Raw genomic sequence first — 144,179 nt, 5'->3', positions numbered from 1 at the left:
GGAGTTTGGATAGGGTCGACACCATCCTCTAAAGCTAGGGCTGAGCACGTGACCAGGACTGACTAATCAGCCTCTTCTACTTCCATAGCCACAATAATTGGTTAAGAGATGGGCACCTGACTCTTACCATCCAATGAGAGTCAGCTTCTTATGCCAACGCTTTTGGCAAAGGTAAATTCATTTTCCCCTGGGGTTACTAAATGGTAAGAGGTAAGTCAGTAGCTGCTGAAGGCGCAAGGAGAGGGCCTGATAATGAAGCTGACACGGATGAAAAGAGACCTGAGAAGTAGAAATCAGGCAGATTCCAAAGCATACCATTTAAGCACCTGGATCCAGCTATACTTGAAGTCCAGTCTATCTGGGGGCTTCAAACATGCATAGAACAATAGCAAAATGTAGCTGAGAGAGTTTTGGCTAATCTACCACCTCACCTCTCATTCAGGTTCATGGAATATAAAAGACATTGCCAACTTAAATTCACAAACAGCATTGACATAAAAGCTATTTCAAAAAGTAAAAGTTCTCATTCTTTCACTGTGTAAACTTGGGAAATTTCTAATCCATTATGAACTTCAGCTTTTTCCCTCTCAAATGTAGCAAATACAACATACTTTGCTTGCCATGGAAGGAAATTAAATGACCTTATCTAGGAAAGTAAAGAAAAAGGTATAAAACATTGTTATTTTCCAAAAATATCTAACACGTAAGTCCAGGAGCATTGAACAAGGGCTCTAGGGGCATAGATTCAGATTCCAGCCCTATTACTAACTGGCTGTATGACCTCAGACAAGTCAATTGACTTCTCTGCCCTCAGTTTCCTCATCTGTAAGATGGAAACTCCGATCATAATCTACTGCACTTATGTATCTAGGTACATCAGCACTTAATGCAATGTGTGGCACTCAAAATATGTGTGGTATGATTGTTATTGATACAATGGTTGGCTCGTCAATGACTGTGATGGTGATGCCAACCCCCCTGCACAGTTGGAAATCCACCTATAACTTTTGATTCCCCCAAAATGGAGCTACTAATAGACTATTGTTGACCAGAAGTCTTACCAATAATATAAACAGTCAATTAACACATATTTTGTATTTTATATGATTATATACTGTATTCTTACAATAAAATAAGGTAGAGAAAAGAATATATGATTAAGAAAACCATAAGGAAGGGAAAATGTATTTGTTATTTATTGAGCGGAAGTGGATCATCATACACGTCTTCAACCTCATTGTCTTCACATTGAGGAGATCGAGGAGGAGGAGAAAGAGGAGCTCTTGGTCTCACCATCTCATGGGTGGCAGAGGCAGAAGAAAATCCACATATAAGTGGACCTCCACAGTTCAAATCCATCTTGTTCAAGGTCCAACTGTATTTATATTATAATAAATCCTGTTCATGTTTTCACTGTTGACCCTTCTATTCTGTTCCCGACATAACTTACTACCGCCAGTGGAAAATTTCATCTTAAAATCCCGCAGCCCAAAGCCTCTTCAGTAGACTCAGCTAGATGGCTTGTCAAGGGTATGACTTAACTTCTGCAAACACAACCAGCCCAGTTTCAACTGCCTTTTGGGGAACTTTCCCAATTACCACAACACTTCTGCACATCAAATATGAATTACTGTAATTGCCCCAGAAGAACACACTGTTGAAACGTTTGACTTGCCCAGAACTAATTGTCTGTCAAAAAGATATTTTGCAGCCAAGCTAATCTCTTAATTGGACATCTAATTTAACTGAAACCTTTTCTCCCTGCTTATTTTATGCTTTCTTCTCTTGTTTTTGCCAGCTTCTGGATGCTGGGCACTGCTTTCAGAAATAATTTATCTTGTTTTTTTCTATTATAAAAGTAATACATGTTCATTATAGAAAAACTGAAAAAAAAAAAAAGCAAAATGAAGAACAATTGACCCTAGACTCTCTGCTCAGAGAAAGACTATGAACATTTTAGCAAGTCTCCATTCCAAGTTTTTCTAGAATAGATGTTCCTACATAGTTAATAAAAACATATATTCAATTTTTGCAGCTCGTTTTTATTCTACTTTACATTTTACGTTGAACATTTCCACTCGCTATTCCAAGATCTTCAGAAACATGTTTAGAAACAGCAGGATATCCCAATATTGTTACACTCTGTTTAACCTCTGCCCCTAATGTTGAACTTTTGTTGCTTTACGAATAAATTTTCTGTGTGTTTCAGATATAGTTTCCTTAGGAAAGATTCTCTATGCTATGTAACAATTCCCCATGTGTCTCTTATATTTCTGCACATCTCGTGTCAGCTTTTGTTCTAGACCATCTTTATAAGAATGTTTATATAGCTAATAGCATTAGAAGATAGGAATAATATAGCAGAAGACAGATTTCTTTGCTGATTAGGATTATAATGATAATATAATCCCACCGATTTGTGAGGCCAAGGTGGGCAGATGACCCAAGGTCAGGAGTTTGAGACCAGCCTGACCAATATGATGAAATCCTGTCTCTACTAAAAACACAAAAAATTAGCTTGGTATGGTGGTGGGTGCCTGTAATCCCAGCTGCTAGGGAGACAGATGGGAGAACTGCTTGAACCTGAGGGGCAGAGGTTCCAGTGAGCTGAGATCATGCCACTGCACTCCAGCCTGGGTGTAACAGAGTGAGACTCCGTCTCAAAAAAAAAAAAAGGGGGGGGATTATAATGATAACATCTCCCTCCATCCAGGTAAAGGTTGAAAAGATCAAGATCCCTAAACTTGGGGTTCCTCAGCTGTGATGCAAATCCACTGCATGCACAGATTCTACCTGCATCCACCTGCGTATTACACAGTTCTCACACTGCTAATAAAAACATACCCGAGGCCAGGCACGGTGGCTCATGCCTGTAATCCTAGCACTTTGAGAGGCTGAGGTGGGCAGACTGCCTGAGCTCAGGAGCTCAAGACCAGACTGGGCAACATGGTGAATCCCATACCTACTAAAATATAAAAAATTAGCCAAGCATTGTGGTTCACACCTGTAATCCCAGCTACTCAGGAAGCTGAGATGGGAGAATGGCTTGAACCCAGGAGGTGGAGGTTGCAGTGAGCCAATGTTGCACCACTGCACTACAGCCTGGGTGACAGAATGAGACTCTGTTTAAAAAAAAAAAAAAAAAATTTACCCAAGACTAAGTAATTTATAAAGGAAAGAGGTTTAATTGACTCAGCTCCACAGGGCTGGAGAGGCCTCAGGAAACTTACAATCATGGCAGAAGAGAAAGTAAAAACATGTCCTTCACATGGCAGCAGCAAGGAGAAGAATGAGCAAAAGAGGAAAAAGCTCCTTCTAAAATCCTCAGATCTTGTGATAACTCAGTCACTATCACAAGAACAGCATGAAGGTAACTGCCCCAATGATTAAATTACCTCCCACCAGGTCCCTTCCATGATGCATTAGATTGTGGGAACTACAATTCAAGATGAGATTTGGGTAGGGACACAGCTAAACCATGTCAACCTGTGTCACCCTTGAGGGACTTGGCGGTCAAGGGGATCTGGTGCAGACATGAAGCTCAAGCTTCCTGTTGTGCCATGAAAAATAAAGTCCTTTATCTCTGAACCCAGAGTCTCATGTCTTCTGCCAACATCCATACAACTCTGACAGGCTAACTTGTGAGATTCCATGTAGGATAATATCTTAGACCAGCACAGTTCTTGACACTCTAGAAGTGAATTTGTTGGATCAAAAAGTATAAACAATTGCTAAGACTCTTAATATGTCTTGTCAATTAGCTCTCCAAACAAATATGAGTCATTGCCTGAAATCTCTTTTGTCCTCAGCAAGGAACAGAGCTGCTTGACTCAGATCTCCCAAGTAGCCTTAGGCTGTAATGTCTTCCTTTCATGCAGAGATTTTGCCATCCAAAGCCACCACTCCTACCTAATATCCTCTAAAAAGCCTTTTCTCCCTACCCAGTGTCTCTGGTGAGCTGACTTTCTTTTCTGGATTACTCTTTTATGTAATAAAAAGTAGGCATGAGGATCAAACAGAAAGGGAAAGGGAAAAAGGGGAATTTAATTTCCGCCAAGTGCCAGGCACAGTGCAAACAACATTTAGATAAGGCAGACGGCATTATTTTTAACTACCCAGAACCCCCTGACCCACCTAAGTACCCCAGCCCTTGACTTGGCCGCATGGGTGGCTATGTAATCTGACCTGAAGCAATCAGAGTCCTTCCCTGGGATTTTTTTCACACTGTAACCACATGAGAAGGTCTCCCATTATGAAACAGTGAAGTTTGTTGGCAGCCATTGTTCCAGCCAAAAAAAAAAAAAAATGGAAGAACCAACCAGAAACCAAATAAACAGACAAACAAAAAAATCACTATGGTAAAAAAAAAATATATATATATATATATATATAACAGACATGGGGAATGGTCTCCTTCCAGTTGCCCCTGCCACTCAACTGCTCTCCTATCTTCCTGGGGTTGGTTATGAGAGTCAGTAAATTCTCCCCTTTTTTTTTTTTTTTTTTTTTTTTTTTTTTTTTTTTTTTTTTTTTTTTGAGATGGAGTTTCGCTCTTGTTACCCAGGCTGGAGTGCAATGGCGCGATCTCGGCTCATCGCAACCTCCGCCTCCTGGGTTCAGGCAATTCTCCTGCCTCAGCCTCCTGAGTAGCTGGGATTACAGGCACGCGCCACCATGCCCAGCTAATTTTTTGTATTTTTTTTTTAGTAGAGACGGGGTTTCACCATGTTGACCAGCATGGTCTCGATCTCTTGACCTCGTGATCCACCCGCCTCGGCCTCCCAAAGAATTCTCCCCTTTTATTGCCTAAATAACTTCCAATGAGTTTCTGTTCCTTGCAACCAACATAATCTTGATGTTTAATAGTAGCTAGCATTTTGTGAGTGTTTACTGTGCTGTGGCTATTAATCCACCTAATCCTCTCTACAATTACACAGGTAAGGTACTTTTAGCAACCCCAACGTACAAAAGGGCAAACAATTTAGTGAAGTGAAATGACTTGCTCACAGTGGCTCAACTAACAAGGGGGCAGAGTCAGAGTCTAAACGCAGAGCCCATACTCTTCCCTACTGTATAACACAGACATATGATCTCTGTTCCCAGGGCTGGGAGTGCAGAGAACTGGGGATTGAAGGAAGAGCAGGTGTTCAGGTAAGCAGTAATCAGGGGACCTTCCACTAGGGAAAGGGGAGTACTGGCCTTGGTGATGACCAGCCAGCACTCGGCATGGTCAGGGAAAGGGAGGACTGGCCTTGGTGATGACCAGCCGGCACTCGGAACGGTCAGGGAAAGGGAGTACTGGCCTTGGTGATGACCAGCTGGCACTCGGCATGGTCAGGGAAAAGGAGTACTGGCCTTGGTGATGACCAGCCGGCACTTGGCATGGTCAGGGAAAAGGCGTACTGGCCTTGGTGATGACCAGCCAGCACTCAGCATGGTAAGAGGTGGGGTTGTGCCCTCTCCAGTCACTCAAGGTGTTGAGAAGACAAAATAAAATATTCCTTTCATCTGAGGAATACAAAACTTTTTAAATTATTAGGCCCACAGAGGCAATAAAATGAGATAGGAATCATGTCCTACATCCCCTCTTTGAGCTTGGTATTCATTTCTTAAAACGGATTGCCACTGCCACAAGTAGCTATAAATTAACCTAATAATGCCCCACTGGACACTATAACCTACACCTTATAGCTTTACAATGTATAGCCAATCACTCATCAATGTTATTTCTGAAAACCAATGAGAATTTCTAACAACCAGCTGTGTACCAGCCCACTCCATGTTCCCCTTTTTTGCCTTTAAAAATCCACTTGTAACTGCTGCTAACTGGAGTGTATATTCGGGCAACTTGAATCTACACTCCCCGGCTATAGTCCTCAAGCTTGGCCCAACTAGAGTCTTTACTTATATTAGTTTTGCCTCAACTTCTTTTTCTTAGGTTGATGGTGCTATGGGCTGAATTATATCCCCCCTTAAAATTCAAATTTGAATAAATGTTCAAATATGAACTTGAGGCCAGGTGCAGTGGCTCATGCCTGTAATCCCAGCACTTTGGGAGGCCAAGGCAGGCAGATCATCTGAGGTTAGGAGTTCAAGACCAGCCTGGTCAACATGGCGAAACACCGTCTCTACTAAAAATACAAAAATTAGCCGGGCATGGTGGCAGGCACCTATAATCCCAGCTACTCAGGAGGCTGAGGCAGGAGAATCACTTGAATCTGGGAGGCAGAGGTGGCAGCGAGCCAAGATCGTGCCACTGCACTCCAGACTGGGAGACAGAGCAAGACTCTATCTAAAATATATATACACATATGAATTTGAAGCCCTTCAACCATACTGATCATATGTTGAAGCCCTAACCCCCAGCACCTCAGAATGTCAGTATATTTGAAGATAACTTCTCTAAAGAGGTGATTGTGTTTAAACGAGGTCATTTAGGGTGAGCTGTGATCCAATGTGACTTGTGTTTGTATAGGAAGAGGAGATTGGGACACACAGAGAGACACCAGGGATGAACAGGCACACAGGGAAGACCATGTGAGGACACAGCCAGAAGTCAGCCATCCGCAAGCCAAGGCGAGAGGGCTCCGGAACAACCAACCAGGGTGTCTGCTGACACCCTGATCTCAGACTTCCAGCCTCCAGAATTGTGAGAAAATAAATTTCTGTCCTTTAAGCCATCTAGTCTGTAGTACTTTGCTATGGCAGCCCCAGAGAGCTATATACATGGTAATCCGTCACCACTTATGATGGGTCCTGGTGTGTAGCCGGTGTGTGTGTGCATGCACACACACACACACACACACAAACATTTTTAGAATAGGATATCCATGAGCCCTACTCCCGTGCTGATAATAGTTCATGAATAGTTGATTTTCACTCTGGAAATCTGGTGTGTTTTCCTAGTTTCCATCCCACCAAGACCCATTCCCACCTGCCGGGGAAACACTTTCTCTGAACACCTCACCCCTTTCACAACACACACCTGGCGATCGATAGGGAGAAGCTTCCGACTTTGATATTGACAGGTGCTTGTAACCTGGCACCCTTTCTCCTGCTTTGTTATGGAAAAAATAAATCCAATATCTTATTTCAACTAGGGTCTTGGCAAAGGAAACAAAACAAAATGAAACAAAAAAGGAAAGCAGCTTAGAAATGAAAACCAGAGATCATGAGCAGTGCTGTGCTGTGTTACAGCTAAGGGATGGCCCCTCGGCAGCTGTTCCCTTCAGATGTCAGGGCTCTGAGTGAGTGTGAGTGTGTGTGTGTGTGTGTGTGTGTGTCTGCCAGAAGCACAAAATGACACACCCTGGGGTGGGGTCAAGCAAGCCGATTGGGGGAAAGGTGGGAACAGAATATTTTATAACAATGTCAGAAAAATGGGTTTATGTTTTCTGAGAGAGAGATACCCAAAGCTTCAAGCTCACCTCAGAGGAAAATTGAGCTAGGTTCCCATGCACTCCACTCGGATCTCAAGCACATGACACACATACAACCTTCTCAACATTCAGGAGAGGCCTCTGTTGTCTGCTTCTCCAGAGAGCAGAGGTGAATTTATCTGAAGTTAATGAGGCTTGGGCTTCAGGGTCTTTTCCTTGTATCAGTCTCTTTAAATGTTGGACTTGGGAAGGGACTTAGGTCACAAGGGAAAGCTGGGTTTCAACAATAAAGCACCTCTATGTTCACATTTCTGATTAATTCCATACATAGATCCCACAAGAATGGAATGGAAATATTTAAAAGCTCCAGAATTTTCTCCTTCTTTTTTTTTTGATAGGGTTTTGCTCTGTTACCCCCAGGAGTGTGGTTGTAAAATCATCACTCACTGCAGCCTCCAACTCCCTGGCTCAAGCGATCCCCCTACCTCAGCCTCCTGAGTAGCTGAGACTACAGGCACATGCCACCACACCTGGCTAATTTTTTTAATTTTTTTTTTTTGTAAAGATGGGGGTCTTGCTATATTGCTTAGGCTGGTCTTGAACTCCTGGGCTCAAGAAATCCTCCCACCTTGGCATCCCAAAGTGCTGGGATTACAGGCATGAGCCACCATGTCCAGGCACCTACAGAAATATTTTACTTAATATTTCATTCCAAAACAACATTCCCTTTTGTGCGTAATTCTAAATTCATAATTTTGCATTCTTTTTCTTAAACAGAGATTCCCATATTATATAAGTTTCAGACCCCACAAAACCTGGATCTGGCTCTGCCAAAATTATATATCCTTTATGGTATTTTTAGAGAAATTCTGGTCATTCCTGAACATCTCAGACTTTCTGGAACCAACACAGGTTCTATTATGAACTTCCTGTTGCCTAATTTTAAGACTATGGGGAAGCTGGGTCCTTTGAGGACCATAAAGGCTCCAGCCCGATGGATATTGGGGGAGTGGGTTAGCAGAGATGTCCTGAAACAATTAATTACGATAATGGGATGAACAAAAGGTAAGTCTAATTGCAGATGTCTTGGTTTTCAACCTAGTCAGCCTTCAGATACCTGTCAAATCCTCAGCCACAAATGGCAAGTAGAGGAGGATTAAAAACCCATCCTTGTTTGCTTACAGCGTTTACTTAATTTAGTCACTCTAACCTTAACTGATAGAAAAAGGTTTTAAAAATGGAAATGGGGAGGGATAGCGGGGGGTGGGGAGGTGGGGAGAGATAGCATGGGGAGAAATGCCAGATATAGGTGATGGGGAGGAAGGCAGCAAATCACACTGCCACGTGTGTACCTATGCAACCATTTTGCATGTACTTCACATGTACCCCAAAACCTAAAATACAATAAGAAAATAAAATAAAATTAAATATATATATATATATCCAAAGTAATCTATGCTTTGCTACATAATAGCAAAAGTAATAGCCAACATTCATCAACATCTATGTTATACCCTTGACAGGGTTTCCTATTTTCATAGTCAAAGCAATTTCATGAAGTAGCAATTATGGTTGTAATTTCACTAGTAAGAATGCAGAGTGAGACTCAGAGAGGTTAAGGAACTTACCCAAGGTCACACAGCTAGTGAGTGGAGAATTAGAACTTCATCTCTGATTTTAAAGTCTGGGCTCTTGTCTCTACCGCCTCTCTCTGAACTCAATGACACATCCTAAGTAAGTAAGGGCTTCTATGCAGGATGGGTTAGGCTATGCTACAGTAACAAACAACCCCCAACCTCAGCAACTTAAAACAAAATTTCAGGCCAGGCATGATGGCTCAAGCCTGTAATCCCAGTACTTCGGGAGGCCAAGGCAGGTGGATCACTTGAGGTCAGGAGTTTGAGATCAGCCTGGCCAACATGGTGAAACCCCATCTCTACTAAAAATACAAAAATTAGCAGGCCATGGTGGCGGGCACCTGTAATGCCAGCTACGTGGGATGCTGAGGCATAAGAATTGCTTGAAACCAGGAGGCAGAGGTTGCAGTGAGCCGAGATCACACCATTGCACTCCAGCCTGGGCAACAGAGTGAGACTGTCTTAAAAAAAAAAATTCAGGCTGGGCACGGTGGCTCACACCTGTAATCCCAGCACTTTGGGAGGCCGAGGTGGGTGGATCACGAGGTCAAGAGATCAAGACCATCCTGGTCAACATGGTGAAACCCCGACTCTACTAAAAATACAAAAAATTAGCTGGGCATGGTGGCGCGTGCCTGTAATCCCAGCTACTCAGGAGGCTGAGGCAGGAGAATTGCCTGAACCCAGGAGGCGGAGGTTGCGGTGAGCCGAGATCACGCCATTGCACTCCAGCCTGGGTAACAAGAGCGAAACTCTGTCTCAAAAAAAAAAAAAAAAAAAAATTCTGGAAATAACTCCAAACTTATTTTCTTGAACACAACTCATCCTGACCCTCCAGCACTCCATTGGTCTGGGCTAAATACACAAAATCCTGCAGATGAAGATAACAGCACCCAAAGCTAATGGGACACAGAAAACAGAGGCCACCCAAATAAATGTCAGCACTCCTAGTTACTGGATACTCTGTCTGGCAAGTTCCATCGTTAGTCAGTTATTCATTCACTCAATCAACAACTACTTACTGAGTTAATATAGCATCATGGTTATGAGCACAGACTCTGAAGCAAGAGGGCCTAGTTTGAAATCCCAGTTACCCTGCTTATTAGCCAAACAACTTCTCAGTGACTTGATTTCTCCATCCAGAAAAATGGGGATTATAATTAACAATCACCTACCTCATTGAGTTAAGAGGATTAATGAAGAACAGTGCCATGCCCATATGATATGCTCTGTAATCTTTTTTATTGTCACTGTGTGCCAGACATTATTCTATATGATGGAGGATGCAGCAATGAATAGGGCAGACAAGGCACCTGTCTTTACAAAACTATTCGAGCGAAGAAGAGAGGCTTTATTAGCAAGTAGCCCTTGATCCAGCCATTCCTGAAGCTAACGCCACATCCTTGAACCTTCAAATTTCCCCAGGCAGTAAGTTCCATTTTCTTTTCTGTCTAGGCTAGCTTGCACTGAGTTTCTCTCTCTTCTAAACCAAAGTGTCCTGACCAGTACAGAGGTCTAAAGGCTAAGCTCTTTCCAGTCTGTTCCCTGCCCCTCTCCAGCTGAAGCCCTACCCATTTGCACCCAACATCATCATGGTGTCCAAGGCCTCACCACCTAGTGAGACCCTTGAATATTCAAACCAGCCTGTAAACAGAGAGTTAGGAACTATAAACAGTAAATTATAACAAGCTTGAAATTGAAGACTGCTGCCGATCTTTCCCCAAGAGAGCAATCAAATCTGTCTTGATGCCTACATGTTTTATGGAAAACATATCTATGTTTTAAAAGCTTTTTTGAAATAAAAAGTAATTTACTAACTAAATTAGATTTCCTCATGTTTTATCTAATTAATCCATCCCTTAACATAAGAAAGGTAACTTTTTTTTTTTTTTTGCTACAGAGTCTCCCTCTGTTGCCCACACTGGAGTGCAATGGAGCAATCTCAGCTCACTGCAACCTCTGCCTCCTGGGTTCAAGTGATTCTCCTGCTTCAGCCTCCCGAGTAGCTGGGATTACAGGTATGTACCACCGTGCCCAACTAATTTTTGTATTTTTAGTAGAGACAGGGTTTCACCATGTAGGCCAGGCTGGTCTTGAACTCCTGACCCTCAAGTGATCCTCCTGCCTTGGCCTCCCAATCACGCTGGGATTATAGGCATGAGCCACCGTGCCCAGCCTAGAAAGGCAACTTCTTAATTGCAAGCCACTTTCATCAATCCTTAAAGGACTCTTGTCACAATGGATTGGCAAAGAACAGGTCAGACACAAGAGATGGTAGAGTATTAGTAAAATGCACATGGATTTGGAGTCAGACTTTCCTAGGTTTAAATGCTGGTTTTATCGATTACTAGTTGTATACCTTCATTGGGGTTTCCCAAGAATCAGAACCTGAGACAAGACTCCAAGAGTAAGTCATTTAGGTGGGAGGTAAATGAAACATGATACAGGAAATGAAACAGGTCAGGGAGGCAGCCAGTAAAGGGCATATTATCCAACAAGTTATCATTTTGGACAACTGGAGCGTAAACTTGCTGGAAAACTCTAGGATACAGTGTAAAACATCTCTAGCCGTGTGCTGGTAGATGTTTAACAACTGACACTGCAGAAAAAATATGAAAAGCCCATATTTGCAGCGTCTGCCCATCTCTGTGGTGTAAATCCTACCACCACGGCTGATTTCACACTACCTCATCCTGGAACAAGGACTTAGGGGAAGATGCACATGCCAGCTCTTGCTTCATGGTTATCTGACATAACGGGTGAGGGAGCTGGGGTAGTTAACCACATACATCAATTCCCATCAGTTCCTGGTGGAGGGATGCTGCCAGGGGCAGGTATTCATTCCTCCAAGACTTCCAAGCCATCATATGAATGGGCAAAAATATTTACAACCAGAAAAAGACCTCAGAAAGAGGGCTGGGTGCGGTGGCTCATGCCTGTAATCTCAGCACTTTGGGAGGCTGAGAGGGGTGGATCACCTGAGATCAGGAGTTGGAGACTTAGCCTGGCCAACATGGCGAAATCCCGACTCTACTAAAAATACAAAAAAATTAGCTGGGCATGGTAGTACATGCCTGTAATTCCAGCTACAGGGAGGCTGAGGCAGGAGAATCGCTTGAACCTGGGAGGTGGAGGTTGCTGTGAGCTGAGATTGAGCCACTATACTTCAGCCTGGGAGACACAGTGAAACTCCAGCTTATAAAAAAGAAAGAAAGAAAGAAAAAGTCCTCAGAAAGAGAAATGCAACTGCATTTGGGTGGACCAGTGGACACTTAAGAGGTAAGGGTTAAAAAATATGAGGGGAGCACTGAAAGCATCTGTTACTCTGTACGATTGTAAAAAAGTTATTTCATTTCTCTAGGCTTCCAATATTGCATTGGTAAGATATGATTCTTTAAATCATCCAACAGATATTCATGGAGCCCTTAGTGTATACCAGCAATTTTCAGACCACAGGAAACATAATTTTGAGTAACCATGACAAAGTCACTGTGTGTCACAGAGTCAGTGGGGAAAGCAGCCTCTAAACATGCCACCCAGTAAGTAGCAAAGATCATTTCAGGAATGGTGAGGACTACCATGTTAGAGAGGGTGATGGGAGGGAGAATAACATCGCGGAGAGGGCATGAAAAGGAAAACCTTTCCAAAAGGGTCACGTTTAAGGTGAGGCTCAACAGATAAGAGGAATGCTCTGGAAGAGCATTCCAGGGGGAGGAATCTGCACATGCAAAAGTCCAGAGGTGGGAAGGAGCTTGGCTTGTTAATGGAAAAGAATGGAAGCCAGCGTGTCTGGATCAGAATGAATCAGGCAGAAGGTAACTGGGTAACTAGGAAACAGAGTAGAGGTGCAGGGCAGAAATCAATGTCTGTAGTGTGCGGTCAGCATCATAAGGGATTTGAGTAGTAACACAACCTTGAAGATTTGTTAAATGAGTTCCCATGTGTGTAACTGACATTACCCATGTTATTAACCTGGGAAACAGTCATGTCTCTAACTTTTCCATTTAATCTCATGCCCATCCCCTTTGCTCACAGGAGCGGGAATTCCAGCATCTTGTTCTAGATCTCCCTTCTCATGGTCCAACACTCCTGCAGACTCAGTTAATCCAAAGGTCACTTCCAAACTCCAGGCGGATGGAAACCTGAGGAGTTGGATCCATTCACAGGCAGCCCTGTTTTCACCTTCCCTTGTCCCTAAGGCTGCCATTAGGTTGAAAACCAGTTTGATACCATCAGTGTGTCTTTGCCTACAGCTGTGACAATGTCCACACAGTCCTGTCCCTACATAGGGCACAATGATTCACCTCTACATCTCAGCTCCCAGGTTCCAGCTCGTCGAACATGCATGCAAACAGGAAAACCTTTCACATGTTCTCCTCTAGGCCCTGTAGGGCCTTATCCTTCATACCTGAGGTAGGGCCATTTCAATCTATTCTTAGTCTAGTGTTAAAGCTGGGTCAACAGCTGAGATGCTCCTTCTCCCTGGACTAATTTTATTTCCAGAGTTTCATTTTCCTTCCCTGCAACATTAGGCACCATTTGGGAATATTTCCATCAATCCAAATAGATTTTAAACTCTCATAATGAAGGAGCTGGGAGAAGAAGGAGGAATCATTGATTTTAATGACTGTATTTATTGATCTCTTACTCCATTCCTGACCCTATGTTGAATAACACAAATATATATACACATACACATGCTATACATAGTATCTAGATGCTATATGTATTATATTTAATGTATATGTTATATTTATATGTTATATATATGTCTATACATATAATAATTATACGTTGCACATTGTTATACTATTACATATCATATGTAATATATAATTATGTTTAATAAAAATATAATGCATATAAACTATATATAAGTATATATATGATATAATTATATATTATATATCATATATGTGTTATATATTTCATATATTTTATTTATCATATGTAAATATATTATGTACAAGTTACATATGTTATATAGTATATAAATTATAATACATGTTATAATTATTATACATTATATAACCATGTATTGTATATTATATAACATATATAAATCATGTATTATATATATTCTGTATATACTATATACTATATATATAAACCATGTATTATCCATGTATTTCATATATATATATTTATTATAATTTTATACATTATAAAATACATGGTTTATATATGTTACATAACAAATTATAATATATAATATCTTATTAAATAGATATTACAAAATATATAATGTCATATATATTTTTATGTTATATAATATGTATGTTTTATACAAATTCTTTTTGTTTTTTATTGTTTTTGGGGGACTGTTTTTGAGACAGTCTCACTCTGTTGTCCAGACTGGAGTACAGTGGTATGATCATGGCTCACTGCAACCTCCATATCCTGAGTTCAAGTGATTCTCCTGTCTCAGCCTTCCAAATAGCTGGGACTACAGGTGCCCACAACCACGCCTGGCTAATTTTTGTATCTTTAGTAGAGATGAGGTTTCACCATGTTGGCCACACTGATCTTGAACTCCTGACCCCAAGTTCTCTGCCTACCCCGGCCTCCTAAAGTGCTGGGATTACAGGCATGAGCCACTGGGCCCAGCCTGTATACATTCTTTTAAACATCACCACATCATCTAATTTTACAGATGAGAACACTGAGGCTTGGGGAGATTAAATGTGTTAACCAGATTGCATGCATGTAAGTGATATAAGCAGAATTTGAAACTAAGCAATCCAAAACGGAAGTCCTAGCTCTAAAGCCCTATTCTATACAGCCTCTCTGACCTGCTTTCTACCCAGAAATTATCTGAGTTCCTTTTTTTCTTTTCTTTTTTTTTTCTTGCTAGTAGGTTAGACATTCAGAGGCATATCTGAGTTTTTTATGCAAATTGATGCACGTTTTCTCCTGAGAAATTCCTTGGGGTACTTGGATTGCAATATAACCTCGGGATACTGAACTTTGTTTTGTGTTGTTTTGTAGTGTTGTTGTTGCTTGGTATTTGTTTCATTTTTAGAAACAGGGTCTCACTCTGTTGCCCAGGCTAGAGTGCAGTGAGCACGATTGTAGCTCACTGCAGCCTTGAACTCCTGGGCTTAAGCCATGCTCCTGCCTCATCCTGTGGAGCAGCTGTGCACCACCACACCTGGCTAATTTATTTAATTTTCGTGGAGACAGGGTCTTGCTTTCTTGCCTAGGCTTGTCTCGAACTCCTGACCTAAAACAATCCTCCCACCTTAGCCTCCAAAAGAGCTGAGATTATAGGTGTAAGCCACTGCTCCCGGTCAGTTTAAATTCTTTAAGCCTCAGTTTTTCCATTTGTAAAATGGGCATAGTAATAGTACATCCATCACAGAGTTGGTTCGTGGATAGGATAAAGTGATGCCTGTTCACCAGAAATGAAGAGAGAAGGGTTATGATTCTATGAAAAAGAAAAAAAAACCTGGGTTGGGTGCAGTGGCTCACACCTGTAATCCCAGCACTTTGGGAGGCTGAGGCAGTAGGATGAATTGAGGACAAAAGTTCTAGACCAGACTAGGCAACATAATGAGACCCTGTTTCTACAAAATAATAATAATAATAATAAAATAAAATTAGCCAGGTGTAGTGGCATGAACCTGTAGTCCAAGCTACTTGGGGGGCTATGGCAGGAGGATCACTTGAGCCAGCAATTTGAGGCTGCAGTGAGTCATAACTGTGCCACTACCCTCCAGTATGGGTGACAGAGTGAGATCTTGTCTCTATAAAATAAAAAAAGAAGAAGAGGAAGAAGAAAGTCTTAACTGCTCCCTACAGGAAGAGTAGACAAGCTAAAGAGCCCTAGAAAAGATTTGTCCCCATGCTTTCCTCTAGAATGAAAACTCCAGCAATTTGTACCAGTGCTCCAGCCATTGTCAAGCCTAGAGCTCAGCCGCCACAGTGTCTATGGTGGTCAGCGCTCAAAAACATAAAGTACGACTGGAACTAAGAAGAAACAAGATGCTCAAGGTGCCCCCTTCAGCCTTCCTTCCAAGTAACAGGATCACGATTTGACCCCTTCTTCTACCATCTCAATATTGAAATCTGTTTCCAATTCCTGTGACCTTAGAGAACACCATCAGATGTCCATCGGATATCTCAGATTCATTTTATCTTGCCTTCCAAATAATTTTACTCCTAATTTTCAGCTCACTTTCTCAGTGAGTATCATCGCCATTCACCCAGTTACCCAAGCCAAGAGCCTGAACATCAGCTTTAAGTCCTTTTCCTTTACACCCTACATTCAACCAATTGCCACCTTCTCTTTCATACACCTCCTTAAGTCACAGCCTTAATTTGGGAATGAACATTCCTCATCTTGGGCTTGACTTCATGGTCAAATATGGCATCTAGAGATCCAACCATTGCATCCTAATTCAAGACCAACAATAGGAAAAACAGGCAAAGAAATACATGGTTCTTCTGAGAAAATGTCCACATCACCCTTCTCTTTGCATTCCTTGGCCAAAGCTAAATCACATGGCTTGGGTAGCTTCATGAGAGATTGGGAAATTAAAGGGTTTTGTTTTTGTTTTAAGCAGAGACTATGTCACCCTAATTAAAATCAATGTTCACCTTTTATTCTTCCTCAAAAATTCAGGTTTAAAGTCACTAAATGGCACCAACCAAGGCAAGCATCAATGACAGGGGACAGGACAGAGATCTGGCGTGGGGTGTTGACGCCTAGAATTGTCGCACAGCCTGGTTCTAGTCATGAAAAAGCATCCGACAATCCCAAAATGAGAGCTCTTATGCAACACAAATGGCCGTATCTTCAAAAGTATCAAGGTCAAGAAAGTAACAAAGAGACTGATGAATCTTCCGGAATAAGGCATGACAACTAAATGCTATGATAATCTTGCCCTGCAAGATTATAAAATTCATTATTGGGACAGTCAGTGAAGCCTGAACGGGGCCTTTGGATTAGATGGTGGCAATGTATCGATGTTATAATAATTTCCTGACTTTGATGGTTGTATTATGGGCATATAGGAGAAGGTCCTTATTGCAAGAAACACACAGTAGAATATTGGGAAATGATGGGAAGTGTGTCAGAAACTTACAAACGATTCGGGGAGAGGGAAAACTTAATTGTATTATTCTTGCAACTATCCTCTCAGTTTGAAATCTCCCTCCCCAAAATAAGGTGTTATTTCAGAGAATAAAAGGGAATGTGGATATTCCAATAGTAAATAGTCGACTCCACCACCGATGGTATTTAAATAATGTATCAGAAGAGGTCATCCCGAGGAAGTAATATTTAAATCCAGATCCAAAGATAGAAAGCCATCCATGTGAGGAGCAAGGAGACCAAGTTTTCAGGCAGAAGGAACAACATTTGCAAAGTAGCTGAACTTGTTTTCAGAGTTATAATCCTAGAAATATGGTTGAAAATAACAAATAACTAGCAATGTGGTTGAAATAAACAAACTGCTATTCCTTCAGAAACATGAGTAAGCACCGCTGTGTGCAGGAACTTGCAGCAGTCAGCTAGGGACACAATGATGCTGTAAAACAAACAACTCCAAATCCCAGCAAGAACTACTTCTCTGCAATGCCTGTATAGCTTGGCTGGGACAGCTCTGCTGGAGTTCGCAAGTCTGCAGATACGCTGGGGTGGCTCTTCTCTAGATGGATCGCATTTTTCTAGGACCAGTGACCAACTAAGTCATGTTTTTCTCATAGAGAAGGCAAAAGCACAAGAAGGCACACCTCATCACATAAGAGCATTTCAAGTCTTTCATGAGGGTTACATCCTCTCACATCCCGTTAGCCAAAGAAAGTTAATGTCAACCCATCAGTCAAAGGGTGGGGAAGTACACTATGCCATCTATCAGGGAAAAGCAAGTCACATGCCTAGCTGAACACCAATGATGTAATAGGGGAGGGAACAAATATTTAGTGAACAACGGTCTAATCTACCATAAAGCTCAAATACTTCACAAAAGAGCCACCCTTAAAAACAGCTTTTATCCAGCTATTCGGGAGGCTGAGGCAGGGGAATCGCTTGAACCTGGGAGGCAGAGGTTGCAGTGAGCCGAGATTGCGCCACTGCACTCCAGCCTGGCAACAGAGCAAGACTCTACCCCCACCAAAAAAAAAAAAAAAAAGCTTTTATCTCATCTATTTTATGGGTAAGTGGGGAAGAAGGATGACAAGGCCCCTTTGAGAATTCTATATACCCTAGACACATTCACTTTTGGAATTCTCGCCAGACACCATTTGAAACATGTTACACATTTGCCCATATCGTACATTAAATGGATTTTTGGCGCTAAACATTTTTTGAGAAAATTTTAAAATTTTGCTCCTTTCCTGAAATTATTTGGCAATCAGTGACTTATTTAATTTTTGATTGGATGTGATTTCTTGGCAATTGTGCATATTCAGGAGCTCTAGAAAGAGAGAAATTCTACCTATCCACGTTTTCAGTTGTAATGAAATCCCTAGGAACGTTACATTTACCAAGTGATATTGACAAAGTAGCACAGTTTTAGGTAATTTTAAAGATATTCATTAATTTCAGTTTTGCCATTTTCTCTTTTGTATTTTTAAGCCAACATGTGCATGTGTATGTATTGTTTGTTTTTTGGTTTTCGGGGTTTTTTTAGGTCTCAAACATTACTGTAGATCTTGAAAAACATATAGGTCTCAGGAAGACCTATGCCAAATGGATTAAAAATGCTTACACTGCCTGGAATCAAAGCTAATTGGTATTGGTCGGGAAATGGATGCCCTCCCACTCCAGACTCCTCACCACAGGAAAATAAGAGCAGCTAACTCCAACAGAATCCAATTCATTTAGGAGGCTCTCTGCCTCTGCACAAGGGTGAATGGGTTTGCTGCTCAGCAGAGCCCTTCATCTCATTCACGAATTTGTAAGGCACTGTATTCACTCCATTTGTAAGACAAATAAAAATGTCATCTTCCAATCTTGGCTCATTTTATCTTATATGAAAAGTCTCCTGTCCGATGCCTGGCCATCATTTCCCTGTTGTGATTAAAAAAACAGCAGGTAATAAAAGCTGGACTAATGGTTGGTCCTCCAAGGACCAAAATATGATTGAAGGAGCAATAACTTACACCAGTGCCCCCAAGGAAAGTTGTCTCAGTAATGTAACAAAGCTATACTTAATGGCGACAGAGCACGTTTCACTGATACTGTACCATAAACTGCCTGCATTCAGTTAGTTGCATACATATTAAAGGGAGTCAACATAGATTTACAGCGATCATTTTTATGTATCCAAGATGCCACAAAAATGTAGCTCTCTGTTCCTTCTGGTTATCTGGCCACATGAGAATAATCACCAACTATAGATGCAATTCTGGAAAAGTCATTAATGCTCATCTCTACGGTTGCAAGAGATTATCAGGCTTCTATTCCATGCCAAGAACTTTACATATGTAAATAATGGTGCATGCTTTGAATGAGGTCATGTTTTTGTGACCTACAATCCCCACTGGCTGCTGCAGCACCTGGCACATATTAGCCACTCAAAAAATTCTTGAGCGAATAAATGAAAGATTCAATGGCTCTGAGACCCTACCTTTTAGATTATCAGCCTTATGGCCCTGCTTTTGAGACCCCTACTCACTCTCCCTTCCCCAGTATCTCTTGGTGAGTGTTGGGGGTTGTCTCACCTGAACTGCCCCATGATTTCATGTTCCTGTTTGCACTATTACCTGTTGCCTTACCTGGCCAGAGTCATTCCTCCCAAAGCCACTATTCACATCTCTATCAGATGCTCTGAAGTTCTGGGGCTCCTGCCTCTTGGGACCAGGCTAGTACTGTCATGATGGTTAATATTGAGTGTCAACTTGATTGGATTGAAGGAGGCAAAGTATTGATCCTGGATGCCTCTGTGAGGATGTTGCTAAAGGAGATTTACACTTGAGTCAGCAGACTGGGAGAGGCAGATCCACTCTCAATCTGGGTGGGTGCCATCTAATCAGCTGCCAGCACGGCTAGAATAAAGGAGGCAGAAGTTGGAAAGAGCAGACTTGTTGAGTCTTCTGGCCTTTCTCCCGTGCAGGATGCTTCCTGCTCTCAAACGCTGGACTCCAAATTCTTCAGCTTTTGGACTCTTGGACTTACATCAGTAGTTTCCAAAGGGGCTCTCTAGCCTTTGGCCACAGACTGAAGGCTGCCCTGTCAACTTCCTACTTTTGAGGTTTGGGGACTTGGACTCACTTCCTTGCTCCGTAGCTTGCAGACAGCCTACTGTGGGACCATACCTTGTGATCATGTGAGTCAGTACTCCTTAATAAACTCCCCTTTATATATCTACATCTACCCTAGTTCTGTTCCTCTACCGAACCCTGACTAATACACCAGGCCAGCAGTAGAAAAACATTTGCTTTCCTGGACATTTTCTGTTCATTGTACATTTGCTAAATGAAAAAAAAAAAAAAAAAACCAGATTGCAATACATATATAAATATAACACAAAGACATAAATTTTTTTAAAAAGAATCAAAATGCTAATGTGATTACATCTGGGTGTTTAATATTTATTTTATGTTTCTATTCTCTTTGTATTTCTCCAAATTTGCTTGTTGAGAGCAGGTGTGCATTGCCTTTGGCCAATAAATGTTTGGCTTATTTAAAGAGTTATCTTTAACAAGGTAACCAGGTATGGTAGCCAGGTACAGTGGCTCATGCCTGTAATCCCAGCACTTTGGGAGGCCAAGGTGGGCAGATTACCTGAGGTCAGGAGTTCAAGACCAGCCTAACCAACATGGCAAAACCCTGTCTCTACTAAAGATACAAAAAACATTAGCTGGGTGTGGTGGTGTGCACCTGTAATCCCGGCTACTCAGGAGGCTGAGGCAGGAGAATTGCTTGAACTTGGGTGGTGGAGGTTGCAGTGAGCTGAGATCATGCCACTGCACTCCAGCCTGAGCAACAGACTCTGACTCGATTAAAGAAAAAGTCATCTTGATGGCAGGTTAGGAACTTGGGAGAAGAGGCTGTTCTCCTGAAACCCTATAAGAACCCTCAGGTGGGTTAGGACACCCACTCATCAATACCCCATCTACGGGTAAGGGGAAAGGTGGATGAGACCAACCAACCCCCAGCAGTGCCTCATTCTCAAATAAAACTTAGTCCCTGAGTTAGAAGCCAACTTGACCATGGAGAAGAGGGAGTTCATCAGATGGTACTAAACCTGTTCACTTCCTTCCCAGAACCTCCCCAAGGGCCCATTTCCCAGGTGCCAGGAGCCACCCAGCTCCAACACGCTGTTTTCTGTCTTCCAGTGACTTTTCTCTTGTTGTTTTTTCAAGAATAAGACTTGGTCATTCCAAGTAAACTTCTCAAAAGCACACATTCCTAAAATAGTAAGTCATTTATCCACCTGTGAATCCAACAAATTATGACATAGTGAATGCCCATGAGGGGCCTACTGCTGTGTTCAATGCTGGGGACACCACGGGGAGCCACCCACAGATTTGGTTCCTGCCATCATGGAGCTTTCAGTCCAGTGGAGAAATTAGACATGAACCAAATAAAACACAGTTGCGAATGTAAAATCAGAAACTACAGTAAGTGCTCTTAAAACTGCCTTTGAAAAATTATGACTGAGACAGTGAAAGAGATCTAATTAACTCTATCTTGCTTCTAACCTCCAAGCTGTCCTTATTCATTCTTGGGCGTAGGCTGACCTAACTTTGGGAGAAACTTAGTTTATAGTTTAAAAAGAAGATGATAACAGCCCTTTCCCAAAGCAGACCTCCTCCTTGCCTGGGGACTAGATTGCCTTTGTTAGGACAAAAATTAGCCAAAAGATTAGAAATTATGGTTCAGGAGTCATGCAGCTGGAGGCCACAAGATGTGGACCCTCCGTAGACTGTTCCTAAGATCAGCGCTTGAGGTATTTTGCAGACCCTGAGCTTGATGGATCAGCTGGCACCACCCAGATGGATAAACTGGCTCATCTGATCTTGTGGCCCCTACCCAGGAACTGACTCAGTGCAAAAGCACAGCTTCAACTCCCTGTGATTTCATCCCTGACCAATCAGCACTCCTGGTTCACTGGCTTCCACTCCCCACCCCCACCAACTTATCCTTAAAAACTCTGCTCCCTGAATGCTTGTGAAGACTGATTTGAGTGATAATAAAACTCTGGTCTCCTGCACTGCTCCTCTCTCTCTATTGCAATTCCCCTGTCTTGATAAATTGGCTCTGTCTAGGCAGTGGGCAAGGTGAACCCACTGGGTGGTTGCACTCTGTAGGGAAGGAACACAGGGAGTTGTGGAAGGCTTCCAGAGGAAGTGCCTGGGCTCTGAAGAATGACCAGGCATTAAGTGGGCAGGTAGTGTGGATGAAGGTGGTTCGCCAGCAGGAAGAGCTTGTGCAAGGGTGCTGTGCAATGTGCCACTGCCCAGGGAGAGAGGAGAAGAGAAGTGAGTTATGAGGCTGGGGACACAAACAGGGGCCTGGCCATCGAGGGCCTTGTAAACCACATGGAGGATGTTTGTTCTTTATCCTAACATCAATGTGAAGCGATTGGAAGATGGCAAGTCCTTGATTAACCAATGATTCTAGATCCTTCTCCAAACTTGCCTTTTAGGGAAAGGAAACCTAGAAGCCAAAATATAAGGTGGTGGGATTTCAGTTGAAAAGGTGTCCAGGGTCTGCCTCAGGTCGGTCTATCCTTGGGTCCATCTCAAACACTGTATTAATTGCTCCTATTACTCTTGCATTATATGCCGGGCATTGTGATGATGCACACTTTATATCCATTAGCACATTTAAACCTCATCACAAGATTTAGGTCCTATCATTATGCCCACTTTACAGATGAGGAAACTGAGGTTCAGAAGGGCTTAGAACATGTCCCAAATGGTGTAACTGGTAGATGTCAGTGCCAAGACTCAAATCCCTCCAAAGATTCTCTCTCCAAAGGTCATTTTCCTTTCCCTAAGCCATGCTGGTGCATCTCAGGTCCCGGAAATTAGGAGATGATGTTCAGAATTATAAGACTCAGGTCCTGCAAGCTTCTTAATCATCAAAGACAGTCTGGAAAGAGATGTTTGCAGGAATCTGCCACAGGAGAGAACCTTTTAGACAGAGGAACAGCATGAAGAACCAAATGCATGTGGTATCCCCCAGGGGCCATGAATACAGCAAGGAGGCAACCACAGAGTTGAGGAGACCCAGAGAGAGGCAGGACAGACACAGTGGGTCCTGAAGGTGCATTAAATAAAGCCACAGTGACACGGCAATCAGGAGTGGCAAGGGAACCACAGATACACACAATATACACAACCATCATGTTTTCAAGGCACAGCCCACTTAGAGATACAGCAAGGTGCTTTATCCAACCTCTGCCTGCAATCTGAGCTTGAAAATGCACATTTTCATCAGTCAACTTCCCTTTGGGCAAAAAACAGAGGCAAAGGAGGAGATACTTCACCCACTTTTTAATAAATGTGTCCTGGGGAGAGAGTTGGCCCATATAGCACAGTCTACAAGATCTAAGACTCATTGTGGGTAGTGGCAGGGGAGACAATGGGACCAACAGGATATTGGCTAGAATCACAAGTCACATCTTCAGTGAGCCAGAGGAGTCATTTTTTTCTCCCTCGTTGCCTCTGGGCCCTGGAGAAATGCCACGGCAACTCATGGGAAAAGGAGTTGAAGGTAGACAGCGCCTGGATATTATTTCTGCCAGCCCATTTTAGTTTATTTGGCAAACATTTTGCATTTGCAAGATGACATCCTTTACTAATAACTGTCAATGTCAATGATCAATGCCGTCATAACAACACACATATCCTTGTGGGCTTGGAGTTGGAGGGGGCGATACAGTGGGGGCTGACTTCTTTGTCTCCTGTCCTTTCAGATGTTATAAATAATGATGATAATAATTTATATTTGTATAGCTTTGTGATTGCGGACAGTTTTAGGCTTCCTGAGAGCTTTCACCTATATTACTTTAGCTGATCCCTCTACAATGTGGAGTATCTATTTTGGCCCCATCTGGGAACCTGAGGTTTGACAGGGTGAAGAAAGGCCACACCTTGGCCTGTTCCTAAAACAGGAACCACAAATGAAAAACCCTTCAGAGAGTATAGGCAGATAACGTAAGTGAAGAAAGAGGAAGGAATGAGAAGCAGTAGGGAATGGTGGGGTCTGTGGCAAATTGGAGTGCGTGCCCTATTGAAAGACGGGAGTAGCTGCCTATCTTGTACCCACCAACTGCTTCCATGTGGGAACATGGGCCCAATACTGTCAGAGCTTCTAATACATTAAGAGAAGCTAAAAGCCAGATGCTATGTAAATCTCCCAATTTTTAAATGATTGCAACTGTATTTTCAAAACACTATACCAAACAAAGTACATTTGAGGGCTGGAAACAGCTTTTGAACCCTCAGCTTGCAACCTCTAAAGCCACGCCTTAGAGGGATTTCTTACATTGGAACTTCGTGGACATGACAAAAGGGTTTATTAAAATCCACCAAGCCACATTCAAAAGACCACTCTTTATACTTTCATATGTATTGGGATTCACTTGGTTGCTGTTGACAAGACCCCAACGCAAGCTGACTTAAACAAAAAGCAGAATTTATTAAAATGAAAGTTAAAGGAAGGAGTAAACAACCAAATCACAGGAAAGATAGGGAAGAGATTTGGCTTCAGGAACAGCTGGAACCAGGACCCTGGAGGTCACCAGACCTCATAAGTCCCTGTCTTTCATCTCTGTTTCCCTCTGCATATGAGATTCATCTCTTCCACTGCAGAATGACCTCCTCCTCCTCCCCAGCCACCTAAGTTCCCGATTCCATGTTGTGGTCCTCTTATCATCAGAGAAATGACTGATCAACATTGTCTGTTGTACACAGGAAAGTCCTGATGGCAGTAGTTTAGCACAGGTGCCTATCGCTAGACCAATCACCTGTGGCCATAAAGACAGGTATTATAATTCATAATGAGCCCAGCTTCATTGGGGTATATTCCTCTTAGCTAACAACTTTGGCCAGGGGTCAACATGGAAGAACACAGCAGCCCCCACTAAAACCATGTGGAACGTGGGGCCCTTGTAGGAGAAGGGACACATGAACCAGAGACCCACCTCTAGTCTATTTGATATTTTATAGACAGTGACTTCAAAAGGCAGGTGGCTGCCCTGCTGTTCTGCACAGATCAATCCCCAGCTTCCAGGGGTGTTGGGCTCACTGCTAAGTCCTCCCCAGAAATTACTCTTGACTGAAGGGAGTTGCCTCACCCAAAGTTACACCCCTAGGGCACAGTCCATATCTCATGACTGGCTGATGTCCAGTACAAAGGCCTGGAACACATGCCTCCACTCGAGCAAGGTTGCAGGGCTTTTCCAGCCTCAGCTCTGAAGGGATCAGCTGAGTACTCTACCTCACCTACTCTTGGCTCAACTTCCTACCTAATCTGTGTCCCCAGCCAAATCTCATCTTGAATTGTAGCTCCCACAATTCCCACGTATTGTGGGAGGGACCCGGTAGGAGGCAATTAAATCATGGAGGCTGGACTTACCCACGCTGTTCTCATGATCATGAATAAGTCTAATGAGATCTGATGGTTTTATAAATGGGAGTTTCCCTATACATTGTCTGCCACCCTCACATTGTCTGCCACCATGTGAGACGTGCCTTTCACCTTCCACCCATGATTTTGAGGACTCCCAGCCACACGGCACTGTTAGTCTATTAAACCTCATTTTCTTTATAAATTACCCAGTCTCAGGTATGTCTTTACCAGCAGTGTGAAAATGGACTAATACAGCACTCTTTCATAGGGTACCACCCCAGCAAATGTCCCACAGGCAAATCTCCATCTCAGAGTCTGCTTCCCAGGAACCCAACCCAAGAGCATTGATACCAAGAGTGGTCCCAGGATCAGACTCAAAAATATGTTTTGGAGCTGGTTCACCCACTGGCTGGCAGTTAGAGCCCATCGTTGGTGCAAGGGGAATTTTAATCTCTCTTGACCTGCTGTAATGATGCAATTGTTAACCTGCTCAGTAATGGTGATGTAGGGTGGGATGCTGGTGGAAGGGCAGGTGTAATCACTCAGGAGTTTGAGAGGTTCAAGAGAAGTACTGTCAGGGCCAGGACTAGGGGGAAGCAAGTGAATTGCTTCAAATCAGCTCCAAAACATGTTTTCGAGTCTGATCCTGGGACTGCTCTCGGTATCAATGCTTTTAGGTTGGGTTCCTGGGAAACAGACTCTGAGATGGAGACTTCCCTGCAGGAAGTTTGCTGGGGTGGTGCTCCTCAGAAAGAGTGCTGCATGTATTAGTCCATTTTCACACTGCTTAAAATACAAAGAGGCAGTCATTCTCAAGGTCATGCAAGTTCAGACTGCACTTACATGCGCCTGTGAGCACCTTAAGTTTTTCACCCTAGGTGCATGACTGTCCTCAACCTAGTCCAGGCCTTGAAGAGTGCTATAAGAATAATGAAATCTAATGGCTGTTTCTGGGGGGTTTCAATGCAATGGAGAAGGACAATAAATGCCCAAGAATGATTAATCACCAACAAACTATATGAGAAAACCAGAGGGCCTCCTTTGCAGCAAAGAGAGACTCTGTCGCCTGCAACAGTAAGCTTAAAAAGCTGCAGGCCAAGCCCAGGTCTTAGTAAGAAAGGTAGTGGAACTCTGGAGAAGGCGGAATTCTCAACTCCAGCAAATCTACAATGCCAAAGTCACACCCCTAAGTTGGGAAGGAGACTGAGACATGGAAAGAGGATATTTGGATTGACTCACTTGAGACTCTTGGAACCTGGGTCCCCTGGGCCCCTGGTTCTGCATTCTTCTCTATTAAGGGCTGATGCCCCTGCCTTGCCCAAGCTGATGCTGAGGATTCCGTCTTGTAGGACCAAATGTACCTATCTTAAGATCGATCCTCATCTTGCCTCCCGGCCAAAACTGCAGTCAAAGCATAACCTAGCTAGGGAGCATTTTTCGAATGCCAAGGAAAGAAAGGAACTCAAAAAATTGCAGGCCAGGCATGGTGGCTCACACCTGTAATCCCAGCACTTTGGACGGCTGAGGCGGGTGTAACTCCTCACCTGAGGTCAGGAGTTACAGAACAGTCTGGCCAACATGGAGAAACCCTATCTCCACTAAAAACACAAAACTTAGTCAGTTGTGGTGGTGGGTGCCTGTAATCCCAGCTACTTGGGAGGCTGAAGTGGGAGAATCGCTTGAATCTGGGAGGTGGAGGTTGCAGTGAGCTGAAATCATGCCACTGCACTCCAGCCTGGGTGACTGAGCAAGACCCTGCCTCAAAAAATAAAAATAAACCATTGCTGCGGGACCCAGCCAACATGTACCTTGCAGGAGCCAGAAGTGTATATATGGGACCACACCCTGAGGGTGCTGGATCTTGGAAGGTGGAACATAATACTGTCAAAAGGAGAAGTTATCAGGATGGGGCGCTGTCCCATGATTCAAGACTCCATAACCTAGCAACGATATAGGACAAGCCTGCTGCTTAGAGTGGTGTCCAGAGCCATGGAAAAAGTGATGGGTCATAGAAAGTGCAGTGGAAACTCTGGAACAGCAATGGCAGACAGTGGTGGAAGGAAGCCAAGGGCCCAGTGAAGTGAACATATTAGAGTGGATATGCTGCATAAGCCCAGAAAACGCACTAATAGATTATGTTGCATGGGAAAACCAAGAGGACACCTTGATACAGCTTAGATGTGTGTCCCCTCCAAATCTCATGTTGAGATTTGATCCCCAATGTTGGAGGTGGGGTCTGAAGGGAGGTATTGGATCACGGGGGTGGAACCCTCATGAATGACTTAGCACCACCCGCTTGGTGATGAGTGAGTTCTCAGTTCACTACAGATCTGGTTGTTCAAAAGAGTCTGGGACCTCCCCTCTCTCTCTCTTGCTCCTGCTCTCATCATGTGACATGCTGGTTCTCCTTGACCTTCTGCCATGATTGTAAGTTTCCTGGGGCCTCACCGGAAGCAGCTGCCAGTACTACGCTTCCTGGACAAACTGCAGAATAGTGGTCCAAAATGAGGCTTTTTTCCTTGCAAATTACCCAGCCTCTGGTATTTCTTTATAGCAGTGCAAGAATGGCCTAATATACAGCCATTTAGCAAAGTAAGAAGGAGTGTGCTGATGGGGGTCCCTGCATAACGGGCATGCTCAGTGGCGGCTCCTTCTGCAAGATGAGAGGAGGTGGGAGCTACTGTTGTAGGTGTGGGCTCCCTGATAGCATTGAGGGTAATGGAATCCCAAATGAACAGAGGCCAGGTGGTGGCAGTTAGTCATCAGAAGTATCAGTGCAATTATTCTGTTTTTTTGTTTGTTAGTTTGTTTGTTTGAGATGGAGTCTTGCTCTGTCGCCCAGGCTGGAGTGCAGTGGCTCGATCTCAGCTCACTGCAACCTCCGCCTCCTGGGTTCAAGCAATTCTCCTGCCTCAGCCTCCCGAGTAGCTAGGACTACAGGTGTGCGCCACCACGCCCAGCTAAATTTTTGTGTTTTAAGTACAGACAGAGTTTCACCATGTTAGCCAGGCTGGTCTCAATCTCTTGACCTTGTGATAACAGTGCAATTAAGCCAAGGACCCTGCCTCACAAGGAGCTATGGAGATGGCTGATAGAATACAGTGTCCTGGTTGCAAAACAGAAGGACAGTCAAGAGTATTGATCAATCATTTCAATAAAAAGAAATTAAGAATGGCAGCCACCCAATAAGAAATATCAATGTGGCCAGATGCGGTGGCTCCTGCCTATCTATAATCCCAGAGCTTTGGGAGGCAGGAGTTCAAGACTGCAGTGAGCTATAACTGTGCCACCGCATTCCAGCCTGGGCCACAGAGCAAGATCCTGCCAATCAATGAATCAATCATCAATGCTTTGCCCAGTTTGCAGATCAGCGTCAGCTTCCGCAACTGGAACCCAATGACCTGCCTTTGTTCACACCTTTTTTAATGCAAATGCTCATAGGTATTTGCAAATACTCATGAAGTATCACAGCTTAAGGGGCGATGGAGGGATTATGTTGTTCATAAGAAGTGTGGGCACGCCTAGAGGAGTGAGGGAGACCTACAAGGAAGGCAAAGAGAGAGTAGGGGGCAAAGAAACATTACCCTTGCTCTTTAATAATGCCCCCCCACCCAGCCCTGACTCTAGAGGTTGAAGAATAGTGAGCGGGTGTTCAGAGCGCGGTGACTAGCAGAAGCAGTAATTTCCATAGGAGCACTTAACAATCCAAACCCCTCACTCCCTCTGTTGTGTAATCTACACTTCAGCAACCCCAAAGACAAGGGTTCAGACCCAGAAGGCACAAGCAAATGCTGAGATAGAAACTCAGCACCTGCCAAAACTGCCGGGTGCCAAGACACAATCCCAGCCTGCCTCACCCCCAACATGTCCTTCGCCCTCGGAGTTTAACTGTACTTTGGTGAAGAGTGTCAGAGGCCAGAGGGACCCCAGGGGTGGACATGCGATTAGCTTGATGGGCAACTGCAGGAGAGAGAACAGGGGTGGCGAAGGAGATGCTTCCCACTGAAGACTCATGCACTCTGCAACTTACAATGCTCCCAAAACCCCGATGCTGGCTTATAAACTCTCTTGTTTCTTAAGTTTTATTTATTATTAGTATTATTATTTGAGACAGAGTGTTGCACCGTTACCCAGGCTAGAGTGCAACGGCGCGATCTCGGCTCACTGCAACCTCTGCCTCCCAGGTTCAAGCGATTCTCCTGCCTCAGCCTCCCAAGTATCTGGGATTACAGGTGCCCGCCACCACACCCAGCTAATTACTTGTATTTTTATTAGAGACAGGCTTTCACTATGTTGGCCAGGCTGGTCTCGAACTCCTGACCTCATGATCTGCCTGCCTTGGCCTCCCAAAGTGCTGGGATTACAGGTGTAAGCCACCATGCCTATTCTAATATTATTATTTTTAGAGATAGAGTATTGTTCTGTCACCCAGTCTGGAGGGCAGTGGCAAAATCCTAGCTCACTGCAGCCTCGAACTCCTAGGCTCCAAGCATCCTCTGGCCTCAGCCTACTGATTAGCTAGAACTACAGGTGTGTGCCACCACGCCTGGTTAGTTTTTAAAATGTTTATGGAAATGAGGCCATCTTGCTATGTTGCCCAGGTTGCTCGCAAACTCCTGGGCTCAAGCGATCCTCCCCACTCAGCTTCACAATTAGCTAGAACTACAGGTATGCCCTAACACACAAGGCTACAAACTCTCCTTGTCACCTCCTGTTGACAGGTCTCTCCTTCACAGGCTGAGACAACTCTGATTCAACTCTGAATCCCCAATACAGGACCTGCCCAGCGAACAGGGCTCAGACATTTATGTTGAGAAATACCCAGCTTTTGGGACTCAGCCTCCTTGTCTGCAAAAGAGCTTCCCTCCCAACAGGAAATTCCCTAAGCCTAAGGATGGGTGGTGATGGAAAGATGGAGGGATGGGCAGATAGATGGATGGAAAAAAATGGACAGTTGGAAACAGACAAACGTGATGGCTGAACAGAAATAAGTTTTGTTCTCACCTGACAATGGGACAGCCTGGGGGAGGGGCAGGACCCACCAAGGACTCCCATGGGCCCCCAGCAGAGAGGGCACAGCACGCGCAAAATAGCTTCAATCATTCCAGGATCAGCAGATGTTCCCGGAGAGGTACCCCACATCACAACGTGGCGTAAGCCTGGGGTGGGGTGAGCATTGCTCACTCCTGCCCAGAGGAGTGGCAGAGGGGGCCTAAGCTCTACCCTGACCAGCCCATTCCATCCACCTCTCACCTGAAACTGTTCTGTTGACCCCCAGCAATTGGTCCTGGTGCCAGGCACAGAACAGATGCTCAAAAGATATGGTTGATTCTGTCTGGGTCCAGTGGGTCATGCCTGTAACCCCAGCACTTTTGGAGGCTGGGGTGGGAGGATTGCTTGAGGCCAGGAGTTCAAGACCAGCTTGAGCAACATAGTGAGATCCATATCTCAACAAAAATAAAAATTAGCTGAGCATGATGCTGCACGCCTGCAGTTCCAGCTACTCGAGAGACTGAGGAGGAAGGATAGTTTGAGCCCAAGCGTTCGAGGTTGCCGTGAGCTATGAGCACACCACTGCACTCCAGCCTGGGAGACAGAGCAAGACCCTATCTTAAAAAAAAAAAAAAAAAAAGTGTGATTAAATGTTTTTATTGATTACAAGGCACTTTCTCAGCCTTCATCACCTAAGACACCTGCATAAGAGCCACACGAGGTATAAAGACCATTTCTTTGCCCCAGGTCACATGGAGGAAAAGAGACAGAGCCAGGATTTAAGCCCCTGCCCCTGGCTTTCACTCCTTTGCTGCGTCCTTGCAGACCCGAGGCCCACCTGGATGAAGAACAGGTGTGTGGACATTGGCGCTACTCACCAGGGAGGCATGCCAGGTGCAAGCAAGCATTTGAGCACCTGTCCCTGCCCAGTGAGTCTCTGTTTTTCTCCCTGAATCTTCACCCAAACCAGCTTCTCACACCCGCACGGCCACCACCACTCCAGGCCTCTCCCTGGGCCCTTTAATGCCCCTTCCTCATTCCTCAAGACCCCGCTGTGGTCCCTTCCTTGATGGCCAGCTGGCTTCCTGTCTCCCTCCCGGACCTCAGCCTCCTCTGATTTTCAACAGGCTGGGATTGCAGGCTGAGCTCAGCACCTGGCAGGGGCCTGGAAGAAATGACCGCTGCAGCGCCCACACTCTCTGGATGTCATATTTTGGGGCTGTGATCACAGAACACCTTACACTGGGTAATTTATAAATGTCAGAAATGTGCTGCTCACAGTTCTGGAGGCTGGGACGTCCCAGATCAAGGCGCCTGCAGATTCAGTGCCTGGTGAGGTGTGGCGTCAATCACGTCGGGGTCACGACCTGAGACGCTGATCACCACCTGCGGAGGATTGTCCTCAGACCCTGACTCAGCGACAGATGAATGAAATACACTCTCACACCCAGTACAGTGATTCGAGTGGGCTAGGGATGGTCGTCAACTGCTTTCAGAGGACAATTGCAGCTAACCGACCACCACTCGCTGCTCCTCCTCACGTTTATTCAGTATAGAGTTAATAACAGAGGCTCTAAGTCAACAAGCTTGTGGGTAAATGACATGGTTAAAAGAGTGCTTTTACGAATGGTAAAATGTCTTTGTTACAGGGCCCAAAATAAACACCATTAGTGGGAAATTCCCCTTCGACTTCCGCGGGGAGGACCAACCAGCACAAAGTTTATATGAGTAAACAGTAGAGACAGAGGAATATGGGGTAAACAGACTTAACCCGGGCAAGCTTTCATTGTCCTAATCTTCACTTTATGGCTTAATGCTCTAACGTAAGAACTAGCTGCCTTCAGCCCTTTCCAGAAGTTAATAAAAACCTTCCAGCCTTCCAAAAGCTTAGAGACTATATGTTATAACCTTTCCCTAACATTTCCCTTAATATTTTGCCAGCCACCCCAAGTGAATCCCAACAGTGGGAAGGGCTCACTCTGCATCATAGGTGGTACCTTGTTACCAAGTCCTCATATGGCAGAAGAGGCAAAGGAGCTTGCTGAAGCCCCGCTTATAAAAGGGGGCGCTAATCCCATTCGTGAAGGTGGATTCCTCACGAATCAGTCAGTTCTTAAAGGGCCCCCTCTTACTACTCTCACATTGGGTATTAGGTTCCAACATATGAATTTAAGAAGAACACTGACATTCAGACCATAGCACCAGATGTTTATTTAGGGAAGCCCCTCATATTATTTGTCTTTTCTTCTTTTCCTTCTTTTTTTTTTTTCTTTTGGAAGCAGGGTCTGGCTCTGTCACTCAGGCTGGAGTGCAACGGCACAATCACAGCTCACTGCAGCTTTGAACTCCTGGCCTCAAGCAATCCTCCCATCTCAGCCTCCCCAGTAGCTAGGACCACAGGTGTGCTCTACGACATCCGACTAATTATTTATTTTAGATTTTGTAGAGACAGAGTCTCACCATGTTGCCGAGGCTGATCTTAAACTTCTGAGCCCAGGTGACCCTCCCACCACCTCAGCCTCCCAAAGTGCTGGGATCACAGGTGTGAGCCATCATACCCAGCCAAGCCCCTCATATTCGATCAGGCATTAAGCCTCCTGACAAGACCAGCAGCTCCCTGCACCCGAGGCAAGGCTGAGTTTCAGAAGCTGCTTTTCATTTTCAGATGAGGCTGAGCCTGGTACTGTGCACACAGCACAACTGAACTCTGTTCAACACCACAACCCTGCACCAGCCTAGTGAGACAGCCTCAGGCCAGGGAGGAACTGGGGAGATGATGCGGGATGAGAAGAGAGATCAGACAGAGGCTGTCTAGACACAGTCTCTTTGCAAAGTCACCAAGAGCCCTGCGAGAAGCTGCCCACGCCTCCCTGGCACTCTGCATCTGCCCCGTCCCTGCCAGCTCCCTACCCTCCCAGCGCTTCACCAGCTCGTCCTTCAGACACTGTCCATGTGGGAACCATTCCCCTCAGCTCCCTCCAGCACAACCAGATGGCGCCTGCCAGCAGCCCCAGGAGCCAGAATCCCACCCACCTGACCCAAGGGCTTTATCTGATCTCAGCCCAACCCATGAATCAGGCCCTTTGGAGAGCCAGAGGAAAACTGAGCTTCCCTGCCAGCTGGCTAAGTGACAGTTCAGATGTCCCAGAGCACAGGAAAGAGGCAGAGATGGGGTCGTGAGGAGCCCTCACTTCTCCTTCAACATCTCCCATAAACAGCTGGAGAGGGGCTCTCACAGGGTCCACGGGAAGAGACCAAGGAAGGCATGGAGAAGAGAGGAGGGCTGAGAAGACCAGGGTGAAATGGACGAGGAGGAGGAAGCAGATGGCAGGGACCCCTCCCCATCTCCCACATGGGCCCCCTTAGGTGCTACCGGCCTTGTACAAATTCGCACGCTCACAATCTCTCCTCCTTGTCTCCTGTCCCCTCAGGAGGGTCTGGCTCAGAACAGATTTCACCACGGGATCCAAGCCAATCTGTTAGCCACTCCTACCCCAGGACAGTTGAAACACAGTCTTGCAGTAACAAGACTTAATTTCCACGGATGGAATTACAATATGGGAAAAATACAACTTCACAAAATACATGTTCAGTTCATAGCAGCAGCCAAGACTTGGAAGGAAAAGTTCAAGTTGCCACAAGAACATAGCAGAGGGAATAGTGTATGCTTACAAGCTAGACGGGACTGGAGACATGGAGATTGCAGGGCTGTGAGGGGTCACAGACAGTCCTGGGTTCAAATCCCCACTCCACCACTCATTGCCTGGAGCAAATTATTTAACCTCTCTGAGTCTCAATTTCCTCAACTGCAAATTGGGGATAAGAAACCCAGTGTTTGTGAGGATAGATAGAATGCATATTCTTCCAAGGACACATTCAGAGTATATTCAAGACACTTTTCTTGGCCAGGCACAGTGGCCCACGCCTGTAATCCCAGCACTATGGGAGGGCGAGGTGGGCGGATCACTTGAGGTCAGGAGTTCGAGACCAGCCTGGACAACATGGTGAAACCTTTTCTCTACTAAAAATACAATTAATAGGCTGGGCGTAGGCATGTCTGTAGTCCCAGCTATTCGGGAGGCTAAGGCAGGAGAATCTCTTGAACCTGGGAGGCAGAGGTTGCAGTCACTGCAGTCCAGCCAGCCTGGGCGACAGCACGAGACTCCATCTCAAAAAAAAAAAAGAACAAGACTCTTCTTACTGCAAAAACTGACCTCTAGGGGGTGGCAAAAAAGCCATTGGTCTTGCCTAACTGTTGAAGAATATTGCATTTTCTCATAACTTGACATGATACAGAAACATCCAGTGAAGAAGCTGATGGGTATTGAAATGCCAATTGCAAAATAATTAATCACTGCAGGCCCAGCCTGTTCTCCGGGAAGGACTGTTTGGATGTCCCGGGCCTCTAAGCCAAGCTCCCAGAGCCCGGGCCTTCTCTTTGGCTAAGGCTGGCTCTCTCTCCTGAAGAAAATAGTTTGATGCAGGGAAGAACTTTCATTATCTTTGCCCTGGGGCATCAGTAACTGTCTACAAAGGGCAGAGCAAGGGAAGAAGGACAGTGAGAAATAAATCATGGAGTTTCCTCCTTGGTGATTCATCCATTTAGAAATCGGTAGAGTCAGAGAAGTGTTTCTTTACTGGTCCCGCTGTTCCCATGATCTCAAAAATGGAAAGGCAGGCAGCCCTGACCACCATCCATCAGTCAGCCTCTTTTCACAAGTGAAGGGCATGGACTGTGCCAGACAACGTAAGTGCAGGACATGTCTCTAACAGGCCTTCTGCAACCAGAGGAAGCTGGTGACCTGGATGAATCCACTGGGAGGTAGAGTATTATACTGCAGCCCCCATAACCCTGCAACTCTCCAAGTCTATGACTAGTTGACTCTGGAATCTGGTGTAGCACATTTGTTCAGTTGCTGAGTCATTACTTAGTGAGCACTTACAATGTGCCAGGACAGGCTGGGCGTAGGGGATTCAGAAATGAACAAGGTAGCACGATCCTTGCCCTCAAAGAACTTGTTTTAATATAGGGTTTCTCAACCTTGGCACCATTGCAGGCTGAATAATTCTTTGTTGTGGGGCTGTCCTATGAATTGTAATTTTTTTTTTTTTGATACAGAGTCTTGCTCTGTTGCCCAGGCTGGAGTGCAGTGGCGTGATCTCAGCTCACTGCAACCCCCACCCCCTGGGTTCAAGCGATTCTCTTGCCTCAGCCTCCTGAGTAGCTGGGACTATAGGCACATGCCACCAAACCTGGCTGATTTTTGTATTTTTAGTACCATGCTGGCCAGACTAGTCTTGATCTCCTGACCTCAGGCGATCCACCCACCTCGGCCTCCCAAAGTGCTGGGATCACAGGTGTGAGCCGCTGTGCCTGGGCTGCCATGGCTCTTTACACATTTGATCTTTAGTTCCCCAACAACTTTGTAAAAATATGATTGCTACCCATAATTTTCAAATAAGCTATGTATGTGTCAGAGAGGGAAGGAATTCCCCAAAGATCACACAGCTAATAAGGTGGAAGGGAGGACCCAGGCCCACCCAGCTCCAAAGCTCACACTCTTTCCACTAAGCTGCCTGCTTCTTTCATTGGAATAGAGGTTCTCAACTGTGAATGGTAGAAGTGGGTGGGGTGGATTTTGACCCCCGCGTGAAATTTGAAAATGTTTGGAGACATTTTTGGTTGTCATAATTGGGAGAAAGGGTGTGATATTGGAATCTAGTGGGTAGAGGCCATGGATGCTGCTAAAAATTTTACAGTGGGCTGGGTGTGGTGGCTCACGCCTGTTATCCCAGCATTTTGGGAGGCTGAGGTGGGTGGATCACCTAAGGTCAGGAGTTCAAGACCAGCCTGACCAACATGATGAAACCCCAACTCTACTAAAAATACAAAAATTAGCCAGGTGTGGTGGTGTGGGCCTGTAATCCCAGCTACTCAGGAGGCTGAGGCAAGAGAATCGCTTGAACCCAGGGGGTGGGGGTTGCAGTGAGCTGAGATCACGCCACTCCTGGGCGACTGAGTGAGACTCCCATCTCAAAAAAACAAAAAAAAGAACTTTGGCAGACACCGTCAACACCAAAAGTCATCCTCTTGTTCTCTTGTCTTAATTCTTCTTGCTAACAGAACCCCATTTCTGTTAAGGGTTCTTATCTCAAAAGTTGGGCTCAGTCCCTAGACAGGGTGGGCATGCAACCCAGGTCTAGCTGATGAGATATTTGAGGGAGGGGGCCTTCTGGGAGTAGGAGATTAATACAAAGTTTGGTTACTTGATTATTTATTTATTTTTAGAGAGAGGATCTTGCTCTTGCTCTGTTGCCCAGGCTAGAGTACAGTAGAGTACAGTCATAGCTCACTGCAGCCTCGAACCCCTGGCTGAAAGAAGTGTGGGGACTGAAAGATGGAGGTAAGCACTCCATATTTGGTATTTATTATTGCTGTTAGCATTCTTAGTATCAGTTTTTTTGTTTTTTTTTTTTGAAACTGAGTCTTGCTCTTGTTGCCCAGGCTGGAGTGCAATGGTGCAGTCTCGGCTCACTGCAACCTCCGCCTCCCAGGTTCAAGTGATTCTCCTGCCTCAGCCTCCCAAGTAGCTGGGAGTACAGGCATGTACTGCCATACCTGGCTAATTTTTGTATTTTTAATAGAGATGGGGCTTTGCCATGTTGGAGAGGCTGGTCTCAAACTCCTGATCTGAGATGATCTGCCCACCTCAGCCTCCCAAAGTGCTGGGATTACAAGTGTGAGCCACCACGCATGGCCCATTATTAGTATTATTATTAATTTTTTTTATAGAGACGGGGTTCCACCATGTTGGCCAGGCTGGTCTTGAACTCCTGACCTCGTGATCCACCCGCCTCAGCCTCCCAAAGTGCTGGAATTACAGGCGTGAGCCACCGCGCCCAGCCTATTATTAACTTTTACTAAGGAAAGAGGGAGGCTCTTGGCCAGGCTGTGGGATTGCTGGCCCTCCAGGGAGCATGTAGCCCAGGGAACTGGCATACAATCACAGAATTGGAAAGCTAAGAGGTAGCTCTAGACATCACGCCTCTAACCTTTCTGATACTCAGTTGCTCCATCTACAAATGGCATTTGGGATTTTTGTCTTAAAAGAGTCGCAAGCCACATGCAGGAAGCTTGGAACCAGTCCTGTTACTTTCCTATGCTCTGATGCCACCTGGGAATTGAGCTAGCGTTTCAGGTAACAGAACAGCTTAGATCCAAGCTTTTCAGGACAATGAAGACTATCTTTCAGTGGAAAGATGGAAAATTTGCCTAAGTCACAAGAATAATACAACGGACTTTGGGGACTTGTGGGGAAGAGTGGGAGGGGAACGAGGGATAAAAGAGTACAAATGCAGTGCAGTGTATATTGCTCGGGTGATGCGTGCACCCAAATCTCACAAATCAGCACTAAGGAACTTACTTATGTAACCAAATACCACCTGTACCCCAATAACGTATGGGGGGAAAAATCTGCCTAAGAAATAAAACTAAATCGAGACTTTAAAAAACAAGACATTAAGGAAGCTGGCTCTTGGCTGACCTGGACTTGGGCCCAGTTTGGTAAGCACTGCAGGTGGACAAACAACAGCAATTTGCCTCTTCTTCCTTATAAATCAAATTTCTTTAAAAAAAAAATCTTTGAGATGGAGTCTCGCTCTGTCACCCGGGCGGGAGTGCAGTGGTGCAATCTCAGCTCACTGCAACCTCTGCCTCCTGGGTTCAAGCGATTCTCCTGCCTCAGCCTCCCAAGTAGCTGGGATTACAGGTGTGAGCCACCACACCTGGCCCAAATTCCAAATTTCTAAAGAAATTGGGGCTCTCTGTGTTTTAAGAGTATTAGACTTTCCCCAGTTTCAGGGATGAATTTTGAGCAGTCTGATGGAGGGCTGGCAAACCACTGCCTAAACCCCGCCCACTACCTGCTTCTGTGTGGCTCAGAAGCTGAAAATGACTTTTACATTTTTAAGTAGTTAGAAAAGATTAAAAGTATAATAATATCTCCTAACACATAAAAACTGTATAAAATTCAAATCTCCATCTCCATAAATAAGCCTATTCGCTTATTTATTATCATCTACAGCTGCTTTCACACAGCAGCAGTAGAACGGCATGGTTGCTACAGAAACTGCATGGCCACAAGCCTGAAATATTTATTCTCTGGCTCTTTAGAGAAAAAGATCTTAGACAGCCAAGGTTCTGAAACTCAGAGTCCATCAGAAATCCCTGGAGGGCATGTTTAAACAGAGACTACGGGGCCGGGTGTCGCAGCTCACGCCTGTAATTCTAGCACTTTGGGAGGCCAAGGCAGGATCATTGCTTAAGCCAAGAGTTTGAGAGCAGACTGGACAACATAGCAAGACCCCGTCTCTACAAAAAATAAAAAACTTAGCTGGGTGTGGTGGTGCACACCTGTAGTACTGGCTACATGGGAGGCTGAGGCAGGAGGATCGCTTAAGCCCAGGAGTTGGAGGCTGCAATGAGCTATGATTGTGTTACTGCACTCCTACCTGGACAACAGAGACCCCGATTCTAGTAAATAAATCAATAAAAATATAGACCTCACCCCACAGTTTCTGATTTGGTAGGTCTGAGCTGGGGTCTGAGATTTTGCATTTCTTACAGGTGTCCAGATGATCCAGATGCTGCTGGGCTAGGGATCTCACTTTAAAAGCCACTGGTCTAAGGCAACCATGGTAATTCCACTCCCCTTGCCAGCAATTGACTTAAAAAAGGGCAATATGATGCATCTCTGACCAATGAGATCAAGGAGAAGTCAGCTGGCAGATTCTGAGCAAATGATCATAAAAAGGGACAAATGGGCTGGGCACGGTGGCTCACATCTCTAATCCCAGTGCTTTGGGAGGCTGAGAGGCAAGAGGATCACTTGAGGCCAAGAGTTTGAGACCAGCCTGAGAAACACAGGGAGACCTCATCTCTACAAACACTCAAAATAGCCGGGTGTGGTAGCAGGCACCTATAGTTCCGGCTACTCAGGAAACAGAAGGAGGATCACTAGAGCCCAGAAGTTCAAGGCTGCAGTGAGCTATGGTTGCACCACTACACTCCAGCCTGGGAGGCAGAGCGAGACCCTGTCTCAAAAACAGTGGGGAACAAGTGGAAGGGACAGGCTTTCTTCTCTCTTGTACGTATTATCTTGAGATGATGATGGGGCATAGCTGAGGACAAGAGCCAGCTGCTAAGAATGGAAGAGTGGAGAGGTGGAAGGAAACCAGGCCCACCATTCCACAATGGAACCACTGAATCAATTACCCACGTGGCCCCCTTCAGAGAAACAATAACTTCCATTAGCATCTACGCCACTTTCAGTTGGGTTCTCAGTGATTTGAAGCCAAACACAACGTACCTGGTATCCCTACAACTTCACCCCTCAGCTCTGTTAGGACACTACCAAACCTAGACCACGATGATGAAGCTCAGGCATGAGCTCCACACTCCCCACCTCCCCACAAGGAATAAAGCAGATACTGGGAAGGTGAAAGAGCATGATTTGCGGATCCATGAAGTCCCAGATTGGAGCCTTAGTTCTGCAACTCGGTAACGTGGGCCAGACCTGTATCCACTCCATACTCTGGGATGGGGACTCATACCTGCGTGGTTGACTAGGGCAATCATGTCTGTGTATCTGAGCAAGGTATTTTCTTCTCTGGACCATTATGCACTAACAGAGCACTTGTCCCCAGGTCCCATGTAGGCGCAAGTCTTCACCTACATTATCCCATTACCTCATAATATAGTTTGGATGTCTGTCCCCTCCAAATCTCATGTTGAAATGTGATCCCCAATGTTGGAGGTGGGGGCCTGGTGAGAGGTATTTGGGTCATGGGGGCAGATCTCTCATGAATAGCTTGGTGCCCTCCCTGTATAATGAGTGAGATTTCACTCTTTCAGTTCACGGCGAGGTCCGATTGTTAAAAAGTGTTTGGCACCTCTCTCTCTCTCTCTCTCTCTCTCTGTCTTTCTCTCTTGCTTTCCTTCTCACTGTGTGATGCACCTGCTCCTGCTCCCCCTTTACCCTCCACGATGAGTAAAAGCTTCCTGAGGTCTCACCAGAAGCAGATGCTGGTGTCATGCTTCTTGTATAGCCTGCAGAACAATGAGCCAAAGAATCCTCTTTTCTTATAAATTCCCCAGCTTCAAGTATTCCTTTATAGAAACACAAAACAGGCTAAGGCACCTCAATGGACTAATTCGTAACAACCCAATAAGGCAAGCACCACCATCTCCCCCACTTCACAGATCAGAAAACAGGGGCTCTGAAAAACTGGCTCACTCAAGGTCATACAGCTTGTAAGTGCAGAGACAGGATTCTGACTCAGAGGCATCTGGCTCAAGACCCCACGTGTCTGTGTTTCACGTTGCAATGGCAAGGTTAAACGAGAATGTGGGCCAGGCGCGGTGGCTCATGCCTGTAATCCCAGCACTGTGGGAGGCCAAGGCAGGTGGATCACAAGGTCAAGAGATCAAAACCATCCTGGCCAACATGGTGAAACCCCATCTCTACTAAAAATAAAAATAAATTAGCTGGGCGTGGTGGCACGTACCTATAGTCTCAGCTACTCCAGAGGCCGAGGCAGGAGAACCACTTGAACCTGGGAGACAGAAGTTACAGCAAGCCAAGATCAAACCACTGCACTCCAGCCTGGGTGACAGAGAGCGATATCTCAAACACGTACACACACACACACACACGTGCACGCGTGCACACACACACACACATACACACACACACAAAACAGAGGCTGGAAAACATTATTAAATCGATTTTGAGTCCATCACAGGGTCTTATGCCTCTCTCGTCACCCACCACTCAGCCTAGAAAAAGGGTCGGAGCATTGACTCCACTTTCAGAAGCTTTCCAGCTCCAGCCATTCAGCCAGAGTGAAGTTGACATGAGCAACGAGGGAAATGCGGAAAGATAAATCCAGATGTGGACAACGAGAATGTGTCCCCTGAGAACTGTGGCGGCAGCAGGACTCAAGGGTCCAGGCCTGCTCGGCGTGGCTGCAGCTTGGGTTCCTGGGCCACAGCGCTGCCCTACCTGCCAGTTTCCATGCCTGACTGACTTCCTCCACTGCGTGTCTCACCACCCTGCTGATGCCACCCCGGGGGAACTCGGCTGTTTGCCTTGCTCCTCTGGAGGACAGGCAGATGCGGTGAAACGGGCAGCGATTCCAGAGCCATCACAACTCTTGGCTGAAACCAAACATGACAGATTTACCATTGGGCAGGCTGTTCCATTTATTATTTAACACTCGCAATAAATATTTGCATGACCCAGTGCTGGAGGGAACGCTCTGTGATAACTCACTGCATTTTCCTGCCAAACACCAGCACAATCGGATTCCAATGCTGCAGCAGAGAATATTTTATGCTATTCTAAAAATCCAGGTGATGGCCCTCTGTTAGAAAACGTTTTCTCATCCATTTCCATAGAGGAGAAAAGGAGCAGGGAGACCATAGCGCCGAGAAGCAACTAGAGGAGAAAGAAGAGGAGGAGAAGATGCTGACAGGTGACATTTACTTAGCACCTACTGAGTGCCAGGCTCTAGGCTAAGGACTTCACACTCATTCAGTCAACACCTGTCTCTAGAGGGTAGGGTTGCCAGACTTAACAAGTAAAAATATACGACACCCAATTCGATTTTCAATCCAATGAAACAAGAAATGATTTTTTAAATACAAGTTATACCTCATGGAATACTGGAAAATTATTGAATGTTTATCTAAGATTCAAATTTGGGTACGGTGGCATGCGCCTGTAATCCCAGCTACTTGGGAGCCTGAGGCAGGGGAATCACTTGAACCCAGGAGGCAGAGGTTGCAGTGAGCCGAGAGCGCGGCACTGCACTCCAGCCTGGAATGCAGAGCAAGATTCTGTCTCAAAAAAAAAATTTGAACAAACTAAGCTACAAAGTTTTGCTGGGCATGGTGGCTCACACCTGTCATCCCAGCACTTTGGGAGGCCAAGGAGGCAGGGGGATCACTTAAGGTCAGGAGTTCGAGACCAACCTGGCCAACATGGCAAATACCCGTCTCTACTAAAAATACAAAAATTAGCCAGGCATGGTGGCAGGCTCGTGTAATCCCAGCTACTCAGGAGGCTAAGGCATGAGAATCTCTTGAACCTGGGAGGCGGAGGTTGCAGTGAGCTGAGATTGCACCACTGCACTCCAGACTGGGGGATAGAGTGAGACTCTGTCTCCGAAAAGAAAAAGAAACACAAATTTAACTGGGCATCCTCTTTTTATCTGGTAACCCTCCTTAAGGTTGGACTATGCCCAGACACTGAATTCAAAGTGCTTTCCTTTTCATTTACTTTTTAAGAGATGTACCTGTGTAAATCAGGCTGCAGTGCAATGGCTATTCACAGGCATGATCAGGGCTCACTGCAGCCTCAAACTCCTGGGCTTAAGAGGTCATCCCACCTCAGCCTCCCAAGTAGCCAGGACTACAAGTACATCTTGCAGGGCAGTGGTGTGCATTACAAGATGCTGTGTCTGGTGTGCAGTGGTGCAATCATGGCTCACTGCATCTTTGCAGCCTCCAACTCCCAGGCTCAAGCTATCCTCTTGCCTCAGCCTCCAGAGTAGCTAGGACTACAGGTGCACACCACCACACCTAGCTCTTTTTTTTTTTTTTTTTTTGGTAGAGAATCTTGCTGTGTTGCCCAGGCTGGTCTCAAACTCCTGGGCTCAAGTGATCCTCCCACCTCAGTCTCCCAAAGTGCTGAAATTCAGGCGTGAGCCACGGCGCCCTGCCTCATTTTTTCTTTAAGGAGATTGATTTTTGAGTGTGCATTAGGGAAGAGCTGTGTATGAAGGTGACTCTTGAGCAGAGATGTCAAAGATGAGAATGAGCTCCCCATGACAAAAATGTAGGAGTAGGATTCCCGGCAAAGAGCCTGCAAAGACCCTGGGGCTGGAAACCATGCGGGGCATTGGAGGAGTCAAGGAAGGTGACATTTTTGGAGCCGAGTAATGGAGAGGAAAGTGACAGGAGCAGACTACACAGGGCCATGGTCATGATGAAGGATTTGGATGCTATTCTAAGTTGAAGGGAAGGCATGGGAAAGCTTTTCAGGTGGAAGTGCCCAAACTGAGGACCGATTCCGGCTGCATGGATTTCTGAGCCTGCAGATGACACAGAGGACCTGACATTGGTGAGTAAAGAAAAGAGGAGGAACAAGAACACAAGAAATTGCCTTGAAAGACAGCTGGTCAGGTCTCACCAGGAAAGTTCACACAGCAACAAACCAGCCGTCCCCAACAGACATCTCCACGTGTTGCCAGAGCTGTCCCCCAGCCAGGCAGCCAGAGGGAGGGGATGCCGACGGTGACAATGCTATCAATTTCCATTTTTGCTTTTGCCGAATACAGAAAAGGACACTTCAAAGACTTTTAAAAATAACTTCCAAACAACTCAAGGGTGGAAAAAGAAGAGAGAGGTAAAGAATTATAGTCTGCCTGCTTGAGATTAGCGATAATGACGATAAGTAATACAAATAAAAACAGCTGCTTTTGCACATATATTATGTCATCTGCTCCTTAGTGCTCTATGAAGCAGGCACGACAGGTCATGGTATCCTCATTTCATAGATAAGGAAACTGAGACCCAGAAAAGTGGGATCCAGCAGAGAGGAAATGGTCAGGCAGGGTGAGAAGCTATGTTTGTCTGGCCCCAAAGCCTGGGTTCCCCAGAGCCCTCTGCAGGCTGATACTAGCCTAACCCCAGCCCAACTCCTGGCTCTCAGCCATGTCATCCTCCCAGGCCAGCTATGAGGAGCAAGATACCTCCCACCACGTACGTCCCTTGCAGCCTTCCTCCCTAGCTGACCCTTCAGGGGCCTCCTGCCTGGAAAGCCTGTTCCTTTGCCCTTCTTCTCCAGAGGAGTCACGTACCTCAGCACATGTTTGATGACAGGTCGCAGCGCTGCAGGGACACCTCCCCTGGAGGAGCATGATGGGAGAGTGGAAGGTGCACAGCTTTTGCATTAGAATGCCTGAGTTCAAATCACCAACTGGTTGGGTATCCTTAAGCTCTTCCAAGGAGTCGGGGATAATCCAATTCACCCCCACAGGATCCTGGTGGGGATTAAATGAGTTACTGTATGTAAAACATCAACACAGGGCCAGGTGCAGTGGTAACAGCAGCACATTGGGAGGCAGAGGGGGAGGATCACTTGAGGCCAGGAGTTTGAGACTAGCTTGGGCAACATAGCAAGACCCTTATCTCTACAAAAAAATTATTTTTAATTAGCTGGGTGTGATCGCGCATGCATGTAATCCCAGCTACTTGGGAAACTGAGGCAGGAGACTTGCTTAAGTCCAGGAGTTCAAAGCTGTAGTGAGCTATGATCATGCCACTGAACTCCAGCCATGGTGACAGAACAAGACCCCATCTCTGAAAATAAATAAATCAATAAATAAATGAGCATAGTGCCTAGCGTACAGTCAGCACCTAATAAGTAGTAGCTGGTTTTTTTTTCCATCTCTGAAAAAAAGAAATCAGCCATTTTTTAAAATTAGCTGGGTGTGATGGTACCTGCCTGTAATCCCAACTATTTGGGAAGCTCAAGCAGGAGGACTGATTAAGCCCAGAAGTTGAAAGCTGCAGTGAGCTATGATCATGCCACTGAACTCCAGCCATGGTGAAAGAACAAGACCCAATCTCTGGAAAAAAAAAATTGGCACAGTGCCTGGCATACAGACAGCACATAATAAGCAGTAGCTATTAGAATTAATAATTACAACAGGCCGGGCGTAGTGGCTGAAGACTGTAATCCCAGCATTTTCAGAGGCTGAGGATGGTGGATTGCCTGACGGCAGGAGTCTGAGACCAGCATGGCCAACATGATGAAACCCCATCTCTACTAAAAATAATAAAATAAATTTTAAAAAGCTGGGCGTGGTAGCACAAGCCTGTAGTCCCAGCTACTCAGGAGGCTGAGGCAGGAAAACTGCTTGAACCCAGGAGGTGGAGGTTGCAGTGAGCCAAGATCCCACCACTTCATTCCAGCCTGGGCGACAGAGCAAGACCATCTCGGAAAAAAAAAAAAAAAAAAGAAATATTAATTACAACAATTATAACACTCAAATCATGGGATTGAGTGTTCATTCAATTAATTTTTATTGCCACCTACTATGTGCTAGGTACCTAGGGATACAACAGGAAGCAAGACACGTGATTCCACCTTAATGAAACTTAGAATGAAAGGAATATTGTTATGGTATAGTGAAAGAAACACATTTATTAGAAATAAAACATAAAAAGCATAAAAAGTGTTGAAGAGTGCTCTAAAAGAACAGAGGTTTCAGTGAATCATCTGCTTTATTTTATTTATTTATTTATTTTGAGATGGAGTCTCCCTCTGTCACCCAGGCCGGAGTGCAGTAGCGTGATCTTGGCTCACTGCTATCTCGGCCTCCCAGGTTCAAGTGATTCTTCTGCCTCAGCCTCCCACATAGCTGGAATTGCAGGCACCCACCATCACACCTGGCTAATTTTTGTACTTTTAGTAGAGATGGGGTTTTACCATGTTGACCAGGCTGGCTCCTGAACTCCAGTGATCCGCCTGCCTCGGCCTCCCAAAGTGCCGGGATTACAGGTGTGAGCCACTGCACCCAGCCCCAAATCATCTACTTTAGCTTGAGGCATCTGAGAAGGGCTAAAGGCCATTTCAGTGGAGACCTGTGGGTGTGAAGGAGGGAGCCACGCAGAGACTGAGAAGGGACGAACTTTTGCAGGACAGAGGGCAACATGTGCAAAGCTTGTGCTGGGAGGTGAAGGGAGGCCAATTCACTGGAAGAAGCAAAGAAGGGGAGATTTAGTTAGAAAGACAGCTAGGATCAGAGCATGCAGGGTCTGATAATTTATTTCCAAGTTTTTCTGAAATCAAAGAGAAGCAGGCTTTTAAGCTAAGCATGTGCCACATTGGCTGGTCTAGAATAAGACTTCAGAAAACGTGTAAGCTCCATTCCCTACCCTGAAACAGCCAAAGTAAATAAAAATGGCCCTTCTGTTTTTTTTGTATTTTGCTTTAGAACTGTTTTCCTCAAAAAGAAAAAAAAAAAGACTTTAGACTGGTGTAGTGAGTGGGGGCGGAGGGGTAAGAAGTAGAATATTCAAAACATGTTCAAAATCAAACAAGCCAGAAACTCTTAGCTGGAAATTTTCTCTCTGTATCTCGGCAGGAATCAATGGAACCATGAGAGACAGAGCCGAAATCAGCAGAGCCTGGAATTATTTCTCTAAGCAAGACCCAGACACCAGGCAGATAGTGAGGCTGCTCCTCCTACCCTGCCTCCACCCTTACTGCCTATCTGAGAACAGAGTCTACCAACCCCCTCCTGACAGAAAACTGACTCCTCATGGCCACTGCAGGCTGGAAGCCATAGCTGGAACCACTTCGATACCACGAAAGCAAAATGTGTGGTTGTCAAAACGCTAAAAAACCAAAAAAAAAAAAAAAAAAGAAAAACACCTGGTTACTGGCAGGTACAGAACCACAGTCTGGGTAGATGACAAATTATCCAGCATGAAATTTGGTGTGACTCAGACCCTTCTTAGTCCTCTAAAATTCATCACATTTTATTTAATCATTCACTACTACCCACTTACAGTAGATGCCAAGAAATATATATAACAAAACTATAGAACATAAATTTAAAATTGGGACTAGCCGGGCACAGTGGCTCACGCCTGTAATCCCAGCACTTTGGGAGGCCGAGGGCGGGTGGATCACGAGGTCAAGAGATCGAGACCATCCTGGTCAACATGGTGAAACCCCGTCTCTACTAAAAATACAAAAAATTAGCTGGGCATGGTGGCGCGTGCCTGTAATCCCAGCTACTCAGGAGGCTGAGGCAGGAGAATTGCCTAAACCCAGGAGGCGGAGGTTGCGGTGAGCCGAGATCATGCCATTGCACTCCAGCCTGGGTAACAAGAGCAAAACTCCGTCTCAAAATAAATAAATAAAATAAATAAATAAATAAAATTGGGACTAGAGAAAGATAATCTAGAATAAGAGGCAAAAGCAGAAGAACGGAGTACGATGAAACGTAGAATAAAGATATATAGGACAGAAAGCCAGTAACTAAACTGGATCTGAAAACATGGCCCTGAATTCTCTGGTGGACAAGTCAAAAGGGCCATAGAAGATATTCTCGTGGTCTACAAAGAGAAAGACACTTAACTTTGTAGAACCAGCACTGTCCTGCGATGTGATCCCAGATAAGTGATTTAACCCACTTATACTCAGTTGCCTCATTTCCAAAAAGTTAGTGGAAACTATTGAATATTTAGGTAAAAAGTTGGAATAAAAAAACAAAATGGTGTTGGGAAAACTGGCTAGCCATATGCAGAAAACTGAAACTGGACCCCTTCCTTATACCTGATACAAAAATTAATTCAAGTTGGATTAAAGACTTAAACATAAGACCTAAAACCACAAAACCATAAAAACCCTAGAAGAAAATCTGAAGGAATGGTATTCCTTCAGGACACAGGCATGGGCAAAGACTTCATGATTAAAACACCAAAAGCAATTGCAACAAAAGCCAAAAATGACAAATGGGATCTAATTAAACTAAAGAGCTTCTGCACAGCAAAGGAAACTATCATCAGAGTGAACAGCCAACCGACAGAATGGGAGAAAAATTTTGCAGTCTATCCATTTGACAAAGGGCTAATATCTAGAATCTACAAAGAACTTAAACAAATTTACAAGAAAAAAACAAATAACCCCACCAAAAAGTGGGCAAAGGATATGAACAGACCCTTCTCAAAAGAAGACACTTAATGTGGCCAACAAACATATGAAAAAAAGTTCATCATCACTGGTCATTAGAGAAATGCAAATCAAAACCACAGTGAGATACCATCTCACTGTTAGAATGGCTATCATTAAAACGTCAGGAAACAACAGATGCTGGAGAAATATGGAAAAATAGGAACACTTTTACACTGTTGATGGGGGTGTAAATTAGTTCAACCATTGTGGAATACGATGTGGTGATTCCTCAAGGATGTAGAACCAGAAATACTATTTGACCCAGCAATCTTATTACTGGGTATATCCCCAAAGGATTATAAAACATTCTACTGTAAAGACACATGCACACGTATGTTTTTTGCAGCACTATTCACAATAGCAAGACTTAGAACCAACCCAAATGCCCATCAATGACAGACTGGATAAAGAAAATGTGGTGCATATACACCATGGAATACTATGCAGCCATAAAGCAGGATGAAATCATGTCCTTTGCAGGGACATGGATGAACCTGGAAATCACCATTCTCAGCAAATTAACACAGGAGCAGAAAACCAAATACCACATGTTCTCGCTCATAAGTGGGATTTGAACAATGAGAACACATGGACACAGGGAGAGGAACATCATGCACAAGGGCCTGTCAAGGGGTGGGGGGCAATGGGAGGGATAGCATTAGGAGAAATACCTAATGTAGATGACGGGTTGATAGGTACAGCAAACCACCATGGCACATGCATACCTATGTAACAAACCTGCATGTTCTGCACATGGATCCCAGAACTTAAAGTATAATAATAATAATAAAAACAAGAGTGGCTGATGTTTTAGCCTAGACTCTGAAATAAGAATTCCAAACTGAAATGTCTGCCATGCCCAGTGAACAACAAAAATGAGAGAAGCCACCTCAGCATATACAGTAGGGAGTAGTGGGGACTGTGGTAAACCAGAAAGCCCGGGTTGTGTCTGCAGAGAGAGGTTGCTTCTCATTTTCAGCTGCTTTTTCTCCAGTAGGAATGTGGGCCCACTTTGCCCAGTCTCGTGATTTTTAAGAGGAGCTTGAAATCAGCATTTTTAATGTAAATGCTTCTAATTTTTAAACATTTGCTCTTAACTCAAATTTACTTAAAATAATGCACACATCAAACACAGCCCCATCTGAAGGCGAATTTCAGACAGAAATAGCCAATTCCCATAGAGTCTTACCTATGAATTTTTCTATCTCCAGGTTAAATTGCAATCCCAGACCCAAACTTCATCCAGCCAAGTATCTCAAAGAAGCATTTCTCAATGAAAGCCTGATTCTTTTGGAGTCACATTCTGCACACATTGTTGAGTTCCTACAGTATCATAGGGATAGTGAAGGATACACCAGGGTAATAAACAAGTCTCCACCAAGTAGCCAGACAGGCCTGGCTGCGTGCTCCGTCAAAACGCTGAACAGCTCTCTGGACATTCTTGAGGTTTGACGATATCTGCAGAAAAAGTCCTTTCATCATCAACTTCAAGGCATATTGCTGGATTTATTTCTACTAGAAGCCAGGAAATGCCCATTCCTCTCTAAGTCTTTCTTCCTCTATGTAAACCCCTGAATAAGGTCTTCTTCAGGGACCGCTGCCACCCCGTTCAGTTCAACACTTGTCAAATGCCCATTGTAAACAATGGAAAGTGAATTAATCTGACCAGGGTTTAGGTTAAAGTTCTCCCATTCACCAGCCATGTGATCTTGGGCTGGTCCCGTTGTGCCTGTTCCCTCATCTACACAAGATGAGTGAGATGGTTTCGCTGTGTGTCCCCACCCAAATCTCATCCTGTAGCTCCCATCATTCCCATGTGCTGTGGGAGAGAGCCGGTGGGAGATGACTGAATCTTGAGGGCAGGTCTTTCCCATATTGTGATCTCGGCTCTGCAACTTCTGCCTCATGGGATCAAGTGATCCTCCTGCCTCAGCCTCCTGAGTAGCTGGGACTACAGGCACCCACCACCATCCCTGGCTAATTTTTTGTATTTCACCATGTTGGCGAGGCTGGTCTTGAACTCCTAACCTCAGGTGATCCACCTGCCTTGGCCTCCCAGCGTGCTGGGATTACAGGCGTGAGCCACTGCACCTGGCCTGAAACTGGTTTTCTTAACTTCTTTTTTCCATTATCTTTCCAACAAGAATCTCATTGCATAAAGCAAAGCGCTCCTGAACAATTAGGGTCTGTCAGACTCAGGCTGAGCCCTTCTCATCTGTGTGGCACTTCTTCCTCCAAGGAAACACACGTACCCATCCTAGAGTCTTGATTTATGTCTCTGCCATTCCTGTCAGCTGGTGGTATGTGTCCCTCCTTTCCCGCCCAGGCCCCAGCCCTGCCTCTGGATTCAGGTTGCTGACTGCAGCTTGGCAATCCATCTTCCTCCTTGGTCCTGAATGATTCTCCAGGGTGTCATGTCCTCAGATTCCATAGCACCGGGATCTTTTCCTTTTAAGCGTCAAATGGATTGTCTCAGATGTTTAAATACAGTTGGTGCCTGGCTTTTGCCTGATTATTTTGGAGGTGGTATTGGCCAGGTCACTTTCTGTTGCAAAGTGACAAGAAGACCAACTGGACTCAGTTAAGCAAATAGTGAATTCATTGGTTCACATATCTGAAGAGTCCAGGAGCAGAACTGGCTTCAAGTATCACTAGAATTCAGGAGCCCAAACAATACTTTGAGATCAACTTCTCCAATACCTGACTCTGCTCTCCTCCTGGTGGGGCCAAATGGTGGCTTCTGGGGACTCCAGTTGTTAAAAGTTGAGTAGATGCCTCCAGCCATAATAAAACTAGAGTTATATGGAACAGCATGAGCATAGGCCCAGGAGTTCTAGCTTCACTCCTCGCCTACACCCACCATTTGGCTTATTTTGTCCTGTTCAGCCCTGCAGGGAGGCTTCCTTTTCTCAATTTCTGGTTCTGCTTATGTCAAAGCTCCCAGCCCCACCTTCTCAACTCACAGGAAGACACCTTGTCTCCCTCCCAGAGATAAAGCAGAAGCCCCACCTCTTCCTGTTTCCAAGGCCCTGTGAGTACTCACTTCCTGCCCAGAGGGAAGCTGTCAATCCTTAGGTCATTGGTGGTGTATATTTGACAGTCAAACCCTGCACCCAATGAATGACAAAGTGATAGAAGCTCAACTGATTGGAAGGATACTAAAGGATCTTTAATTATTTTTAATAGTATTATTGGATAGAATAACCTGTTGTTGTTGCTGTTAGAAACATTTATGAAGCATTTAATCCCTTCTAGGTACTATTCCAACACTTTGCATTTATCTCATTTAATCTTCACAATCACCTTTGAGCTGGGTATTCTTCTTCATTCCATTTTATTTATTTATTCATTTTTTTGAGACATAGTCTTGCTCAGTCACCCAGGCTACAGTGAGGTGATCACAGCTGCTGCAGCCTCAACCTCCTGGGCTCAAGCAATCCTCCCACCTCAGCCTGCAGAGTAGCTGGGACCACAGGTACAAATCACCACATATGGCTAATTTTTTGTAGAGATGGTGTTTCACTGTGTTGCCCAAGCTAATCTTGAATTCCTGAGCTCAAGCAATCCTCCCACTTTGGCCTCCCAAGGTGCTGGGATTACAGGCGTGAGCCACTGTGCTTGGCTATCCCATTTCATAGAAGACAAAAACAGCTGTCACATACCTAGTCAATGAGCCAGGATTTGAATCCAGAATTTTGGTCTGGCCCAGAGTCTGCAGCTATCATCATTAGGCTATAATCAAAGAACAGGTAACTGGAAGAGCAGGAATGTAAAGTGTAGCTGAAACCAAGCTTTTGAATTTCAACTGGACTCTTCATCTCTGCCTCTGCCAACTTCTCCCTTCTCACAGCAGATGAGCTTCCCTCCTATTTGTAAGAGATGTGGGTCCCTACAGCCCCCAGCCTCATTTTCTGTGGTCTCCACTATAGACAAGGACCCACATACAGTCTCTCCAATACCAAGTCCAAAATCTGGCCCAGCTTGGGTCATGTGCCAATATCTAAGCCAGGCACCTCGGGCCAGGGGGCAGGGTACTAGGGCTTCAGGGCTTTGGGGTTAAAATCAATCCATGGTAGGTAGAGGCAGGACCCCACTAGGGGTCAACATGGCACAGATGGAAGAGGGGGTGAAAGCAGTTATCATGAGAAAGAATGCATGCTAGGACACCAGCATTTATTTCACCTGATAGCGAGGGAAGTTTGCCAGGAAGCCTCCCTGGAAAGAAGCCAGTTGGCCAAAGATCCAGAGCGACCCTCGCAGCTGTGGCCCTTTGACATCTGGTCCAGATGCTGCATGCTGCTCCCTCAGAGGTATGCACGCAGCTTTAATAAGGAACTAAAGGGAACGGTCCCCCCAGACTCCCACGAAGGGGCATTAGCATGCATTATCATCCCACTCTGCCTGCCTGGATGAAATATGAACGGGGTCTTTGAAGACACATCCAGAGTGTTTAGCAAATGCTCCAGAACGGCTTGTCTGAAAATATTGCCTGAAAAAAGCGCAGGATTCAGGACTCGTTGTGTAATCCGTTACATTTCACAGTTGCAGTTTTGGCAGGAGGTGGGCTAAATTCACATTCGCTTTCACTTCATTCTGTTTGTCAGTTCCACTGACTTTTTCCTCCACCCCTCAATCCTAATTTACCTTCCAAGAACCCCAGGGTGGTGGGGCAAGAAAGCAGGCTTCACAATCCATCAGAATTGGGTTTGAATCCTGGGTTTGCCACTTGCTAGCTGGCTGATCTTGGGAAAGTTATTCAACTTCTGTGAATCTCAGTTTTCGTTTTGTTTTTTTGGGTTTTTTCTGAGACAGGGTTTCGCTCTGTCACCCAGGCTGGAGTGCAGTGGTGCAATCTCGGCTCACTACAACCTCCATGTCCCGGGTTCAAGCGATTCTCCTGCATCAGCCTCCTGAGTAGCTGGGATTACAGGCAGCACCACCATGCCTGGCTAATTTTTATATTTTTAATAGAAACAGGGGTTTTTCTGCCACGTTTCCCAGGCTGGTCTTGAACTCCTGATCTTAGGTGATCTGCTCACCTTGGTCTCCCAAAGTGCTGGGATTACAGATGTGAGCCACTGCGCCTGGCCAGTATTTTTTACTTGATAAGTAAAAATACTAACACCTCCCTTGTAAGGTAGTTAGTTAAGAGGATTATACATAATACGCTAGATAAGAAAGCTCTATATTAGTAAGGATAGGATGACTATGCTGCAGTGTCAACTAAATCTTCAAGCATCAGTGACTTCAGTGCAACATAGGGTTTTTTTTCTTTCTTATTCCAAGTTCCCTCCTGCAGAGTAGCTCTTGTGTAGTGGGACAGAATAAAGCCAAGTCATCAAGAGATGCTGGCACCAGAAGAGGAGACAGATGAACAGAGACAGAAGGCATCTTGGTGTCATGTCACTGAGTCGCTAGTTCCTGCCACAAGGCACTGGTCTGTACTGCTCCTCCCTCCCTTCTGTGAGTCATTAAGTTCTGGGTTTGCTTACAAGTGTTCCATGTGCCTGTCAGTCCCTTGTAACTGAAGGATTGGGTTTTGAGATACAAGCAGGACAAGAAGAGCCTCTGTCACATATACCCAAGATCACACGACTGTGCAGAGGACACCAAGGAAAATTCAATGCAGTTACAAGGAACTGAAGGCCAAGCTGAACAATTAACCGATTCCTCTGGTATAAATATTCCCATGACGGCCAATTTCAAGCTACCAATGTATGAGAGCTGGCTTGCAAAATTCCAGAAAATTCAACGATTGGCTCTTGTGGGCTGGTACGAGCCAATTCCAGCACACCACTACCCAGAGAGATATGGGCAAGACAACAAGGGTGTCTGCTGCACACGCCCAAGATCACAGGACTGCAGAGAGCACACCTGGGATCGTTCAGCGCAGTGGGGTATGATTCCAGGACTATGGTCTTTACATTCTACTGTGAGGGGTGTTATTCATCCTTATTCCTCAGCCATGCATAGATTATGGTGACCAACAGGCATTGGGTAGGGGAAAGGAGATGCCGTTACCACAAAGAGGAAGGCAGAGACATGCATGAATATTGAGCGGGACCTTCAAAATCCTATAGTCTGGCTCCACGTTGAATGCTGGACTCCTCCTGAAGCATCCCTGCCAAGTGATCATCCAGCCTCAACTTGGACAGCTCCATGACGGGGAGCTCACCACACCTCTTACAGAGGATCTTCCTCCTAGGTGTCTCCCATCACCAGACCATGTTGGGATTCAAACAGTCAATCGCCTGTTAAACAGAAGTCATTGCCGTGCGTCCAGGATGATGGATGGATTCGTCTCCGGAGGAAGGCACTTGAAGAATGAGCAAGCCGCCAGATCGAACACGTGGAGCAGATGAAGTGCCTGGGCCCAGACCCAGTTCAGCAGTGGCTCCTTTTGTCAAAGCCACTCAGCAAAAGCGAGACTGTCACATGATAAATGCTGATCTGGATCACAGGCAGGATTCTCTCTCTGACAGGGCTTCAGGACATCCCCCAGGCTGAAAGATGATGACAGCCCTCAAATGCTCTTGGGCATAAGAAGCACCAGGAAGTGTCCTGGGTCCCAGCCCAGATCCTCGCTGCGTAGGTATGAGGCTAGCCCTGAGACCTACCCATCTCTCAAAGTGGAGCCAGCTTCATGGGCATACAATATTCAGAAGGGACTCGTGCTTGGTTTAATGCTCTGTTGTCATTATGGTCAATCTTAATAATTTGTTTCTGTTCTTATGAGACAAGTTTTTGCTCTGTTACCCAGGTTGGAGTGCAATGGCATAACATAGCTCATTTCAGCCTCAACCTCCCTGGACTCAAGTGATTCTCCCACCTCAGCCTCCCAATTAGCTGGGATTACAGGTGCCCACCACCATGCCCAGCTAATTTTGTATTTTAAGTAGAGACAGGGTTTCACCATGTCGCCAGACGGATCTTGAACCCCTGACCTCAAGCAATCCACCCACTTCACCCTCCCAAAGTTCTGAGATTACAGGCATGAGCCACTGCCCCTGGACTATTCTCACATTCTTAGTAACTTTACATAAAAAAACAAATATTTTTTAGAGACAGGATCTCACTATGTTGCCCAGGCTAGACTCAAACTCCTGGACTCAAGCAATCTCCATGCCCCAGCCTCCTGAGTAGCTGGGATTGCAGGCACATTCCACCGTGCTCTGCCCTTAATATTTTTTAAACCTAAGACCCTGCATTTTTATTTTGCAGTGAGCCCCATGCATTATATGGCTGGTTCCAGCTGCTAGTCTCCAAATCATACTTTAACAGCAATGGATTAAGGAATGATGTCAAGTGTAAATGTGAACACACTTCAAATAGTTCGGCTTACATTTACTGAGCACCTAGTATGCGCTGGGCACCGGTGCAAGGCAGGCTACAATACAATGGTCACTGAGCCCAAAGGTTGCTCTCGAGGAATTCACAGGTGAGTAGAGGATCTTAGTTTATTCATTCAGCCTTTATATAGCTGGCAGTGTGCTGGAGATTGAGCATGCCACATTAAACAAAAGACCAGGCTCCGGAAGGGCAGAAAACCTCTTGAGGAGAAAGATTCCACCACCACCAAAAACTGGGGAATAAAACTGAACTAAGAGTTAATCATAAAACAAGCACCTAATAGATCAGAATCCAGATATTCAAAAATCAGAGAAAGGCCCTGTAAAAAGTATGTTAGCCTGGGCAACATAGCAAGACCCTATTTCTACCAATAAATAAATAAATTAGCTGGGCATGGTGGCATGTGTCTCTAGTCCTACCTTTTAGCATAGGACGTGTTTATATGTGTATATCTGGCTAAGTCATATCAACCACAATTTAGCTTCCTCTTTTGTCTTTACTGGGGAGGACAAAATCATTTATTGGGAGGCTGAGGTGGGAGGATCACCCGTCCATATCCCTCTGGCTAGTAGGTGCTGGAATTGGCTCGCGTCTTAGGAGGCTGACGTGGGAGGATCACTTGAGCACGGGAGGTTGAGGCTGCAGTGAGCCAGGATCGTGCCACTGCACTCCAGCTTGGGTGACACAGTGAGGGCCTGTCTCATCAACAACAGCAGCAAAAAAGCAAGATGGAGCTGTGAGCTCTGAAAGTACCCATCTTTGAAGAGATGAAACGTCTCTGAAGTGAATTTTCAGTATCAAGAGCCACCCTCAAACGAGAAAAGCTCCCCAGTCACTGTCCTGTCACCCAGTTCTATTTTCTTCGTGGCACTTGTCAGTAAGATGACCCCATGTATTTGTGTGTTTACTTCAGCAATGTGTGTCTTCCACTAGAACATAAGGTTCAGTGAGAGTGAGGACTTTGTCTTTTTTTTTTTTTTTTTGATAGAGGGTCTCACTCTGTCACCCAGGCTGGAGTACAGTGGTGCAATCTCGACTCACTGCAACCTCTCTCTCTTGGGTTCAAGTGATTCTCCTGCCTCAGCCTCCTGAGTACCTGGGACGACAGCCGTGAGCCACCACACCCGGCTAATTTTTATATTTTTAGTAGAGACAGGGTTTTGCCATGTTGACCAGGCTGGTCTCAAACTCCTGACCTCAAGTGATCCACCCGCCTCAGCCTCCCAGTGTTGGGATTACAGGCGTGAGCCACTGCGCCCAGCCAGGACTTTTTCTTTTGGTATTAACTATCTCCCCAGGCCTAGACCACTGCCTGGCATATAACAGGTACTCCCTACATTTTTGTTGAGTGAATAAATGATTTTGTCCTCTCCGGTAAAGTCAAAAGAGAAGGCTAAATTGCAGTTGATATGACCTAGCCAGATAAACACATATAAACACTTCCTACCCTAAAGGATTGAAATCCTGAAAAAGGCTATCATAATAAATGAAAGAACCATTTTACAACCAAATTATATTTAAAACCATAGCACCCAATGCTGGTAACACTGTGAGTATCTTTGTCATTGGATACAAACTCTTTGAAAAGCAATAAGGTATGGAGTGTCAAAAGCTGTAAAACTGCTCACTCATTAGACTTGGCATTCCCACTCCTGAGAATTTAAAGAAATAATTCAAGAGTAGCAAAGATTTTTTGCATAAAGGTGTTTATTGTTTTATTATCTGAAAAGAAAAAACTAGAACAAGTGAACTGTCTGACAGTTGGTGTACACGGCCTGTAACCATGATCATTATGAAAACTCACTGGAGCCACACAGGAAAAGGATTATGATAAATGAAAGAAGTCCCCTGAAAACTAGAATATATATTATGGTTCCAAGTAAGAGAACCACTTACAAACGAGGACAAGAAGAGAGCACGGAATCACGGAAATACTTATCATTATGTGTGGTGGAGATGGCGGGCCGCCTCTCAAATGTGGTCCTTCCCTTTTCCTGGACACACAGTTTGGCCAGACATTTTAGGAGTCCTTGTAAGTAGGGGGAGCACAGGACTGGGTTCAAGTCAACAGAAAGAAATCAGGTGCAAGGCACCACTTCCTGTCTGGCCCATAAAATCCTACCACATGTGCTCCACCAACCTCTGTCTCCAAGGTGGCGTTGGATGCCACATAGGGAAGGTGGCAGAGACCCTAGGAGCCTGCACAGAGACCCAAATGACTATAAAAAATGCAGACTGGCCAGGCGTGACGGCTCATGCCTGTAATTCCAGCACTTTGGGAGGCCGAGGTGGGTGGATCACAAGATCAAGAGATCGAGACCAACCTGGCTAACATGGTGAAACCCCGTCTCTACTAAAAATACAAAAAATTAGCTGGGCGTGGTGGCGCGTGCCTGTAGTCCAAGCTACTTGGGAGGCTGAGGCAGGACAATTGCTTGAATCCGGGAGATAAAGGTTGCAGTGAGCTGAGATTGTGCCACTGCACTCCAGCCTGGCAACAGAGTGAGACTCTGTCTCAAAAAGCAAAACAAAAAAAAATGCAGACCTACCCATTCTTATTCACATAGGACCACCCTGAACTATATCATGAGTAAGAAATAAACCCCTATGGTAGGTGCGTGCACCATTTGAGTTGGGTCTATTCGTTACAGCAGTTTAGTCAACCCTAATCCGTGTATACAGTGGAACAGTGACTGAGATGATGTGTTGCACAGACATGAGAGTCAGAAAGACTTGAGCTCAAGTCCTAGGGATGACATTTACTATCTGTGTGACCTTGAGAAGCTGCCTAACTATTCTCAGACTCTTCCTCATCAGTTTATTTTGAGAATCAAATGCGAAAATTACTACAAAACCCTTAGCACTGCATCTAAGATGAAGAAGAGATAGTCAATGAATTCAAGCTTCCTGAAGCCCAGTTGCCTTCCTGCCCTGCCCTGGGTTCTGAGAGACAATTGCCTAAGCGATTATTAAAGTGAACTAAATATGGCCTGAGAAGGCCTTCGTACTTCTATTGAGTCCTTGTGGACAAATGGCAACCTAGCGTAATAGGTAGACAAATTAAATATTTAACTTAGGAGTATGCGCCTGTAACAATAGCTGAGTCTTGGCCAATCCCAGTGGCCATACTTCGACCACTCATACACTGCTGAGTGTTCAAATGAGGCAAATGCCAATTTGTAACAATCCAGCTGTTCTGTACCTCACTTTCGATTTCTGTAAGTCATTTCCCTTTTTTTTTTTTTTTTGTCTATACATCTTCTTCCACCACGTGGCTGTGAATCTCTGTGAATCTGCTGTGATTTGGGGGCTGCCCAATTTGCAAATCATTCATTGCTCAATTAAACTACTTTACATGTAATCCAGCTGAGTTATTCTTTTATCGCTACTTTGAGCTGTTTTTCTAACTTCTGTAAACTGGAGTGCTGACTAATATAACACTGCTCCAAATATGAACGTCTTTCTCATAACTCGTCACCCAGGCAGCCTGGGCAACCCTAGGAGGAGGCTAGCTCTCCCCTAGGAAAGCTTAGGATGGAGGCAATGGGAAGTAACTGACTCAGTGTCCCCTGCAACTTAATAGCAGAACCAGGTCCAAAAATCAGTTTGACCCCCAACCAGTCTTTCCCAAAATATGGCTCCATGCCCATCTCAGGTCAGGCTGGACTGTTTTCCTGGACAGGGAAGTCCCAGAAAAGTGGGCAGTGGGCAGTGGGCTTTGCCCAGGTGGGGAACATTTCCCAGAGCAGATGGCATCTCTGGCAGTGCCTTAAAGCCAGCAGAGGCAAGTCATACCCGAGAGTCCAAAAGGCCCAATATGGTGGAGAGAGTCTACAGTTCCAATGAATAAGGCATCCTAATGCTTTCTCTATGTACCAGGTAGGCACTGCCTGAGGGACCCAGAGCAGCAGGAGGCAGAGCCAGCCCAAGCAGGGGCACTGGGCCGGAACTGGAGCTCACAGCCTCAGCACACACACACTCACACATACACAAATGCACATGTACACAGACGCATTCACACATCACAAACATGTGTATGTTCCTTGCAAACTCAACTTCTGCTGATAGCACAGCAAACAATGGGGCCACAGAGTGGCATGGAGGAACCCTGGAGTCTGAGCTCATTTTTTTTCATGTGTCAGGGGATAATAAAGATATTTGATTTAAAAAAAAAAAAGAGTCATATCCCCAGCAGGTCCCTGCCTACCTGTAGACCCCATCAAGCCAGCTCCATGACCCCTCAGATACCCGCTCACTGCATCCCCAGGGATTGACCTCAGTCCTGGAAATTGCAGAAAGATCTGTATTTGTGACAGCTGAGACCTGAGGCCTTCTGCCAGCCTTCCTAGAGGCAGAGCTGGAGACAGGGACTTGGATGGATGAATGTGGGTTTTCTTTTTTTTTTTTTTTTTTCTTGAAAGGGGGTTTCAGGAGAAGGAAGGTAAGGGCTACAGGATATAGAAGGGGACAGAGCAGAGTGGTCCCTTAAAGTCCCGCCTTGATCTATCCCACGAGCAGCAGAGAGCACACCATAGGATGGTCTGCACAACGGGGCAAAGGCCAGTCATTCATGTTGCCGTATCAGTTAATCACTCCCATTACTGGGCATGGCATCCCCTCCCAGGCAAGGTGGCTCCCATCTGAGGGTGATTCTTTTTTTTTTTTTTTGAGATGGAGTTTCGTTCTTGTCACCCAGGCTGGAGTACAATGGCACAATCTCAGCTCACTACAAGCTCTGCCTCCTGGATTCAAGTGATTCTCCTGCCTTAGTCTCCCAAGTAGCTGGGATTACAGGCGTGCGCCACCACACCCAGCTAATTTTTTGTATTTTTAGTAGAGATGGGGTTTCGTCACGTTGGCTAGGTTGGTCTCGAACTCCTGACTTCAAGATCCACCCGCCTCGGCCTCCCAAAGTGCTGGGATTATAAGCATAGGCCACTGTACCCTGCCTCTGAGGGTGATTCTCAAGAGAAGGACAGCTGTGAGCTCTCAGCAGGTGAGGCTCCAAAAGCAGCTATGTCAGTATAGACCTCAGGGGAAGGGGGAATTCACCTCTAGGCAGGGATAATTTTCAAAACATTAAACTCTTGACAGGCAGGAGCACTGACCACTCAGAACAGACAGTGTGAGCAAACAGGCACAGCCACATCAATGGATACCAGCAGAATGTCCACGCTGCCTCTGCAAAGGAACAGTCCCAAGGCCCCAGACCAGCTGTTCTGGGAGCAAGCACTGCATCATTGCACTGAATTCTCATAACCGACCCATAATGCTGGGACCATCCCCATTTTCCTGCTCAAGAGCCTAAGTCTCATAGACACTAGGTGGCTCTCCCAGTGTCAAATAGTCCAATCAATAACAGACAGAACTTGTACTCTGATCTGTTTGGCTCCAAAGCTGGTAAAAATTTTCCACTTGGCCTCACTGGCTTGAAAGAGATTAAAAAAAGAAAGCAATTCCTATTTTCCAAGAGATGCTAAGGTCCCTCGGTGACGCTAGATCATGACTTTATCATGTTCAGAGGGAATGAAAGGGACAGAAAACAAGCAATGTGTGATCTCCTGTCATGTCAAGAGACGCTATTTTCAAAGAAATGTACATTTTGCAGAATCAATACGCTCTGGGGCCTCAGAAAGCTGAGGCAGACACACAGCCCCGACCACTCCGCAAGGGAGCCTTGCTACAAGAGACGGCAGAAATTAAACCAAATCAGCTGGAGCAAGTAGGTTGTAAATGTTCAGTATTAATGACCTACCTCAGTCCCAAAGAAGAGAGCCTTGGGCTTTGTCCAGCTGTGTGCTCTGTTGTTAAAAGATCAACTTGTGGTCAGGAGTGGTGGCTCACACCTGTAGTCCCAGCACTCTGGGAGGCTGAGGCAAGTGGATCACCTGAGGTCAGGAGTTCAAGACCAGCCTGGCCAACATGGTGAAACTCTGTCTCTACTAAAAATACAAAAATGTGCTGGGTGTGGTGGCTTATGCCTGTAATCCCAGCTACTTAGGAGGCTGAGGCAGGAGAATCACTTGAACTCAGGACGCAGAGGTTGCAGTGAGCCAAGATGGCACCATTGCACTCAGCCTAGGTGACAAGAGGGAAAATCTGTCTCAAAAAAAAAAAAAAGACCAACCTGTGCCTTGATGGGAATTCCTCTCCCTTCTTGCTAAGGGATGGGATGAAGACAGAACTTGTGTTCACTGTCCTGGATGTTGACAAGCTTTTTCTGTAAAGTGCCAGATAAGAAATATTTTGTGGGCCACATGATCTCTGGGGCAACTACTCAACCCTGTCATTGTCATGCAAAGGTAGCCATAGAAGATAGTAAATGAATGGGTGTGACTGTGTTCCAATAAAACTTTATTTATAAAAACAGACAGCTGGCCAGAGTTGGGCCATGGACCATAGTTTGCCACCCCCTATCCATCCTATTCCTTGGCTTTTTCGTGTGCACCAAGGAGTGCAATCTGGATGCTGGGCTCTTTTATGACCATTGGGCATAACCTTAACCTGGACTTTTTGTCTGTTAACCTAGGTCATTGCCTATGGCGAATGTCAGGCAACCGGGGTTAGATAGTTCAATATACATTCAAGCCCACAAACCAAACCAGGAAAAAGGTGTGCTAAGCTAAGCATATGACACTCTTGGTACTCAACTGTTTTTTAAAAAATAAATGTTTAAATAAACTTTTTATTTTAGAACAGTTTCAGAAAAGTGGTGAGGACAGGAGGGATCCAAGATGGCTGAAAAGGAACAACTCTGGAGTGCAGTCCCCAGTGAGAACAACGCAGAGGGTGAGTAATCACTGTATTTCCAAACAAGTTATTACTCCCCACAGACCAGGAGATTCCTAGGCTGAAAAGCACCACGAGTTTCCAGCACGGCTGTTTCAGCTGGTGCAGTGGGTCTCCACATAAAAACTCACACAAATCTGGGTGGCCATTTCAACTGGTGCCTGAAACGCATGGGAGACAGAGCCGCCCATTCAATTGAAAAAAAAAGGAGCTGAAACAGGGAGCCAGGTGATCTGGCTCAGCGGGTCCCACCTCCACTAAGACCAGCAGTCTGAAACGCTCTGGATTGAGAGTTTTGCAGCAAGCTCAGCTGGACCCGGGATGGTCCAGCTATGTGGGGGGAAGGGCGTCCACCATTACGAAGGCAGTCCACCACTACTGAGGCAGTCTGCCATTACCGAGGCAGTCCACCATTACTGAGGCAGTCCGCCATTACCGAGGCAATCTGCCATTACTGAGGCAGACTGTGACTACAGAAGCAGTTCTAACTATACCTCTATAAACAAAACCGCAAGGAAGTTCACAAAGCATCTGGGCAGAGCCCATAGCAGCTCAGCAATGCCTCTGCTGGCAGACTGTGACCAGGCTACCTCCTAGCTGGGCAGGGCATCTCTGAAAAAAGGCAGCAGCACGTCAGGAACTTATAAATAAAGCCCCGCCTTCCCAGGACAGAGCACCTGGGAAACAAGGCGGTTATGAGTTCTGCTGCAGCAGACTTAAACATACTGGCCCAGCAGGTCTGAATGGAACAACAGAGCTCACAGCTTAGCACTTGAGCTACTATAAGGGACAGACTGTCTCCTCAAGCAGCTCACCAACCCCCATATATCCAAAGAGACACCTCATAAAGGAGAGCTCAGGCTGACATCTGGTGGGTATCCTTCTGGGACAAAGGTAACAGAAGAAGAAACTGGCAGAAACCCTTACTGTTCTGCAGCTGCCACAGGTGATCCCCAGGCAAGCAGGGTCTGGAATGGACCTCCAGCAGTCCTACAGCACAGGGGCCAGACTGTTAGAAGGAAAACTAAAAAACAGAAAGAAATAACTTTATCATCATCAAAATGAACGTCCACTTAGAGACCCCATCCGAAAGTCACCAACTACAAAGACCACAGGTAGATAAGTCCACGAAGATGGGAAGAAACCAGCACAAAAAGGATAAAAACACCAAAAACCAGAATGCCTCTCCTCCTCCAAGGGATCACAACTCCTCACCAGCAAGGGAACAAAGCTGGATGGAGAATGAGTCTAATGAATTGATAGAAACAGGCTTCAGAAGTTGGGTAATAAGAAACTTCACTGAGCGAAAAGAACATGTTCTAACCCAATACAAAGAAACTAAGAACCCTGAAAAAAGGTTTGACAAAATGCTAACGAGAATAAACAGCTTAGAGAAGAATATAAATGACCTGATGGAGCTGAAAAACACAACATGAGAACTTTGCAAAGCGTACACAAGTTTCAATAGCCGAATTGACCAAACAAAAGAAAGGTTATCAGAGATTGAAGATCAACTCAATGAAATAAAACAAGAAGGCAAGATTAGAGAAAAAAAGAGGGAAAAGAAAGGAACAAAGCCTCCAAGAAATGTGGGATTATGTGAAAAGACCGAATTTACATTTGATTGGTGTACCTGAATGTGATGCAAAGAATGAATCCAAGCTAGAAAACACTCTTCAGGATATTATCCAGGAGAACTTCCCCAACATAACAAGGCAGACCAATATTCAAGTCCAGGAAATACAGCAAACACCACAGAGATATTCCTCAGGAAGAGCAACCCCAAGGCACATAATCGTCAGATTCACCAGGGTTGAAATGAAGGAGAAAATGCTAAGGGCAGCCAGAGAGAAAGGTCAGGTTACCCACAAAGAGAAGCCCATCAGACTCACAGTGGATCTCTCGGCAGAAACCCTACAAGCCAGAGGAGAGTGGGGGCCAATATTCAGCATCCTTAAAGAAAAGAACTTTCAACCTAGAATTTTATATCCAGCCAAACTAAGCTTCATAAGCGAAGGAGAAATGAAATCCTTTACAAACAAGCAATTGCTGAGAGACTTTGTCACCACCAGGCCTGCCCTACAAGAGCTCCTGAAAGAAGCACTAAACATAGAAAGGAACAACCAGTACCAGCCACTCCAAAAATGTATCAAATGGTAAAAAGCATCAACACAATGAGGAAACTGTGTCAACTAATGGGCAAAACAACCAGCTAGCATCAAAATGGCAGGATCAAATTCACACATAACAATATTAACCTTAAATGTAAATGGACTAAATGCCCCAATCAAAAGACACAGACTGGCAAATTGGATAAAAAGTCAAAACCCATCGGTGTGCTGTATCCAGGAAACCCATCTCACATGCAAGGATACACATAGGCTCAAAATAAAGGGAAGGAGGTAGATTTACCAAGCAAATGGAGAGCAAAAATAAGCAGGAGTTGCAATCCTAGTCTCTGATAAAATAGACTTTCAACCAACAAAGATCAAAAGAGACAAAGAAGGGCATTACATAATGGTAAAAGGATCAATACAACAAGAAGAGCTAACGATCCTAAATATATACACGCCCAATACAGGAGCACCCAGATACATAAAGCAAGTTCTTAACGACCTACAAAGAGATTTAGACTCCCACACAATAATAGTGGGAGACTTTAACACTCCACTGTCAATATTAGACAGATCAATGAGACAAAAAATTAACAAGGATATCCAGGACTTGAATCCAGATCTGGACCAAGCAAACCTAATAAACATATACAGAACTCTCCACCCCAAATCCACAGGATATACATTCTTCTCAGCATCACATCACACCTACTTAAAAACTGACCACATAATTGGAAATGAATCACTCCTCAGCAAATGCAAAAGAACAGAAATCATAACAAACAGTCTATCAGACCACAGGGCAATCCAATTAGAACTTAGGATTAAGAAACTAACTCAGAACCGCACAACTTCATGGAAACTGAACAACTGGCTCTTGAATGTTGACTGGATAAACAATGAAATGAAGGCAGAAATAAAGATGTTCTTTGAAACCACCAAGAATGAACACACAACATACCAGAATCTCTGGGACACATTTAAAGCAGTGTTTAGAGGAAAATTTATAGCAATAAACGCCCATATGAGAAGCAAGGCAAGATCTGAAATTGACACCCTATCATCAAAATTGAAAGAGCTAGAAGAGCAAGATCAAAAAAACTCAAAAGCAGAAGACAAGAAATAACTAAGATCAGAGCCTAACTGAAGGAGACAAAGACACAAAAAACCCTTCAAAAAAATCAGCAAATCCAGGAGCTGGTCTTTTGAAAAGATTAATAAAATAGACCGCTAGCCAGATTAATAAAAAAGAAAAGAGAGAGGAATCAAATAGATGCAAAAAAAAAAAAAAAACAATTCCACAGAAATACAAACTACCATCAGAGATTACTACAAATAACTCTATGCAGAAGAACAAGTAAACCTGGAAGAAATGGATAAATTCCTGGACACTTGCACCTCCGAAGCCTAAACCAGGGAGAAGTTGAAACCCTGAATAGACCAACAACGAGGGCTGAAGTTGAGGCAGCAGTTAATAGCCTACCAACCAAAAAAAACCCAGGTCCAGATGGGTTCACGGCCGAATTCTACCAGACATACAAAGAGGAGCTAGTACTACTCTTTCTGAAACTATTCCAAACAATCCAAAAAGGGGGAATCCTTCCCAAATCATTTTATGAGACCAACATCATCCTGATACCAAAACCAGGTAGAGACTCAACAAAAAAAGAAAGCTTCAGGCCAATATCCATGATGAACATAGATGCAAAAACCTTCAAAAAAATACTGGCAAACAAATTGCAACAGCACATCAAAAGCTTATCCATCACGATCAAGTACGCTTTGTCCCAGGGATGCATGGTGGGTTCAACATACACAGGTCTATAAACGTAATTCACCACGTAAACAGAACCAAAAACAAAAACCACATGATTATCTCAATAGATGCAGACAAGGCCTTTGACAAAATTCAACAGCCCTTTATGCTAAAAACTCTCAATAAACTAGGTATTGATGGAACGTATCTCAAAATAATAAAAGCTATTTATGATAAACCCACAGCCAATATCATACTGAATGGGCAAAAACTGGAAGCATTCCCTTTGAAATCTGGCACTAGATAAGGATGCCCTCTCACACTACTCCTATTTTTATAGTATTGGAAGTTCTAGCCAGACCAATCAGGCAAGAAAAAGAAATAAAGGGTATTCAGTTAGGAAAGGAGGAAGTCAAATTGTTTCTATTTGCAGACAACATGGTTGTATATTCAGAAGACCCCATCGTCTCAGCCCAAAATCTCCTGAAACTGATAAGCTACTTCATCAAAGTCTCAGGATACAAAATCAATGTACAGAAATCACAAGCATTCCTATACACCAATAACGGACTTAAAGAGAGCCAAATAAAGAACAAACTGCCATTCACAATTGCTACAAAGAGAATAAAATACCTAGGAATACAACTAACAAAGGATGTAAAGGACCTCTTCAAGGAGAACTACAAACCACTGCTCAAGGAAATAAGAGAGGACACAAACAGATGGAAAACATTCCATGCTCATGGTTAGGAAGAATCAATATTGTAAAAATGGCCATACTGCCCAAAGTAATTTATAGATTCAACATTATCCCTATCAAGCTACCTATGACCCTCTTCACAGAACTGGAAAAAACCACCTAAACTTCATATGGAACCAAAAGAGAGCTTACATAGCCAAGACAATCCTAAGAAAAAAGAACAAAGCTGCAGGCATCACGCTACCTGACTTCAAACTATACTACAAGGCCACAGTAATCAAAACAGCATGGTACTGATACCAAAACAGAGATGTAGACCAATGGAACAGAACAGAGGCCTCAGAGGCAATGCCACACATCTACAACCATCTGATCTTTGACAAACCTGACAAAAACAAGCAATGGGGAAAGAATTCCCTGTTTAATAAATGGTGTTGGGAAAACTGGCTAGCCATGTGCAGAAAGCAGAAACTGGACCCCTTCCTGACACCTTATACTAAAATTAACTCCAGATGGATTAAAGACTTAAACATAAGACCTAACACCATAAAAACCCTAGAAGAAAACCTAGGCAAAACCATTCAGGACATAGGCATAGGCAAGGACTTCATGACTAAAACACCAAAACCATTGGCAACAAAAGCCAAAACAGACAAATGGGATCTAATTAAACTCCAAAGCTTCTGCACAGCAAAAGAAACAATCATTACAGTGAACTGGCAACCAACAGAATGGGAAAAAATTTTTGCAATCTATCCATCTGACAGTGGGCTAATTTCCAGAATCTACAAAGGACTAAAACAGATATACAAGAAAAAAACAAAAAACCCATCCGAAAGTGGGAGAAGGATATGAACAGACACTTTTCAAAAGAAGACATTTATGAGGCAAACAAACATATGAAAAAGTGGTCATCATCACTGGTCATTAGAGAAATGCAAATCAAAACCACATTGAGATACCATCTCACGCCAGTTAGAATGGCGATCATTAAAAAATCTGGAGACAACAGATGCTGGAGAGGATGTGGAGAAATAGGAACACTTTTACATGTTGGTGGGGTGTAAATTAGTTCAACCATTGTGGAAGACAGGGTGGCAATTCCTCAAGGACCTAGAAATAGAAATTCCATTTGACCCAGCAATCCTATTACTGGGTATATATCCAAAGGATTATAAATCGTTCTCTTATAAAGACACATGTACATGTATGTTCACTGTGGCACTGTTTACAATAGCAAAGACCTGGAACCAACCCAAATGCCCATTGATGATAGACTGGACAAGGAAAATGTGGCACATATACACCATGGAATACTATGCAGCCATAAAAAATGATGAGTTTGTGTCCTTTCTAGGGACACGGATGAATCTGGAAACCATCATTCTCAGCAAACTGACACAAGAACAGAAAATCAAACACTGCATGTTCTCACTCACTGGCGGGTATTGAACAATGAGAACACATGGATACAGGGAGGGGAGCATCACACACTGGGGTCTGTTGGGGGGAACAGGGGAGGGACAGTGGTGGGTAGGGAGGTTGGGGAGGGATAACATGGGGAAAAATGCCAGATATAAGTGACAGAGGGATGGAGGTAGAAAACCACATTGCCATGTATGTACCTGTGCAACAATCCTGCATGTTCTGCACATGTACCCCAGAACCTAAAATGCAATTTAAAAAATATATATATTTCACCTTTTTTCTATTTTATAGATATATAAAAATAGAAATATTCATTTTATATATATATAGAAATATTTTCTATTAAATATATATAATAGAAAAATGGTGGAAGCAGTACAGAGTTTCCATGTACCCCATAGCTTCATGCATTATGAACTAAAGTGCAGATATATATATTTTTTGAAACAGGGTCTTCCTCAGTCACCCAGGCTGGAGTATGGTGGTGTGACCATAGTTCACTGCAGCCTCAACTTCCCCAGGCTCAAGCGATCCTCCATCACAGCCTCCCAAGTAGCTGGAAATACGGGTGCATGCTATCATCCCCAGACCAAGCTACTGGGTACATGGAAACTCTCTATACTGCTTTCACCATTTTTCTAAAACTGTTCTAAACTGTTTTTTTGAGACAGGGTCTCACTCTTACTGCCCAAGCTGGTGTGCAGTGGCACAATCACGGCTCACTGCAGCCTTGACTTCCAGGGCTCAAGTGATCCTCCCACCTCAGCCTCCCAAGTAGCTGGGATTACAGGTGCACACTACCATGACTTTGATCACCTGGCTGAGGTAGTGTCTGACCCTATTCTCCACTGTAAAGTTACTCTTTCTTCTTTTTTCACACTGTACTCTTTGGAAGAGAGACACTATGCACAGCCCACACTTAAGATGTGGGGAGCCTGCTCCATCTCCTTGAGGATGGAATATCTATATAAATTACCTGGGGCTGGGCACAGTGGCTCACACCTGTAATCCCAGCACTTGAATGGGAGGCCTAGGAGGGTGATCACTTGAGGTCAAGAGTTTGAGACAAATCTGGTCAACATGGTGAAACCCCATCTTTACAATAAAATACGACAATTAGTCAAGCGTGGCGGTGTGCACCTGTGATCCCAGCTACTCAGGAGACCGAGGCATGAGAATCACTTGAACCTGGAAGGCAGAGGTTGCAGTGAGCCTTTCAGGAAAAAAAAAAAAAAAAAAGAATAAATAAATAAATAAATAATCTGGAATTATTCTGCCTGGGAGATTTGTCTCTTCTCTTTTTATTTATCTGATCATTTATATCAGTATGAAATCATGAGTATTTATTTCATTCTTTGATTTCTAATACAATACTACTTTTTTGGGGCTCAAATTGTTCTGGCTTTGAACCCTGGGAGCTTTTTCATTGGCTCATGTGTCCCTCTGAGATACCCCATCACTGTGGCAGTTTTATTTTGTTTAGCGCCTCCTCACCCTGTGACCCTACCAGACGCTTCAGGTTCCTCTTATCTATTTCCTCCCTTGGTCCTAGAACAGACATTTGTTCAAGAAGCCTGGTTCCTTTTATTGGAGAATGGTATTTATTGGAGAACAGAGATTTGGGCACTAGAGGTTGGTTGCTACTGGGGTGTCCTTGCTCCTAGGCTCTCTCTGCTGACAGCCAGGATTAGTAACATGTGTGTAACTAATCTGCATATATGCACATATCTATAAATACTTCTCTATGTAGCCATCTGTATCTGTATTAACCTAAACATGTGTTCATACTGATTCCTGAAGCTCTAACCCACTGCCACATGGATCACTCTAGCCTTGCCTCCTTTCCTGACCTGTAAACCTCCCTCCCCTTGCCCCCATCCATTACTTGATGAATTTCAGTAAGCATGTGAGGCGGTTGGTTATGGAAACCATTTTCAACCTATATATAAAATGGCAGTTTTGTCTGATTTCTTCTAAATAGAAGACGAGTGTGAAATGGTAACATGGTCTCCGCAGGAGTCATATGGATGGACCATGGCCAACCGTATTATTAAGGAGTATTCATGCGTTCATTCATTCATCCATCCATCCATTCAATCATTCGCCAATGAACGAGTGAAGCATTAGGTATTCACTGCACCATTCTCTCCCGGGCTTCCCCTACCTCACTGGCCACTTCCTCTCTGTCTCTTGGCCAGGCCCCTCCCTGTCCATTCTCTGAAGGTTGCACTGTCCCCAGCCTTCTCCTCTTCTCAGTCTTTATGAGGATGCCTATTATTCAATCCCATAGCTTCATCTATCAGCTAAAAACACTCACAGCTCACCACTTTTCATCTCCAGCCATGATTTCTCACCCAGGCTGCAGACTCGGGTGTCTGATAAACATCTCAAACTCATGATGGCTAAAACAGAACTTTCAATTTCCCTACACATTTCAGTAGTTCAGCCAGAAACAAAGGATTAATTTATCATTCATTCCTCCCTTCCTCACCTCCTGTATTAAATACGTCAGCAAGACCTTTCTGTTTTATCTCTGAATTACAGCCTCAGGCTCACCACTTTCCACCGCTGTTAACTTCCATCACTCTAACCCAGGCCTAAACCAACTCAATGTCCTCCTTGCTTCTCTCCCTAAATTCATTCTTGCTTCCCAATAATCCAATCTCCTCAAAATTCAAAGAAGCAATTGTTCAAAAACATAGGTCGGATCACTCCCCTTTCCCTACTTAAAGCCTCCAATGGCTTCTGCTGCAATCAGAAGAAAGTCTAAACTCCTTCCCAGGGCGTCCATATAACCCGGTCCCTGACATCTTTCTCATCTCTTCCTCTCAATCACTTGGCTGTGTCCACTCTGGCCTCTTTGCTGTTCCTAAAACTCATGGAGCTCATTTCTTCCTCAGGGCCTTTGCAATAATGGTCCCCTCTGCCTAGGCAGCTCTTCCCCCAGATCTTTGCATAACTGGCCCTTCCCCTCCTCAAGTCTTAGCTCAAATGCTGCCTCCTCAAAGAGATCTTGCATGACACCAATCATTCTCTTGTCACATTGTCTTGATCCTCTTCTTTCTTTCATAACACCTGGCATTATTCAATAACTTCTAACATGCGTGTTCACCATTCCTCCTCCATCAGCCCTGAACACCCAAGAGCTGAGTTCCAATCTCTCTCACACCACTAAACCCCACTACGCCAGGCAGTGCCTAGCACAGGAGAGATGCTCAGTTAATACTTGTTGAATGAATTAACGATGCCCCCAAAAACTAAACTTCACAAAGTGTCCACTAGAGAAGAGGTCAGAAAACATTTTCTGGGCCGAACGTAGTGGCTCAGGCCTATAATCCCAGCACTTTGGGAAGCTGAGGTGGGCAGATCACCTGAGGTCAGGGGTTTAAGACCAGCTGGCCAACATGGTGAAACCCTGTCTCTACTAAAAATACAAAAATTAGCCAGGCATGGTGCGGCTTCCAGTAATCCCAGCTATTAGGGAGGCTGAGGCACGAGAATCGCTTGAACCCAAGAGGTGGAGGTTGCAGTAGGCTGAGACCACATCTCTGCACTCCAGCCTGGATGACAGAGCAAGACACCATAAAAAAAAACAAATAAAAAAACATTTTCTGTAAAGGGCCAGATAGTATTTTAGGCTTTTTAGGCTATCTGGTCTTTGCCACAACTACTTACCTCTGCCACTGCAGGGCAAAAGCAGCCTTAGACCATCTGCAAATGAATGAGCATGACTATGTGCTCATAACACTTTATTTATAATACAAAAACAGCGGGCCAGATTTGGCCCAAGGGCCACAGTTGGCGAACCCCTGCCTTAGCCCAGTCTAAGTCTTGAACATCATCTGTGTAATCAGTTCACAGTGAGGCATTCTCTGCTGTCATAATTACTCATCCAATGAATTACTCATTCAACGAATATCAGTTGTCAGTCAGGTGAGGCATTCTTGAAACTCTGGGAGGCAAGAAGCAAAATGTTCTTTCTCCACACCCGGGCCCACTCCAGTCCATGAAAAGGAAGCAAGAGAGGCAGGCTGCAAGTTTCATCACCCAGAGGCTGCCAGCCGCTCCCCCTCAGCTCGAAGAGCAGAAACAGGATGAAAATGCAGCAGCTGCCGGCTTCTGTCCTCTTGCCAGCTGCCTCTCTTGCAAGACTAGACAGGGAGGGGCAGCTGCCAGTCTCTGGAGGCACAGACTCTGCACAGAATTGAGGATCACTTGCTCCATTGCATTCATCTTACCTTACAGAATCTTCCAATTCCAAAAAGCACACATAAGAAGGACTGCTGTTTCATTCACACAGTGAAATATTGTTCATCTAAAAGAATATGTAGATGGATGGCATCTTAACCTCAGGATCACAAACATTTCAATTACATTCCCTCTACAGCTATAAGGTGCAGCAGAAGGGGTGTAATTGAAATGTTTGTGATCTTGGCTAGACCTGGTGGCTCATGCCTGTAATCCCAACGTTTACGGAGGCCAAGGCGGGAAGATCGCTTGAGCCCAGGAGTTCAAGACTAGCCTGGGTAACCTAGTGAGAGTTCATCTCTACAAAGATAAAAAAAAAAAAAATTAGCCAGGCATGGTGGTGCACTCCTGTAGTCCCAGATACTCAGCAGGCTGAAAAGCACAATGATCCCTTGAGCCTGGGAGATCAAGGCTGTAGTAAGCTATGATGGTGTCACTGTACTCCAACCTGGGCAACAGAACAAGACCTCATCTCAAAAAGAAAGTTCATAATCCAACCAAGATCCCACTATTGTAACATGAAGCATAAACACCTGCCCCCACTGAAAAAGTATGGAGGAAGCAAGTCTTATCATATCTTCCCCAACCTTAGCAAGTTCCAGGGCAGGAAAAGAGTCTCGCCACCCCAGCACACAGTAGGCCCTTGGTAAGATGAGTATCTGCCTTCTCTCGGCATTTCATGGTCATGGTCATATAGTCAGGTTCATTTTGCTAATGAAAGAGAAAGCTAAAAATGGAGAGTGATTTTGACCAGGGCTTTTCTTTTTTTTTGAAATGGAGTCTCACTCTGTCGCCCAGGCTGGAGTGCAGTGGCATGATCTTGGCTCACTGCAACCTCCGCCTCCTGTGTTCAGGCCATTCTCCTATCCCAGCCTCCCAAGTAGCTGGGATTAAGGCGAAAGCCACCACGCCTGACTAATTTTTGTATTTTTATTAGAGATGGAGTTTCACCATATTGGTCAGGCTGGTCTCGAACTCCTGACCCCGTGATCTGCCCACCTTGGCCTCCCAAAGTGCTGGGATTACAGTTGTGAACCACCACGTCTGGCCTGACTAGGCCTTTTCATCAAGTTTTGAAAGGAAGTGGAACTGACTTTTCTTCTGTTGCTTTTGCCCAACCAGGACCACTTGTTCCTCTGGGTAATACAGTACTCGAGGCACAGGGGCCATCTGTCACATGGGCATGGGCGTGGCTTGTGTGTGGCCAGGCCCCAGCGATTTTGCAGAGGTTGCCCCTAAGTACTTCCTCCACCCCAGGACTGGCATGTGATGCCAGGGGATGCAAGGTGTCCTGCTGGGTCTAGATGGGGGCAACGTAAGGCCTGACATTGCCGGATGATGTCAGAAGCAGAACCCATAGGCAAAAGCCAGCTTTCCAACACCCCCCTCTCAGTTTCTGGCCATCTCCACTTCTGTGGATGTGTGCCCAGTAACTGCCTCTGCCCCTGACTCTGAGAGCAGTGACTCAGCAAACTGTCTAGCCCCGGTTGAAAGAATGAGCCTGTCCATTTCTAGCAGAGTGGTCTTTCAGAAAGCTGATTCCTGCCAGGTGCTGTGGCTCACGCCTGTGATCCCAGCACTTTGGGAGGCCAAGATGGGTGGATCATGAAGTAAGGAGTTTGAGACCAGTCTGACCAACATGGTGAGACCCCATCTCTGCTAAAAATACAAAAATTAAACAGTCGTTGTGGCAGGCACCTGTTATCGCAGCTACTCAGGAGGCTAAAGCAGGAGAATTGCTTGAACCTATGAGGTGGAGGCTGCAGCAAGCTAATACTGTGCCACTGCATGCCAGCCTGGGTAATAGAGCAAGACTCTGTCGAAAGAAAGAAAAGAAAGAAAAGAAAGAAAGAAAGAAAGAAGGAAGGAAGGAAGGAAGGAAGGAAGGAAGGAAAGAAAAGAAAAGAAAAGAAAAGAAAAGAAAGAAAGAAAGAAAGAAAGAAAGCTGATTCCTGAAAGATTCTTGGGAAACAGAGCCAAGAGGTGGAAATGGAGCCTGGGTCCAGCTATAAATAAACCCAGCCACTCCTGGATTTCTCTGTTACTTGACCAGAGATATGCCCCATTCTGCTCAAGCTGGTTGGAGTTACTTGAAACCAAAAGAGTCTTAATTAATACACAACTAGAAATGCATCCATGGTCACTGCCCATTCATGTGACATTTATTGAACACTGTTCCAGTTACCTAATGTTGCATAAGTTACCCTACAACTTAGAGGCTTAATATGGGCGTATGTCACATTCACAGATTCTGTGGGTCAAGAGTTTGAGAAGACATGGTATATTGAACTTTGTTCTGTTTTTCTTTCTTGGAAAGAGAGGACACAGCTTGAGGTCAGCACTGATTTGGGACTGTGCATTAAGGCAAATCAGTGCTTCACTGTCACTGTGTTTTTAAGCTTTCTAAAATTAAAACAGCTCATTTTAGGGGGAAATAAAGAATCTGGGAAGAGCTCAGCTAGGCAACAATGACCTGGAGTCTTTCGAGTGGTGGCAGTTGGATGTCGACTGAGCTGCAGTCATTAGAAGGCTTGACTGGGGCTGGGGGATTTGCTTCCGAGGTGGCTTACTCACATGGCAGCAAGCTGTACGGGCTGGGGGCCAGGGGCCTCACCCCTCCCCACAAGACCGTCTGAGCACCCTCACACAAGGCAGTTGGCTTCCTGAGAGCCAAAGTGCAATGCCTGTTACGACCTAGCCTGAGAAGTCACACATCATCATTCACTTCCGCCACTTCCCACTGGTCGCACAGAGCCAGCTTGATTGATTGTGGGAGGGGACCACACACAAAGGCAGTGTGGATCCCTGGGGGCCATCCTGAGGCTGGCTGCATACCACAAACAACTCCCACAATGCCAGGGACTGGACACAACGCCCTTGACCCCCACTGAACACTCAGCCTGAACAGAAGGCAACGAAGCAAACATTATCCCCCAAACTTGTCCCGACTCCTTCCTTAGGGCAGCCCCAGCTTTTAAGTAAAGGGAATCATGCCTAATAATTATTCCTATTAAGAAACTAGATCTCAGGGTTTGGTCATGCAGCTCTTTGGCTACAGAAACAACGCTGATAAAATAATCAAAGGTCCTCCACCCTCCTCGCCCCTAGCCATGACCCCGTCCACTGCACACACTGCTCCACGTCACTGTGCCTTTCCTAACTACTACAACTTATGCCTGCCTCTCCTGTATGACACCCACGTGACATCCATCTCTAATCCTCTGAGTCATCCCCAGACAAGCTGGCATGTGACTATGTCATCTCATTTCATACATCCAGGGCAGGAAAACATGGCAGTTAAGAACTCTTGGACGTGGGTTCAAACCCCTGCTCTGCCACTTGACAGCTGCAAGATTGTTCAGTCTCAGTTTCTTTCTCTGAAAAATAGGGCTCAAAGCATAACCGCTTCATGAACTCATGGAGCGTCCATGTGCACGCAAGAGTGCGGCACCGTGCCTGCCACACAGTAGCTCAAGAAAGGCTGGTCGCACCCACTGGTGTGCTTGATCCAGAGAGACAATCATTCATTCATTTTTTTCTTTGTTTCCCAAATCTTTGTTTCTCACAACTAGGCCATGAGAGTTAAGCACAAGGACTGCCTCTTCCTCCAGCCATCTCACCAACCCCTCCACACACACACACACACACACACACACACACACACACGTTCTCATGCCACCTTCAGCCCTTGCCATCTCCTGTAACCCCAGAAAAGAAGACTGAAGTGAAGCCATCACCTTAGAATGGCACTGCCCTGGCCAGCTGTGGTGATTCATGCCTAGCATCTCAGCACTTTGGGAGGCTGAGGCAGAAGAATCACTTAAGACCAAGAGTTCAAAACCAGCTTGGTCAACATGGCTGAGACCCTGTCTCTACCAAAAAATAAATAAAATTAATAAGAATGGCACTGCCCTAAACTCTCTGAAGTGTCCTCGTCAAGGATTTATGTTTGCTTTTACGGCTACTTTAATAGGCAGAAATGTGCACAGAGCAGAGTTCCCCAAGAACCCACCATCTTAGACCGTTTTCTTTTTTTAATTCCTCAGCAAACAAGTCTGTCTCATATGACTTTTGTCTCATTCAAAATCTTGTAACAGGCCGGGCCTGATCGCTCACTCCTGTAATCCCAGCACTTTGGGATGCTGAGGCTGGTAGATTCACATGAGGTTGGGAGTTCAAGACTAACCTGACCAACATGATGAAAGCCTGTCTCTACTAAAAATACAAAAAATTAGCTGGGCGTGATAGCGGGCCAGCTACTCAGGAGGCTGAGGCAGGAGAATCACTTGAACTCGGGAGGCAGAGGTTGCAGTGAGCCAAGATCAGGCCACTGCACTACAGCCAGGGCTACAAGAGCAGCAAAACTCCATTTCCAAAAAAAAAAAAAAAAAAACCCCAAAAATTGATAACATTAATGTTTACTTCTCACAGGAGAATCAGAGGAGTTCTGTCCTGAGATTGCCAGAAAATGATGAAAAGAAAATTATACACAAGCAAACAGGCCCCACTTTCAAATGGACTGAGAATGACCCACTGAAGTTCCACCGAAGCCAAACGTGACCTCCAGCCAGCAACAGGGAAAGACTGCCACTTACTGGCAGCCTCCGGAACCGGAGGGAGCATATTGAGATACTTAATTGTATCTTTCACAAGCTCTTAACCTTTACACCCTGTCAATAAAAACCCCATTAACATTTAAAAGGGATGTTTCTGGGTATCCAATTGGAGTAAAACACTCCAAGAAATGGATTCTGTATTAGTATCACACCTGTCCCAGACCTCCAGCACTGTTCACTTTCCTTCCACGGTACCAACACCAAGCTAGCTGATAGGTGGGAACAGGGCAGCTCTGCGTTGGCCCCCAAGAGCCAAGGAGTCCCCCAAGCTGCCCCTCTGCATTGCAATTGCAACAAAAACTTTTGCCTTGTCTTCCCTCTCTCCATTCTTTGTCCCTTCGGACTCTGCTCACACATCACATCCAGAAAGCTCCCCAAGATCTTTGGTGGGATGAGAATTCTGCGGTGTTCCTGTAGCATCCCATGCTTCCTCCACCTGGAGGCCCTCGGCTCACTGCATTACGCCATCTGCTTACTGGCTTTCTACCACAGCGACGGGCCATGCGCTGTGAGGGCATACATTGTGTGCCCATCTATTCGTTCCTGTGTGCATGCATTCATTCATTCCTTACTGAATGCCCACCACGTGCCAAGCATTGGGGTACGAAGAACAAGGCAGACGAAGCCCCCCGGCCTCTCCCCACTTGCTGTAGAGTGCTGTTTACTCTACTCATCCTTACATACCCCTGCCATCCTATGTGGCACTCAATGTATGTTGGATGGATGGATGTGCCCCCTCCTTCGACATCACTTAATTAACTTAGTAACTTCCTGCGAGGATTACGTTCTTGCTGTTACACCGCTGGGACTTCCTCTGGATCTCTCATATAAGCCTGCGGCCTTCCAGCCTCACCCAGCCTACAAAGGCATTTTGTTTGGCCCAAGTTTGTAGTTTTTTTTAAAACACTGCATTTATGGCTAACTTTTAAAATTGGGAAAATTTCACATAAATCTTTTTCTGGCTTCTCTAGAAAAATGAATGCACATTTCTTCACAGCAGGGGTGAGCCAGAGCTGAGTACCTAAGCTTCCTTTAGACGCGGTGAGCACACTTCAATTTGCCACAATCCCCACTCTCTCCGAGTTTTCTATCACTGAGGCTAAAAGCTGCTAAGGATCATCTCAGCTGTGCTGGTGATTCTCTTGCCCCAGCCAGCTTCACTCAGGACTGTGAGTTGCTCTACATGTGGTTCAACCGAAGACCCCAGAGTTACACGCTTGTCATCCAAGAAATACATCTGAGATGAGCTACAACACAAATGAATGGGCAATTTTATTGATTTTTACCTCCTAGCATAGCCTCCTAACAGTGGACACAGGTTGCTGTGGTTTCCAGCACGGATCTCAGATGTAACGGAAGTGAAGAAAACAGGGAAATTCCAAGGGTACCTCACCATGGAACCAAATGCCATGTCGACTGGAACTCTTCTTGCAAACGAATGCTGAAGATCAAGAATGACATTCTCACACCACCAGCACAGCTTAAATACTTCTTTGACAAAAATAATAATAATAAATTATATTCAACTCAGAAAATAAAGTCTTTTCAGCAGAGTGACAGGAGGGTCCATTCACTGCATTGCCCAAGGGGCCATATGGAGGGTGAGGATGTGCACAGGCTGCCACAGTGATAAGGGACAGAGGCGCAAGGCCAGCAGCACAGGCTGAAGTTAGCTAATGCATGCTTTTGGCTTTTATCCCACGGGCGGGTGGTGGCCGGACCCCTAGCTATGGCCTGTCCGAAGTGAGACTGCAACGGGCCCCCTTCCTCCTCACGTCCGCCTTGTCTTCTGTTTCTTGGCCTGTCTCTTTGCATCTTCTGGGCCACTATTGTCAGAGGCTACCTGGCCGAGCGCGCGGACTCCCTGCAGCCGACTTGTCAACTGTAGCAGCAAAGGAATGAGCTGGAAAAGAGAAAAAGTGTGAGAGTAGGGTGCAAAGAGGAGGTTTCTGCCAGATGGAGAGCGGAGCCTCACTTCTAAACATACCTTCTTCAGACATGATCAGCAGCTGCCACATGCTAATGGGTGGGTTTCAGTTCATATGAGGCAGACCTCTGTACTAGCGGGTCCCTAGGGATAATGGGCTGGCCTCTCCCTGGGACCAACATGTCCCTAGACGTATTCCAGGTTTAAGGATTAGGAAACATTGCAGAGGTTTACAGCATTGAAAAGAGGCCTAAGACTGGACTTGAGGCTTTCATAGGCCCTCCCAACCCTGAGATTTCTGTGACCCTGAACATCCTCTGCTATCACTCCTGCAGCTGTGAGGACTCGCTCTCCCTGACACCCCACTGTCTACTGAAGCCTCTGGATTTCCTACCTTGTCATGGTTGTAACCGGCCAGCAGAACCAGCAGCGTCAGTGGCAGGGCAATGTAGGATCCTTGCGCAATGTCCTGCTCAGGCAGCTTCCTCTGCAAACACCGAGAGCCCCATCACTCCTCACCAAGGCTGCACACTTGTCCACTACCCACAACGCCACAGCCACCACCCACCCAGTCTTCTGAACTGGCTACCTGAGGACACCCAGGGGCCCTCAGGATCCAAATTCTTTCTATCCAAAGGAAGGAACCAAAGTGATCTGGATACTTTTCCCCACGAATCCTCTTCTGCCCAAACCCTCACTATTTGCTTCCGCAACTCAGGAACAAAGAGATTCCAATGACAAGGTATTCCTCAGCCTCTGGACACTCCTCTAAACTGAGGAAATGAAGAGACGCAGCTATCAGGGAGTCCTGGTGGTTGAAAAGCAACTGGGTCTCAGGTTGTTGAGTCCCACCAACATGCAGGGACTTAGTCCCACAGGGATGTATCAAGAACCTGCTGTTCTAGGCCCAGGGCACACAGTGAGGGCAGCTATTCCCAGCCAGTACAGCCTAGTGAGGAAGGGCTGGGAACACTGTGGACCCCTAGGTGGTAACTGAGCAACCCTAAGCTTCTGGAAGAACAGGCCAAAGCCCAGCTATCTGAAATAACAAGAAGAAATTGTTGTTGATTTTTAACTTGTAAATTCTCTTAGAATTTGGTTTCCCCAAAATGAGTTATTTGCTTTGAGATGCTGGTTACTTACTGTATTGATTATATCTGAGAAAATGAAGAATAATGTGAAAAGTTAAAATGTAACTTGTAACCTTGGCTCTGCTGAGCTGTAACTTGTAACTTTGGCTCTGCTGAGCAGTTCTTGTAAAAACAGGAACACGGTGTAAGAGACAAACCACGTGGCCTGACTGCCAGAGAGAGATGACAGCAGTAATAAGCTTCTCATTGCAGAAAGGCATATTGATTATGGCCCTGGAAAGGGAATGCGACCCTTATGGAGAGCCTATAAATGGACGCATGAGGGGTGTCTGTTGAGGAAAAACCTCTGTGGTGGAGATTAGGATGTAAAAGTCTTTCTTCTCCCACTGCTCCCCGAGGCCTGCATTGGGGTCTCCCCACTCTTGCAGTTTTTGTGGTCAGGCTGGTGGCCCTGTGTCAGAGCCTGTTCCCCCTGCAGCTGTGAGCCCCGTGCTTTTCTTGCTGATAATTCTAACTTTATGTTTAACCTCTATTCTTGCTAAGGTGTATGGTTTCTATGCTGACACACAGAAAGTTATCTTTACATTGTTCTGCTTTTATCATACCACGTTGTGACTTTTGTGCACCAGTTTTGCAAATGTATTCTTTTTGCATGATCATTACAACAATGTTGTGTAATCTCACTTCCCCATCCCCATCGAAAGAGCATAATAAAAATTTTAGATATCCACGGAGCGGCTTTATGTGATGTCTCCCCTGCATCCAGCTTTGAAGAAAACTATCTCTTTGTCTTTTTTTTTTTTTTTTTCACTGATCACTCAAATCACTTTGGGAGATCTTGAATCCATGTTGATATATTGGGAGCTGGTCTTCCAATAAGGAAGCAAAGCAGACACTGTTACGAGCATCCCTGTGGCCATTCTCCCTTTCTCCAAATACAACCCCCAACTTTTATCTGGGCCACTGAGAATACAGGCCACCTTTCCCAGTCTCCCTTGCAGCCAGGCACAGCCATGGAACTAAATTCTGGCCAATGGTACAGGAAGAAAAGCGGTAAGAGCCACACCCTGGCTGGACCCTAGAGGAGAAGTGGTATACCTTCCCTTTTGCTGGGTGGACAGCATTTGGCCAACTGCCCCATTCTGGACAAAGCAATGCGCTTGAACAGAGCGACGAGACAGAAGGGGCCTGGGTCCCCTGACGCCTTGGAGCTACCAGACTATCTGCACTGGTGACTCCTGGACATTTGCCATGAGACAGAAATTTTCGTCTTAATAAAGCCCCTTAAATGCTGGGTTCTAAATCATTGGGTGAACCTATATCCCATTAGCCCACTCTACTCCCATAAAGGAAACAAATAAATGAAATGAGAACTTTCCAGTAAGGATAAAAACAAGTCAATGAGCCAGAGCAATGTTCTCAGTATAGGGTACTGGGACTCCTCTCTTAAGAGGTTCATGAGGCCACAGGTATTTTCACGACAATAGTAAGATGTGATGTGCTTTTCCACTCTCATTCTTTCACAGGTGTACAGTGGACTTTTCCAGAGGCTATGTGCCCTGATGTCATCATGCCCACAACTAATGGAATGTGTGGCTTGTGGGTTCTTATGTTTTTAACATCTCAGTTTTAATTTCTAATATGATAAATACAGATAGAGATAATGCATACAAACTCAAGTTCTTTAAAATACTGAAAAGTTTTTAATAGTATAAAGGGGTCCTGCAACCAACCCATCTGAGAACTGCTGGGCTAGAGAGTGGGTGTGGGGCCACTCTACCTGGGATGCCCTTTCACAAGTGAAAGAATAAGGGCAGGAACACATTTCCATCTCTAACTGCCTACTTCTGTATTTCTGGACATCTATTAGATTCTAATCCATTTTCTACTGAAGTAACTTACTTAAAAGTTTAATTCAGGCCAGGCACAGTAGCTCATGCCTATAATCCCAGCACTTTGGGAGGCCAAGGCGGGCAGATCACCTGAGGTCAGGAGTTCGAGACCAGCCTAGCCAACACAGTGAAACCCCATCTGTACTAAAAATACAAAAATTTGCCGGACGTGGTGGCATGTGCCTGTAATCCCAGCTATTCTGAAGGCTGAGAAAGGAGAATCACTTGAACCTGGGAGGCAGAGGTTGCAGTGAGCTCAGATCGTGCCACTGCACTCCAGCCTGGGCGACAGAGCAAGACTTTGTCTTGGGAAAAAGTAAATGAATAAATGAATGAATGAATGTTTAACTCAGCAGGAATTAGAGTAAGTATGCATCTAGGCTCAGGTCCCACCCTTACTGGGTAATCTCAGGCAACCACGATGAGACTCAGTTTACTCAACTATGACATGGAGATCATATGAACACCACCCACTGCGGTTGGACACTGTGAAACTTGATGAAATGAGTGTGTGAAATGCTCAGCAGTGCATGGAATGCTGAGTAAAATCCAGTCAGGAGGTTATGGGCAGTCACATCAACAAAGGAGGAAACCAATGTGCTTACAAAGCCCCAGTGAATGTGCAATGCTGAGACACTCATCACATGAAAGGCAGAACTAGGTGGAAACCACGTGGCTTGAGACAAACCACATTACTCGAGTCCTGGTTCTGCTAACACTCAGTAAGTGACTCAATCTTTCTGGGCTTCTGTAAAAATGGGAGGAACAGCACACCTGCTCGAAGGCTTGCTGTGAGGATCAACCTGTGAAGGCCTTGTACGGGGTAGCACAGAGCAGGCATGCTCTTCATTCATCGCTTGGCCCTGCTCGGGAATCCAACCCCCGGCAGTGCCATTTCTCACATTCTCAGAAGTGACAGGCAGCAGCTATGAGGCCGGGTTGCTTAGCTACCACCAAGCAGTGTCTCTACACTCCCGCCGCTGGCTCCCAAGTGTGGCCCTGAGACCGGATGAGTTCCTGCTGGGGGTCCTTGGAAATGTCACTGCCTGCAGCCATCAATGGCCTTCACAGAGGCCTCTCCCAACCACTGGGGCCAACACGCAGCCCCAAGCAAAGGTAGTGGTTCTTTTACATGCTCATTGCTCTGGCACTTTCTTCTTTTTGAGACAGAGTCTCACTCTGTCACTCAGGCTGGAATGCAGTGGTGCTATCTCGGCTCACTGCAAACTCTGCCTCCCAGATTTACAATTCTTCTGCCTCAGGCTCCCGAGTAGCTGGGATTACAGGCACGCACCATCATGTCCAGCTAATTTTTGTATTTTTAGTAGAGGCTGGTTTCGCCACATTGCCCAGGCTGGTCTCGAACTCCTGACCTCAAGAGATCTGCCCACCTTGGTCTCCTAAAACGCTGGGATTACAGGCGTGAGCCATGGCACCTACCCCTCTACGGCACTTTCTAATCAGGTCTCCACTGTGAGGCACAAGGAAGTGCTTCCTCCTGGGTCATCAGAAAAACTCCCTTGTTCAAGTAAGATATGTGCAGCCTCACTGAGCATGACCACTCTTCACAGAAGCCAGGAATCAGCAGCAGAGCTCTGCTCAAGCCCTAGCTCAGCTCCGTGTGAGCTGGTGACCTTGGGCTGCTCACGTCTCCCTCTGGGTCTCAATCTTCCCATCTCTAAATGAGAGGTAATTCCTGTCCACCTTCCATGCAGGATGGCATTCAAAAAGCATGAAATGGTAACTGGACAGCATGTAGAAAAAGACAATTTGGAACCATACTTCACACCTATACCAGGAGAACCCCCAAATGATAGGGATTTAAATGTAAAGAAAGAAATCATAAAAGTCCCCCCAAAAACATGATAAATTCCTATAGAAGCTGGGAAGGAAGAAAACCTTCCTATCACTAAAAAGCCAGAAGCAATAAAAAAATCCAACAAATTTAACACAGAAATAAAAAAAAAAAAAAAAGTAAATCTTTGCATAAGCCAAGTGAAAAGATAAATGACAAAACTGGAAAAACATGTACAACAGACATTACAAAGAGTTAATATTCCTAATATACAAAGAGCTGAAAGCTGTTGAAGAAAACCAAAAATTCTGTAGGAAAATAGGTTAAACAGTTCACAGAAAAGAAAACACAAATAGCTCTTAGCCATGTGAAAAGAGAGAAATGCAAATTAAAAGTACACTAAGATAATATCACTTCTCATCTATTAGACTGCAAAAATCGAAAACTTTGACAACATATTCTGTTGGAGAAAAAAGGATCTCATTCACTGCTGTTGGGAATACAAAACAGTAAAACCCCTGTAGAAGGGAAGTGGCTGTATCAATCAAAATTCCGTATGCATTTACCCTTTGACTCAGCATTCCACTTCTGGGAGTCTGTTCCAAAGAGAGACTGACAAACATTCAAAAACATGCCTTCATTAAAAGGTTATTTGCAATAGCAAAAAACCACTGACAATCCAAATGCCCCTCAACCAGGGGCTAATTGAATATCCTACAGCGCCAGGATCTGAATGTGTCTGTGCCTACATAATTCATAGGTTGAACCCTTATCCATAAGGTGATAGTATTAAGAGGAAACCCCTTTTAGGAGGTGATTCAGTCAAGGATAAATCTCCCTATCAAAGAGGCCTAAGGGAGCTTGTTTGCCCCTTTCCGCCTCGTGGGGACACAGCTAGGTGGCACCATCTATGAAACAGACAGCAAGTCCTCGCCACACCCCAAATCTGCCTGCGCTTTGATCTTGGACTTCCCAGCCTCTAGGACTGCAAGAAAGACATGTTTGTTGTTTGTGAATTACCCAGTCTAAGCTACAAAACAGCAGCCCGAACAGACTAAGACATATGGTATATCCACAAAGAGGAATGCTGTACAGTTATTAAAAAAAGGAATAAGGAGGATCTGAATATATTGTTCCCTTTACAGTTTTTTTTTTTTAAATAAAGTTCTCATTCTTTCCACTGAAAAGGCCTAGAAGCAATGACCAACCCGGTAGCAATGAGGCCAGATTTTTCTTTTTTTAATGCAGATTCCCGTGCTCCACTTTCACCCCCTATCAAGTTCAGAATCAGTAGTGCTGAGGCTGAGCCCTGAGCTCTGTTTCTGTTACTTCTGATGTATGTATTTAATCATCAGTTGATGATACTGCATCTGAGCTTCGGGAACCACGAAACAATTTTATCAAAAAGGTGAAAGATACGTATATGTTTTGTTTGTTCTATTGTTGTTTCCAGTCATTGGTTACACGATAGACTGGAATATGCAATAGATACAAATATTGCACATAGTAAGGGGCACATATGACAACGAATTAAGCAATAAATTAAGTTTCTTTTAACCCACGGGTATTCTGTCCATCTGTTGTTGGTTGTTTCTTTTTCTTGCAACTTATTTGTCAAACAAATCAGGCTCCAGGTGGTTGTCCTGCATCCCCGTGGAGTCATTTGTGTGCTCTCAGACCCTCTCTATTTTCTGTAAAGTAGCAGTTGGTTCTAGAGGTATGAGTGGGCCATGTACCATGCGCTCCCACATGGAGAAACACACGTCACCAGTCATGGCGTAGTGGTGTCCCTCTTCCCCAAAAATGTTCCTGAGCCGCCGACCTAAACAATTACACTGTTCTTACCAGTTTCCTCCTCCAAGGGAATGGCAGGCATCAGTGCTCAGAAAAGCTAAAAAGAATCTGGGGAAGCCCAGAATCCAGAAGGCAGAATGAGAGAGTGACCCAATGCCAGAAGCCCGTTAAATATCTGCCCTGCAACCTGCCGTCTGGAGCACAGGCTGTATGGACGCGCCTTCCCTTGCCACCCCATGGATTGTTTTCTTTTGGTTTGTTTTGTTAGTTTTTCTGAAGAAAGGTTCTTACTCTGTCACACAGGCTGGAGTGCAGTGGCATAATCATGGCTCATTGAGGCCTCAACCTCCCAGGCTGAGGTGATCCTCCCACCTTAGCCTCCCGAGTAGGCAGGACTATAGATGGATTCCACCACACCTGGCTAAATTTTGCATTTTTTGTAGAGATGGGGTTTCACCATATTGCCTAGGCTGGTCTAAAACTCCTGGGCTCAAGAGATCCACCAGCCTCGGTCTCCCAAAATGCTGGGATTAAAGGCGTGGGCCACCGAACCCAGCCCATGGATTTTTTTTTTAACTCCCCCTTTTACTCACCGTGGGATTGAAAATCAAGGTGATGTGTTTATGGTAGCCCACTGCGGTGAAAGAAACTTGAGGCAAGATGTAGTCATACTGGGATCTGGGGAGTGTGGAGTCCAGAAGCACAACATAGTTCTGTGCACACATGGGAAGAAGTTATTCTTATAGGAACGGTTCTGGCAAAGCAAATGAAAACTCAAACCTAACGTATGGCTGTGATGTAAAGAAACTTATGTTTTTAAAGAACTCCCAGGTCTACACATCCAAACCAAGGTTGCTGCCTTCAAAGTAGCAACCTCAATGGGCTATTGCATCAGTGGCGGGCATGTGTCCCCAGTGTCTCTTAGACTGTGGCTTTTGATAAGACTGTCAGAACCTGCAGCTCTTTTTATGAGTACTCAACCTTGACAATTATGGTCCTCTGAGGATCTGACTTTATGAAACACAAAAAATAATTATGAGCCAATTCTGATGAGGGAGGTATGTGATACAACTGAGGATGCTGTATCCTAAAAATAGAGTATCCCTGGAACAGCACGAGGGGCAGTCACAGCTCTGTGTGCTGAGCCCCAACCACGTGCCAGGCACCATGCACACTGCATCAGGCCCGTGGCTGCCCTGCTTTCAACCACTGGCAAAGTCGAGATCATTACCCCCATCTTATAGTCAAGGAAAGTCAAACATGAAGAGAGTGAGAGTAATGTGCCCAGAGTCACTCGGCGAGGAAGGCTGCCACACATCTTTGAAGACTCTGAACTCAGGGGAAGTGTGACCCCAAAGCCCAAGGTGTTTCTACATCGCTATGGAAAATAGCAATGTAGAAATCCCCCTGGAGAAAAGTCGGGGAGAATTTCATGACAGCCTGTTTCATTATTTTACAGCCATTTTCCATAAAGAAAGGCTAGAGCATAGCATCCTCATAGCAGGTGTTAAGAAGCCAGGAGAGGGAATGTCACCACCTAGGCTCACACTAGACATCCTCAGGCTGAGAACAGCGGCAAGAGAACCAAATTCTTTGCAAAGTTTGCACTCCCCACATCAACTACAAGTTAGCTCTGTCCAAATAGAACTGATAATAAGCAGTTTATAATCAGTAAATGACATCCAAAATAATGGCTGAAAACTTCCCAGTTCCAAGGGGACACCAAAAAGGTGGAACTGCAAGTGGTCTACACGACACATATTATCACTAGATTGTCAAAGACACAGAGAATTTTCAAAGCAGCATGAGAAAAGTAACTCATCGCATTCAAGGCAACCCCCATCACAAGGCTCTCAGTGGATTTCTTAGCAGAAATCCTCCTAGCAGGAGGGCATGGGGTGATATGTTCCAAGTGCAAGAGTCAATGATGCCTAACGTAGGCCTTGGTTAAATAAATTACAGCGTTTCCTATTTTATGGACTACTGTCCATAAAAACCATGGTATGAAAGATTTAATGATGAGGAACAGATCTGCGATATATTCTTCATTGAAAAGTACAGACAACAAAACAATGTACCAAACAGTGTCAGTTTTGAATTATTAAAATAAATGTCTATTTATATTTATACATGCATGCGCACACGTGACTGAAAAAAGACCCAAAGGATACCAGTCACCACGTTAGCAGTGGCTATTTCTGGATGATGAGGCTTAAGTCTTTTTTTTTCTTTTTTCCAAAATCTCCTGCCATGAATATGTATTCTTTTTGTAAATAGAAAAACAATTAAGAAAAAGTAATCCCTGCAGAACCCAACCTCTTTTGATTGAGAGAGCACATTTCTGCAGAGTGGTATTTAGGGAGAAAAAGAGAGAACTGGGTTTCCTTAAACTAAACAGAAGAATTATTAAAACAAAGGCAGAATGCAGAATCGGGCCACAGGTCTTACCTCGCCGTCTCTGAGCAGTGGGGGGAAATGGAAGAAGAGGGACTGGCCAAGGGAGACGGTCTGGATCGGATTGTCAAGGTTTTCGCTTTTGTAAAGCTTCACCTGGAGAGAGAAACAAACCGGACATGCTTTGACAGTGAAACACCATCAACATTTCGTATCAGACATCCTCAGGAAAACCGCTCTCTCGGTGGGGTGTCTTTGGATATTTGAAAAAGAAAGCTCTCCCCATATGCATCACACATCCCTTGGTCATCCGAGACTCCATCTAGTTACACACCACGCACAGAAATTAAGATTCAAATCAGATTCTGACGACCTGTGTTCTTGTTCCAAACAGTAATAAGAGTTAATATAATAGTAATATTAAAAAGAATAGCTTCTAACATGTGTTGAACATCTGTAATATGTCAGGCAGGCGGCAGACATTTTATTTATATTATCACCAATCCTGACTATGAAACAGGCATTGTTATTATCCATATGGAGACCCACAGAGCCAAAGTCACCTAAGGTCACCCAACTTATACACAGTCAAAATGCATTCCATCATGTATGTGGCTCTCCACACTGCTTCAAGAGGCACTGGAGTACTTTGTTTCTGGCTTTATTTCTGGGGTTGTTGCCTGTTCTCACTATTCTCACAACCACACAGGATGGGGCATGAGCAGGACTAAGGTGCAGTCCTGGATGATGGCAAAGGCTCTGAGGTTGCCACACTGCACCTGCCACAAGAGAAAAAGAATGCCAGGACCACATCTCTGGGCCCATGCTGGCGCCTTTCTACATAACACACAAGGGCAGTTTTCCTAAAATGAAAGTCATAGACTGAAGGCTTATGGGTCACATCAAAGACCCCTTATGTGTTATTTTTTCTTGTATAAGGAAATCTGAATTCACTGACTCTATTTAAAAATCAGATGATTTCAAATAATTCTAATTTCCAGCTTCTCTGAAAAACTGGGAAGTGACACCAACTCTGAGCCAGAATTCCAGCAGAGCAATCTCAGCACAGCAACAATCAGGAGCCGGAGCATGGCACCACCCTCTCCTGTGCCTCCTCCCCTCGTGGTTGGGGCAGGGGTTCCCCAGTTTGCTCCCCATCCTACCCAACTCTCTGCACTCTCTGACATTGCTTGCCTGGTCCCCACAAGCACACACCTGCAAGCCCTGGACAGAGCAGACTAAAGCCAGCACACACTTTCTCACCCAAGCCACATACTGAACTTCGTATAAAATTACAAGTGCATCTTCACAATATACCCTCAGAGCAATTCATTAACATCTGCAGAGAGTCTACAGGGTATTTTATAAACATTTCTTCATCATGGTAGCATGGAGATGTTGTTAGAGTGGGATGAGATTATAACAGGTCTTTGAGTCCAAAATCTAGGCTTTACAGAGGAGGAAACCAAGGCATGTGGAAATAAAGCGACTGGCCAAGGCAGCAAGGTGAGTTACTACTGGAGACAAGACAGAGCCTCGACCACCTGCCCACCACCTCTGAAGACACTCTGGATATCTGTCCCTGCCCAAATCTCATGTTGAATTATAATCCCCAGTGCTGGAGGTGGGGCCTGGTGGGAGATGCTGGATCATGGGGGTGGATCCCTCGTGGCTTGGTGCTGTCCTTGTTACGGAGTTCTTGTGAGATCTGATCATTTAAAATTGTGTGGCACCACGCCCCCAACTCTCTCTCTTTTGCTCGGGCTTCTGCCATGTGACACACCTGCTCCCATTTCACCTTCCACCATGACTGGAAGCCTCCTGAGGCCTCCCCAGAAGCAGAAGCCACTATGCCTTTTGTACAGCCTACAGAACGAGGATCCAATTAAACCTCTTTTCTTATAAATTACCCAGCCTCAGGCATTTCTTTATACCAATCCAAGAACGTCTAATACAACCTCCACTCCAGAGACAATTTTCAAAGTTATAAGGCACTTTCTCTAAAATTGGCTTTCCACGTTAGATTCCAGATTGTACTGATCACTAATCAGGCTCCTACTATAATTCTTTGAAAGATTAACTGCTGGCAAACAGTTATCTGAAACCGGAACACATTCTGTCCAACAATTAGCAATCACTGCACTATGTGCATTGGTCCAGGTTTTTAAATTTCAATGCCAGCCCTCAGCAGGTGGCACTCTGGAGCACCTCCACCTGTCATACCTAAGGCACGAGACAGGCATAAAACCACAAAACATCCCACTCCTACTTGTCTCAAAGCCAAACGGAACACAATACTTGGAATTTAAAAGTCTGGTCTTACCCATAATGTAGGAAGGTACTCAGAGGAAGTGATCACGTTTCCACTTAAATCAAATTGATTAATCTGCCGGAAAACTATGATGTTTACATCATCGATGTCATTATTCCCAACCTAGAGAGAGAGGAAGAGAATGTGGGTAATGAGAAAGCTAGATGAGGAACTTCTATGCTAGGCATCTGGCAGCCAGACAGCTGACTCGGGGCAAACTTCACTTTTGACATTAAGGAAGTGAAGTTTGTCATTGAGTACCCTATGTCCAAGATCACAAACTGGCAGAAGACAGCTATCTCTGGCCCTCAGACAAATTTTGTTTCGAGAGCACAGTATTTTTTTTCTAAGTTTTAATTACTTGCCAGCAAGTTAAAAAGTAAGAAATTTCATATACAAAGCCAGATTTCCCAGCTTCTCCTAAAAAAAGGAGAAGGATGCTCTTGCCCATTAGCCATCAGCAGGGGCAGAGTCACAGCACCCCCTATGTGTGGGGTCTGTACAAGCGGTTTGCGAGACCCCAGAGGGCCAGGTCCCTTCCCTTTCATACCTGCCGGCCACAGTCCACAGTATGTTAGTGATCCTGGCCTAAGTTACTACACCAAGAACATGCAAAGCATTTTGGTGTGAGATGCAGTCATCCCAGCCATTTAAAATGCTGATACCATAAAGGCATCAAAGAAATCCACTTCTGGCTGGTTGCGGTGGCTTATGCCTATAATCCCAGTACTTTGGGAGGCTGAAGCGGGCAGATTGCCTAAGGTCAGGAGTTCAAGACCAGCCTGGCCAACACGGCAAAACCCCATCTCTACCAAAAACACAAAAGTTACTGGGAGTGATGGTGTCCGCCTGCAGTCCCAAGTACAGGCTGAGGTGGGAAAATCACTTCAACCCATAAGGTGGAGGTTGCAGTGAGCTAAGATTGTGCCACTGCACTCCATCCTGGGTGACAGAGTGAGACCCCATCTCAAAAAAAAAAAAAAAAAAGAAAGAAAGAAAAGAAAAAGAAAATCCATTTCCTAGGTCAAAAGTTCTAACTGGCTCAACAACCTCCCTCCAAATTCCTTACAATCTTCATGCATAATGAAGTCACCTAAATAAAGCCACTAAGAGACAGCCCCTCTTGCCCACCTAAGCCATCTAGTCTTGCCAATAAGAGTTATTCAGTGAGACAAAAGCCCTACTTCAAATGATTCCCAGGCCACTTCCTGTGACTAGCAGGTCGTCCTCTTTAGGGATTAATTTAGCTAAGTTATGATCCTGAATATTAAAAGACTGCCCACCAAATGGGAGCAGGAAAAAGGTCATCTGAACCTAAGAAAACTGGGTGGCCCTGCCACCCACTGAGCCCATGTTCTCTCGATTATTGTCCCTTGATTTGAAATGCTGCTTATGCCTTAAGATCCTTCACTTGCAGAATAATGATCAGAGCTTACAGGGCAAATCACAGGGAAGGATACAACAGTTCCAATTTCCTTTCTGGATGCATGACAATAACGCTGTTCATTAAAAACCCACATAAGATGCTGCTTGTGAAGATGACACTATTCTAAGAGGACCCTTAATGAGGAGTAAAGCTCCCCCTGCCACAGATGAAAGGCAGATAGCCAGAGGAGCATGGGAAGACTTCTGATCAGGGAGGCACCCACACCTAGGTGCAGCGGCAGCACTGAATGCCTCACCTCAATCACCCGATGGTGGGGGAGCGCCCGCTCAATGTGGTCGTTGCCTTCTGCCTTGAGCTGAACGTGGTACACACATCCCGGCTGCAAATAAACTCAGAGTCAATTCTCTAGAAAGGAGGCTTCTTGTATTGCGCCTGTGTTTGGCTGCATGTGGTCACTAAGACAGGAGCATTTCTGTCCCCTCATCTCCCAATCTGCGGCCTGTTAACTTTCTTTTTTTTTTTTGAGACACAGTCTTACTCTGTCGCCCAGGCTGGAGTACAATGGCATGCTCTCAGCTCACTGCAACCTCTGTCTCCCAGGTTCAAGCAATTCTCCTGCCTCAGCCTCCTGAGTAGCTGGAACTACAGACATGCGGCACCACATCCAGCCAATTTTTGTATCTTTAGTAGAAACGGGGTTTCACCATGTTGGTCAGCCTGGTCTCGAACTCCTGACCTCATGATCCATCTGCCTAGGCCTCCCAAAGTGCTGGGATTATAGGCGTTGAGTCACCATGCCTGGTCCTGTTAACCTTCTTAAAAGTCCAGAATTCCTTTAAAATCACCCCTGGTGTTGAAACATCTGAAATTCTGCGACTCCTTCATTCCCAACTCAGTTTCATTTTCTTCTACCCCAGAAAAGTCAAATTTGGTTTCTTATTTCAAAATTCCAAGCATAATATGCACTCTTACTCTTATAAGATTTTTTTCCTCTCCATCCACCTCTCCCCTCTACCCATATATACACATCGCTGGATATCTGGAATGTCCATAGTAAGCATTCCCAAATGCTTGTGTTGGATATTATTTCTGGGAATTGGGAATTTCTGACTTCTCTTTTTAAAATTCAAATGATCTGGCAACTCTGAGTCTGTCTTCCCCCATGGCTACAATAAGCTGGAGCCAAGTAACATAACAGGCTGCCCCTTTCCACAGGCCATGCCCGCTCCACAGTCTTCACCACTCCCTATTGTTCACTCAGCCTTCTCCACTGTTCACACTGCTCTTCTGGCCCCACAGGCACTTGGCTTGAGAGCCCCGGCATAAACCATGGCCACACACTGCTAGGGCCGAGTCCCACCAAATCCTGGGTTTTCAAACTTCATTGTTTGATCTGACCTGTTAGCTAGAAAAAAGGCAAACTGTACCCATTAAGGTAAGAATTGGGAGGGTCCAGAGTCCCACCCCACCCCTCTCACCCACCCCACTCCTGGCAGTCTCGGGGGTACCACGAGACACTTCTGGACACAGGATGAAAAAAAAGTCCCCTAAGAAAACACGTTCCCAGTCTCACCAGCAATCCACGTAATCTGAATTTGCCCTCTTCGTCTGTCACGGTGTCTTCTCCATAAATGCTGCAGTCGTTCTGGCCCACGGCTTCCACAGCAACCCCTTGTTCAGGTTCTCCGTTTAAGGAAGACACTGTGCCATAGCAACTAGTATGGCAAGAAAAGACACAAACGAGATAGTCTCATGGTTATCTTGAAGGACCCAAGTGTTTCCCATTTACCAGCAATTACGAGACAAAACAGCTCAGTGCAGAACTGTGCCCCAATGACCCAAGCAACTCGGTGTGGCCGGGCCACTTCCAAACTGCACCTTATCCCTCCTGCCAGAGTGAAAAGCTGTCATCAATTTCTCTTCTCATACATTTTGAGGAATGCTCTGGAAAACTGTAATTTAAGAAGGCTAAGCTTCATTTTCTTCTTTCTGGGCTTTATTTTAAATAATGAAGCATTCAATGACATGGAAATAATTCAATTCCTCTTTCACTCCACATATTCGGCTGAAAATGGTCCATTTTTCTACACTCAACCTTTCCGATTACTCTTTATGTAATGTGATTCTGTAAACGTGTACAAAAAATACATATATATGTATTTTTGTTTATATGTCTGTGTGTATACATGTATATATGTACATGTCTTTCTATCTATAGATGTGTATCATTTTTATTTTTTATTTTTAGTTTTTTGTAGGACAGGGTCTTGCTATGTTGCCTAGGCTGGTCTTGAACTTCTGGAGTCAAGCGAACCTCCCACTTCAGCCTCTAAAAGTGCTGGGATTATAGGTGTGAGGCACTGTGCCTTGCCAGACACTAATGTATATCTATCTATCTATAGCTGGAAGCATTCAGAAAAACTGGAAGTACTGGTTGTTTCCCAGAAGAAGAACTTGGGTGGCTAAGAGACGGGACAGAGGGGAAACTACACTATATTCTTTCCAGCATTTTGAAGTTTTACTCAAGTGAACACACTGCCTCCTTTTAATAATTTAACTCAGGTTTGAAACTCTTTTAAAAAATAAAAGTGGCCAGGCCTGACGGCTCACACTTGTAATCCCAACACTCTGGGAGGCAGGCAGATCACCTGAGGTCAGGAGTTTGAGACCAGCCTGGCCAACACAGTGAAACCCTGTCTCTACTAAACATACAAAAATTACCCAGGCCTGGTGGGGGGCAACTGTATTCTTAGCTACTTGTGAGGCTGAGACAAGAGAATCACTTGAACCCAGGAGGCAGAGGCTGCAGTGAGCGAAGACTGCACCACTGTACTCCAGCCTGGGCAAGAAGAGTCAAACACCGTCTCAAAAAAAAAAAAATAAATAAAAGCTTTTAGTAACTCAATAGGCTTTCTCAAGTTAATTTCAAAATAGGAAATTTGAGACTGAACCACTAGGTTGAGCTACTAGGACAAAAAGGCAGCAGTCAAAACTCCTTTGCCCTCGTATCTCATCTCCCTTGCCTCCCAGATAAAATCAATGTGAAGCCTGGGATGTATCTCCAGGCAACAGAAGCCTGAATGTGATTCACCAGGCCAGCCCTGGAAGACAGTATGGTGGCTGGGGCACTTACCTATAAGCAGTTCGATATCCCGTGATAGTGATCTTTAGATTCTGGCCTTCCTGCACCTCGATCATCTGTGAGGATGGCTCAAACCGGAACTCCTTCATCATGGGCTTGAAGTAATACTGGCCAGGGCTCTGCCAAAATAATCACACTGAGCCTCAGCAGCCATATCTAGGTACGGCTTAAAAGTGGGGGGCAAAGGTCACGATGGACCAGAATTACACCACAGGAGCGCCATGGCTTCCCAGGCAGCCAGAAATGGTAACCCTCTCTCTACAATCACAACTCTAACAATGGCAGCTGCCAGTATCACCTGCCTGCAATGACTCTGCAAGGTAGAAGTCATATTTCACATTTTTTTTTAAAGGCAGGGCTTCACTCTGTCCCCCAGGATGGAGTGCAGTGGCAAGATCACAGAACACTGTAGCTTCAACCTCCTGGGCTTAAGCAAATCTCCCACCTCGGCCTCTTGAGTAGCCGGGACCACAGGCATGCACCACCATCACCAGCTAATTTTTTTAATTTTTGTAGAGATAGGGTTTCCCTATATTCCTGGTCTCAAACTCCTAAGCTCAAGCAATCCTCCCACCTCACCCTCCCAAAGCAGTGAGATTATAGGCATGAGCCACCAGGCCTGGCTCGTATTTGAATTTAATGAATAAAGAAACAGACTCAGAGAGACAAAGTATCTTGCCTGATAGGACACAGCAAGTGAGGAGCAGGATGCATTACTGCAAAGTAGCATCTTCAGATGCCCCCACTGCCTGGTCTGTGGTAGTCCCACCATAGCCACTTTGTTACCATGACTGACAAGATGACCAGCTAACTGAATCCCTACCAGTTAGAGCCTCCGACTGCATCTCAAAAGAAAAACTGCCGCTCTCTTCCCACCATGTGGAATGTGATCTTCAGAAGAAACACAAGCTAACCACCAAACAAGACTCAGCATCATAAACATGATTCTGCGGCAAAACAAGACGACGCCTGAGAGGGGAGCCACTGTGGCCAGGGTAATTAATTACATTGTCTCAATGACAAGCGGGCGATCAGAAAACAAAAGGTGAGCGTGAAGGGAACATGAATCAGCAGCATGAAGTTCGAGTAAGAGCAATACTCTAACTACTGTGGTCCCCTACGAAACTGAAACCGCTCCACAATGGTTTCATCTTCTCATGTTGTCAAGCAACACGTCACACCACATCCTGGCTCTCTCTTAAGGAAGACGGGAAGGTGGGAAATTGCAGAACACATTACCAGGTTTGAGAACGTCAGAATGCCATTGTCCTGGGTCAAGAGGTTGGAACGAAACAGGCCACCGCTAAGGGATAAGAGGACTCCCGGAAGGGGCTGGTCATCCTCAGCTTTTATCTGGGGATGAGAAGGCGAGACCATAGAGCGAGGTTAAACTCCTACTAACCATGAAGATAACAATTCCACAAGTCAAGAGATCATTCTTTTACAGTTTTTTTTTTTCTATTATTGTTACTCAAAGGAGGACAGGGGACCTAATCTTTCTCCCCACAGGTAACTAATGTTGTAAGTTTTATAAGTTTGGTGTGTAGCCTTCCAGAATTTTTTTTTGAGATAGGATCTTGCTCTGTCGCCGAGGCTGGAGTGCAGTGGCACAATCTGGGCTCACTACAACCTTTGCCTCCCGAGCTCAAGCAACCCTCCAGCCTCAACCTCCTGAGATGGGACTACAGGCACACGACACTATGCCCAGCTAAGTTTTTGTATTTTTTGTAGAGATGGGTTTTGCCATGTTGCCCAGGCTGATCTCAATCTACTGGGCTCAAGCATCTACCTGCCTGGGCCTCCCAATGTGCTGGAATTAGAGACACAAGCCACCATGCCCAGCCCAGAACTCCTTCTATGCCCACACACATTTTATAAACATTACGTATGTATTATTGTTCACAGACTGGCAAGTTCATTGAATGGGTGGAGAAGGTGAAATAAAAATGGCATGTTACATGTACAGTTCTACAACTTGCTCTCTTCCTCAACAATTCATCCTGCTTCTCCTCTGCCAACCAACAGAAACCTGCCTCCCTGTTTCTTAACTACCGTGTAGCATTCTAAGGCAGGGGTTGACAAACCACAGCCTGCACGCCAGCCACCTATTTTTTGGTACAAAAGAGACAATCGGAATATCCCCAAATATATATCTCTATGTACTCAGGCTTTTTTTTTTCCCTGAACAATCAATTCTTAGAAGTAGAATTGTTGGATACACGCACTTGAAATTCAGAAAGATACTATCAAACTGCATTCCAAAGTGGCTGTAACTACTTACAGTCCCATAAATTATTTATGCTTGGGAAAACCCACACTTACCAAAAAATAGAGATTGCCTTAATTATGGCAAATCTAATCCCCTCAAAAGTGTTTCAATGGTAACTTCCTTTGCACATTTCCTCAGTAACTATGGAAGCTTAGTGTTTCTATATTTATTAGTCACCTGCGTTACTTCCATGAATTTCCTTTTCATATCCTTTCTTCATTTTTTTTTCTAGCGTGTTGTCTTTTTCTTACCAACTTTAGGAGCTCCTTGTAAAATGGGGATACTGTTGGCCAGGCCTGGTGGCTCATGCCTGTAATCCCAGCACTTTGGGAGGCCAGCCTGGCCAAGATGGTGAAACCCTGCCTCAACTAAAAATACAAAAATTAGCCGGGCACGGTGGCAGTCGCCTGTAATCCCAGCTACTCAGCAGCCTGAGGCAGAAGAATTGCTTCAATCCAGGTGGCAGAAGCTGCAGTGAGCCGAGATCGCACCACTGCACTCCAGCCTGGACAAAAGAGTGAGACTCTGTCTCGATTAAAAAAAAAGGGGGGGGAGGGGAATATTATTTATGATACAAACATTTCTTCCCAGTTTGAATATCTTTCAATTTGGTTCAAAAATTCAGCAATATAGAATTTTAAATTTTTATGCAATGTAATCTGTCACTTTACTCTTTTCCTTTGGCCTATGGTTTATAACTATTCCTTCTCAATGATCTCTAGACCCACTCTGTACAATCAAAGCATGCTTCTTCCCAAGAAGGACTGGTGGAAGAGAGCTAGACAGCAAACACCTCATTAAGAACAATCTGTGTCCTTCAACATGAACAGTTATGGATGAGAGCTTCAACTACTTCCCAGAAGGTACACAAACATGCTCAAGTCAACAGCTCTCCAAATGATGCTGCGTGAAAGAAGCCGGACCAAAAAAAAAAAAAGTATATCCCGTATGATTCCATTTATATATAGGTTGGTGCAAAAGTGATTGTGGTTTCTGCCATTACTTTCAATGGCAAAAACTGCAATCACTTTTACACCAACCTACAAAAACTCAAAAATGCAAACCAATGGTGACGAAAAATAGATCATCAGCTCAGTGGAAGGGTGGGAGGAAGGGATTACCAAGGAGCAGGAGGAAATCTTGAGGGTCACAGATGTGCTCACTATTTTGACTGTGGAGGTGTTTTCATGGGTGTATTCACAGGTCAAGACTATCACTCTGTACCCTTTCTGTGCAGTTTATCGAATGTTAATTATACCTCAATACAACTGTCTTTGTAAAATACAGTGTTACCTCAAAGCTTACGCCTGCCAGGGCATAGGCCTTGAAGTCTCCGACGGTTCCTTCCACTGCAGTCAGAACGTAGCCCTCCTTCTGTGAGGTCACCGTGTACTCCAGGTCACTATGCAAGGGGCCGACACTGAAGAAGACAAAGCAGAACGTGACCAATGGCTTTGTTCACACCCACAGGAAGCCTTACCAAGCCCAAGGAAATGTGGGACCAGTTTCTTTGGCGGACCCCTACGCTGATCCCAGGCAAACGTGCCTCTATCCTGGGCTCACCTGTAGGCACCTTTGTCATCAGTAAACACTGTGATCAGGGGTGAACTCGCCCCCTTTTCACTGATGACAATCTCGACTCCTTCCAACTCGGGGTGGATCTGGCCTTCTAAAAACAGGCCTGCCTTCCCGTGGATCTCGATCAGCTTCCCTGGGCAGCTTTCTAAGAGGGGAAGAAATAAACACAAGGATGGGGCTTGGTTACAAAGAAACAGGAGCCTCTTGGCTGGGGGCTTCCCATAAGAGAACCAGCTAATACAGATAATAGAAGCTAGTTCCAAATTCGGTTATTTAATACCCCTGGGAGCTCAATAATAGGATAAAGCCCAAGCCTCTTTCCATCCCTGAAAAGCCTTGCTCAACGCCAAGACTTCAGCAAGAGAATCAAAAAATGCTGAAGTCAGGTTTTTACCACTACTCTTCCTGGGTTCTTAGGAGGCTACAGATCAGGAGAGAACCCTTTACAGCAGACAGGAGGCTGTGCTGCTCAACCTCCACAGGACCCACTGAGGAAGACTGCCCCAAAGAGCCTGCCTACTGGAAGTCACGCTTTTCAAAACACTCTACTTCCAAACATGAACCACATAACGACCACAATCTAATGAAGCCATAGCTCTGGGAAAAAAGATAAGTCAGCAAAAGACAAATAATCCACAAGTGATCATTTCAATCATCCACAAAAAAAAAACACCCTCCCATCATGCTCTGCCAAACAACAGAAAGATCATCAAAGATCATCACTGCGGTTTTGCTCTTCACCTACCTTCTGGTGTCAACCTGATAATGTCTAAGAAAACCAAGTCCTTTTCCAAAAAGATCAACTAAATTCTCATAGCAAAAGTTACTTTTATTTATCTAAATCATCCATCCATCCATCCATCCATCCAATAGTAACAGCTGTGTGCCAGAGAGGATGCAAGGTGGCTTACAAAGATGGCTTCACTATAACAACATAAATTTATTTGTAAATGCAGGCGAGGGAACAATTGCAAAGGTGTGTGTGTGACATTTGCTTGCTAGGTTGACATTTACCTCCACTGATGATGGCTTCCATTGAAGGGGGATAAAAGAGCAGCTCTTTAGATGATGGTGTAACAGTGATTTTCTCTCCGGACCTAAAATAATTAATATACTTCAGTTTGGTGGGTCCTGTCCCCGCCAGAACGGAGGACACTGCAGGGAAATGCAGAAGAGAGCTTACCGGGCCCAGTAAGAGAAATCATACGAGAAGGGGCCTTGCAACTCATCTACCATCTCCTGCACGGGAGGCTTAGTCAATCTTTCTTCGCCTTCCTCTTTGCCATTCTTCTCCCTCTCCTGTCTGCGGGCCTCGATCTCAGCCAGCTGCTGTTCCCTCCGCAGCTCCTGCACAGACTTCAGAGGGCCTAAGACCAAGGCAGGTTCACTGTCGATGGAAGACCTGGAAGAGAGGAATGGCGGTCCCTGGGACGTGGTTGAGTATCCCTGTGGTCAGTGGGAATTTGATCTTTCTACAAGAATGGACTTGTGAGTTAAAAACTGAACACCTCATCATGACGCCACAGTGGTGGAGTCTTCTGTTTTAAATAAACTTGTAGTTTAACAAAAAATAAACTGAATTTCGCAGTGATGGTGGCAGTATCTGGTAGATCTGGGCTGGAATGAAATACCATTGATTTTATGATGACTGGATATAAGCCTGTTGGTTTCCACGTAGAACATGGAGTTTTCTCCACGCTACCATCCTCTGTTCCTTCATTCTATCTTCACTGAGAACTGCTCTGATAGAGAACTAGGCACTAGGGATACAGCATCGACAAAACAGACCACACTCCCTACCCCGGTGGAATCCACATTTTAGTGGGAAGGGGCTGAAAATAAACACAAACATAATACCAGAGGATAAGTGCAATAAAGAAAAATAAAGCAGTGTGGGAGGATAGAGAGCCCGGAGCACTGCTTTACATGAAAGGGACAGTCAGGACCTTTCTAATGAGGTGACATTGAGCAAAGGTCTGAAGGGAGAGAACGTGCCATGAAGCTCTCTGGGTAAAGAGTCACTCGAGCAAAGTGATGCCAAGTACAAAGTCCTTGGAGAGAGAGCTCACTCAGATGTTCAAACAACAGCAAGAACAGCCCAGCCCAGGATAAAGGGGCCCACAGAAGAGACACAGCCGTCAAGGGGTAGCAGGTGTCAGACTGAGGCTTCGCAGGCTTGGTGCTGACCTGGAGCCACTGGAGTTTTGAGTCGAGGAATGGTATAATCTCCGCCAATAAAAGAATCACTTGCTGCCTCATGAAGAACACATGAAGCAATGGCGGAAACAAGAAGGCCAGCTGGGAAGCTGCTGCAGCAATCCAGGAGGGGGGTCAGACCACGGCTGAGGGCCATGTGTTAGGAAGAAAAGGCCAGCTGGGAAGCTGCTGGAGTGATCCAGGAAGGGGTCAGACCACGGGTGGGGGCCACGTGTTAGGAAGGGAAGGCCAGCTGGGAAGCTGCTGCAGTGATCCAGGAAGGGGTCAGACCACAGTTGGGGGCCACGTTGTTAGGAAGGGAAGGCCAGCTGGGAAGCTGCTGCAGTGATCCAGGAAGGGGTCAGACCACAGTTGGGGGCCACGTGTTAGGAAGGGAAGGCCAGCTGGGAAGCTGCTGCAGTGATCCAGGTAGGGGTCAGACCACGGGTGGGGGCCACGTGTTAGGAAGGGAAGGCCAGCTGGGAAGCTGCTGCAGTGATCCAGGAAGGGGTCAGACCAAGGCTGAGGGCCACATGTTAGGAAGGGAAGGCCAGCTGGGAAGCTGCTGCAGTGATCCAGGAAGGGGTCAGACCACAGCTGGGGGCCACGTGTTAGGAAGGGAAGGCCAGCTGGGAAGCTGCTAGAGTGATCCAGGAAGGGGTCAGACCACAGCTGGGGGCCACGTGTTAGGAAGGGAAGGCCTGCTGGGAAGCTGCTGCAGTGATCCGGGAAGGGGTAAGACCAAGGCTGAGGGCCACATGTTAGGAAGGGAAGGCCAGATGGGAAGCTGTTGCAGTGATCCAGGAAGGGGTCAGACCACAGCTGGGGGCCATGTGGTAAGAAGGGACTAGATGTCGGGTATATTTTGACTGTAAAGCCAAGATTTTGTTGAGGAATTGGTTGGGCATGGAGTACAAGAGAAAAAATAATCAAGGAACAAGGAGAAAGAGGGAGCTGCCATTTCTAAATCAGGGAAGATCACAGAGAGGCTCTATGGAGAGCAATGTCAGCAGTCGGGTTTTGGGTCTAAGTACAAGATCCCAGGGGGGTTCCGAGTGGCTCTGTCTAGCTGGAAAATGCATTCCATACAACCTCCGGCACAAGCAAGCAACACAAATACCCTTCTGAAGTTATAAAAATGAATGCAATCAAGCTGAAAGGGGGTAATACTGAGTCACTACTGGTAAGAAGGTAGACTGCTAGTCCCATCAGTAATTCATACTTTCCAAGCAGGAAGACAGTAAATGGCATTATGCTAGCACCAGGCACCTTCTGGGCCCACAACAGACACTCAGCAAATCCACCCCCAGCTACAACCCTGGCTCCCCATCACCAGAAACCAGAGGTATCCCTGACATTTCTCCCATCCTGACCCAGTGGTCACTTTAGTGCCATGTCTCACCAACTCAGTCCCTCAAAGACGCCCTGACGGGTCTGTCACTCTCCATTTCCACAGCCACCAGTCTAGCTGGGGCCCCCGTCACCTCCCCCATCTCCACCACCCCCCACTCTCAGCCCTCTTCTGCCTGTTCAACACTCAGCAGATGGGGGAACTTTAGAGAAAAAAAAAAGGCATCCCTCTACATAAAACACGTCAATTACGTCATGGGACAGACTAAGGACCTTAATGTGGCCGGGCCCCAAGCAGCCAACCTGTCCCACATGCCCCCGAGGTCAAGCTCAAAGCACTTAGCACAGTTGTCATTTTACAGCTCTGCATGTGAGTCTCTACCACTGTCTGCCTCCCCAATGAGACCGTCAATCCCATGAAAGCAGGAGCTGTGGCCTCATAAGTCCAGTGCCTAAACACTGAAGATCTTCAGTTATTCAGTCATCATATATTCTGCAGGAATGAAGGATGGATAAACAGACGACAGACAGAAAGACGGAAACACAGCTGGACAGGCGACTTCAAGCAGGGGCAGGGAGGAGACAGTGACTCCAATTCCCATTCTACTTGACAAAGACGGTCATGTTGCCAAAACTCTTTCATTTCTCAAGAAAATGCAGTTGTCACAGGTACCTCACCAGGCTGCAGAAATTCCCTGAGAGGCAACATTCACATGAACGTGACCCTCGGTGAGGGACTTGCCTTTCGAATACTTCCTCTCTCATGACCCTTTCTTATTCCAGGTGCCCTCTATTTCCCAAGCCTTCAAGCAACGGTCTAAAGAAAAATAGGCAATTTTTTTAATTTGCTAAAACACTTCAAATACAACGCACAAACCCCAGAGATTTTTTTTTTCCTTAGCAAAGACGAGAAATACAAACAGTTCAAACAGAAACTGAAGACACTGAAACAAGCTGTCGTAACGTTCTTCCTAACCCACAGGTAATTTCTGAATCAGAAAAGAAAAGGATCAAGGAAGGCTGCTGGGAATTTACGATGATGTCCTATAACAGAAGAAGGCCACTTGTATACACATCTAGAGATAAGAAATCAAAACTAATTTCCAGAGTCTATTAGAGACCTCCAGACCTCATCCACACCTTCCCTACCACTCTCAGCCCACTGCAGAACGCTCGACTTACTTGATAGTCACAGTGACATCCATCATTTTGTCAGTGGTGATAGTTCCAAGGACATGGTGGCGAATGGCTGTCAACGTCAAGATACTAGGTGAAGACCTATAAATCAAAGAAGAGGAAGGAAACAGCAGAACCTACTCATTCTCGGAAGATCATCAGCAATACCCCTATTTGGGCACCCTTCCTGACCCTAAATTTACTACAGAAAACTGCTCTTAGCCTGGGGTAAAATAACTCTGGAGATCCACAGAAGTATTTTAAAGAGTAAACTAATCCTCCACTCCAAAACTTTACACTTCCAACTCCCAGTGAAACCCACACATGTCTGTAAAAATATAAAAATGGCTGATTTGAGCTTGACGGATGTCCATCAGTGAGGGCTGAGAGAGGCAACAGAGCTTCTATTTAAGCCACTTCAAAAACACAGCCCTCTATCCTGGGGTTACAGAATTCTTGGGAAAGAGATCCTCTCTCCGGTTTCTCAGTAACTAATCCAAGTGTCTTAAAACCCTTATCCAGAAATTCTGTTGAAGACCTAACCTTGCCTCTTTCAGAAAAAAAACAGAAAAATTCCTTTGGTTTTCTGAAGTAGATGGAGGAGCGAAGCACACTTGCTCTCCTCCATGGAACGTACACAAACACACAAAGCATTCAATTCCCGGGCTTACGTGTCATAGGTGTAGAACGCTTGCTCAAACCTGTGGCAGGAGCGAGGGGTCACTTTGTACACGCCTACAGACAGGAAATCAAAAGCAATTTTCAGAGAACGGCATCTATTACATTGAGCAACTCTGACATTTGAAATTCAACAGCAGGCAGCTCTTTGCATGTGAAAACTCAAAAGGTATCGCAGACCAGCAATAATGGGATCAGAATACTGGGCAGGCATCGTTTCCACTGCCTGTGACGGCTTCGTACCAATCACCATATCCACATGACAGTCCAATCACAGGCAAGCGGTTTTCATTTTCCATAATGTAACAACTCATAGTAGTTAAATCTGCGCACACCAAGTGAATGAGAAGGAACAGAAAGTACACTGCTACTGCAAATTGGACTGAGGATAATTTTCTACTTAAAAGATTCTATTAAGGATCCAAGAGATAACCACAGCCTCAATTTCTTCCTATAAATATTCCTAAAAAGGAGGCAAGGACTCAGGGAAGCCCCAGAAAAGTATGAGTCTACGTGGGAGGATGCTCTGAGTAGGGGCATATTTCATCACTTGTCAGAGGAATACAGTCAATTTCAGGAAGATACAAGGAATAACAATGTATTCCCCTAAATCATTAACCAATATTTTGGCCACATTTTCTACAAAAGCCTGAAATTAGTTCAAGCTACCCTGCTGTTTTCATTGCACTCAACAAGCCCGAGTAGTTACCATCCAAAAAACAAGAAACAATTAGTTTTCTCCATTCATTTGTTTGGTCTTTCATTCAACAAATATTGACAGAGTGCCTCTTCCTGGCCATATATTGTCCTAGGTACTGGTACACAACGGGGTATGACAGAGCAGTGGTCTCTGTCTTCACGGAGTTTACCATCCACAGAGAGAGGAGGGCATTTGACAGCCACAAACAAAAAAAATGAATTGTGGCACACGCAAGAAGGGGACAGAAGTGAGTGCTGAGGGCAAGAGTGTAGAAGGCAGGTCTAAGTGGCCCTAGAGGCCATCTTCCCCCAGGGAAGCAATACTGAACTGATGGGTAAGAATGCCCCGGCTAGGAGGGGCAGGAGGACATGTCCACAGAGAACAGCATCTGCCTCACAGGCTGGGTCAGTGTTTCCTCAACAGGCCTCCTTCCTGCCTTGAGAACAAGCCATGGTTATGTTGAGGGTAGCAACATGCTCAGCCTTGGGCAGCGCATCCAACTGTCTCAGCCCCTCTTGCAGCGAGAAGTAACCATGTGACATGGTTCTGGCCAATAATACAGACAAGTAGCTTACTGGAGGAGGGGGCACGAGGAAATGTTCGCCTGCCCCCTCCTTGTCTTTCGCCTTCAAACATAAGTTTTCTAATCATAGCCATTTTGAAAATGTAAGGCAAAAAATACAAGGGAAAGGCCTAAAGAATCATGAAGACACCACCTCTACCATCTACCAGCTGCTGAACTCATGCTGGCAGCCACACACTGCCACACTTCTTTACTGAGCCAAATAAACGCCCACTTGCTGATGGCACTGCTGTATGGATTTTGTTAAGTGTAGCCAAAGGCAGCTGAACTGACACCCAGAAGGACAGAGTGGCTGGACGAGAGAGAGTAGCAGACACGGCTGGGTTACACAGGAGCTAAGGTCAGGTCAAGGAGTTTGTATTTTATCTTGGGAACCAAGGGGAGGAGCCACTGAATTATTCATTAGGAAAATGCAAAATAAAACCAATATAGACACTACTTCACATCTACCAGGATGGCTACAATAAAACAAGATAATAACAAATGTTGGTGAAGGAGGTGAAGAAACAGAATCCCTCATGCATTGCTGGTGGGAATATCAAATGACACAGCCTCTGTGGAAAACAATTTGACAGTTTCTTTAAAAATTAAACATAATTTAGCACGCAATCCAACAATTCCATTCCTGGGTATCTAAACAAGAAAAATGAAAACATATAGACACAAAGACTTGTACAAGAATGTCCACAACATTATTCATAATAGGGCCAAACTAGAAATATCCACCGATTGGTAAATGGATATGCAAAATATGATATAACCATATACCGGAATACTATTCAGCAATGTAACACAACAAATTACTGATATGTGCTATGACACAGATAAACTTCAAAGATATGTTAAATAAAAGCCAGACAAAATACCAACCCTGTATGATAAACATCCAAAAAAAGCAAATCCATTGGAACAGAAAACAGATCAGTGGTTGCCTGTGGCTGGAAACAGGGATGAACTGTCAGCAGGTACAGAGGATCTTACACTGTGGGTAATGAACAGCTCTAAAACTGGATTCTGGCCATGGTTGTGCAACTAGGTAAATGGACTACAAATCATTTTATTATATATCTTAAATAGGTGAGTTTTATGATATGCAAATTCTGCCTCCAAAAAAAGCTGTTATAAAAGAGAGAGGGGTGGGTGCAGTTGCTCACACCTGTAATTCCAGCACTTTGGGAGGCTGGGACAGGCAGATCACTTGAGGTCAGGAGTCGAGACCAGCCTAGACAACGTGATGAAACCCATCTCTACTAAAAATACAAAAATCAGTCAGGCATGGTGGCGGCTGCTTGTAATCCGAGCTAGTAAGGAAGCTGAGGCAGGAGAATCGCTTGAACCCAGGAGGCAGAGGCTGCAGTGAGCCAAGGTCGAGCCACTATACTCCAGCCTGGGTGACATAGCGAGACTCCATATCAAAAAGAAAGGAAAAAAAAGAGAGAGAGAGAGAGAGACGGAAGCCACTGATTCAATTTTTAAGACAGCACTTTAAAGAGAGGTCATTGCCCAATGGTATATTTTCTTTTCTTTTTTTTTTTTTGAGACGGAGTTTCGCTCTTGTTACCCAGGCTGGAGTGCAATGGCGCGATCTCGGCTCACCGCAACCTCTGCCTCCTGGGTTCAGGCAATTCTCCTGCCTCAGCCTCCCGAGTAGCTGGGACTACAGGCACGCGCCACTATGCCCAGCTAATTTTTTGTATTTTTAGTAGAGACAGGGTTTCACCATGTTGACCAGGATGGTCTCGATCTCTTGACCTTGTGATCCACCTACCTCGGCCTCCCAAAGTGCTGGGATTACAGGCTTGAGCCACCACACCTGGCCGCCCAATGGTATATTTTCAGTGGCAAAAGGGCCCAGTAGTCTCTACCCAATTCAAACCCAAGAGAGACAGAAAAAAAAGAGCAGACTGAATACACTGAACTTGAAAGCTTGATGCAAACAGAACCAAGGTAGGAAAAAATGCCTTCAAAACCATCCTCTGGTGCCTTTCCATTCTTCTAATTTGTAGCACATCAATCCTTCCAAACTTACCAGGTTTGGACAGGCAGAATCGGTTAACTCCTTTGGAGAGGTTATAAATCCCCACGTTCTCACGTCCATTTCCATCCTGATAAAATTCCTAAGGGAGCAAAGCCAATACGATGACTTACTAGGAGAGATGGAGACACCAAGATGATTAATAATATTTCTCTTTCCAAACCAGTCATCTGTTTTGCTCATTAATCATCTGAGCAGTTGGGTGCCACAGGAAAATTTAAAACCTCCCAAAACTTCCAACAAAAGCGTGCTCTTTTTCATCCAATCAACTAATATTTATTGAGCACCTGCTATGTGACAGACACAAGGCTGGGCCTTGGGAGCCACCACCATGGCTCCTGCTCTCACAGCGCTTATGTTCTAATACAGGAAGACAAAATCAATGAGTCAGCAAATAAATTAGTGATCTCAGCTGGTAAGTAAGGAAGCTGTGAAAATAAACAGGGAAGCAAGAGAAGAACAATCCCCACCTAGGGGTCTTTAGCTCGCTGGTTCCAGGGCACATCTTTCCTAAACTAGGGCTGCAGCCTGAATGAGGAGGAAAAACTAATGACATGTGTTTCTGAAGAAGACACAACATTCCAGGCAGAGGAGAGAGTGTGTGCAAAGGCCCTGAGCAGGGAGTAAGCTTGGTATGGGACTGGAGAGGACCACTGCAGCTGGGGCCCAGCCACTGAGGGAAGAGTGGTAGGAGACAAAGAAGGGGTTAAGGAAGTGTCAACAACAGCAACAACAAAAAAGGGTCTTAGTATAAGGGAGCTGGAAATCCACTCCATTGCTGAAAGGGAAAGGTTTCCTAAATATCCATCACTTACTATCAACCAGATATTAACCTATCTCCTGTCACAAATCAGCTTGTCGAGTGTTTGTAATTAAGCAGTTAAGGCAGTAAGCTGTTGAAACACCAGTTTCAATTCTTCTAGTGTTCAACATCAGTAGTCACTTAATTGTCATTTGCCTGTTTCTCTACATAGAAACTAAGACCTGACAATGACGTCTGCCACTGCTCAACATCAAAACATTATAGAAAATTCATAAAGGGAATGACATAGGTGCTCCTGAAACCTATTTCACTCTGCCTTTCAGGCCACAGAGTCCACAGTCAAGAGACTAAGATCCTGTTTACAGCTCTGTCCTCCGTGCTGGAATAACTATACCAGAGAAGGCAGGGCACAGTGGCTCACGCCTATAATCCCAGCACTCTGAGAGGCTGAGGTGGGTGGATCACCCAAGGTAAGGAGTTCGAGACCAGCCTGGCCAACATCGTGGAACCCTGTCTCTACTAAAACTACAAAAAAACAACAACAAAAAATTAGCTCGGTGTGGTGGTGCACACCTGTGATAGCAGCTACTTGGGAGGCTGAGGTGGGAGAATCACTTGAACCCAGGAGGCAGAGGTTGTGGTGTGAACTCCAGCCTGGGCAACAGAGCAAGACTCCATCTCAAAGAAAAACACCGAATACACATACCAGAGAAACTCACTTGGCAGCTTCTTGATAAATAAGAGCAGTGTACACCGAAGACACTTTAATACCTAGGAGGTTCACTTAAGCCCTAACATAACGCTGAGAAATAGGTACGATGATCTCAATTTTTGGTGAAAACTGAGGCTGAGAAGCAGTAAATGAATTTACCCAAAGCTATTATTACTAAGAATATAAAGTCAGTGTGCTCTGCACTATAGCAAAGAACACCCCAAATCACCAGTCAGATTTAATGCGGGGCCAGGACAAGAAAATCTCCTAAATACAGGGGTCCTTCCACGGAGAGATTATAAATGCTTCCTGATTATGCCTTCCATAACAGGTGAGCAAGTCAAGGGGCAGAAAAGGAAACCTGAGTTAATTACGTTTACAATATTTCTGGCATGTTAGTCTTTCTTGATATCCACAAGGTGAGCGTTTTTTCCAAATAAGAGACTCTCTGTAAGCCACACATACCAGAGTGATGGCGTGAGACAAGGAACATCTCAGCATGTAGCCCGTCTGCCTGAACTCAACACCAGACACGTCATCCTCCAGCACTTCTACCTCCAGGCTCTTGTTCTTCCAGCACCAATCCTCATGTATGATGCTTACTGCAAAAGCAAACACCAAAAACAGACACATGGGCGTGGAGCACACCACCCCTCTGCACACCATCACAAACAACGATCATGAATTAACTAATTTTAAAAACCGGGTGTGTATGTAGACATAAAAACAGAAATATACACATACATATATTTATAAGTAGCAGTGCTTAGAATAAATGACTGCTAAAGAAAACCAGGAGTTGAGCGTGGTGGCCCACGCCTATAATCCCAGCACTTTGGGAGCCCGAGGCAGGCAGACAGCTTGAGGCCAGGAGTTCAAGACCAGCTTGACCAACATGGCAAAACCCCATCTCTACTAAAAATACAAAAATTAGCCAGGTATGGTGGCGCACACCTGTAATCCCAGCTACTCGGGAAGCTGAGGCAAGAGAATCTCCTGCACCCAGAAAGCAGAGAGGCTGCAGTAAGCCAGGATCGCACAACCACACTCCAGCCTGGGTGACAGAGAGAGGCTCCATTTCAAAAAAAAAGAAAGAAAGAAAGGAAAACTAGAACCAATGTCCATTACGTCATCAAGAAAGAAATCCAATGGGGCCTGTAAGATCAGGCTGCAAGTAAGGCATTCGGGGATCCACAGACTCTTCTGTAACCCTTTCCAGCTTTGTAGGCCACAGGCTTTGTTGGTCTCAACCACTTGACTCAGCTGCTGTTACACATGAGCGGCCATAGAGAATCCATAAACAAATGGGCTAGGCTGTGTTCTAAGAAAACTATGCTTATAAAAACAGGCAGGCAGTTTTTGTAGTCTCCCAAGCCCTGCTGTAACAGAAAATATTAATATAATTCCAGAAACAGCAGTCCATTTTATAAGCTGCCCATTGCCAGTAGCTCCAAGCTGATTTCTGAAAAAGCAGAAATACAGGTGAGAAGTGGCTTCTTGAGAAGGGCAGGGAAAAGGGAACTAATATTTGTGGGCACCTGTTACTTAGCCGGCTCCCTGCCTAAGGGGCTTTATAAATTTTACTTCATTTAGTCTTATGTTCTGCAGAAAGATTCTATTACATCTATTTTACAGACGGGAAAACTGAGTTTCGGGGAGCTCCAGTACCTTGCCATGGTCAGTACTCAGCACCAGTACTGGTGCTAAGTTAGTAGAACACATCAGTGGAACTATTTCACACTCCTTTTTCTGGCCTTCAGAAACAAAATGCTGTACATTGGGGCACTCTCCCTAAACAGAAGCAGACAGTGGGTTGTGCTGACAAGGTGGCAGTCAGTTCAGAGCCTAGACTCCTCCACGCTTGTCCAATGCTAAATAATGCACAGTCAACGCCATGAGGCAAAGAAGACTTAAACCAGGAAAGGTACATGGTCATAATACAATTTGAGACCTAGGTCTTAGAAAGCTTACAAAGACAAGAAGTGTGTGAGGGCCACAGGATGTCGCATTCCAGTTCTTACTTTTGTATCTTCCCGGGAGCACGCTGTCAAAGGTGAAAGTCATGGAGTTGACCTTGCCGGAGAGCTGGAGGCTCCGCTTCTCACCCTGGCGGCTCAGTGACTGCAGAGTCACCAGTAGGTCACCGCAGGTATCTGCAGGAGAAAGAAGGAGGGCCCCATGTGACCCAGGCCAGGTTCGAATCCTAAGCCTATGTAATAGCTTCTTGCTACTGCTGAGCTCCTAAGAGGCAGTGGTGGGAGGCGTTCTTTCAAGCTAACATGTGTCGACTTGACTCCAAGAAGCCTCCCGCCATGTTGGTGATCAGTAGCAGACAAGGAAGGCACTGGCGGTGAAAGCGGCCCCTCATTCATTGAACACTCCTATGTGAGCCAGAGAAGACAAGAAAAGGAAAGCAACGTTCATAGAGCACCTACGTGGGAGGCAAGATGAAATGGGGCAGGAACATTCGTGGAGCACCAATAAGAGCCAGAGAAAAGGGCAGGAAGTGACGAAACAGTCACTGAGTGACCATTTTAACCAGGCACAGAACTCAGCCCTCTAGCACAATGATAATATTAATAAAGATAGCAAAGATTTACATGGCTCTTTCTGTGGGCCAGGCACTATTGGAAAGGCTAAACACGCTCTAACTCATTAGATCCTCACGACCCTGTGAGGTTGGTACTATTACTAGCTCCATATCACAGAAGAAGAACTCAGAAGCACACAGAGGTTAAGTAACTTGCCCCAGGTCACGCATACGGGGGTCAAAAGCCCAAGGAGTCTGGTTTGAGTTTGTGCCCTAGCCACTGTGCTGCACTCCCTCTTGACATGAGCATACTGAAGCCTCATTAAAAACCTTAAGAGGGGTAGCATTCCCATTTTAAAGATGAAAAACTGAGGCTGGACAAGTAAAATGCAGTCTCACAGCTAGTAAGACACTGAGCCAGGAATGAAAACTGGGCCTAATTCCATCCTCTCTGCACACTCAGAGAGGGGAAAAAAGAAACCTTTGTGCTCCACTGGGAGCCAAAGCAGAAATACTCCAAGAGAATGTTCTAGTGATTCCCGTGGCAATTATTCAGATAGAACTACATGTAATAAGGACACTCAAAAGCCACTCTCCAGGAACAGATTCTACTTTTATTTTCAATGTCCCTAATGAGGAAAAGTTTCCCAAGATCCCACCCTTACCTGCTGACTTCTTTGAAACTAGGTGTTCTTGCTTTCCAGTGATATCTTACCCAAACAAGAGACTTTCCCAGAAACTGATGCCAAAAACTGTACAAAGGCCACATCCATCACAGGCCTGTCGGTCACAGTAAGAGGAAACATCTGGGGTTTCAATGTCAGCCCTGCTCTGGTCTCTGCCTCAGGAACTATCACCTGCAGAAACATCGATGAAACATTAGAGGCTGCATGCGGCAGGGTGGGGGGTATTCCCCTTGATCTACGGGGCACTAGAATGTTCATTTGGGTCCAAGACTAAAGAGATTTTGAAGGCCAAAGGTTCATTTCCAGGCCGATTTTAAAATCACAACAAATCAATGAATAACATGTGTGAAGTAAACACGGTTCTACCCAGATGAAAAATTAGCCTCAACAGACCCACGTGTCTGCACAAAAGTCTATCTGGCCTAATTCCCCACAGAGGCACACAAAGGTGACATGCCTCACTTATATACTGGAAATCAAACCACATCCCAGTCACTTTTCCTGGCTTCAGACTATGTGGATGACACTGGTGGAATTAAGTCATTTTCTTCTTCCTTTTGTTCTGTATGCCTTTCATGGCTAACAAGAGGAACAGGCAAAGAGAGCAGCGGTCAACTCTTTCACACGAGTCAAGATGACACTGCCCTTCCTTGGAAAAGTCCATCATGCTTCCCAAAGGGCTTCTAAAGGCTTGTCAATGTGGACATCTTTGCAAGAAGCCAGCTACCATTTAATAAAGGCAGCTGTCAACTCACACACCATGTTATTCTGTGGAAGCAGGGAGAACATGATCTCCTTCCCTGTTTCCCACAGAGGGTGGGACCCCACTCTGCCCTAGAGGAGAGCAGTCTAGAAGGGAACCTTCCCGGCCCTCTCCCTTTGTGTTATTTGCTTTTCCACTGGGAGGAAGGGCAGCTGCTGATTTGATGGGTGAGAGCCCACAGAAAGTCTCTCCCCCAGGGCAGGGCCGCTGCACTCAAAGACAAAATGGGCTGACCTCTGCTCTGTCCTGTCTCTTGCTTGCTTGAGCCAGCTGTGGCTTGGGCTTTCACCATGGTGATGAGACCAAGGCCAGAGTATCTTCCCTTCTCGGCCTGCTTGAACAGATAAGTCGCATGGTCCCTGCCCAGCCATCTTCAAGTCAGGGCAAAGCAGGAAATGGGAAGCTCCATTTTGGCCTGGGGTCCTAGAAGCCATGTACTGTGGCCATTTTTGAATTCCCATTAATAGAGTTCATTTTTGGTCTCCCCTTGGACTCATCAATATTCCACAGCAGGCAGAAGCCTGAAGGTGGAGGAGCTGACTGGCAGCCTGATACAAACCTAATAAACACCATGACTGGAAAAGATAGAGGCAGATGGCACTATTTTTTGCTGGATGCCTATCTGGCTCTACTCTACTGGTGCAGGATTGTAAAAACTTAAAAACAAGAAGTTGGAAACTGGAATGCTCCATTCTAGCTAATAACCCTTCTAAAAAATCACTGCTTTTTCTCAAAACATTTTAAATCTAAAACAACAAATCGCACCTGAACTTTATAAGTCCCTGGTTTTGCTTTAAAACAAAATGATCCATGAGTATCCGTCTCCACGGTGACCAAAGACTTGTCCTTGTCTTGAGATGACAGGACAACTTTGTATTTACTCATCTGCTTGACGGTGTCGGGGAAGCGAATGATTGATATCTGACCACAGACACTGAACCTGCAAAGAGAAGACCATTCATTCCAGCATGAGGACTCAATTATAACAGGAAAGGCTCTTATCAACCAAAAAAGATGTAGCTCTCTCCCAGCCCTTGTTCCTGGGAATAGTTTAATCTTAAAGAAAAGACACAACGCAGTCCATATGATTCTGGTTTTAAAATGCAAACTTCAGGAGGAAGACTGGACCTCTTTCTACAGAACAGGGGCCCGTAGTGGGGCTGTCTGTGTGTTCTGGGTGACATCTGGCAATCCCCCCAACTGCAGAAGCAATTTTAAGAAAATCTGCAGATAATAAAAACGTTTCAGGTAATTGGATCGTTGACAGTGGAGCGACTTTGGACTGTGAATGTGGGCTAGTCCTTAAAAGCAAAAGCTCTAAGCTGCGTAAGAAACCGTGGCATTAACCAGGCCATCAAATAAGGCAGGATTATCATAGATGCCTTCCTGGTTTGTGATTATATATAAAGCATGGATGAAAGCAAACTGAGACATTGGAACAGAAAAGGTAATTAAGTTAAAAAATGCAAAGCTAAAATTGAACTCCTTGGGAGGTAGAACCCACAAACACAACTTATAACTGAAAAGCCCTATTAAGGTAATGATGCAGATTTCAGATTCTACTTGAGGAGTAAGGTGGTGCAAGGCATCCCTCGAAAAATACGTGAAAGGCACTTCTACAAAGACCATCATCTCTGGAGTGCTGGTCTTCATTTGTGAAGCAGTTGGTGTGTCACAGTGTAATAGTACATCCTAGCTGGAGGCCACAGTTGTTTTTTCAACCGTTCATCTTAAAGAACCTTCAACAATCATTTTACATAAAAGTTAGTTACTTTTGACATAAAGATAATAAAGAATGTTGGATTCTGACAATTAGAGGTACATTAAATGTTGGAACTACCACTCAGCCTCAAATAAAAAACAGTGGAAAACAATGAAACGGTGGAAGATTATGTACATGAAATCTAGGAATAAGGAAAAACATTCATTTCTTCAGAGTATGAAACGCAAGCCAAAAAAAAGGTTTTTACACTCTTTATGGTTAAAATAAAAAAAAAAAATCAAAAGAAGGATAATACTTCGTAACTTGTAAAAATTGTATGAAATGTAAATTTCGGTGTCTAAAAATGTAGTTTAGTTGCACTCTGCCCATTCATTTACAAATTGTCTATCTCAGCTGTTGTCTTAGAGACCATATGGCCCATGAAGCCTAAAATATTTATTCTCTGGCTAGCCACAGAAAAAGCGTCCCAATCCCTGACCTAAAATATGCATTTTGGTTCTCACATTCCCCTACTGTGAACTTTCAGAATAAAGGATGGGAAGCAAACACTGAGAGAACCATTCCTAAGGACCTTTCATAGTCTCTGGATTTGTGTACCTGTCAGGGGACACATCACCTCGTCTATTTCCTACCAAATCTCTTTGCCTCCTTAAGTTGTAAATATTTGAACCATAAGATCTGTTTTGGCTCATATTGCTATTAAAAAGAAGTGCCTATTTTATTTTCACTAAACCTCAAACCTATACTGGCTTAGTTTGGAAAAATAAGCCAAAAGGGTGGTAGTAAGATGGTTCCATTATACTGAAGCCCTTAACAATTGATTTGTATCAATAAATTCTTTCAGCAAGGTTTAATATATATATGTTCAGAAACTGGTTATCTTGGTGGATGTTGAGATAACTCTATTTTCACAGTCACTTGGACAGAAATCAAAGAGTTTGTTCTTAAAATAAATTGAATAATTTTTTTTTTTTTTTTTTTTTTTTTTTTTGGTAAAGGAAGACTAGGCACGGTGGCTTAGCCTGTAATCCTAGCACTTTGGGAGGCCGAGGTGGGTGGGTGACTTGAGGTCAGGAGTTCAAGACCAGCCTGGTCAACATGGCAAAACCCCTTCTTTACTAAAAAATATAAAAATTTGCCAGGTGTGGTAGCATGTGTCTGTAATCCTAGCTACTCAGGAGGCTAAGGCAGGAGAATCACTTAAGAGGCAGAGGCTGCAGTGAGCCAAGATGGTGCCACCGTACTCCAGCCTGGGTGACAGAGCGAGACTCTGCCTCAAAAAAAAATAAAAAGGAAGAGAAATAGTAAGAAATATCAGTGTGCTAAAAAGGCAAATGTACTATGTTGACCAAAAAAAAAGATAGGAGATTTTCCAAAAATGCTCAATGCTATTTTTCTTTCTTTGACCCAAATACTCTACTTTAAAGGAGAAAATAAATATATTTCCTCCATCTCTGTGAACAGCATCTCCTCCACCCACCCAGTGGCTCAAATAAGAAATCTGAAACCTCAACAGCACAGGCCTGTGGGTGTTTTCTCTATATGACCTACCAAATCCATCTATCCTGGCTCCCTCCCCTGCCAGCCCCTGGGCCCAGCCACCACCATATCTCCTCCGGACAACTGCCACTGCCTCCTATCTGGTCCTTCTGTTCATACCATGGCTTCCCTCCAATCCATTCTCCACACAGCAGCCAGGAAGAAAAACAAACTTTTTAAAGTGCCATGATCTCTATCAAACTCCCTTGCCAACTGAAAACTCTTAACAGGTTTCCACTGAATTAGGGAGCAAAGCCCAATCCCAAAGCAGGGCTACAAGGCCCCAGAGCTCCCTGACCTCACCCACCTCCTCCAGCTGCACAGAGCGCCTTTCAGGTCCTTTCTATCCTGTCCAGGCCTCTGAGCACACTGCTCCTCTGCTAAGGAAGGTCTTTATTTAGCTAACTTTTAGTCTTCACTAAGGACTCTGCAACTCAGAGAGCCTTGCAGAGCACCCAGTCTAAATCATGTCTTCTTGCAATTCCCTGGTCTCTTCCCTGCACAATACTTGCCATAATTTAGCATCACAAATGTATTTGTCTATTTTTTTAATCTTTGTTTTTTTGGGATGGAGTCTCGCTCTGTTGCTCAGGTTGGAGTGCAATGGCATGATCTTGGCTCACTGCAACCTCCACCTCCCTGGTTCAAGCAATTCCCCTGCCTCAGCCTCCCAAGTAGCTGAGATTACAGGTACATGCCACCACAACCAGTTAATTTTTTTGTATTTTAATAGAGATGGGATTTTACCATGTTGGCCAGACTGGTCTCGAACTCCTGACCTCAGGCAATCTGCCCACCTTGGCCTCCCAAAGTGCTGGGATTACAGGCTTGAGCCACTGCGCCTGGCCTTAAAATCTTATTAATCTTATTTTATTTTTTAATTTTTATCTGTTTATTATTTTTAGACCAGGTTATGAGACTAGGTAATTTTTGTATTTTTGGTAGAAGTGGTGTTTTGCCAAGTTGCCCAGGCTGGTCTCAAACTCCTGGTCTCAAACTCCAGGCTTAAACTCCGCCTCTGCCTCCCAGTGTTAGGATGGATTACAGGCATGAGCCACCACGCTTGGCCACACATGTATTTGTCTTAAGTCTGTCTGCCTGGTAGGGTGAAAGCCCCATCTCTGGAATGTTAGCATGATTAATTATTAGATACCAAGCATTTGGTATCTAAGTGCCTCACCTACAGTAGTTGCGCAAAGTGTTTCTGGAAGGGGGGTAGGACTTATATCCAAGAATTACTTTCTGAGGGTGATTTGCTTCCTCATCTTCCATTCCCCACTGGACTCTTTGACCTCAGCCTCCATCTGTCTACAGAAAAGGGTCACTGTGGTCTCCTCAGCGATCAAGCCAGTGGACTGTGTTCTCCAGGGCTCCGCTCCCTGGACCTCCTTGTCAGGCACTACCTCATACCCTAAACTTACTTTCTTAGCTCCTATGACCTCATGTTCCCTAAGTCCCCCTTGCGCCACCTGGTACTCTGTTTTTAGCCTACTGTTTTTCTAGTGCTACCTGTACATACATATTTGAGGTCCTGGCTGCCACCTGCAGCCGAATCATCAGGATTTACAATCCATGTAAGCACCTATTGAAGAGCTCCACCTAGTGGTCCTACAGACTAATGTGCCCAAAACTGAATCCTCATCACCTAACGGGCTCCTCTTTCTGTCCCCAGCCATCACACCTCTCAAGCTGAGCAGCCTAAATATCTCACCAGTTTGTCCTTGACTTCCCTACAAGACAAGCCCTTGTTGTCTCTGTTTTCAGACCTCCTGTGCCCAAGTCCTGTCTCCTTCAAACCCACTCTCCTCCATGCCATCGTTTTCAGAATGCCCAATTGAAAACAATAATGGAAGCTTGTTATCTTGATGCTCAGAACTATTCATGGCTCCTTGGCCCCAGGAGGAGAAAGCCCCTATGCCCCGGAGGGGTTGTCCTCATCACCTCCTTCACCTGCCAGCACATTCTGCTCCAGCAGCACCCAGCTTTACACCCACAGCCACCTCATGCTGCTATGAGACTGCCTGACTTGGCTCATGCCACGCTTCTTCCAAGCAGACCCTGTGCTCTCCTTCTAAGCTACTGTTCTGTGAGCAACTGTGATGTCTAAAACTGTTCTGCAGGTTACACACAGGTGGATCTGGGATCTGACTCCAAAGCCTGAGTTCTTGGCTCTACACAATTTTGCTTCAGATGATGGTAAAACCACAGGAATTCAGCCAAAAGATGTCCCCGCCTGTACTTATAGTATAACGAGTAACTATAAGCAGGAAGAAGTACACCAATGACCTGAAGCACCTTCCAATAAGCTTTCTCAACCAATGATACCATCTTCCAAAGTTCTCAAAATTAAGCAAAGAGGGTCCTGTGAAAGATAAGACATGAAAGACCTTTTTTTAGTTTAACAAGCCCATTTTAACTTGAAGCAAGGGACTTTTCATTAAGCATTCGACATGTCAGTACCTTCAGTTTGTAAGATTTAGAACTAATCTTACTTGGCCAGGCGCAGTGGCTCACATTTGAAATCCCAGAACTTTGGGAGGCTGAGGTGGGCCGATCACCTGAAATTAGGAGTTGAGACTAGCCTGGCCGACATATAGTGGAACCCTGTCTCTACTAAAAAATACAAAAATTAGCTGGGCATAGTGGGGCATGCCTGTACTGCCAGCTACTTGGGAAGCTGAGGCAGGAGAATCGCTTGGACCTGAGAGGCAGAGGTTGCAGTGAGCTGAGATGGCACCACTGAACTACAGCCTGGGTGACAGGGTAAGACTCCATCTCAAAAAAAAAAAAAAAGAAAAGAAAAAGAACGAACGAACTACTCTTTCTTAAATCCTTAAGCTCAGCAAAGACACACAGTCAGATCACAGGTCATTTTCTCCTCCACCGGCCGCCAGCATAAACGCTGGTGCTTTCAAATCCACACGATAAGCTTACCCTGTTGCAATAATGTCAGCCAGCTGAGGTGTGTTCGGTGCAATTTTGATGGTGACCGTTTCAAAGTAGAGGTGCTCTTTCTGAGCATGGATGGTATATGTCCCTGTGGTTATGTTCTCCAGGCGGAATGAGCCATCAGCTTTTGTTTTAACTATAAAACAAAAACACACGAACAAAAGATAAGCCAAGAACAACTGTACTTATATGTACACCAGAATACTTGAGACCAAAAGCTGCCATGTTTTCATATAGTCATCAGTTCCTTTCCATTTCCCTCTGTGATCCAAAAGAGCACTGGTCCTCAGCCCAAGGCTAGTGTGTCAGCCCACCTTTGATTTGGTTATTCAGGGTGACTACTGCCTCTGAAACACCATCTCCTTCTGGTCCGTTCAAGACCCTCCCGGTGACGGAGAACCCCATGACGTGGAACACGGGCTAGAAAACAAAGAACAGGAAGAAGGTGCTCGAAGATGCTCCTGTGCCAGAGCCACGAAGCCTCCTTCTGCTGCGCCAGCCATCGCCTACCATGTCTGCCCCTGCTGCCCACCTCCCGACCCCCAGACTCCTGGTGCTGTGTGCCAGCTGGGGTACCTCTTATTTTACCCACATCTGTCTTCTCTGTTGTGCTCCCAACACACTGCTGTGTGTTAAACAGCAGAACAGAAAAGGTCTAGAGACTTACTTCCCAAGTTAAAAGGTCACTGACTCAGGATTCTAAATGCCCCACACCCTCATCCCTGTGCTGTCTCCTCCCCTCCAGATACCCCCATTCTGGTGAACCACGTCTTCTTCCAGTCTCCCACAAATACCCCAGCATCACTTTGGATGCCCATTCCCTGCTCCTTCAGCATCTATCAGTCCTGTGGTTTCCACCTCTGCAAAGTCTCACATGCTCCCTCCTATTTTTCTTTCGGGTCCTTATGAAATCCACTTAGGCCGGGCACAGTGGCTCACGCCTGTAATCTCAGAACTTTGGGAGACTGAGGCAGGCGGATCACTTGAGGTCAGGAGTTCAAGACCAGCCTGGCCAACATGATGAAATGTGTCTCTACTAAAAACATAAAAACTAGCCAGGCGTGGTGGCAGGCACCAGTACTCCCAGTTACTGGGGAGGCTGAGGCAGGAGTATCACTTGAACTTGTCAGGAAGAGATTGCAGTAAGCCAAGATTGTACCAGCCTGTGAGACACAGTGAGACTCTGTCTCAAAAAAAAAAAGAAAAGAAAAAAGAAAGCAAGAAATTCACCTAGACCACCCTCCTCCACCCCCATCACTGACTCTTACATGCTCCCAGGCTCCGTGTGTCTGCGTCTGTAGCCCACTTGCCTGTGTGCAGCACACTTGTGCTTTCTCTGCAGTCAATGAGTTCCAGCCCTGATCCATGCATCCCCAAGGTCACCACAGCTAAGCTCTTTTAGTATCTTCATCAAACTTACAGTATCTCAAATGTCCTTGTTTGATTTTAGTTGTCTTCCTCCCACTAGCACGGCACCTCAGGAAGACATGGATCTTTTCTGTCTTGGTCATCTGGTACACAGCAGGCACTCAATAACTGACTCCTGAATCAATGTGTGCACGCACATGTGTAACAGCATTTGAGATGAAGCTTTAAGTAATTAAATGACTTCCTTTTTAGGTGGGGAGCCTTTCTTTTCTTTTTTTTTTTTTTCAGCAAATGGTTTCTTAGTGATGGTCTCACATGACAGGTAGCCCTTCTTGATCTTTCCAAAAAGATATGTTTCATTCCATCCATTACCTATTTATTAATTCGCATATGTACCCAACAAATATTTTTACTGGGCACCTATTACATGCCAGGCACTAAATCACATGGTAGGAAAACAGTAAAGAATAAGACACTCGCAGTTCCTGACCTCAGGGAACTTACAGTTCCCCCATTTCCTGAAACACCATTCATCATTTTCAAAATTTGTATCTGGCTGTGATCTGGGAATATCTCTGTCTGCTCACCTGGCCCCATCCTTCTCTGCGTGCTGTGTGAAGCAAAGCAAAGCCTTCATCTTCTCACCCTTTTCTTCCCCCCTCCAGTGTACCGCAGAACAGTCAAACAGTCTACTGAATCTTAAAAAGCAGAGCCTGCACCCCACTGTGCATATGACCCAAAAGCCCACTCCTGCCAGTTTAAGCTATTTTAACACAGTACTTTCAAATGTATTATTAAAAGAAAACAATTAAAATATAATTTTTTCAATAACTCTAACATTGGGTGGTCTACTTAGGAGAGGCTGTTGTTTTCTTTTGGGATTTGCTCTAGCTAGGCAATTTTCTACAGTAACCATTTTCTACTCCCATAATTAAAGGAGACATAAGTGAGATGAAAAATACATTTACCATCTATGTGAGGGTCGAGGGAGTTTATCAAGTCACCTATCACCCTGCTCATTCCCAGCACCATGGTCCGAGCTCTGCCAGTTCTCATCCGGTTGACAGCCATGGCATCCCAAACAGTGCCCCACTTCCACCCTGACACCCTGCAAACTATCCTCAACACAGAAGCCGGAAGGATCACACTGCTCCTCTGCTAGGAACCTTCCAGTGGCACCAATTTTCACCCAGAGTTATAGGCAGAGTGGCCCACCAGGCCCTGCACAATCTGCCCCGTCACCTCCCTGGCCCACTCTTCACCTCCTCATTCCTTGCTCATTCCCTACACTCCAGCCACCTGGCCTCCTGGGGGTATACCAAACCCTTCAGCACACTCCTGCTTCAGGATCTTTGCACATGACGTTCCCTCAGTCTCACACGCTCTTCCTGCACGAGTAAGTACGGTTCACTCGTTCTTTCCCTTCAGGTTGTTACTCAAATGTCACCTTCACAGGGAGGGCTGGAGGACTTCCCAAAAACACCCTATGTACAACTGCAAACCCTGTCTCCACCCTGAAATTGTATGATCTCCTTTCTTCCTTTATTTTTCTAGAGAACACTTATCACCTTCTACCGTACTTTCTAACTTATTCATCTATACATGTATTGGCCCTTCCTGTCATTAGAACATGAGGTCTAGCCAGGCGCAGTGACTCACGCCTGTAATCCCAACACTGTGGGAAGCCGAGGCAGTCAGATCACTTGAATCCACGAATTACAGAACAGCATGGGCAACATCTCTACAAAAAATACAAAAATTAGCTGGGCATGGTAGCACACGCCTGTGGTCCCAGCTACTCAAGAGGCTGAGGTAAGAGGATCACTTGAGCCCTGGAGGCAGACGTTGCAGTGAGCTAAGATCGTACACTCCACTCCAGCCTGAGCCACACAGTGAGACCCTGTCTCAAAAAAAAAAAAAAATGAGATTCACACAGACAAGAATTTTTGCCTCTTTGGTCACTGCTGTATCCCCAGTCCTGAAATGATGCCTGAAATGTATGTCTCTGGAACTCAATAAATATATTTCACTGAATTAGTGGATTTAACTAGGAATCCAGATCTCTACCATAAGGACATCATGTGTAAGAACATAATACCAGATTGCACTTTTTCCCACAGCTCTTCCAGATAAAACAATTGATTTTTTTTAAAAACATGTCTGCAACACCCGTGCCTAGGGGTGGGAACTCAAACACCTGTCCCTCCAGAAGACAGGAAAGCCTTACCTCGATTTTCAGGCTGTCATGCTCCACTGTAAAGTCGAGTCTGGAAGGCGCCACATCAAAGGTAATTCTCTCCCCCCGATAGAATGGAATCTGGAAGGAAGAGTCTATTAATTACTAAGAACCACTAACATGATCAATCATCAATATTAATAATCAATCCAGCAGCTCATAGATGACAAGGGTTCAAGACAGGTCAAGAGAAACATTCATCATAACTGTTGCAGATTTGAAAAGAGGAAGCCCAGCCCTTTTTGTAGATATTACTAAGGAGTGAACGTCTCATCTTAAGTTACTGCCTAACAGCGTGTTCAGAGAACTGCAGGCCAACCATCTGCTCCTTTAACACCCAAACAGCATTGGCTCTTACTTTGTCATGAGAGTCCCAGACATCAACAGAACAGAAATCTGCTTCACTTACCACAGTGTAGCCCCCACTTGGCAAGGAATAGAAGGAGAAGGAGCCATCTTCTCTGGAGACAGTGTAGCACAAATATACCAGACTCTCATCTTGGGGCTGGAACCCAGGCACTGGTGAGACACTGCAGCCCAGGACATCCTATGCCAGGGAAACAAAAGACAAGACTTCCTTTTCCATTTACAGGTTCTAATTACCATCAATTAGCCACATCATAGGAAAGTTTTTGTAAGTTTCGTGTCAGTGTGTGTATTTCTGAAATCTAAGACATAGTAATAGAGGTAAAAGGAAGAAAAATCTTGGCATTCAAGTTGTAAAGTTAAAAATTGGCACAGTCTTGTTGGGGAAAAAAAGACATGACTGTCCTTCCTTATGATGGGTCACCACTCTCCAAATAAGAAAATGGAGGCTCAGGAGGGTAATGGTGACCAGCCAAGGGTCGCACAGCTAGGAAGAGGCATTTGTTTAGACCTGGAATTTGTTTGAACCCACGTCTGATTTCAAAGCCTGTGTACTTTCCATCACATACCACTGCCTCCCAGTGCAGATGTGCAATGTTTTATGAGCCAACAGAGACACATGGTATTCTTGAAATCTTTTTTTTTTTTTTTAAACAGAGTCTCACTCTGTCACCCAGGCTGGAGTACAGTGGTGTGATATCAGCTCACTGCAACCTCCACCTTCCGAGTTCAAGCGATTCTATTGCCTCAGCCTCCCTCGCAGCTGTGACTATAGGCATGTGCCAACACACCCAGCTAATTTTTTTTTTGTATTTTTAGACAGGGTTTCACCACGTTGACCAGGCTGGTCTCAAATTCCTGACCTCAAGTGATCCACCTACCTCAGCCTCCCAAAGTGCTGGGATTACAGGAGTGAGCCACCACTCCCAGCCTGAGACACATGATATTCTTAAGTGTTAAAATGATAAATCAACCCAGATCTGCATTTTTTAACTGGTACGTTCTGGTCCGTAATCCCCTACCTGCCCTTCATACCATCTCTTTCGTTCTTTTTTTTGCTTACCTCTTTAGTTACTAAAGAAGAAAAGAGAAGAAACTTCACCCCTTTCATGGGCTCCCCATCACTTCGGACAGAGCCAGACACATTGTAGCCAGCAACTATGAGGGGACTGGCCGCATTGGCATTTGAGTTGGTTACACGCACTGTGGTGCTTGACTGTAACAGAAAAAGATTTTAACTTGAAAAATAAAATAAACACTTGCCAAGTGTCTAACGACGTGAGGACATGATGAAGCTAAACTATTAACTGGGAAACGTAATCTATAAAATTGCTTATTCAGTATAATCACTATTTTTTTTTTTTTTGAGACAGAGTCTAGCTCTGTCATCCAAGCTTGAGTGCAATGGCACAACCCTGGCTCACTGCAACCTCTGCCTTCTGGGTTACAGCGATTCTCCTGCCTCAGTCTCCCGAGTAGCGGGGATTACAAACACCCGCCACCACATCCGGTTAATTTTTGTACTTTTAGTAGAGATAGGGTTTCACCATGTTGGCCAGGTTGATATCGAACTCCTAACCTCAGGTGATCCACCCGCCTCAGGCTCCCAAAGTGCTGGGATTACAGGCGTGAGCCACCATACCAGGCCAATCATTATTTTTTAATGCCCAAAATGAAGTGAAAGGAAATGTGACAAAATGTAAACAATGATTTTGTCTATATGGTGGTATTTTTACTTGTATACTTTTCCATCTTCCCAAAGTTCTAACTTTGTTTCCACTGCTTTATAGTCCTCTATATGTTCCAATTTTTTTAAAGAACGTATTTTGCTTTTTTTCTACATTTAATGATAGCGTTAACTGAAGATTAGCCTAAAGCTGCCTCCTCACATGTTTTAAGTTTGGCCTAAAGGTTTCTGTGTATATAATGCCAAGTCTCAGCCAATTCCAACAGCCATCCTTCAACTACTCACAGGCGGCAAACTGTTCAAACCGTGTGCAAGTAAGAAAAACACCCAGCTGTAACCAGTCCAACTGTTTCTGTACCTCACTTCCGCTTTCTGTCCGTCACTTTCTTTTTTCTGTCCATAAACCCTTTCCAATCAGCAATGGTGCCACAGTCGCTGTAAACCTATTCTGGCTCAGGAGGCTGCCTAACTGAAAAATTGTTCTGTGCTCAATTAAACTCTGTTTAATTTGTGTTGTTATTTTCACAATATGCGCATGTTTTTAAACATTTTTGTTAAAGTACAATTTACACAGAGAAAACTGCATGTATTCTAAGCATACAGCACAGGGCTTGTCACAAACTGGGCACCGGTCACCCAATAGAATAGCACCAGCACCCCAGAAATGCTCCTCACACTTGCTTTCGGTCACTAACTCCCCAGGAAGATAAACATAATCCTGACTTCTAACATGCTTTACTTTAAAATCCCAATTTCATATTAATAAACTCAGATTCTTCTAAGTAATATACAATGTAAACCTTAAAATCTCTTCTATTTATAAATGTGTAAGCCTTTTCATTTCAAATAAAAAAATTTTTTTTGAGACAGAGTCTCGCTCTGCCGCCAAATCTGGAGTGCAGTGGCACAACTTGGCTCACTGCAACCTCCACCTCCCAGGTTCAAGCAATTCTTCTGCCTCAGCCTCCCGAGTAGATGGGATTACAGGTACATGTCACCATGCCCAGATAATTTTTTGTATTTTCAGTAGAGACAGGGTTTCACCGTGTTGGTCAGGCTTGTCTCAAACTCCTGACCTCAAGGGATCCACCAACCTCGGCCTCCCAAAGTGCTGGGATCACAGGCATGAGCCACCACGCCAAGCCTTGAATAAAGTATTTTTAAATGTTGCTCCAGAAGAGAAAAATCCTCAAAACCGAAAGTCATAAATAGTATGAAGAGCCATCTAGGTGTGAAACTATCATCAATTATAAATGCATAAAACCTATAGAGTAAAAAAAAAAAAAAATGATAAAACCTACAGAATAAAAGCTGAAATACTGATTCCAATGATTCTTTAGCAAAAAATGAGACACAGCTTCAGTACCAACACAGAAGCTAATAAGTCAAGATGTTCCTTAAGACTTATTTTAATTTGGTCTTTCACACTATTTTGATCTTCATCCTTTTTTGATCTTTGACTATAAATTATTTCAGTCAAACAAAAAGAAAATATACTAAAGAACACTTACATACCATCTAACCAGCCAAAGAAATTTAAAAAGTAGAAATACAATTAAAGATGCTGGCGTACCCTGAAATCCCCTTCCTCCCTCTTTCTCTAGAAGTCAGTATCATTTTGAAGTGTTTGCTATTCCCATGCATATCTACATAATTTTTCTATGTAAGACTGTATCCTCCCCATCTCTACTAAAAATACAAAAATTAGCCAGGCATGGTGGCAGGTGCCTGTAATCCCAGCTACTCAGGAGGCTGAGGCAGGAGAATCACTTGAACCTTGGAGGTGGAGGTTGCAATGAACCAAGATCACGCCATTGCACTCCAGCCTGGGTGCCAAGACTCTGTGTTAAAAAACAAAAAAGACTGTATCCTTAGCCAGGTGCAGTGACACATGCCTGTAGTCCCAGCTCCTTGGGAGGCCAATGTGGAAGGATCGCTTAAGGCCAGGAACTGGAGGCTACAATGAGCCATGAATATGCCAATGCTATATTCTAGCCTGGGCAACAGAGCAAGACCCTGTTGCAAAAAAAAAAAAAAAACAACTGTATCTGTCCGGGCCAGGCGCCCTGTAATCCCACTACTTTGAGAGCCTGAGGGTGGTGGATCATTTGAGGTCAGGAATTCGAGACCAGTCTGGCCAACATGGCAAAACCCCGTCTACCCAAAAAATAAAATAATTAGCTGGACATAGTGGTGCACACCTGTAATGCAGCTGGCTCAGGAGGGTGAAGCAGGAGAATAGCTTGGACCCAGGAGGCCGAGGTTGCAATGAGCCAAGATCACACCACTGCACTCCAGCCTGGGCGAGAGAACGAGACTCAATCGTAAAAAAAAAAAAAAAAACAGACTGTATCCATAAATAATGTTATCACAAGTATTTAAATCATATTTCTTTCAACTCTGTTTTAAAATGTAGTTACATTGATATATGCAGCTCTGGTTTATTCATTATTGCGACATACAGCAGCCTATTGTATGACGGAACCACAATCCTTTCTTCTCTTAAAAGACATTTAGGTTACTTACAATCATTTGCTATTACAAAGCTGCAATAAAGGTTCTTGTTGCCCAGGGTGGAGTGCAGTGGTGCGATCTAGGCTTACCACAACCTCTGTCTCTCAGGTTCAAGCAATTCTCCTGCCTCAGCCTCCCGAGTAGCTGGGATTACAGGAATGCGCCACCACACCTACCTAATTTTGTAATTTTAGTAGAGACTGGATTTCTCTATGTTGGTGAGGCCAGTCTCAAACTCCCGACTTCAGGTGATCCACCTGCCTCGCCCTCCCAAAGTGCTGGGATTACAGGCGTGAGCCACCTCGCCCCACCGATAAACATTCTTATACATTCTTCTTGGGCACACGTACCACAGTTACTAGAATGTATAGTCTATTTACAGATTTCTGTTTCAGGCAGAAAAAAGAACAACAAATAAATCTCATCAGGGCCTTCTGTTGTTGATTTGGTTTAAAATAGCTACGGTTAATAAAACAGATCTATTTCACAGCAGGAAGACAACACTGTCACCTAAAACTGAAACCAACACAAGCAACATCTGCTACAGTGAGGAATTACACCTTATAAATAACCACTAAACTCATCAACAGCACCAATGTTTCTTTATCTACTCCTGGAAAAACCATCAATTCGTCTCAAAACCTAAAGTGAAAACCCCTACCTTTATCCCCAAGCCAGCATATTACTGGCATGACTACAGACGTAGCTGTCACACTCACCTCTTTCAATGCCCAGGTTGGATGAGTTGCAAGGATTTCATAATCTCCAGGCAGAACTTTAAAAAACGCAAACCTAAGGAATACAAAATAACCATTTACCTTTCTCCAAACAACCTCAGTATTTCTAATTTTATGATTAACGTTGGCAGCACAGGAAAACAATGACGGAATTATCACCAACTTGCCATTAGCTGGTTAAATGAGTATGAATGAAATTCAATCCTTCAGTGTACAAATCTGCATCAAAGAGCACTTACTGTGTGCCAGGAGGGGTGTTCCATGTGCTGACAGGAAGGAGGAGCGCTTAGGTCTCCCTTAACTCAAGGATCTCTGGCATAAAACCAGCCCTTGTAGCACAGCAGGGATCAGTCACACAACATCTGACTGGGTTTGACAAAGGTGACAGGCACGAACTGACAAGGAGAAGGGAACAGAAGTGTCCAAGGGAACATGTGGGAAGGAAGAAGTGGGGTGAAAAGAACAGAACAGATGCACAGGCTGAGGGGGAGGGGGACACTGACACAAGATGATGCTAATGACACACAGCGGGGTAAACCATGACAAGCTTTGAATCCCACAAAAAAGCCTTTACAGAAATAGATAAGCTAGTCTGAGTTTTTGCACAAAGCAACTGAGATGAGAAACCAGCAGCTGATGAAAATGACTCTACTAGCCACAGACGGACTAACACTAGAGTGAGCCAAGCTCAGGCTGCAAATGTTACTGCCAGTATACTAACATGTTTATCCCTTTAAATTTGTAAGGCAACTGACAATCAGAAGGCTAATTCCAGTGAAATAAACAATAAAAAGCATTTGATTTCTTCTTCTGCAGTATTTTATTACATCAAATGTTGCCTGTAATAACTGGATAGGGCTTGGAAATCCCATTACTACCAAGTCTTGGTAAACTGAGTTTCTATTTCATTTTCATAACAGCCCAGTGCTACAAGTCACTATCATTGTTTCAGTGAGTACAGATGAAATGGATTCAGAAGGCTATTTTTTTCTAGTAAGGTCAACACCAAACTATAAGCCCAGAAAAAAATTATAGCTCCATATTCCTGCTACAGACCAGGACAGGAGAGGCACTAATCAAGGAGAAGTAAACATTATTTCAAAAATAAAAAATAGCTTCAACAATAACTTTAAAATTGAATGACTTACTGACAGACTCATTATAAACTTCTACTTTGCAATTTAGTCAGTTTGGATATTGACGGAGTTAGTAACGATTTGATCGCTTTTAAAATTATCAGTTTCAACTATTCTGGTATTAATCTTGGCACATCTGTTAACATTTACAACTATACATATCCACTAAATAATTGCTTTACATTTGACTCAGCAGGTTCAGTTAATCATCACTTCCAACTACAAAACACTTTTGAGATAATAATGATAATGATTTTTTCTAATCCAAACTGAGCTAACCCATTGGAGCTAACATGCCAGGCAGTTTGAAGTAATATTAATTTCATCTTTCCAGTAACCTTAGGAGGCAAGTTCCACAATTACCTTCATTTACCAAAGAGGAAACAGAGGCAGAGAAGGGTTAAGGAACCTGCCCCAGGTCAAATAGCCAGCAAATGGGGGAGCTGGGATTCAAGCCCAGGCCGGTGGGCTCCAGAGCCAGGCTGAGCTGCTAAATGAAGACCCACTAAGCCCCAGGCCCTGCAGCAGGTATGTTATGGGTATTAACTCTTTTTTCTGTTTGCTGCTGAGGCTGGAATGTAGTGGTACATGATCATGGCTCACTGCAGCCTCAACCTTCCAGGGTCAAGCAATCCTCCTGCCTCAGCCTCCTGAGTAGTTGGAACCACAGGAGCATGCCACCACACCCAGGTAATTTTTTTCCTCTATGGGACTCTGCTTCATATAATTTTTTTAATTACTTGTAGAGATTCAGTCTCCCTATGTTGTCCGGGCTGGTCTCGAACTCCTGAACTCAAGTGATCCTCCCACCCTGGCCTCCCAAAGTACTGGGGTTATAGCCACAAGCCAATGTGTCTGGCTGGTATTAACTCATATTTAATCATTCCATCAATGCTAGGCAAGAAGGGTCAAATGGCTTCCATTTCACACATGGGGAACTCAACGCTCTGAGGGACATGAACTCATCCAAAGTTAAGAGGCTGAATCAGGATCTGAACCCAGGATTCCCTGAATCCAAACCCCAAACTCAGCTCCGTGACCCCATCACAGCCTGGCTCTAAGGCAACACTGGGAGACAGGATGCTACTCACTTTCCGCCGGGCTGTGTAACTGTCGACTGGATCTTTGCTTCAGTCCCAGTGTTTCTCAGAGACACCTGAACTCCCGCAGGACCCAGGGGCTGCCCTTTGCTGAGGACCTGCCATGGAGAAGAAGGTTAGGCCCCACCCAGCAAAGGACCCTCCTCTCAAAGCACTGGCAACTGCTTACAACCCCCAGGTGGAGCCAGGAACCTTCGTTGGGTCAACAATCCCATTGAAAAGATGATATAAATCATGGATATGTTTCCTGGGGATGAGGTAGGAAAGGGAACAGTAAGGTAAAATAAGACTCTATTTCAATGAATCTAAGACATCGTCAGCTAAAAATTCACCATTATTGGCCTGGCCAGGTGTAGTGGTTCACACCTGTAGTCCCAGCACTTTGGGACGCCAAGGTGAGCAGATCACCTGAGGTCAGGAGTTTGGGACCAGCTTGGCCAACATGGGGAAACCCTGTCTCTACTAAAAATAGAGAAATTAGCTAGGTGTCATGGTGCATGCCTGTAATCCCAGCTACTCGGTAGGCTGAGACAGGAGAATCACTTGAACACAGGAGGCAGAGGTTGCAGTAAGCTGAGATCACACCACTGCACTCCAGCCTGGGTCACAGAGGGAGAGACTCCATCTCAAAAAAAATAAGTAAATATAAATAAAAATAAAAAAATTAGCTGGGTGTGGTGGCACATGCCTGTAATCCCAGCTACTGGGGAGGCTGAGGCAGAATTGCTCAAACCCAGGAGATGGAGGTTGCAGTGAAAGAGACTGCACCACTGCACTCCAGCTTGGGCTACAGCATGAGACTCTGTCTCAAAAAAAAAAAAAGGATCATCATTATTTTGCAAATCACTGAGAAAGAAAAAAATACCCAAGATCCCCATCTCCTTCATCTCTTCTTTCTTTAAAAAATGCAGGATATTTTAACCTGGGGACTTTGATCCCACAGGGGACCCACGGATAAAGGGCAAGACAGCCTGTGAACCCTGCACTCCATCCTGTGTAGAACAAGAAACCCACACATACAGCTGGGACGGAAGGGCCTCGCCCTCAACACAAATGTAAAGGAGAAATAAGCCCATCATGAAGAAAAGGGCAGGAAGGAAAAAAGCACATCTCAACCTCAGGCACAGGACGGGTGGAGGAAAAACAACTCTCTCCTGAGAATCTAGGGGAGCTGGGGCAAACACTCATTAGCACTCTAAATTCACACCACCACAGCAGTGCAAAAAAAAAAAATCTCAGAATTTAAATGCTGGGAATCCTCCCAGGTGAGTGGCAGAAGCAGGTGCACACTATCTCAAGAAGCAGCTGACTTCAGTTCACCCACAGGGAGAGCAAGATGCCATGAGGCTTAGGGAGTACATCCTTCCAACTCTGCATCCCTGTAAAAGGCCATCCCTGGCATAAACTCTAATAGCTGCCGGGTGCATGGCTCACACCTGGAATCCCAGCACTTTGGGAGGCCAAGGTGGGCAGATCACCTGAGATCAGGAGTTCGGGACCAGCCTGACCAACACAGCGAAAGCTCATCTCTACTGAAAATACAAAAAATAGTTGGGCATGGTGGCATGCACCTGCAATCCAGCTACTCGGGAGACTAAGGCAGGAGAACCACTTAAACCTGGGAGGCAGAGGCTGCAGTGAGTCAAGACTGTACCACTGCACTCTAGCCTGGGCAACAGAGCAAGACCCTGTCACAAAATAAAAGAAATAAACACTAACAGCCTATGCCCTGGGAGCAGAGGGAATGACCAGCAACCTCAATCTCACTCCTAAGCACACCTGCTGCATTCTACACAGGATGGAGTGCAGGGCTCACAGGCTCTCTTGCCACTTATCCGTGGGTCCCCTGTGGGATCAAAGTCCCCAGGTTAAAATATCCTACATTTTTTAAAGAAAGGATTTAGTATACATTGTAGACTGAACAGGAAAAATAATCAAGTTCCAAAGACAAACCTTGCCGTTCACAGAAAACCCGGTGAAGACAAAGTTGATGTCCCCACCCTTTGTGCAGATGTCACTGACTCCATCCACACGGAGCTCCACGGTCGTCGGCTCTGAGGACGAAGCGGGGGAGGAAACGGGCACAAGACACAGAGGCAAGCTTAGTTTTGGGGTATAGTGAACCTGTCTAAGTAGAACATATTTTATTGTTCAGTTTTCATTTTATTTTTGAACAGTTAATATACTCGTGTGTTTCCAAATCCAAAGGAACAAAAAGGTATGCTGGGGAAAGTCTCCCTCTCACCCCTATCCCCCTAGCCACCTAGTTTCCTGCCCCAGAGAGAACTCGTCTTTAGAGTATAAAATAATTTTACGACAGCCTTTCAGCCAAGTTATATCTCAGGGTGCCAGTGGAAATTCAGTGAGCACCAAGTAATTTTATTTACTGAATGCTCATCACAGACCAGGCACTGAGGTGAGTGCATTTAACCCTCACAATTATCTTAAGAGGCAGGCAGTAATAGCCAAAATTTATTGAGGGGTAAATTGAGGCACAGAAAGGTTAAAGGAGCTCCCAAGATCACAGAGCTTCCAAGTGACAGAGCCCCGATTCAACCCTAAAAGTCTGGCTCTGGATCTGTTCCCTGACCAAGTACATGAGCTCAGCCATGTTCAACCAGGACCACAAACTCCAATGCCGCAGGAGCCTCGTGGGTTCAAAGTGAGCGGAGCACCCTCAGGGGATACAAAGGTAAACTGAAAGGGGGCAACCGCCACTCTAGTCTGCCAACCACTGCCATGCTTTGCCAGAGCTTCCAACTTCTCCAAATAACTGGAAATCTGGATTTTATATACATCTCTTGACTTTTCAGTATCAGCAATTAACTCCATTTTTTAAAAAACTGAAGAGTTCATCATAATAGGGGTTAAAGCTGAGTTTTTGAAATGTTAGGAAGAATGTGGAGTAATGAGTAGAGAACAAAAAGGAAAACCATGAGATGAGATTTTCAGGTAAGATGAAGAATTACACACATGTTCACACACGCACGCACACACACACACACAGATTCCAATAAAAAATGGGCAAAAGACTTGAACAGAAATCTTAGAAAAATAGCTAGCCCATGGCAAATAAACATACAAAAAAGTGTGCAACTTCATTGGCCATCAGAGGAATGTAAATCAAGACCACAGTGAGATGATACGACACCCCCACCAGAATGTCTAAAATGAAAAAAACTGACCATGTCAAGTGTTGACTAGGATGTGGGGCAATGGAAACCCTTGTACATGGTTGGTCGAACACAAACCGGTGCATCCACTTTGGATGTTTGGAAATACTTAAGCTGAGCACGTATCAACTCTATGGCTCAGCAATTTTATGCCTGTAACGTACTCAGCACAAATGCAGGCACGTGTGTATCAAAAAATACATACAAGAATGTTCACAGGAGCACTACTCTTAGTGGCCAAAATCAGCAAGCAACCCAAATGGTCATCAACAGAAGAGATCACTGAGATAAAATATAAACATAAAATATCAATATAGGCCAAGCATGGTGCTCATGCCTGTAATCCCAACACTTTGGGAGGCCGAGGCAGGCGGATTACTTCAAGTCTGGAGTTCAATACCAGGCTGGTCAACATAGTGAAACCCCATCTCTACCAAAAATACAAAAATTAGCTGGGCATGGTGGTGTGTACCTGTAATCTCATCTACTCAGGAGGCTGAGGCACAAAAATTACTTGAACCTGGGCAGAAGTTGCAGTGAGCCGAGACTGTGCCACAGCACTCCCTCAGTCTCAAAAAAAAAAAAAAAGAAAAAGAAAATATATTTCATAAAATATAAATCATTTTATATTTATGGATCAGAATTCTGAACAGCAAAGAGAATGAACTAGACCTGCAAATGATACAGAGAAAGCACACAATGCTGAGAGGAAGAAACCAGGTATTAAAAAGCACCCTGCATGACTGCATTTGTTTAAAGTTCCAAACAGACCAAATGGATCTCTAATTTTCAGAAGCTCAGGGTGGTGGTCACCTGCGGGATGGGGCAAGATGGCTAATGAGCACCCAGGATGGGGACTTCTGGGGTGCTGGTGAAGTGCTATCCCATCATTTGGGTGGTGGATACATGGGTGTGTTCACTTTGTGAAAATTTATTCAGGGCACTTTTGTGAAAGTATAACTCAATTAAAAAGCTTATCAACAGCATCAGTTGGGGGTGGGGTGGGGTGGCAAACACAACACTCCTGCAGGCCACCAGTCTAGATTTCTGCTTTGACCATGAGCATTCCTCTCAGGGCTGCATTCCTCTCCAGCTTTCTGGAACATACCAGCCAGACATCCCCCACCCCACCCCTGAGTACAAACTAATAAAGAGCTGCTCTCACAGAGCCAAATTAGCTATCAGCTGCCTGAGCTTCATTTTAGCCTTGGTGATGGCAGGTGCTAAACGCTTCCTTGTCTAATGCACAGGTAAGCCTGATACCAACAATGGTGGTCCCCATTCCTCTTCCCAAGCTATGGACTGGGGGGTCACCCACATCTGCTCTACTGAAACATCAAGAGTCTCTCCTCTTCAAAAATGTATGCTACATCAAAATAGACCCTCTCTTCTGATCTCAACCCTATTCTCAACTCTCCAGCTATGCTTGAAGGCAGTTATGAGGAAAGTTTGGAGCTTTTGTTGGGAAGTATGCAGAAGAGCTGTTTCTGAGTACTGAGTGCTTGCTAATTACGTGCCAGCCACTCTGAACACTCATTATTGGTTTATTCAACCTCCAAGTACCTTGTCGGGCACGGATTATAACTACCCTGGCTCAACAGTGAGGAGCCAGGCTGACTCAGGGGAAGTAACTTGCCCAAGGTTGCTATTTAACTGGTAAGGCTTAAGGCTGACAGATATTGTAGTATCTTGGAACATAAATCTGGATTTTTACGACAGATCTCACAATGTTTAAATGTTGCAATTAATTATATAAAAGATTAAAAAACTGAGGAGGCTAAAAAAAGATGCCATCCTGGGACAGGAACCAAGTCCCCACTCTTGGCTTCTATACTGTTCTGCTGCCACGTAAGGAGTGAAACTGCAAAGGCAGAGTTTCCAGAAAGGTACAAGAAAAGATGTCTATTTTTCAAAGGTGACAGAAAGCCTTAAGGCAGATTAAATCCAAATTAAACCAGAGTGATGGGGACAAGGAGGGGAGGAATTCAAACCCTCTTCCATACTGAAAATGATCCTTAATATTTTAAGAGTGTATGCACCCTACTAATGTAAATTAATATTTGGCATATAATTTTTTTTTAAGACTGAGTTTTGCTCTTTCACCCAGGTTGGAGTGCAGTGGCACCATCTTGGCTCACTGTAACCTCTGCCTCCCGGATTCAAGCAATTCTCCTGCCTCAACCTCCCAAGTAGCTGGGATTACAGGTGCGCACCACCACATCTGGCTGACTTTTGTATTTTTAGTAGCAATACGGTTTCACCATATTTGTCAGGCTGGTCTTGAACTCCTGACCTTGCGATCCGCCTGCCTCGGCCTCCCAAAGTGCTGGGGTTACAGATGTGAGCCACCACGCCCAGCCATAATCTAATCTTACAAAGAATGTCTAGTAATTCAGTTAACTTACCAAAACTCCACCCTAGGGGAGGCTCAATCTTCAGAATGAAATCCCCCTAAAAGAAAAAAAAAAAGAAATTTCAAGAAATGAGAACTGTGACTCTGGTTTAATTTAGTTTAGTGTTACCATTTAATCTAAAAATTTTACATCGGAAATGAAATTCAAAGAGTAACCCTTGTTCTTCTTTAGATGCTATAACTGAAGCTGAACACCAGAAGTTTTCATCTAAACAATCAGAAGACAGTGTTGAAGCCCACATGTGAGTTCTCGAGACACTAGGTTCAGCTACTCACTGTCTTTTAATATTAAACATACTATTAATTCTATTAATTGAGTCTCCCATTAAGCACTCACATGCCTATCGCTGCACAAGTTAGCGTATCTTCAGGAACTAGAGTCAATTCTTAAAACTAGATTTGGCCAGGCACAGTACCTCACACCTATAATCCCAACATTGTGGGAGGCCAAGGCAGGAGGATTGCTTGAGGCCAGGAGTTCAAGACTAGCCTGAGCAACAAAGCAAGACCCCATCTATACAAAAAATTTTCTTAAAAAATTAGCTGGGTGTGGTGGCAGGCACCTACATTCGTAGCTACTCAGGAGGTGGAGGTAGGAGGATCACTTGAGCCCAGGTCAATGCTGCAGTGAACCATAATCACGCCACTGTACTCCAGCACGGGCAGCCCAGGGAGATCCTGTCTCTAAACAATATCTTAACTCATTAATTCAATAAATAAAACTAGATTTTACTCATCACCCTGGTTTCTTTTCTTTTCTTTTTTTTTTTTTTTTTTGAGATGGAATCTTGCTCGGTCACACAGGCTGGAGGGAAGTGGTGCGATCTCAGCTCACTGCAACCTCCGTCGCCTGTGTTCAAGAGATTCTCCAGCCTCAGCCTCCCAAGTAGCTGGGACTACAGGCATGTACCACAACATCTGGCTAATTTTTTTGTATTTTAGTAGAGACAGGGTTTCACCATGTTGCACAGGCTAGTCTCGCACTCCTGAGTTCAGGCGATCTGCCTGCCTCAGCCTCCCAAAGTGCTAGGATTACAGGCATGAGCCACCACACCCAGCCTCTTGGTTTCTTAAGACTGATGCTGTTAAAAACTAATTAAATAGATTTCAGGACAGACCCAGCTAGCCCACCCCTAGAAATCAATCCTATGCATTATGGATGAAGAGTTAAGTTCAAGAATATTTCCTGGTGTGTTATTAATAATAATAATTACTATTATTTTAAAACTGGGGGAAGTCTGTATGTCCATCAAGAGGGAAGTAGTTAAATAAATTACAATTTGGGTTTGATTCTGACACACTATGAAGTGATTAAAAAGAAGGCAGTAGGCTGAGCATGGTGGCTCACTCCTGTAATCTCAGCACTTTGGGAGGCCGAGGCGTGCGGATCACCAGAGGTCAGGAGTTCGAAACCAGACTGGCCAACATGGTGAAACCCATCTGTACTAAAAACACACAAAAAAATTAGCTGGGCGTAGTGATGGGCACCTGTAATCCCAACGACTCAGGAGGCTGAGGCATAAGAATCAACTCAAACCTGGGAAGCAGAAGTCACAGTGAGCCAAGATCACGCCACAGTACTCCAGCCTGGGTGACGGAGTGGGACTCCATCTCAAAAAAAAAGAAAAGAAGGCAGTAAATCTATTCACACTAACATTGAAAGCATGCAAGGGAAAAAACCAAATGTCCCTCTGGTAATGAAAGCATTAACACGGGGGAAAAAATGAAACTGCAGAATAAATCCTATTGTTTGATTCTACTTGTATTAAAAAAAAAAAATCAAAATCCAAACTACGTATATTGACTATTTTTGCAACTTCCTATGAATCTATATTTCCAAATAAAAGGTTTATACGTGGGAGGATGGGATTATATAAGCAGAGGTGGTTGTGGATACATATCTATGTGTACATATGTTTGTGTGTATTTGCATATATGCATATGCATGTGTATCCATGGATATCCGAATAACTCTAAATAGAAAGCAATCTGTTAGGATGCACATTGAAACTTTATAAGAGGGCTAGGCACAGTGGCTCACATCTGTAATCCCAGCACTTTGGCAGGCCGAGGCGGGTGGATCACTTCAGGTCAGGAGTTCGAAACCAGCCTGGCCAACATGGTGAAACCCCGTCACTATTAAAAATACAAAAATTTAGCTGGGCATGGTGGCATGCGCCTGTAATCCTAGCTACTCAGGAGGCTGATGAAGGAGACTTGCTTGAACCTGGGAGGTGGAGGTTGGAGTGAGCCAAGATCGTGCCACTGCACTCCAGCCTGGGCAGAGTGAGACTCCATTTCAAAAGAAAAAACAAAACAAAACAAAACTTTATCAGAGGTTATCATTACAGAGGGAGGTATAACAGGAGGGAAAAGGGTACAAATGTATTTCAACTACTTCTAAAGACCTTGACTTTTTTTCACAAAGCTCATGAATTCATATATTACCTGCACAATTGTTTTAACAATATTTTAAGCTGCTTGCAAGTAAAGGGCTGTATGAAATCAGAGTTTCTCAACTCTGGCACCACTGACATCTGGGCTGTCGTGGGCAGCACTGTAGCACATTTAGCTCCACGCATGGGTACTACCCACGGGATAACTGCAGCACACAGCCACAGATATCACAACCACAAACCTTTCTAGATGTTGCCAAATGGCCCTGAAGACATAGAGAGACACTTGATTCATCAAGGATGTTTGTGAGTTCTCTCCCACCGAATGTGGCTAGGATTACCATATTCCACTAATAATTTACAAAACAGATGAGCATTTGCTAGTGTAGGAAAGGGTATAATCAGTGCAGCCTGGCGGGGCACACTAGAGACTTGCCATCATAAGTGACAAGCAGGAAAGACGGAAGTGCCCTCCCCTCTTACCTTATCATACAAAGGGATCATAAAGTAACCATTGTTAGGGGCACAGTCCGTCTGGTATTTCAAAGTCCCATGCTTGGTGTACAACTTTATCTAGAAAGGAAGGAAGAAAAACAGAAATCATAACATTGCCTTTGAGAAATAACCACACGTTACACCTGAATGCACTCAGTCAATATGCATTCACTGAACACCTATTATATGCCAGCCTTTAACACTGTGCATTATTGGGGACAGAGGGAAATAAACAAAGTCTCTTCCAAATCATGTGACTCAGTTTTTCAGATTAGAAATCACCTACAGCGTATCCCAAAGCCTTATTTTTCAATGCTTTTCTGTTATTTTAGTGGCTGTCTCTAGGTTGCTCATGTAAGTTTCTGTGTCTAAAACAAATCTGCAAACTTTGCCATTAGCAAAGTGCCTATTAAAATGCAAATTCTTGGCAGGGAGCAGTGGCTCACTCCTGTAATCCCAGCACTTCCAAAGGCTGAGGCAGGAGGACCACCTGAGGTCAGGAATTTGGACCAGCCTGACCACATGGTGAAACCCTGTCTCTACTAAAAATACAAAAAAAGTTAGCTGGGCATGGTGGCGGGCACCTGCAGTCCCAGCTACCTAGGAGGCAGAGGTTATGGAGAGCCAAGACTGTGCCATTGCACTCCAGCCTGGAAGACAGAGCAAGACTCTGTCTCAGTAATAATAATAATAATAATAATAATAATAATAATAATGAAGTAAATTAAATTGCAAATTCCTGAGGCCCACCTCTGTTTCTAAACTAAAGACCTGGAATGAAGACCAGAGATCTGCCTTACTAACTCTAAATAATTTCAAATATTTGGAGCAAGGTTCATCTAGAAACTTAATTTTCTCACTACTTTCATTCTCAGAACAAAAAGAGAACAAAAAGACACTTACCATCTGTCTTCTCCTCAAGGACTCTCTAAAACTCTTACATTCTGAGCATTACCAGACACTGAGTGTTACCCCAGTAAGATGCCCAAATATCACCTGGGTCTTCCACGCATTGCGTGGCCTCCAGCAGGCTCATATTCAATTTCACGTGGAGACAGAGAGCCACTCCCTTTCATGTGGTTGTACAGATTCACATCTAGGCATATTAAACACCTGCTACAGAATATAGATTCAAAGAAAAATCAGTTTGCGGCGGCCAGGCATGGTGGCTCATGCCTGTAATCCTGGCACTCTGGGAGGCCAAAGGAGGAGGATCATTTGAGCCCAGGAGTTCAAGACCAGCCTGGGCAACATAGCCAGACCTCGTCTCTACTAGAAGAAAAACTTGGCTAGGAATGATGGCATATGCCTATAGTCCTGGCTGCTCGGGAGGCTGAGGCAGGAGGACTGCTTAAGGCCAGGAGTCAGAGGCTTTGGTGAGCTATGATGGTGCCACTGCACTCCAGCCTCAGCAACAACATGAGGCCCTGTCTCAAAATAAAATAAAATAGAAAAAGCAGTTTGTATTACTATTTAATATCTCTCTCTGAAGAAAAAAGCAACACAGTATAATAGGCAGGGAACACACTGGGCTCAAAAAAATTTCCTAAATGTACCTGCACAAGTTGACCACTCTGAGGCTCAGTTTCTTTATCTCTAAAAGGAAGCAGTTGGGTCTGATGCATCTAAAAGCCTCACCTCTAAAATATTAATGCTCTGTGACCATGAAACAGACCATACCCAAGCTGCAATGAAAGAGCAGAATCAGGCCAGGCGCGGTGGCTCACGCCTATAATCCCAGCACTTTGGGAGGCTGAGGCGGGCAGATCACTAGGTCAAGAGATCGAGACTAGTCTGGCCAACATAGTGAAATCCCATCTCTACTAAAAATACAAAAATTAGCCTGCTGTGGTGACGCACGCCTGTAGTCCCAGCTACTCGGGAGGCTGAGGCAGGAGAATCGCTTGAACCTGAGAGGTGGAGGTTGCAGTGAGCTGAGGTCATGCCACTGCACTCCAGCCTGGTAACAGAGCAAGACTCCAAGAAAGGAAGGAAGAAAAAGAAAAAGGCAACATAGCGTAATAGGCAGGGAACAGACCGGGCTCAAGGAAAATTTCCTAAATGTACCTAAGCAGCTCGACCACTCTGAGGCTCAGTTTCTATTTCAGTAATAGGAAGCAGTTGGGTCTGATGAATCTAAAAGCCTCACCTCTAAAATGTTAATACTCTGTGACCATGAAACAGACCATACCCAAGCTGCAATGAAAGAGTCAAATCTTACCAGCTAAGAAGATATATAAAGTGACTAACTGATAAAATGGACATTTGGGAAACGACTCACGTGAAATTATGTGCAGCCTGTATGTAGGTTCTCTGTGGGCAGTGACAACTTACGTTCCACGGATGCTGAGACAGCATCTTGCTTACTCTAGGTACTCAGTGAATTTGTTACAGGTGACAAAGAGATTCAGATGCATGCATTTAAGGCACAGACTGGAAATTCACCAGCCCAGAGGGGTTAGGGAGGCAACAACACGGGGCATTCATCCAAAGGGATTCGGATCACCCAAGCCAACTGCTGTAGCCCAAAGATCGGCTGGTTTTCCAGAGAAATAAAGAACCCAGTTTTTAATGTGAAACCTCCTGATTGTTAAAGTATTTGCAACCAGTATAATTTTTTTTAACAGTAAGGTCTCTGTTAAAGAACAAAATGTCAATCCCATGAGACTAGGGAGTTGCGTCTGTTTTGTTCACTCACTGCTATATGTACATCGGGAACAAGGCTTCAGTATGTGCAGGGGCTTAATAAATCGTTGTTGACTCAATGAACATGATGTAAAAACGCCCAGGATGGGAGAACAGCTGGAGAGGAACGAGGGCAGTTGCACAGGAACACAAAAAACACAATCAAGAAACGACTGTGAAATATCTTGATTATTTCTATGTCTTTCGTAAAGTACAATCAGGACACAGGATGGCAATGTCATCTACATCAAGATGACCAATATGAAATGTCTGATTTCATAATCAGAATTATGAAAGAATGAGTGTCCCAAACCATCTGGACAGGCAGCCCTTTAGCTTAAGGAAAACACTTCATAATGGGCCACAAAACCTGCTCTCTGATCTCAAGGTCACTATTAGTATGGGAAGGGGGGTGCCTGTCTTTCCCTTCCTTCCAGAACCCCATGAAACTACATGTTGCAAGACGCCTTCCTAGGTGGCTTCTCCAATGCCCTGTGCCATCTATGGCCATATGACCCGAAACACACCTTGTCATCTGAAATGCCCTGTCCCCACAGAGAGGAAGACACAGGAGGTGGCATGGGTACCCAGAAACATGTAACCAGGAAATCCTAGGAGGCCGGTCGCTGCCAGTCAGTAGATTCATTCGATGCCTGACTTCTTCAGACTAAAAAAGCAGCAAACAAGGGCGCCTTGAAGACCACAGATCGGCTTGTTTAGGAAAAGTATCTGCTGAGTCCCACAGTTTCCCTCCCAGCACCATCCTATAGGTACAAAAACTGAGACCTCAAAGCCAGGGCGTAGAGCTAGTGGGGTGTGGAACTGACTCCCTCCCCCTCCCCCAATCCTCAGCAACCCGCTTTGCAGAACACAGTGTTTCACCCTTCACGGCCAGCGCTGGGGCAGCTCAAAGGTGCTTTCAGACGATCTTTGGCGTCTTATTCCCCAGTCTCTCTCTTGGGCATTTCCCAGCCTCTTCCTTCGTTTTCGCCTAAATTACCTCCAAGGCACCTGCTCGTTTCCTCTTCCTTGTCCTGCTCCACCATAAATCGCCTCCCAAAAAGGAGGCCCAGGCCTCACTCTGGTCTCCTACCATCTACCATGCAAGTAACCTTCTGCCCCTACCTCCACCCATCCCCTTCCTCTTTACGAAAAGCTTTCTGGGTCATAATCCCACTGGGCTGATAAACATTTAACAGAACTTTATAACTTAATTTTTAAAAAATTCTACACAAATCTCTAGGGTAATTCCAGTAACTACTTATTAAGGCAATCAGGGCAGCTGACAAATCTCCATTTTCAGAAGTGGAGGGGCGCGGGAGAAATAAAAATATACCTTTCTGGCCCCAGATCAGAATCTGTGGGATGGGAATCCATGCTCTTTAAAATCATGCCGGGGGATTTGGAGGAGCAGTGAATTAGAACTTCGGGGACTTCTGAGCTGTGGAGTCTGCGGGATACGACATGTGGTCTACAGGTTCTATAACATGGGTTTGGGGAAATCTGAGTTTCAGGGGGTCTGATTCGAGGGGATCTGGGATCCAAGTTTAAAGAAATGGGGTCTGGGCTCCAAAGGATTTGGGGTCTGGGTTTTGAGGATCTGGAGACCGGGTTTTGAAGAACCTGAGGTCTGGCACCCCTCAGCCCGCAGACGACCCAACGATAAGAACCTCCCCTCCAGCGCGACTGGGGAGGGACTGCGGGGAGCCCGCGGACAGCAGAGCCTCGGAAGAGAGAAGGGCTCCAAGGACTCCACGCTTCCCGGGTGTCAGAGGAGAGGCCAGCGCGGCCCAGAGAGGCTGAACCACCCTTACGCGGTCCGCCGCGAGTCGGGCCCGGGCCGCGGGGCGGGCGCTCACCTCGATGAGCGAGTAGTTGATCTCCACGTCCGACTTGACGAAGCCCCCGCAGCCCACCACGATGTCCTCCGAGCCGTGCGCCGGCCCCACGCCGCTCAGCAGCAGCACCACAGCGGCGGTGACCACCACGGGCCCCAGAGGCCCCGCGTCCGGGCCCATCAGCATGGCCCGACCTCCCCCAGCTGGCCCCTCCGCCGGCCACCTGGTCCCGCCCCTCACACAGCGCACGCCGCAGGCTCCTTCCTCCTCCTAGGCCGGCTGACAGCCCAGGCTCCGCCCCGCCGCCGCCGCCGCGCACGCGCGCTCCGACCCCAAGCCCACGGCCCCGGAAGAGAGAACTACGGCGCATGCTCGGCAAGGAAACGAGACCATCTGTGCCCTCTGGAGGCCTGGAGGACTCCGCGCACCGTCTGGCAGGTGCAACGCAAGGTGCACGCCTGCAGGAAGAAGCCCCAACGATAAATTCGACTTTAGAATTCACCATCACAGGCCGGGCGCGGTGGCTCAAGCCTGTAATCCCAGCACTTTGGGAGGCCGAGGCGGGTGGATCACGAGGTCAAGAGATCCAGACCATCCTGGTCAACATTGTGAAACCCCGTCTCTACTAATACAAAAAAAATTAGCTGGGCATGGTGGCGCGTGCCTGTAATCCCAGCTACTTAGGAGGCTGAGGCAGGAGAATTGCCTGAACCCGGGAG

At 45.0% G+C, this 144,179-nt stretch overlaps 1 protein-coding gene across 1 annotated transcript; it reads right to left on the bottom strand.

Annotated features, from left to right (window-relative positions):
• Positions 1-78,596: 78,596 nt before the first annotated feature.
• On the bottom strand, positions 78,597-143,785 carry LOC105725547 (BOS complex subunit NOMO1). The gene is made up of 31 exons (XM_064362525.1): positions 143,482-143,785; positions 138,926-139,015; positions 136,039-136,084; positions 132,414-132,514; positions 130,452-130,558; positions 128,207-128,279; positions 124,350-124,502; positions 123,330-123,467; positions 122,912-123,001; positions 119,631-119,736; positions 119,302-119,452; positions 113,871-114,045; positions 112,372-112,513; positions 111,148-111,279; positions 109,592-109,728; positions 107,646-107,733; positions 104,327-104,390; positions 103,662-103,757; positions 100,117-100,335; positions 99,948-100,030; positions 98,919-99,078; positions 98,649-98,775; positions 96,326-96,439; positions 95,078-95,205; positions 93,518-93,659; positions 92,240-92,323; positions 90,570-90,680; positions 88,301-88,402; positions 86,446-86,565; positions 79,675-79,767; positions 78,597-79,256 (listed from the first exon to the last, which is right to left on the bottom strand). The coding sequence occupies exons 1-31, from the start codon at positions 143,644-143,646 to the stop codon at positions 79,125-79,127; spliced, it is 3,669 nt and encodes a 1,222-aa protein (XP_064218595.1). The 5' UTR covers positions 143,647-143,785; the 3' UTR covers positions 78,597-79,124.
• Positions 143,786-144,179: the final 394 nt, after the last annotated feature.

The sequence above is a fragment of the Aotus nancymaae genome, unplaced genomic scaffold, assembly GCF_030222135.1.
Source record: "Aotus nancymaae isolate 86718 unplaced genomic scaffold, 86718_ANA_hifiasm-v0.15.2.pri h1tg000049l, whole genome shotgun sequence".
Lineage (NCBI taxonomy): Eukaryota > Metazoa > Chordata > Mammalia > Primates > Aotidae > Aotus > Aotus nancymaae.
This window is presented reverse-complemented; position numbering and strand designations above follow the sequence as displayed.

Coding starts and splice junctions, on each gene's coding strand:
- LOC105725547 (XM_064362525.1), bottom strand. CDS start 143,646: ATGCTGATGGGCCCGGACGCGGGGCCTCTGGGGCCCGTGGTGGTCACC. Junction 95,206..96,325: donor TTCTGACGTTCTCAAACCTG/GTAATGTGTTCT, acceptor TTATTTTGGCAG/AGCCCTGGCCAGTATTACTT. Junction 86,566..88,300: donor CACTGCTCAGAGACGGCGAG/GTAAGACCTGTG, acceptor ATGTGTGCACAG/AACTATGTTGTGCTTCTGGA.